This window comes from Lissotriton helveticus, chromosome 5_1, assembly GCF_964261635.1.
Source record: "Lissotriton helveticus chromosome 5_1, aLisHel1.1, whole genome shotgun sequence".
NCBI lineage: Eukaryota > Metazoa > Chordata > Amphibia > Caudata > Salamandridae > Lissotriton > Lissotriton helveticus.
In genome coordinates this window covers 1,444,912,379-1,445,056,557 of record NC_136065.1, presented here as the reverse complement: position 1 = coordinate 1,445,056,557, position 144,179 = coordinate 1,444,912,379, and positions in this window count along the sequence as shown.

Sequence of the window (144,179 nt, the reverse complement as noted above, 5' to 3'; positions counted from 1 at the left end):
CTAAAGAATGATGGATTTAACCCAGATGTGTTGACTGGGGGTCAATGTATGATTTATTCAGCATTCCGTCCATCATTTGTTTGCATAGCACTTTTCACCCTAAGTGTGATGGGTATGCCCAGACGTGGGTGCCTTGCTCACTGTGCCACTGGAATCGAGCTAGCCTGGCTGATGAAGGGTAATATCAGAACCCGGTTCCAGGTTGCTTCTTTCTGATCAGGGAGGACCTGGCTTGGCAGTTCGTTCTGGACTGTTCCCATGGGGCACAGGGTCAAGACTGATTTGGATGTGGCTTGGTCTAAACTGTGGTGCCATGGTGAGCTAAAGAACAATGGATTTAACCCAGATCTCTTGTCTGGGGGTGAAGGTATTATTTATTCAGCATTTCGTCCATCATTTGTTTGCATAACACTTTTCACCCTAATTGGGATGTGTGAGCCCAGGCGTGGGTCCCTTGCTCACTGTGCCACCAGACTCACGCAAGCCAGGCTGATGAAGGGTAATACCCAGATATCGGTCCCCGGATGCTTGTTTCTGGTCCAGGGAGGACCTTGCATTACAGTACGGTCTTTACTGTTCCCATGAGGCAGAGGTTCAAGACTGATTTGCATATAGATGGGTCTAAACTGGGGCGGCATGGTGAGCTAAAGAATGATGGATTTAGCCCAGATCTCTTCACTGGTGGTGAATGTATGATTTATTCAGCATTTCGTCCATCATTTGTTTGCATAGCTTTTTTCACCCTGAGTGGGATGGGAGTGCCCATACTTCGGTACTTTGCTTTCTGTGCCACTGGAATAAAGCTAGCCTGGCTGATGAAGGGTAACACCCTGAGACCGGTCCCAGGTTGTTGTTTCTGGACCAGATAGGACCTGGCTTGGCAGTTCTGTCTAGTCTATTCCCATGAGACTCAGAGTCATGACTGATTTGGATATGGCTGGGTATAAACTGGGGTGCCATTGTGAGCTAAATAATGATGGATTTAACCCACATCTCTTGACTGGGGGGTTGAATGTACGATTTATTCAGCATTTCATCCATCATTTGTTTGCATAGCACTTTTCACCCTAAGTAGGATGGGTATGCCCAGACGTAGGTCTCTTGCTCACTGTGCCACTGGAATCAAGCTAGACTGGCTGATGGAGGGTAATACACAGAAACTGGTCCCAGGATGCTTGTTTCTGGTCCAGGGAGGACCTGGCTTTTCAGTTTGGTCTGGACTGTTTCCTGGAGGCACAGGGTCAAGACTGATTTGCATATGGCTGGGTCTAAACTGGGGTTCCATGGTGAGCTAAAGAATGTTAGATTTAACCCAGATCTCTTGACTGGGGGGTGAATATATGATTTATTCAGAATTTCGTCCATCATTTGTTTGCATAGCACTTTTCACCCTCAGTGGGACGGGTATGCCCTGACGTGGATCACTTGCTCACTATGCCACTGGAATACATCTAGCCTGGCTGATGAAGGGTAATACCCAGATACAGGTGCCAGGATGCTTGTTTCTGGTCCAGGGAGGACCTGACTTGGCATTTCCGTCTAGACTGTTCACATGAGGCACAGGGTAAAGACTGATTAGCATATTGATGGTTCCAAAATGGGGTGGCATGGTGACCTAAAGAATGACGGATTTAGCCCAGATCTTTTGACTGGTGTTGAATGTATGATTTATTCAGCAATCCCTCCATCATTTGTTTGCATAGCACTTTCCACCCAAAGTGGGATGGGTATGCCCAGACGTGGGTCCCTTGCTCACTGTGTCACTGGAATCAAGCTAGCCTGGAAGATGAAGGGTAATGCCCTGAAACTGGTCCCAGGAAGCTTGTTTCTGATCCAGGGAGGAACTGGCTTGGCTATTCAGTCTGGACTGTTCCCGTGGTGTAGAGTGTCAAGACTGATGTGCATATGACTGGGTATAAACGGGGATGGTATGGTGAGCTAAAGAATGATGGATTTAACCCAGATGTCTTGACTGACGGTCAATGTATGGTTTATTCAGCATTCCATCCATCATTTGTTTTCATAGCACTTTTCAAACAAGTACGGATGGGTATGCTCAGAAGTGGGTCCCTTGCTCACTTTGCCACTGGAATCAAGCTAGCCTGGATGATGAAGGGTAACACCCAGATACTGGTACCAGGATGCTTGTTTCTGGTCCAGGGAGGACCTGGATTGGCATATCGGTCTGGACTGTTCCCATGAGGCATAGGATCAAGACTGATTTGCCTATGGCTGGGTCTCAAATGGGGTGGCATGGTGAGCTATAGAACGATGAATTTAACCCAGATCTATTGACTGGGGGTGAATGTATGATTTACTCAGCATTCCGTCCATCATTTGTTTGCATAGCACTTTTCACCCTAAGTGGGATGGCTATGCCCAGACGTGGGTCCCTTGCTCACTGTGCCACTGGAATCAAGCTAGCCTGGCTGATGAACGGTAATACCAGAACCCGGTCCCAGGATGCTTGTTTCTGGTCAGGGAGGACCTGGCTTGGCAGTTCGGTCTGGACTTTTCCCATGAGGCACAGGGTCAAGACTAATTTTCATGTGGCTTGGTCTAAACTGCGGTGCCATGGTGAGCTAAAGAACAATGTATTTAACCCAGATGTCTTGACTTGGGGTGAATATATTATTTATTCAGCATTTCCTCCATCATTTGTTTGCAAAGCCCTTTTCACCCTGAGTGGGATAGGTATGCCCAGACGTGGGTCCTTTGCTCACTGTGCCACTGGAATCAAGCCAGCCTGGCTGATGAAGGGTAATACTTAGAACTCGGTCCCAGGATGCTTGTTTCTTATCTAGGGAGGACCTTGCTTGGGAGATCGGTCTGGACTGTTCCCATGAAGCACATGGTCAAGACTAATTTGCATATGGCTTGGTCTAAAATGGGTTGGCATGGTGAGCTAAAAAAGCAATGGATTTATCCCAGATCTCTTGACTGGGGGTAAATGTATGGTTTATTCAGCATTCAGTCCTTCATTTGTTTAAATAGCACTTTTCACATTAATTGGGATAGGTAAGCCCAGACATGGGTACCGTGCTCACTGTCCCACTGAAATCAAGCTAGCCTGGCTGATGAAGGGTAATATCCAGAAACCTGTTCCAGGAAGCTTGTTTCTGGTCCAGGGAGGACCTGGCTTGGCAGTTCCGTCTTGGATTGTTCCCATGAGGCACACGGTTAAGACTGATTTGCATATGGCTGGGTCTTACCTGGGGTGCCATGGTAAGCTAAAGAACAATGGATTTAACCCAGATCTATTGTCTGGGGGGTGAATGTATTATTTATTCTGCATTTCGTCCATCTTTTGTTTGCATAACTCTTTTTACCCTAATTGGGATGTGTATGCCCAGACGTGGGCCCCCTGCTCACTGTGCCACCAGACTCACGCAAGCCAGGCTGATGAAGGGTAATACCCAGAAACCGGTCCCAGGATGTTTGTTTCTGGTCCAGGGAGGCCCTGGCTTTGCAGATCGTTCTGGACTGTTCTCATGAAGCACAGGGTCAAGACTGATTTTCATGTGGCTTGATCTAAACTGGGGTGCCATGATGAGCGAAAGAACAATGTTTTTAACCCACATCTCTGGACTGGGGGTGAATGTATTATTTATTCAGCATTTCATCCATCATTTGTTTGCATAGCACTTTTTACCTGAATTGGGATGGGTATGCCCAGACGTGGGTCCCTTGCTCACTGTGCCACCAGAATCAAGCAAGCCAGGCTGATAAATGGTAATACCCACAAACCGGTCCCAGGATGCTTGTTTCTCGTCCAGGGAGGACCTGACTTGACAGTTCGGTCTGGACTCTTCCCATGAGGCACAAGGTCAAGACTGATTTGCATATGGCTGGGTCTAAACTGGGGTGCTATGGTGAGATAAAGAACAATGGATTCAACCCAGATCTCTTGTCTTGGGGGTAAATGTATTATTTATTCAGCATTTCGTCCATTATTTGTTTGCATAGCACTTTTCACACTGAGTGGGATGGGTATGCCCAGACGTGGGTCCCTTGCTCACTGTGCCACTGGAATCAAGCCAGCCTGGCTAATGAACGGTAATACTTAGAACTCGATCCTTGGATGCTTGTTTCTGATCTAGGTAGGACCTTGCTTGGCAGATCGGTGTGGACTGTTCCCATGAAGCATAGGGTCAAGACTAAAAAAGCAATGGATTTATCCCAGATCTCTTGACTTGGGGTGAATGTATGATTTATTCAGCATTCCATCCTTCATTTGTTTGCACAGCACTTTTCACAATAATTGGGATGGGTATGCCCAGACGTGGGTCACTTCCTCACTATGCCACTGGAATAAAGCTAGCCTGGCTGATGAAGGGTAATACCCAGATACAGGTGCCAGGATTCTTATTTCTGGTCCAGGGAGGACCTGGCTTGGCAGTTCGGTCTAGACTGTTCCCATGAGGCACAGGGTCAAGACTGATTAGCATATTGATGGTTCTAAACTGGGGTGGCATGGTTATATTATGTTATGTTATGTCAAACTGACTTATATAGCGCATGGCTGCCCCAGCAACACGGCGTCCCAGCGCTCGCAGACAGAATCAAGGGGAAAAGACACAGCAGAAAGGACAGAAATGTATAGTCACTTCCAAGAGTAGACAAGTGCGACAGCCTCACTAGATGGAGGCGAACAGCCAGCTTTTAATCTGTTTCCGAAAGAGCCAATAATCTTGTGTGCTGCGCGCCTCAAGTGGGATAGAATTCCATAGGGCAGGGGCCAGAGACCTGATGGAGCGGCCTCCCGCTCTGCTCTTGCGCACCCTGGGGGTGCAGGCCAAATGCAGGTCTGCAGAGCGCACTGCTCGAGTAGGAACATAAAAAGTACAGAGTCCCTGCAGTATCTGGGGGCCCTGGCCGTGTAGGATCTTATGGGTCAGACAGAGAGTCTTAAATTGTATTCTCTGTTTTATGGGCAGCCAGTGCAGGCAGTGCAGAAGATGGGAGGTGCGACAGAATTTGGGCAGGGCAAAAAGAGTGCAGGCGTCCCCATTTTGAGCCCTTTGAAGTCTTCTACTGACCGTTTTAATAGGAGCCCGTCGCAGTAGTCAAAATGTGATAGAACCACTGATTGAATGATTACTTGGCGGGTTGGAGCCTCATTGAGTCTACGAAGGCGGGCGAAGCAGGTCCCTGCAACTTTTTTTGCATGTAGCTCGAAGGAGAGGGAGATAGCCATCAGGACCCCCAGGTTCTTGACTGCCTCTTTAGGTTGAGGGGGAGGACCCAATGTCGAAGGCCACCACTGATGGTCCCATTTGTATGAGTCTCGGTCAATCAAGAGCACCTCCGTCTTTGAGGAATTGAGTTGAAGATAGTTCTCAGCCATCCAATCCAATTTTAGCTGGTCTGACGCGGTGTTCTTAGAAAAGGTGAAAATCAGCTGCATGTCGTCCGCATACAAAATCATATTGATCTTCCTTTCATTGGCCAAGAGGGCAAGAGGTCGGAGGTACACGTTAAAAAGCGTCGGGCTGAGAGCGGAGCCCTGGGGGACACCACAGTTGAGGGTATGTATGCCAGACAAATATGGCGGGGCATGGATCTGGAAGGAGCGGTCAGATAGAAAAGACGCAAACCAAGCCAGGGACCCACCTCTGACCCCGATCTCCCCGAGACGATGGAGCAGAATCTCACGGGAGACCGTGTCGAAGGCCGCACTATCAATCAATGAAAACTTCTTTATTCGGTTTTCAGAATTAGAAGACCATAAAAGTACAATTTTGTGTTAAACTCGTTAAAAACAATCAATTATAAATATATAAAAACATTAAAAGACCAATATAATCAATTGAACTTCATAATACATTCTCCAGTTAATAAAGTGCAACAAAATATATCATTATGGACATTGAGTGTAGTTCTTGATATTTCAGAATTCCCTAATTAGAAATTATTCATAAAAATTCATTACGCTAACATAAATTTGCCCTATGTTTAACACAAAACCTCAAAAACCTGGCAATATTTTCCGTCATGAATGTGGTCTCCAATAATTGCAAAGCAATATAGGCGGGACGACATCTTCTTAATCCCAGAAGTTTTAATAGTGGGATCAACCAGCGAGTACTAGGCTCCTTGTATAATTTACAGAAAAGGACAGTATGCATGGTAGATTGAATGAAAGTTTCGTCACATGGGCAAATAGTTGGATACTTAGCCCAAATGTTCGCCTCTGGAAAGGAGACCAAGTGGTGGAAGATATTCTACCTAAAACGGGTCAGCAAAAATCTTTCGTAAGCCTTATGCTCAAATGTTAGGTAAGGCTGAATGGCCTTGGTAGTTTGTATTAAGAGTGCGTGTTGAACAGAGGATTTACTTGCCTCGCTAGCGAGCCTTAATTGCTCTAAATGGGTAAGGTACAGTTTCTTAAATTCTTTCCTAGGTATTTCAGTGATTGTTGATGGTGAGTGATAGTATTTTTCCAATCCTAGATAGTGCAAGAATGTTTTAATGTACGTGAGCCATTTTATTTTACACCCTTTTTCAAGGGAAAGACAGTCCTCTAAAAGCCCTCTTGTCAGAAGTGCAGTATCAGAAGACCAAATGCGTACCACAAGAGCATCGGTTGGAGCTTAACTATATCAGATATGTATGTACGGCCAAGCTCTAGATGACAATTATAGGTTGAGGAACTTCGAAGGACTGCAAGTAAAAATCTTAGAAAACAGTTCTCGACTTTTTGTAGGGCTTCAATTTTTCCATTAACCCACAAAGCCCCACCATAGGTTCCGACACTGATACATTTTGCTTTGTAGATTTGAATCAGTTCCATCGGAGGTCTGCAATCCTAACCTCTGTGTAAAATTAACCAAGGCTGTTGTGGCCCCCATAAAGTGCAACTTTCTTATCTCATTGGCCTGTTTCCAAGAACATTTGTCGTCCATCAAAATACCAAGATTGGGGTAAGTTTTTGTCATCTCAAGTTTTATATTTTTGACAAAAATATCCCTAACTTTCTTACAGCTCTTGCCTATGGACATGATAAATGTTTTGTTGATGTTTATTTTAAGGTCAAGGTCGGCCATAAAACGGTGGTATTTTGTGACAGCACGTTGAAGTTCTACAGGTGTGCGTGCTAGGATCACGGCATCATCGTCATACAGTATCGCCGGTATTGGTCGTCCTTTAATTAAAGGTAGGTCCTGGCATCCCGTTAACATAGCACATTCCAATCCGTTCGTATAAAGGGTGAAAAGAAAGGGGGCCAGGACACAACCTTGTCTGACTCCCCTCTGTACTCCGAATGAGGCCGTGAGTTCCCCCTTGTTGCCAAACCTGACCCTAGCAGTGGCGTTAGTATATAGTTCCTGTAAACAGTTTATTAAAGGGAGCTCAACCTCCATGTCCTCTAGAATATCCCAAAGCTTGGAGTGACTGTCGCAGTCAAAAGCTGCTGTCAGATTGACGTATGCCATATAAAGATCCCCACATTTGGCCGTTACGTACTTGCCCACTAAGAGGGACAGATTAAGGACTTGATCTATGGTGCCAAGTCCTTCTCTGAATCCGTATTGTATGTCAGAGAGTTTTCCGTTTTCTGTAGCCCATGTCTGCAGTTAGTTAAGAATGACACGGCCTACCACCTTCCCTAGGGAATCTAGTACTGATATCGGTGTATAGCAGGATGGGAGATTACGATCACCCTTTTTGAAGATTGGTACCAGGATCGAATCTGACCATGAACATGGGAGGCCCACAGCACAAGATGCGTCCAAGACTCTCGTCAGTATCGGGGTCCACAGGTCCATGTTATACTTATAAAGGTCCACTGGGACTCCGTCCGGCCCTGGGGCCGTTCCGCCTTTACTTGCTAAAAGAGATGGATATTCCCAAGGAGATAGGGAAGACAGAGTTAGATGAAGGCAGAGCTACATTCTCTTTATTAACGGGAGATGACTGAGACTGAGAAAGGCCAAATATTCCAAGAAAATGGTGAACCCATGCCGACTCATTGATGGCTATATCTATAGTGTTGTTATTAGCGTTATCTGCTAGGAAGGGTGATCTAATAACCTTCCAAAAAGCTGTATTATTCTTAAGAATACAGCTATTGTGGAATTGGGTCCAAAGTTCTTTTTTAAGTTCCATTTTCCTGGTTTTTATGGCCCTATTGTATTCCCTTCTACAGTGGGCAATTTCCTGCTTGTCCCTCGGCACATTATGTAAGGCCGTTTTTAGATTAGAATGGGCTTTTGTACAGTTCTTATTGAACCATCCTTTGCTCTTCGCTGGCCTTTCCTTTAGTTCCCTGTGAAGAGCTACCTTTACTGATGCTATTATATTGGAGAAGCTCTTTAAAATCTCTGTGTTGTTAAGGTCCAAACAATTGTTTATCAATTCTAAGGAATTTCTTACTACCTCAGTGGTAATTACAAAAGGGTCAATCTTTTCCCATTTAAGGGAATAACCGTTAGGTCTTTCCATACGTAATGTTCCTTGTCCATAGATATTCTCCGAGTTCCGATTGTGTTGGTTAGTTGGGAATATTATTGTTACACTAATTGGGAAGTGATCACTAGTGGAATTATCATGAATACTAAAATTAACAATACGAGACGCTGCAATGACTGAAATAAGTATAAAATCTATAGTGCTAGATGCTCCTCTCCCATGGTAGGTATTAGTTAGGGGGACTGAGGGGACCACCAAGTCATTTGCCAGTCCCAAATCCAGTCCACTTATTGGCTCATTTAATTGCTCTCCAGTGTTTGTATGAGAGAAATGTGTTATTGGAGTACCATTTTCATCTAAAAGGCCGCAATTACGTTTTTTTGCTTTGAGGGCATAAGGTAAGATTAAAATCTCCCCCCCAGATAATTATAAAGTTTTTATTAAACTTGTTTTTTAGATCCTGGAGGTGGGACGATATTTCTTGTAGAATGGTTATTAGGTCGGTCTGATGGAGATTATTATAAAAATTTACCAAAACATATGTATCTTGATTATTTAGATCTAATGTTAGTATTTGAAAATTTGGTTCAATTTTATAGGGTACAATTTTATTGAATACCAAAAGGTTTGAGATAAAAATTGTCAGACCGCCTTTCGCTCTCCCTGAAACAGAGGGGAGGGCTCCAGAAAAAAAGGTTTTATAGGCCTCTATGTGTAGTGGAACCGTGGTCCAGGTCTCCTGGAGGCAAAGAACATTAAAGAGACCTGCAAATTGTAGCCAAATGTCGTTCTTCAATTTTGAACGTAAACCGGCTACGTTCTAGAAAACAGTTTTTAGCTGTAAGACTGGGGTAGGCAAAGGTTGCTCAATGGTCTGCTTAGTGGGCGCTCTAGACAGCCCAATGTTTGTATTAAGTTTGAGCCCTGCATTGTTCGTGATACTAGGGACTGGTGGAGCTACACTTAAAAGCCCAACAATGGGGGTATAGTGTAAGTTGTCGTTATTACCCTTATTCTTATCTGACACTTTCTGTTGTCTGGCCATGTTGATAGAAGATTGATTAGAGTTTAAAAAAAAAATGTTTTATTTTTCAATAACCTTCATTGTCACAATGATGAATCATAATACGGTACATCAGTGCAATAACCAATCCACAGTTCAGTGAGCATATTGTAATTTAAGTATTGCGCACCTTTCCGCATCAACATTGTCTAAGCACCAAAAAATGGATAAAAAAAAACAGCCCTCCCACCCACCCCGCCCATGTCATGCCAATAAGAAAAGAAAGCAGATCAGCAAAGTCCAAAAGTAATCCATATGTCATTTCCATATGTGGTGTGGATAGTAGTGTCATCACTGATCGCACTTGAAGACAAATTCCGGTATCAGCAGGAAAGGAGCACAGCTATATTACCCCCCTCCCAAGACCCTTCTACCGCACCCCCCACATCAAGAACCAACACATAAAAAAGGACAGTCATCTCATTAAGTAGTGGGGCTCAGTTGGCTACACTGGAGGGGATACTATCTCCGAGTTTGTAGCCCCCATCTCGCTTGCAGTGGCATCCTACCCCTCAGCTTGCACAGTCTCGTCCTGCTGAAGTAAGTGTGCGGTAAGTGTGCCCCAGATGTCCTTCGGCCGAGACTTAACGGGCATCGTCGCAGCATAGTAGGTCAGTTTGTCCTGCCAAGTAGATATAGTATGGATTCAACTCTTAAACTTGGGAGCGCGTCCCCTTCCCCAGCGACAAGCAACATGACGTTTTGCTAAGAGTAGCGCCATGGCCAGGAATTTCTTATGCGGGGTATTTATGGTTTGCGATAATCCCAAGAGGGCCAGCAGCGGGCAAGGATCAATTTGAATGCCCAGCATGCATGAAAGGCCCTCAAAGGTGTGTGTCCAGAAGTCATCCACCAAGGGGCATCTCCATGACAGATGGAAAAAATCCGCCCCTTCCCTACCACATCTATCGTCCTCTCTAATATGTAACCTGTGGAGTTTGCCCGGGGTATGATAAAGTCTATGTAAGAACTTAAAATGTATGAGGCGCAGCCTACTGTTACCTGTGATGGAGTCTGTGTTAGAGCAGCTGGCTTCCCATTGGTCATCCGACAACGGAGTGCCCAAGTCCCGGTCCCACTCCTGCCTGGCCTTGACCACGGGATGGTGCAGCAGCCTGCGTATGGCAGTACAGAAGGGATACTGCATGCACGTGGGGGTCTTTTTGCAGGAAGGCGTGCAAGGGGGCCAGTACTGGCGGCTCCTCTGGGAACTCAGGAGTGGCTTCCCGCACACTCTGGCAAAGGCGAGTATAGAGAAAGGTTTCCATTGTGATGGGTGTGCGCGGTGCGAAGAATTACTCTATAGTTCAGAACCGTCCCCCCAGGTAAAAATCACCCCAGGTGTAATATTTTAGACTTTTAGCATTTTGCGGCAGATCGCCTCACACGTTACCTGCAGCAACGGGTTATTTATAACGGTCATATTCGGGGAATATCACAATGGAGACTCCAACTTGCGGGCTATACAGTGCCATGCTATTACTGTGCAGTCCACAGTTGAGGGGGCCGTGCCGCGCTCCTTAACCGAGGTAAACAGGTAAGCCGCCGGAGGCATCGGGACCATTTAGCCGTCTTCAACTGCCAAGTGAGGAATAAAGGGAGGCGGATGAAACCAATATTGTGCGAAGTGTGCCTGTGCGCAGTAGTAGTAGAATTCAAAGTTAGGCACTTCGTACCCTCTCGGATGATAAGGGAGCATCATCGTCCATAGGCTAAGACGAGCCTGCTTCCCCCCCATATTAGCCTCGTGAGCTGAGACCCAAGAGCTCGGAAAAAATAACTCCCTGGATGATACGGGATATTAATAAAAAGGTAGAGCAGCTTGGGTGGGAGTACCATCTTAATGAGGGAGGTCCTGCCCACCATAGACAAAGGTAGCCTCAGCTACTCGGTGACATTATCTGAGATTTTGACCAAGGCAGTGCCGTTATTCGCCCTCATCAGGGCAGATTTCTCTCTGTTGATATGTATACCCAAATATTTAAGTTCGTCCGCCTCCCAAACCAATGGGTAATCGAGTTGGTGCGGCTGGGTATTGTCAGTTAGGAGGAATACTGCGGATTTGGACAAATTTATTTGAATTCCCGAAATGCCTCTGAATTTGGCGATTTCTCTTAAAATCGGGTATAAATTATCCTGCGGTTTATGCACGTATAGTGTCATATCGTCTGCGTAAAGCGAGATAAGCAGCTGTCTAGCTGGATACATCAAGGCCTTGTCATTATGGTGTTGTCGCAATTTAGCAGCCAGGGGCTCAATGGCTATGGCGAATAGGATAGGGGACAAAGGACATCCCTGGCGGGTGCCCCTGGAAAAAGGGAAGGGGGATGACCGCTCTCCATTTAGGAGCACCGATGCTATCGGTTGGCAATAGAGGAGTTGCACCCACTGAAAAAAGGACACTGGCATTCCCATTCGGCTCAAGACACCTAGCAGATAGTACAACAACACAAAAGGACTGTCAATGGTCTGCACAACTTATGGGGGCAAAGAAAAATGTGACGGACTCTGTGTCTACCTGTAAAGTGTGTACAACAAAAAGGAAATGAATCCCATCAGCCCACCCATATGGCAGAGCTTCATCATCTGGGATAGAACCAAAGATGGTCCGGTTAGGGAGCCACACACCTTTTGAATTATCTGCTTCTCCAAACCCAAGGAACCACCAGTGATGGATCATACCAAAAATCAAATCAGTTTGGAATGGTGTGGGATGTTAAATTGCAGTGAGAAAAAATGTGTTGCAAAAAGAATCAAAAAGTGAGATGTAAAATTGGCTACCATGATTTAAGGAAAACTTTATTAGGGAAAATCATGGTGTCAAAATTAAAACACTACTGCAATTAAGCTTAGCCTAAGCTTAGTGATCGGCTCAGGATCAGTCCAGGGGTACCAACGGACAGAGCGGGGCCTCCAACCCTGAGCATTGGCCAGGAAGAGGTGAGGCTTTCTCTCAAGAATTTTTGGGAAAGAATCCTAAATACTTTATGAAACAGACATCCCCCGTTTTTTCACTAAGCTTAGGCTAGCTTAATTGCAGTAGTGTTTAAGAGGTCCTGACGTAAGCCCGGTAGGCTTAACTTTCCTACAATGGCTGAAACATGTTGACCAAATACCATCCTTAATAGTCAGTTATTGTGTCAAACTGTCTCACACTCATTTTAATTTTGACACCATGATTTTCCCTAATAAAGTTTTCCTTAATCATGGTAGCCAATTTTACATCTCACTTTTTGATGTCCCGGGGTTGCTAATTCTAATAGGACAGGCGAGTGGTCAGAAAAAGTACGGGCTAGGTGCACTACACGGCGCAACCAGTGTGTTTTTCTGTGCCCCCATAAGTTGTACAGACCATTGACCTTCCTTTTGTGTTGATATATTGTGAATAAGGGGTTTGTCTGTCCTTTGTTCTTTAAATAATTTCCCCCTTAGACCCTCCACCAACCTTGTTTTTGACGACCTAGCAGATAGTCCCACTCCAGGGTGTCAAAGGCTTTAGTGGTGTCTAGAAAGACCGCCACTGCAGCGCTGTTGGGATCTATGTCTTGCAGTACCGCTGCTAGGGTCCTGAGGTTATGTGCAGTGGCTCTGCCTGAACCCCGCCTGGTCCGGTAAGACCAAGCGTTGCATGGGTAAGTTGAGCCTAGTCGCCAGCACCTTGGCTAGGATTTTCATATCACTATTCAGCAACGACAATGGCCGGTATGAGTCACAGCTGAGTGGGTGACTTTCCGGGTTCTAGAAGGGATGTAAGGAGGGCTTCGCGCATGGTGGCTGGTAAGCACCCCTCTTCGAGCACCGTGTAATAGACTTCCTTGAGGATGGGGGCTAGCATTGTGGCATATTCTTTATAAAATTCTATGGGCAGTCCATCAGATCCCGGGGCATGCACTGACTGCATTTCCATGATTGCATCAGTGATTTCATCCAGCTCTAAGTCGTGATTTACACATTTTTGCTGGGTATTACCTAGCCACGCCAGTGCCACGTCTTCTAGATATGTTGGGAGGTCAAGAGGAGTTACCCTTTGGGAGGAGTACAGTTTACCATAGAAGTCTCTTAATGTGGAGAGGATATCGGGAAGATTCCTATGGGTAGTACCCTGTTCGTCCTGAATGGACGTTACGTAATTGGAGAATTTGGGGGGGGCAGCGGCAGTGGCCAGCGCCTTCCTGGGATGGTCACCTTCACCGTAAATTCGAGCCGTATGAGGCTTCCCACGGAATCTACTCTCCCTATCGGCCAACTCCTCGTATTCCGACAGCATAGTATGCATGGTGGCCTTTAGGCTATGGTCACCAGGGCTGGAGGTGATAGCAGTTTCCTGCATTTTGAGCTTCTTTTCCAAAGTAGTGAGGTCTGTGCGCAATGATTTAAGGACTCTGCTACCCTTGGCGATACACCACCCACAAACCGTTAACTTAAAGGCTTCCCACCCTGTGGTTAGGCTGGAAACAGAGCCTATATTATTTTCAAAGAAGGTTTTAATGTCCTGTTCTATCTCCGCCTTGAATGCAGTGTCTTGCAGGTGCAGGGGGTTAAGACGCCAACTCCTATAAGGGGATTGATGTCCCGGGTTTGCTAATTCTAATAGGACAGGCGAGTGGTCAGAAAAAGTACGGGCTAGGTGCACTACATGGCGCAACCAGTGTGTCATCCCTATAGTTACAAAGATGTAATCTAAGCGAGCCCATGATGCATGCACTGCGGAGTAGTGGGTGCCTTCTCGACACGTTGGGTGCATGTGCCTCCACGAATCAATTAGGTAATTATCTGCAGTGAGGGCCTGCAGTGTTTTGCAACAGTTGGCGTAGTGCAAAGGGGAAGTGTTAGACCTGTCGAGGAGGGGCTGGATGGTTGTGTTGAAGTCACCACCCCAAATCACGTATGTGGTGCCGATACTTTGAATTTTGCCCCTGAGTTGCTGGAGAGTGCGGGGATCATCATTATTAGGACCATAGTAATTGGCAAAGGTGACATCCCTGGAATGCAGCCTGCCCCAAAGCAAACATTAGCGCCCTCCTGCATCAGTTTCTACCCCACCCGGCACAAACGCTACCCCACGCTTGATTAATATGGAGACGCCTCAGGCGTACATAGAGTACGATGCAAAGCATCTGTGCGAGGCCCATCTGGAGGCAAAAAGGGGGGGAGTCGACATTAAGACCCCGCACATTCCACGATAATAATTTCATATCCTGCCGATTACGTGTTCCCTCCATCAGTGTCATACCACCAGTGGTCTATGATCTGTACCTTTGCTGTAAAGCACATGCAATGATTCAATTCAGATATGGCATAAACAAATCCCCCCCAACTACCCACACCGGCGTCCCCAACTTGCCGGGTACAGTAATCTTACCCACCCTCGAACCGAACATAGGAGCAATATAAGGGGAATACCCTCAAATGTGGACCGCTAGGGTCCTGTACCGCTCCCACTCAGCCTCACTATTTCACTCATCTACAGCCCCATTTGTCACAGGGCCGATCCGGCGGGATGGAGGCGAGTGTCTGGGCGTACTTAAAAGTCAGGCATTCAGTAAATGTCGTATTCATACATCACCAGTTTGTCTAGTGTCCAAAGTTCTCTTGGTTGCAACTCAGGTTCTGTCCAGTTTTCGTGGAGCTTTTCGGCGTCAGCCCGGTTCAGACATCGGCGAATGGGACCAGGAGCGCCGCTGGGCAGCCTCCTCTCGGGACGCCGATCGCCTATCATTCTTGAGGTATTCCTCTGCCTGTTGAGGAGAACTGAAGATATGTTGTTTTCCTTGGTGGGTGATCTTCAGCCAGGCGTGGTAGAGCATAGCATACGGTATTTCTTGTGCTTGCAGTTTTTTCTTTTCAGCCAGTAACTTGCGGCGGGCGTCCTGTACTGCTTGGGTGAAATCGGGGTAGAAGGCCAAAGTAGTGTTTTCGTAGCGCACTTATCCTTATTCGCGCGCCAGGCGGAGGACAGTGTCTCTGTCTCTATAATTGAGAAAGCGCATTATTATCGGGCGAGGAGGGGCCCCAGGGGAGGACGCGCCAACAAGGATCTGTGAGACCTCTCAATGACCAGGTGCGCCGAAAAGGCGTCTTTACCAAACAGCTCTATTAACAAGCGCTCCATGAAGTCCTCCAAGCGCCCCGTGTTTGTAGACTCCCCAAGGCCCAGCATACGTACGTTATTCCTTCAGGAGCGAGCTTCCAACTCCTCATTCTTGTCAGCAATTACCTTCAGGAGTTTGTCCATTTGCAGCGCATGTTGTTTGTAGGCAGCTGCACCATCTTCCAGCACGGACACTCTATGCTTCGACTCTCTTAAACGTTAATTGTGCTGGTCGAGTTTCGCCACCACCGACTCTAGCCTGCTGTTCATGGCGTCCATTTTAGTGTCGATCGAGAAAAGGCTTTGCCGCATCCCAACAAGAAGCGCTTTCCACCTTTCATCTCTTGTCTCTGGCGGGTCATCATCTACACGTTCCCTCGAGCTGGAGCTGAGCTTTTTGTGGGTGTCAAACGATAATTTCGCTTCTTTAGGTTCCGTTCTCCCCATGACTGCGTGGCGGTGGTGCCTTTCGTGACGTGTGATGCAGTGGTGTCCGTGGTCAGGGATTTGCACAGAGTTCTCAAAGCCTGCACTCTCAAGCGCCTTGCAGAACATCCAGTAGTTTGTGTCCATCAAACGTCTCCCAACCGGGGGGTGTTACCAGCCGCAGATCTCTTCGCGTGGCTATCTCCAGCAATAAACCGTTGTTCGTACAAGGATAGGAGTGTGGGGGTGAGGAGGGGTCATCAGCCGTCTGTATCGCCAACAGAGTAGTTTGCGACTCCAATGGATGTGGGATTGCTGTTGGTGTCCTAGGCAGACGCGAGGACAAAATTTGAGGCACACCACTAAGTAGTCCCTGTCGCTAGTAGGGAGCCACTGCCCTTCGCGTCCCCTCGCGCTGTCCGCTTTTCTCGTGGCACTATGCCGCCCATGGTTGTGGCTCTAGGTCGCAGCAACTAACATACAACTCCCTTGCCAGTAATTGGAACAAATAGGAAAGCTACACTGCTGATGTCCGGTCCCAGGGGCCTGTAGCTGTTCCTTATTTCCTGCCACCTGTCTCCATGCCCGACCCACACGCGGTAGCCTGTCTCGCTTTCTGGCCTTCACTGTATACCCAGCGCCCGCCGCTTCTCACCTCCTTTGCAGATTAGGCCCCAACAGGCTTTGTGCTCCACCCGCCGGGTCGGGCCTAATTCACAATCGGCACCCTGTGCAGTTCTTTCGGGGCTTGCGAGCAGATCTCTGTGCCCCACGGGGGGAGCACTAACCACAGCGAGCAGGTCCGACTTCCCCCGATGGGCACGGCAGGCTGCAGGTCTCCTCGCGGCACGGCCTATGACTCCTCGGGCTCGCGTGATGTTCCCAGCTGGGTGGGCGCTCCAGTCAATCCCCACCACACCACGCCGCCAGACTCCGCAGCACGCCGCTTCCCACCGCTGCGGTCGATCGGCATCAAAGTCGAGGGACAGACGCAGCCCAGTATCCTGCTTCGATCGGTGATGCCGGGGTCTAAGTTATGCAGCCAGGATGGGGTTTATGATGCGTGTTTCGCCCGGTTCAGCGGGAGCCTCACTACAGTGCGGCCATCACGGTTCAGCGCCACCTAGCGCCCCCCGAAGATTGATTAGAGTTGTTCTTCATATACGGGACAATCCCAGGTTTCTGTGTGCCTGATTTCTTAAGATTATGTATTTCCAGACAATCGTTACAGTCCAGCCCAGATAGCAAATTGAATCGATTGTAGGTTGGGACGCCATAATGACTATTTAGGGCTGGGGCGATGTATCTATTCGCTGGCCGGTTAGGATAGTTAGGACGTGGGGGGTAGAAAAAACCTAGTGGGAGGATGTTAATTGAGCCTGGCACTAAGATGTTATGCCCAACCTCCCAAAGAATGTTCTTAACCAGCATTGGTGACCTGAGCGTAAGTACTATGCTGTCCCCCGGCAGTGTTTTCGCAGTACCTCCCACCCACTGGACCCTTCTTGCCATCTTCAATTCTGTAAAGAGTTGGGTTTCAGAACCTGTCTTCCTACCCAACCAATACAGTGCTTTGTTCCTTAATGATTCCCAAGATTAACTTTCTGCAGGTCCCTTAGGTGGCACATTTGCTAACACAATTACGTAGGGTGTAGCATATGGCGGAAGGTAAAGTACTGAGTCTGGCCCTGAATGTACCCAGTTTTGGGCCAGTGAAGAGTGTGATAGTTGTTGTTGAATCCGCAACAAGAATGTGAGGGGGGTATGGTCTGTGTGATTTGAGTGGCGGGCTGGAACCAAGAGCCTGCCTTCAATGAGTGGAGTTGTTACAGAATTCTTGTGGGTCGTTACCAAGGCAAGATTTTTATTACCAGGTATTTTCATGGATGGATCTTTTAGGAGGGGTTCACTATCCTTTGAATTAGAGTGAACTTTCCGCGAAAATCGGCCGCTACAAGTCTGAATGGAACTACCCTTGTTTTCCTCCATTAACTTTTGGGGAACTAATACAGGATCAGCATAGTTTCTTTTATCTGGGGACACGTGGTCCTCAATATGCGTCAGTCTAGCTCTAACTTGGTCCAGGCTCACTCTTAAATAGAGGTCCAATCGTTCCACCAGGGTGAATAATCTTTTTAAATCACTAGTTAGTGCCTCTAACCTCTTTGAGGAGTCCTCTTTTCCTCTATTGGGACCTTTCCTAACTGTGGTCTTTTTTCCCCATGATGAACGGGTTTCGGGGTAGTAACTACGGATACATCTGGATGGTTCTTATCCTTCATCGATGGACCCCTGACAGTTGGAATATTCTCTGGGCAAGATGGTGTTTTATGTTTTTTCTGTGCAAGCTGTGAGAATGAATCGTTCTCACTTATTACTTCATCAGAAATATTTTGAATACAGCTATTTCTGTTGATAAGCGTGAGGAGCCTGCCTCTATGGATTCTTCTACTGACGTAATTTCCTTGTTTAATGTCCCCATTTCCCCCCTGAGATAACTTAGTTGGGATTGTTGTGAGGCTGATATGCTTTTTTGAATTGAAGGAACCTTAGGGCTCAGCATTTTCCGTTTCCCCATGACCCTTAACGATTACCAACTTTACCAGTTTTTAAAACAGAGTGAAAATTATATACACAATTAAGAACAGGCCAGTGTGATTGATTAGGTTAGTCCACGGTCACTGATCAGTTCAACAACGTACCAGGGAAGACGATAGTAACAAATTGAAATCTTACTACTTATAGATGTTGGTTCTATCTCAGCAACAAGGCCAAGAGATTAGGCCCAGCCCAGCCTCAGTCAGCCGCCGACGGGCTGGGCTGGGCTAAGTTCTCATTGTACCAGGAGTGCGACTGCTCGTGTTTGGACCAAGACAGTTTTTTGGGATGCAGTGGTCCAGCGAGTTATTAATCCACCCTCTATAGGCTTTGTCTGCTTCTTCAGACTTGGTGGGCCAATCTGGGCAAAGAGGATTTTAGGCTGGACTCGAGGCTGAGAGCGTCCAGTTTGTGCCAGGGGCATTTCCAGGAGGGTGGGGGAAGATTCTGCCGGGAGGCATCGGATATGCAAAGGCACATATGGATAAGGAAGTGATCCGTCCAGATTAGCGGAAGGGGGCATGGACTGTGAGAGCTCGAATATTGGAAAATACAGGGTCCAGTAGGTGGCCTGCAAAATGTGATGGGCCCTCCATTAGCTGAGTTAACTGGCAAGCTTCCATGTCTCCCAGGAAGTTACTAATCTCGTAGGGGTCAAGGCGCTCCAGGTGTAGATTAAGGTCTCCTATGAAGCTAAAGTTGGCTGTCTGCAGGGCAAGTGTGGATGCGGTGAGGGTCAAGTTTTCCTGGAAGGCTCCAGCTGGCCCGGGGGGGCGATAGATAAGAAGCCCAGTAAGAGTAAAATTATCTGATATCTTGATCTTAAATAGGGCGCATTCGCCGTTGGGTATAGTTAGAGGAGAGAAAGTGCAGGAGTAGGCAGATTTAAATATCACAGCTAACCCACCTCCCCTGCCACTGGGTCTATTCTGAGTGAGCATCAAGTAGCCTGTCGGGAGGGCCAGGGCAGGATTAGCCACCGAGTCATTGGTTAGCCATGTTTCAGTAAGAAAAAGTAAGTCCGGTGACCGGTCCAGAAGAAGATCGAATCTTTCTTCATGGTGCCTCCCTAAAGACCTACAGTTAAGGCTATATATGTTGAGGATTGTGTGGTTGAGAATCTCTGAAAGTGCCTCAGAGTCCACTTTGGCTCGGAACCCACATTTGATACATTGAGTATGGGGGGTGTCTGGGTACCAGAGATGATCGGCGCAGTGTGCTTTGGCTTGAAGGGCAAGTAGGTACTCCCGGGGGTAGAAGGGCCTCTGTGACGGCTGGCGGCGGACTGGCATGGACGGGAGCGGACGGGCACAGATGGGCTTGCCTTTGGCACGCCTTTGGCGTGCCGGCGGCACGTCCGTTGCGCGTTAGTGCGGACATGCAGGCTGTGTAGTCTTGGAAGGCCCGCCTTCGCCGCCACCCGGCAGTGTGTCACCCTCAGGGGGCCAGACACAGGTCTGCCGATGCCCTCCATGCAACCAGCACAGGCCGTGGTGGACCGGGGCTGGGACCAAGAAGTGGGTACAGGAGTGCGGGGAGCCTCAAAAGTGCAGGTAGGGTCAAATGAGAATTTTTAAAACAATGAGAGTAAAAAACAAGCGCCGCACTTGCCGCAAACCTAGCGCCTTACTCAGCTGGCCCGTCCGCTGCGCGTTAGTGCGGGCATGCAGGCTGTGTAGTTTTGGAAGGCCCGCCTTCGCCGCCACCCGGAAGTGTGTCACCCTCAGGGGGCCGGACACAGGTCTGCCGACGCCCTCCACTCAACCGGCACAGGCCGTGGTGGACCGGGGCTGGGTCCAAGAAGTGGGTGCAGGAGTGCTGGGAGCCTCAAAAGTGCAGTTAGGGTCAAATGTGAACTTTTAAAACAATGAGGATAAAAAACAAACGCAGCACTTGCCGCAAAGCTAGCGCCTTACTCAGCTGGCGCGTCCGCTGCGCGTTAGTGCGGGCATGCAGGCTATGTAGTCTTGGAAGGACCGCCTTCGCCGACACCCGGAAGTGTGTTGTGTCACCCTCAGGGGGCTGGACACAGGTCTGCCGATGCTCTCCACTCAACCGGCACAGGCCGTGGTGGACTGGGGCTGAGACCAAGAAGTGGGTGCTGGAGTGCTGGGAGCCTCAAAGGTGCAGGTAGATTCAAATGAGAATTTTTAAAACAATGAGAGTAAAAAACAAGCGCCGCACTTGCCGCAAAGCTAGGACCTTACTCAGCTGGCCCGTCCGCTGCGCGTTAGTGCGGGCATGCAGGCTATGTAGTCTTGGAAGGCCCGCCTTCGCCGCCACCCGGAAGTGTGTCACCCTCAGGGGGCCGGACACAGGTCTGCCGACGCCCTCCACTTAACCGGCACAGCCCGTGGTGAACCGCGGCTGAGACCAAGAAGTGGGTGCAGGAGTGCTGGGAGCCTCAAAAGTGCAGGTAGGGTCAAATATGAACTTTTAAAACAATGAGGATAAAAAACAAGCGCAGCACTTGCCGCAAAGCTAGCGCCTTACTCAGCTGGCACGTGTGTTGCACGTTAGTGCGGGCATGCAGGCTGTGTAGTCTTGGAAGGCCCGCCTTTGCCACCACCCGGCAGTGTGTCACCCTCAGGGGGGCGGACACAGGTCTGCCGACACCCTCCATGCAACCAGCACAGGCCGTGGTGGACCGGGGCTGAGACCAAGAAGTGGGTGCTGGAGTGCTGGGAGCCTCAAAAGTGCAGGTAGGGTCAAATGTGAACTTTTAAAACAATGAGGATAAAAAACAAATGCAGCACTTGCCGCAAAGCTAGCGCCTTACTCAGCTGGCGCGTCCGCTGCGCGTTAGTGCGGGCATGCAGGCTGTGTAGTTTTGGAAGGTCCGCCTTCGCCGCCACCCGGAAGTGTGTCACCCTCAGGGGGCCGGACACAGGTCTGCCGACGCCCTCCACTCAACCGGCAGAGGCCGTGGTGGACCGGGGCTGAGACCAAGAAGTGGGTGCAGGAGTGCTGGGAGCCTTCAAAGTGCAGGTAGGGTCAAATGTGAACTTTTAAAACAATGAGGATAAAAAACAAACGCAGCACTTGCCGCAAAGCTAGCGCCTTACTCAGCTGGCGCGTCCGCTGCACGTTAGTGCGGGCATGCAGGCTATGTAGTCTTGGAAGGACCGCCTTCGCCGACACCCGGAAGTGTGTCACCCTCAGGGGGCTGGACACAGGTCTGCCGATGCCCTCCACTCAACCGGCACAGGCCGTGGTGGACTGGGGCTGAGACCAAGAAGTGGGTGCTGGAGTGCTGGGAGCCTCAAAGGTGCAGATAGATTCAAATGAGAATTTTTAAAACAATGAGAGTAAAAAACAAGCGCCGCACTTGCCGCAAAGCTAGCACCTTACTCAGCTGGCCCGTCCGCTGCGCGTTAGTGCGGGCATGCAGGCTATGTAGTCTTGGAAGGCCCGCCTTCGCCGCCACCCGGAAGTGTGTCACCCTCAGGGGGCCAGACACAGGTCTGACGACGCCCTCCACTTAACTGGCACAGGCCGTGGTGAACCGCGGCTGAGACCAAGAAGTGGGTGCAGGAGTGCTGGAGCCTCAAAAGTGCAGGTAGGGTCAAATGTGAACTTTTAAAACAATGAGGATAAAAAACTAGCGCAGCACTTGCCGCAAAGCTAGCGCCTTAATCAGCTGGCACGTCTGTTGCGCGTTAGTGCGGGCATGCAGGCTGTGTAGTCTTGGAAGGCCCGGCCTTCGCCACCACCCGGCAGTGTGTCACCCTCAGAGGGCCGGACACAGGTCTGCCGACACCCTCCATGCAACCAGCACAGGCCGTGGTGGACCGGGGCTGAGACCAAGAAGTGGGTGCTGGAGTGCTGGGAGCCTCAAAAGTGCAGGTAGGGTCAAATGTGAACTTTTAAAACAATGAGGATAAAAAACAAACGCAGCACTTGCCGCAAAGCAAGCGCCTTACTCAGCTGGCGCGTCCGCTGCGCGTTAGTGCGGGCATGCAGGCTATGTAGTCTTGGAAGGCCCGCCTTCGCCTACACCCGGAAGTGTGTCATCCTCAGGGGGCCGGACACAGGTCTGCCGATGCCCTCCATTCAACCGAGACAGGCCGTGGTGGACTGGGGCTGAGACCAAGAAGTGGGTGCTGGAGTGCTGGAAGCCTCAAAAGTGCAGGTCGATTCAAATGAGAATTTCTAAAACAATGAGAGTAAAAAACAAGTGCCGCACTTGCCGCAAAGCTAGCACCTTACTCAGCTGACCCGTCCGCTGCGCGTTAGTGCGGGCATGCAGGCTATGTAGTCTTGGAAGGCCCGCCTTCGCCGCCACCCGGAAGTGTGTCACCCTCAGGGGGCCGGACACAGGTCTGCCAACGCCCTCCACTCAACCGGCAGAGACCGTGGTGAACCGGGGCTGAGACCAAGAAGTGGGTGTAGGAGTTCTGGGAGACTCAAAAGTGCAGGTAGGGTCAAATGATAATTTTTAAAACAATGAGAGTAAAAAACAAGTGCCGCACTTGCCGCAAAGCTAGCGCCTTACTCATCTGGCCCGTCCGCTGCGCGTTAGTGCGGGCATGCAGGCTGTGTAGTTTTGGAAGGCCCGCCTTCGCCGCCACCCGGAAGTGTGTCACCCTCAGGGGGCCGGACACAGGTCTGCTGACACCCTCCACTCAACCGGCACAGGCCGTGGTGGACCGGGGCTGGGACCAAGATGTGGGTGCAGGAGTGCTGGGAGCCTCAAAAGTGCAGGTAGGGCCAAATGTGAACTTTTAAAACAATGAGGATAAAAACAAACGCAGCACTTGCCGCAAAGCTAGCGCCTTACTCAGCTGGCGCGTCCGCTGCACGTTAGTGCGGGCATGCAGGCTATGTAGTCTTGGAAGGACCGCCTTCGCCGACACCCGGAAGTGTGTCGCCCTCAGGGGGCCGGACACAGGTCTGCCGACGCCCTCCACTCAACCGGCAGAGGCCGTGGTGAACCGGGGCTGAGACCAAGAAGTGGGTGCAGGAGTGCTGGGAGCCTCAAAAGTGCAGGTAGGGTCAAATGAGAATTTTTAAAACAATGAGAGTAAAAAACAAGCGCCGCACTTGCCGCAAAGCTAGCACCTTACTCAGCTGGCCCGTCCGCTGCGCGTTAGTGCGGACATGGAGGCTGTGTAGTTTTGGAAGGCCCGCCTTCGCCGCCACCCGGAAGTGTGTCACCCTCTGGGGGCCGGACACAGGTCTGCCGACGCCCTCCACTCAACCGGCACAGGCCGTGGTGGACCGGGGCTGGGACCAAGAAGTGGGTGCAGGAGTGCTGGGAGCCTCAAAAGTGCAGGTAGGGTCAAATGTGAACTTTTAAAACAATGAGGATAAAAAACAAACGCAGCACTTGCCGCAAAGCTAGCGCCTTACTCAGCTGGCGCGTCCGCTGCACGTTAGTGCGGGCATGCTGGCTATGTAGTCTTGGAAGGACCGCCTTCGCCGACACCCGGAAGTGTGTCACCCTCAGGGGGATGGACACAGGTCTGCCGATGCCCTCTACTCAACCGGCACAGGCCGTGGTGGACTGGGGCTGAGACCAAGAAGTGGGTGCTGGAGTGCTGGGAGCCTTAAAGGTGCAGGTAGATTCAAATGAGAATTTTTAAAACAATGAGAGTAGAAAACAAGCGCCGCACTTGCCGCAAAGCTAGCACCTTACTCAGCTGGCCCGTCCGCTGCGCGTTAGTGCGGGCATGCAGGCTATGTAGTCTTGGAAGGCCCGCCTTCGCCGCCACCCGGAAGTGTGTCACCCTCAGGGGGCTGGACACAGGTCTGCCGACGCCCTCCACTTAACCGGCATAAGCCGTGGTGAACCGCCGCTGAGTCCAAGAAGTGGGTGCAGGAGTGCTGGGAGCCTCAAAAGTGCAGGTAGGGTCAAATGTGAACTTTCAAAACAATGAGGATAAAAAGCAAGCGCAGCACTTGCCGCAAAGTTGGTGCCTTACTCAGCTGGCACGTCCGTTGCGCGTTAGTGCGGGCATGCAGGCTGTGTAGTCTTGGAAGACCCGCCTTCACCACCACCCGGCAGTGTGTCACCCTCAGGGGGCCGGACACAGGTCTGCCGACACCCTCCATGCAACCAGCACAGGCCGTGGTGGACCGGGGCTGAGACCAAGAAGTGGGTGCTGGAGTGCTGGGAGCCTCAAAAGTGCAGGTAGGGTCAAATGAGAATTTTTAAAACAATGAAAATAAAAACAAGCTCCGCACTTGCCACAAAGCTCGCGCCTTACTCAGCTGGCCCGTCCGCTGCGCATTAGTGCGGGCATACAGGCTGTGTAGTTTTGGAAGGCCCGCCTTCGCCGCCACCCGGAAGTGTGTCACCCTCAGGGGGCCGGACACAGGTCTGCCGACGCCCTCCACTCAACCGGCACAGGCCGTGGTGGACCGGGGCTGAGACCAAGAAGTGGGTGCAGGAGTGCTGAGTGCCTAAAAAGTGCAGGTAGGGTCAAATGTGAACTTTTAAAACAATAAGGATAAAAAACAAACGCAGCACTTGCCGCAAAGCTAGCGCCTTACTCAGCTGGCGCGTCCGCTGCGCGTTAGTGCGGGCATGCAGGCTATGTAGTCTTGGAAGGCCCGCCTTCGCCGACACCCGGAAGTGTGTCACCCTCAGGGGGCTGGACACAGGTCTGCCGATGCCCTCCACTCAACCGGCACAGGCCGTGGTGGACTGGGGCTGAGACCAAGAAGTGGGTGCTGGAGTGCTGGGAGCCTCAAAAGTGCAGGTAGATTCAAATGAGAATTTTTAAAACAATGAAAGTAAAAAACAAGCGCCGCACTTGCCGCAAAGCTAGCACCTTACTCAGCTGGCCCGTCCACTGTGCGTTAGTGCGGGCATGCAGGCTATGTAGTCTTGGAAGGCCCGCCTTCGCCGCCACCCGGAAGTGTGTCACCCTCAGGGGGCCGGACACAGGTCTGCAGACGCCCTCCACTCAACCGGCAGAGGCCGTGGTGAACCGGGGCTGAGACCAAGAAGTGGGTGCAGGAGTGCTGGGAGCCTCAAAAGTGCAGGTAGGGTCAAATGAGAATTTTTGAAACAATGAGAGTAAAAAACAAGCGCCGCACTTGCCGCAAAGCTAGCCCCTTACTCAGCTGGCCCGTCCGCTGCGCGTTAGTGCGGGCATGCAGGCTGTGTAGTTTTGGAAGGCCCGCCTTCGCCGCCACCTGGAAGTGTGTCACCCTCAGGGGGCCGGACACAGGTCTGCCGACGCCCTCCACTCAACCGGCACAGGCCGTGGTGGACCGGGGCTGGGACCAAGAAGTGGGTGCAGGAGTGCTGGGAGCCTCAAAAGTGCAGGTAGGGTCAAATGTGAACTTCTAAAACAATGAGGATAAAAAACAAACGCAGCACTTGCCGCAAAGCTAGCGCCTTACTCAGCTGGCGCGTTCGCTGCACGTTAGTGCGGGCATGCAGGCTATGTAGTCTTGGAAGGACCGCCTTCGCCGACACTCGGAAGAGTGTCACCCTCAGGGGGCTGGACACAGGTCTGCGGATGCCCTCTACTCAACCGGCACAGGCCGTTGTGGACTGGGGCTGAGACCAAGAAGTGGGTGCTGGAGTGCTGGGAGCCTCAAAGGTGCAGGTAGATTCAAATGAGAATTTTTAAAACAATGAGAGCAAAAAACAAGGCCTGCCGTAGCCGCCACCGGAAGTGTGTCAGCCTCAGGGGGCCGGACACAGGTCTGCCGACGCCCTTCACTCAACCGGCACAAGCCGTGGTGGACCGGGGCTGAGACCAAGAAGTGGGTGCAGGAGTGCTGGGAGCCTCAAAAGTGCAGGTAGGGTCAAATGTGAATTTTTAAAACAATGAGGATAAAAACAAGTGCCGCACTTGCCTCAAAGCTAGCGTCTTACTCAGCTGGCGCGTCCTCTGCCCGTTAGTGCGGGCATACAGGCTGTGTAGTTTTGGAAGGCCCTCCTTCGCCGCCTCCCGGAAGTGTGTCACCCTCAGGGGGTCGGACACAGGTCTGCCGACGCCCTCCACTCAACCGGCAGAGGCCGTGGTGGACCGGGGCTGAGACCAAGAAGTGGGTGCAGGAGTGCTGGGAGCCTCAAAAGTGCAGGTATGGTCAAATGTGAACTTTTAAAACAATGAGGATAAAAAACAAACGCAGCACTTGCCGCAAAGCTAGCGCCTTACTCAGCTGTCACGTCCGCTGCACGTCAGTGCGAGCATGCAGGCTATGTGGCCTTGGAAGGGCCCGCCTTCGCCGACACCCGGAAGTGTGTCACCCTCAGGGGGCCGGACACAGGTCTGCCGATGCCCTCCACTCAACCGGCACAGGCCGTGGAGGGACTGGGGCTGAGACCAAGAAGTGGGTGCTGGAGTGCTTGGAGCCTCAAAAGTGAAGGTAGGGTCAAATGTGAATTTTTAAAACAATGAGGATAAAAAACAAACGCAGCACTTGCCGCAAAGCTAGCACCTTACTCAGCTGGCGCGTCCGCTGCACGTTAGTGCGGGCATGCAGGCTATGTAGTCTTGGAAGGACCGCCTTCGCCGACACCCGGAAGTGTGTCACCCTCAGGGGGCTGGACACAGGTCTGCCGATGCCCTCCACTCAACCGGCACAGGCCGTGGTGGACTGGGGCTGAGACCAAGAAGTGGGTGCTGGAGTGCTGGGAGCCTCAAAGGTGCAGGTAGATTCAAATGAGAATTTTTAAAACAATGAGAGTAAAAAACAAGCGCCGCACTTGCCGCAAAGCTAGCACCTTACTCAGCTGGCCCGTCCGCTGCGCGTTAGTGCGGGCATGCAGGCTATGTAGTCTTGGAAGGACCGCCTTCGCCGACACCCGGAAGTGTGTCACCCTCAGGGGGCTGGACACAGGTCTGCCGACGCCCTCCACTTAACTGGCACAGGCCGTGGTGAACCGCGGCTGAGACCAAGAAGTGGGTGCAGGAGTGCTGGGAGCCTCAAAAGTGCAGGTAGGGTCAAATGTGAATTTTTAAAACAATGAGGATAACAACAAGCGCCGCACTTGCCTCAAAGCTAGCGTCTTACTCAGCTGGCGCGTCCTCTGCGCGTTAGTGCGGGCATACAGGCTATGTAGTCTTGGAAGACCCGCCTTCGCCGCCACTCGGTAGTGTGTCAGCCTCAGGGGGCCGGACACAGGTCTGCCGACGCCCTCCACTCAACCGGCACAGGCTGTGGTGGACCGGGGCTTAGACCAAGAAGTGGGTGCGGGAGTGCTGGGAGCCTCAAAAGTGCAGGTAGGGTCAAATGTGAATTTTTAAAACAATGAGGATAAAAAGCAAGCGCCGCACTTGCCGCAAAGCTAGCGCCTTACTCAGCTGGCGAGTCTGCTTTAGGTCCACTGTGACCTAAAGAATGACGGATTTAACCCAGATCTTTTGAATGGTGGTGAATGTATGATGTATTCAGCATTCCGTCCATCATTTGTTTGCATAGCAGTTTTCACCCAAAGTAGGATGGGTATGCCCATACGTGGGTCCCTTGCTCACTGTGCCACTGGAATCAAGCTAGCCTGGAAGATGAAGGAAAATACCCAGAAACTGGTACCAGGATGCTTGTTTCTGATCCAGGGAGGAACTGGCTTGGCCGTTCAGTCTGGACTGTTCCCGTGGGGCAGAGTGTCAAGACTGATGTGCATATGACTGGGTATAAATGGGGGTGGCATGGTGAGCTAAAGAATGATGGATTTAACCCAGATGTCTTGACTGGGGGTCAATGTATGATTTATTCAGCATTCCATCCATCATTTGTTTGCATAGCACTTTTCACACAAGTTTCGATGGGTATGCCCAGAAGTGGGTCCCTTGCTCACTGTGCCACTGGAATCAAGCTAGCCTGGCAGATGAAGGGTAATACCCAGAAACTGGTACCAGGATGCTTGTTTCTGGTCCAGGGAGGACCTGGATTGGAAGATCGTTCTGGACTGTTTCCATGAGGCATAGGATCAAGACTGATTTGCCTATTGGCTGGGTCTCAACTGGGGTGGCATGGTGAGCTAAATAACGATGGATTTAACCCAGATCTATTGACTGGGGTGAATGTATGATTTATTCAGCTTTCCGTTATTCATTTGTTTGCATAGCACTTTTCACCCTAATTGGGATTGGTATGCCCAGACGTGGGTCCCTTGTTCACTGTGCCACTGGAATCAAGCTAGCCTGGCTGATAAAGGTTAATACAAAACCCGGTCACAGGATGCTTGTTTCTGACCAGGGAGGACTTGGCTTGGCAGTTCGGTCTGGACTGTTCTCATGAGGCACAGGGTCAAGACTGATTTGCATGTGGCTTGGTCTAAACTGGGGTGCCATGGTGAGCTAAAGAACAATGTATTTAACCCAGATCTCTTTACTTGGGGTGCATGTATTATTTATTCAGCATTTCGTACATCATTTGTTTGCGTAGCACTTTTCTCCTGAACTCGGATAGGTATGCCCAGACGTGGGTCCCTTTCTCACTGTGCCACCAGAATCAAGCAAGCCAGGCAGATTAATGGTAATACCCACAAACTGGGCCGATGCTTGTTTCTTGTCCAGAGAGGACCTGGCTTGACATTTCGGTATGGACTGTTCCCATGAGGCACAGGGTCAAGACTGATTTGCATATGACTAGGTCTAAACTTGGGTGCCATGGTGAACTAAAGAACAATGGATTTAACCCAGATATCTTGTCTGGGAGGGGTGAATGTATTATTTATTCAGCATTTCATCCATCATTTGTTTGCATAGCACTTTTCACCCTGAGTGGGATGAGTATGCCCAGACGTGGGTCCCTTGCTCACTGTACCATTGGAATCAAGCCACCCTGGCTGATGAAGGGTAATACTCAGAACTCGGTCCCAGGATGCTTGTTTCTGATATAGGGAGATCCTTGCTTGGCAGATCGGTCTGGACTCTTCCCATGAAGTACAGGGTCAGGACTAATTTGCATATGGGTTGGTCTAATAAGGGTTGGTATGGTGAGCTAAAAAAGCGATGGATTTATCCCATATCTCTTGACTGGGGGTGAATGTAGGATTTATTCAGCATTCCGTCCTTCATTTGTTAGCAAAGCACTTTTCACATTAACTGGGATGGGTATGCCCAGACGTGGGTACCGCGCTCACTGTGCCACTGGAATCAAGCTAGCCTGGCTGATGAAGGGTAATATACAGAAACCTGTCCCAGGAAGCTTGTTTCTGGTCCAGTGAGGACCTGGCTTGGCAGTTCCATCTTGGTCAGTTCCCATGAGGCACATGGTTAAGACTGATTTGCATATGGCTGGGTCTTACCTGGGGTGCCATGGTAAGCTAAAGAACAATAGATTTAACCCAGATCTCTTGTCTGGGGGGTGAATGTATAATTTATTCAGCATTTCATCCATCATTTGTTTGCATAACACTTTTCCCCCTAATTGGGATGTGTATACCCACACGTGGGTCCCTTGCTTAATGTGCCACCAGACTCACGCAAGCCAGGTTGATGAAGGGTAATACCCAGAAACCGGTCCCAGAATGCTTGTTTCTGGGCCAGGGAGGACCTTGCTTTTCAGTACGGTCTGGACTGTTTCCATGAGACACAGGGTTAAGACTGATTTCCATATGGCTGGGTCTAAACTGGGGTGCCATGGTGAGCTAACGAACGATGGATTTAACCCAGATCTCTTGACTAGGGGGTGATTGTATGATTTATTCAGCATTTGGTCCATCATTTGTTTGCATAGCACTTTTCGCCCTAAGTGGGATGGGTATGCCCAGACGTGGGTCCCTTGCTCACTATGCCACTGGAATTAAGCTAGCCTGGCTGATGAAGGGTAATACCCAGATACAGGTGCCAGGATGCTTGTTTATGGTCCAGGGAGGACTTGGCTTGGCAGTTCGGTCTATACTGTTCCCATGAGGCACAGGGACAAGACTAATTAGCATATGGCTTGGTCTAAACTGGGTTGGCATGATGAGCTAAAAAAACAATGGATTTAACCCAGATCTCTTGACTGGGGGTGAATGTATGATTTATTCAGCTTTCCGTCCTTCATTTATTTGCATAGCACTATTCACATTAAATTGGGATTGGGAATGCGCAGCCGTGGGTACCTTGCTCACTGTGCCACTGGAATCAAGCTAGCCTGGCTGATGAAGGGTAATACCCAGAAACCGGTACCAGGATGTTTGTTTCGGGTCCAGGGAGCCCCTGGCTATGCAGTTCGGTCTGGACTGTTCTCATAAGGCACAGGGTCAAGACTGATTTGCATGTGGCTTGGTATAAACTGGGGTGCCATGGTGAGCTAAAGAACAATGGATTTAACTCAGATATCTTGACTGGTGGGTGAATGTATTATTTATTCAGCATTTCATCCATCACTTGTTTGCATAGCACTTTTCACCTGAATTGGGATGGGTATACCCAGACGTCGGTCCCTTGCTCACTGTGCCAACAGAATCAAGCAAGCCAGGCTGATGAATGGTAATACCGACAAACCGGTCCCAGGATGCTTGTTTCTCATCCAGGGAGGACCTGGCTTGACAGTTCGGTATGGACTGTTCCCATGAGGCACATGGTCAAAACTGATTTGCATATGGCTCGGTATAAACTGGGGTGCCATGGTGAGCTAAAGAACAACTGATTTAACCCAGATCTCTTGTCTGGGGGGTGAATGTATTATTTATTCAGCATTTCGTCCATCATTTGTTTGCATAGCACTTTTCACCCCTAGTGGGATGGGTATGCCCAGAGGTGCCTCCCTTGCTCACTGTGCCACTGGAATCAAGCCAGCCTGTCTGATGAAGGGTAACACTCAGAACTGGGTCCCAGGATGCTTGTTTCTGATCTAGGGAGGACCTTGCTTGGCAGTTCGGTCTGGACTGTTCCCATGAGGCACAAGGTCAAGACTAATTTACAAATGGCTTGGTCTAAATTGGGTTGTCATGGTGAGCTAAAAAAGCAATGGATTTAACCCAGATCTCTTGACTGGGGGTGAATGTGTGATTTATTCAGCATTCCGTCCTTCCTTTGTTTGCATATCACTTTTCACATTAATAGAGATGGGTATGCCCAGATGTGGGTACCGTGCTCAGTGTGCCCCTGGAATCAAGCTAGCCTGGCTGATGAAGGGTAATATCCAGAAACCTGTCCCAGGAAGCTTGTTTCTGGTCCAGGTAGGACCTGGCTTGGCAGTTCGGTCTGGACTGTTCCCATGAGGCACAGGATCAAGGCTGAATTACATATGGCTGGGTCTAAACTGGGGTGGCATGGTGAGCTAAAGAACGATGGATTTAACCTAGATCTCTTGTCTGGGGGTCAATGTATGATTTATTCAGCATTCCGTCCATCATTTGTTTACATAGCGCTTTTCATCCTAAGTGGGATGGGTATGCCCAGACATGGGTCCCTTGCTCACTGTGCCACTGGAATCAAGCTAGCCTGGCTGATGAAGGGTGTTACGCAGTACCCCGTCCCAGGGTGCTTGTTTCTTGTCCAGGGAGGACCTGGATTGGCAGTCCGGTCTGGACAGTTCCCATGAGGCACAGGGTCAATACTGATTTTCATATGGCTGGGTCTAAACTGGGTTGGCATGGTGATCTAAAGAACAATGGATTTAACCCAGATCTCTTGACTGGGGTGTGAATGTGTGAATTTTTTCAGCATTACATTATTCATTTGTATGCATAGCCTTTTTCACCCTGAGTGGGATGGGTATGCCCAGACGTGGGTCCCATGCTCACTGTGCCACTGGAATTAAGGTAGCCAGGCTTATGAAGGGTAATATCCAGAAACCGGTCCTAGAATGCTTGTTTCTGGTCCAGTGAGGACCTGGCTTCGCAGTTCGGTCTGGACGGTTCCCATGAGGTACAGGGTCAAGCCTGATTTGGATATGGCTGGGTCTAAACTTTGGTAGCATGGTGAGCTAAATAACAATGGATTTAACCCAGATCTCTTGACTGGGGGTGAATGTATGATTTATTCAGCATTCCGTCCATCATTTGTATGCATAGCCCTTTTCACCCTAAGTGGGATGGGTATGCCCAGACGTGGGTCCCTTGCTCACTGTGCCACTGGAATAAAGCTAGCCTGGCTGATGAAGGGTAACACCCAGAAACTGGTCCCAGGATGATTGTTTCTGGTCCAGATAGGACCTGGATTGGCAGTTAGGTCTGGACTCTTCCCATGAGGCACAGGGTTAAGACTGATTTGCATATGGTTGGGTCTGAACTGGGGTGGCATGGTGAGCTAAAGAACGTTGGGTTTAACACAAATCTCTTGAATGGGAATGAATGTATGATTTATTCCGCATTCTGTCCATCATTTGTTTGCATAACACTTTTCACCCTAAGTGGGATGGGTATGTCCAGACGTGTGTCCCATGCTAACTGTGCCACTTGAATCAAGCTAGCTGGATGATAAAGGGTAATACCCAGAAACCGGTCCCAGTATGCTTGTTTCTGGCCCAGGGAGGACCTGGCCTGGCAGTTCGGTCTGGACTCTTCCCATGAGGCACAGGGTCAAGACTGATTTGCGTATGGCTGGGTCTAAACTGGGCTGGCATGGTGAGCTAAAGAACAATTGATTTAACCCAGATCTCTTGACTGGGGGTGAATGTATGAATTATTCAGCATTCCGTCCATTATTTGTTTGCATAGCATTTTTCACCCTAAGTGGGATGGGTATGCCCAGACGTGGGTCCCTTACTAACTGTGCCACTGGAATCAAGCTAGCCTGGCTGATGAAGGATAATACCCAGAAACTGGTCCCAGAATGCTTGTTGCTGGTCCAGGGAAGACCTGGCCTGGCAGTTCGGTCAAGACTGTTCTCATGATGCACAGGATCAAATCTGATTTACATATGGCTGGCTCTAACCTGGGGTGGCATGGTGAGCTAAAGAACAATAGATTTAACCCACATCTTTTGACTGGGGGTGAATGTATGATTGATTCAGCATTCCGTCCATCATTTGTTTGCGGAGCAAGTCATTTTAAAGGCAGCCATGCCTTGCAGGCTGCATGTAAAATAAAACGATGTCTAAATTCGACCATGAAATTAAAAATACTTCCAAAGCCTTAAACTACCTAATGTTTACATATAAGTCACACCTAAAATCTGCCCCGATGGGAAGGGTACATTGTAGTAATAGGCAGGGACAGCATAAACACTATTTTATATGCCCCTGGTGAGGAAAGGTTGCCAATTGAATGTTTCCCTATTGTAGTACTTTAGCTTCACAGGCTGACATGGGAAGACTTGATTGAACTTTAACAAAACCTAACATTTGGCAGGAGTAACTAAAATATTCATTCAAAGTATGAAAATTATAGTTAGAATAAATCCAGCAACTTGCTGAGGTAGGATTTGTTATGACTATTGCAGTAAAGTAATTTTAGAACTGCTTTCCTAATATTACCTGAAATAAGCCCTGTAGCAGCCTCTCCTGATTGGCCAGCCTTTGACAGGCTAGGCCAAACTTCCCTGATCAGTTCTGAAATAGATTGGGATGAGACAAAGGAGACATCTAGTGGAGGAGATATGCAGCTGAAGATACCAGGACAGGAAATGGGCTGGGTAACCAAACTGGTCTTTAAAGGGAGAAAGACTGCGAGGACAGGAACCTGTCCCACCCCACTTCCTGCCGCACCAGTGTAGGAAAAGCAAATTTTTGCATGGTTAGCCCCCACTTTTTGTCTGATGCCAAATGTAATTTTGAGATGCAAGTGTACTGGGTTCCTGCTAAACAGGTTCTCGGTGCCCTATGTCTTTCACAAAACACAGTACCACGAATTACACAATGTCAGCTACCCCTGTAAGTCCCTGGTAAGTGGTGCCCCTAGGGCATGGGTACTGAACAGGGTCCTTTGGGGCGGCAGCACTGGTTGTCCAAACCCAGGGACCCCTCACCAAGGCTAGGCACTCTGCCATTGTAGGCTGCATGTCTTGGTGCAGGAAAATCTGAAGTGTCAAAATGGCACACAGTCCTGTGTTCCACGCCACACCTACACTGCATAAGATATAGGTAGGTCACACCTATGGTAGGCCTTTGGTCCTGAGGCATGGTGCACTATATCCTATGTGTGGGCATTTAAGCATGAGCAGATATGCCCCTACAATGTCCACTCTATTCTGTGATTTTGTAAGTGAAAAGGGAAGGGGCACATGGGCTGGATATGTTTCAGCACAAGCTTCCTAGTTCCATGGTGGCTGCACAGATTTCTAAGATGTTTAGTGCCAAACATCTTGTCTTAATAAATCCTCACTGATGCCAGTGCTGGATGTATTAATAAATTCACATCAAAGACCCTTTTAGAGGGTGACCTAAAACTTAAACAAACACTGGTCGGGTATCGGGCCTGTTTTCACCAACCTACCACCACCAAACATGTCTTTGACGTCATGGGGTGAAAGCCAGTGCTCTCAGATGACAGACAAAATACCTGCTCTGGGCGAGGGTGTTTCACACCTCCTCCTGGACAGGATGGCCTTCCAGGATGTGAAGCTTCAAAGGTAATGCCGCCTTTGAAAAAAAAAACAGGAATCCCCACATAGTGGGGGAGGTGAAGCCCCTTTCCAGCTTCACTTTTGGTTGGATGAAAGGCAGGAAAATTAGTAGGAAGAGGGTCCCACAGCCTGCACCATCCCTTGGGCGGGGCTGTCAAGGTGAGGTGAACCCCTCTCCTGAAATTCCACCATATTGAGATGGCGAGAAAACCTCCAATCAGGCTAGGGTTGTGCCTCCCCCCACAGGACATGGTCACAAGAGGCTATTACCTGTCTCACCTTGTAATGCCTAAATTAATTATTTAGGTGGCTCCCTGAAACCAGAACCTCAAATTCATTGGACAAAAGAAGATCAGGACAAAAGAAGGCCTGCTATAAGAGAATAGAAGCCTGATGCAGAAAGAAAAGTTGCCAAACCATGCCACCTACAGAAGGACTTCATAATCACATCTATTGTGTCACCCTGAAACATGCAAAGACTCCAAGAACCCAAAAGCGCCTCCAGCTTTTGAGAAGTCACCAGGAATCTCCCTTACATTGAAGGTATCACTCCCCTGCACACACCTGCACCCATAGTGTCAAGTCTGGTTTTTCGATTCGCTGCTCCCGACAACCGCAATGCAGCACTACAGCAAGAAGAGGTACAACAGCTCTGGGGGGGTTCAGATCTACCTCACCCCCAAGTTCAGAGGCACCAAAACCAACCAGAGCCGCAGCGTACCAATACTCGGGGTACCAGTCCCCCAACGGCAAAAACCAAGAAGAGAGTCCACACTGGACTCCCAAAGCACTGGAAGCAAGCACCAATCATAGGGCATTAAGACACCTGAGACCCATTTCCTGAGTGGCCCAGCTGTCCCAAGACCACCTCTCCAAGCTACTTGATCCTTACCCCGCAGACCCTGTAGATGTACGACGCCTGGCTGACATGTTCACTCTGCACCTTGCCCCACCGACCCCTGCACTGACAAATCAGCTTTGCTCCCATGGTCCACATGACCTTGTGACCTCCTTCCTCCAAGGAGATCCACTGAACTTACTTGTATGTCGACCTGTGCAGTGCATGTTCAAGTGGCCCCCCTCGTCTTTGCAAACCAGTTTCCATGACCCTCAGCACTCTGCTCCTGCCCCATTTGGGATGCTCCAAAACTTCTCCTGCTGGAGCATTTTTGTACATGGCCCTAACATCAACCTAAAACAAGAAGGTGAACTTCATGAAAGCAATTTCTGATTTTCTAAGCAATTTTCTATTTTCTTCCTGTTGATTCCTATGGTGCGCAATTGCCCACTAATGGAATATTATTTCCAAAATCTTAAAAAATCATAACTCAAAAAGTGCTCACCTTAAAACTGTATTCTTAGTCTCTAAAAATACATAGTAGTCAACTTTATTTTTATAAATTAGTCTTGGATTCATTCTTGAGTGTCCTACCCTTGGCCATAAAAGAATCTCAGGAGCGACTGTGGGATTAGGCATTACTGCAGTTGTAACCGAAGGCTAGAGCTATATTTTCAGGCACTTTTTGAGGCTGATAACACCGGATCTGGTGCTCTGATTTGATAACACCTGACCATTTGTTTCTGAGCAGAGGGTAAAATTCAACTCCAACCGACTTGGATTGAGGATTTATGAAGAGTAACAGTTCAGTACTTCCATAGTGCTGGACAATTTTTAAGTTTCTCTTTGGAATACGTGTACGCTATTTATGAAAGGAATTAGTACTCTTGACCTTAAGTCAAATGTTTTCTGTTCAAATACAATTGTGGTTTCCTGCAATATTACGAAATGAAGAAATGTTTATTGCATCTAATTTCTAAAAGAAAATCCAACTTCTTTTTTTAATTTGGAGAAGGAGTTGTAAAGGGGTGAATTGTATCTTATTACAGGTAGCAATGTCATATTATCATCTCATGATGAAATGCTTGATTTGCTCTTTTTTTCTGTCAGGTTTATTTGTCAACAGATATTCGTACATGGAAACTAATTACATGTTTGTCATCTTTGTTTTTATTTTTAACTGTATTTCACATTATTTTAAAACTTCCAAAGTTATTTTAAAGCAAATGTCTATAACTTGCCTTTTAGCAAATGTAGGGAATGCTGAACTATCAGGCACATGCTGCTACTTTGGAGCTTGCATGATTTTAAGTAGGGGCTGTCATTTATACATTGTTTTCTCATGGTTATTTTTTAGCTGAACAAATATAGATTTTGAGCATTTGTAACACTTTTTGACTGGTGATTAAAGTTTTTAAAATAAGAAGATAATCTTGTTTTTTGGGGGAAAATATGCTGTTTTTTCAGGTTGCAGAAAAATATGGCAGTGCCTTTAAAGTCTATCTCAAGCCGAACTTGGCCAATTTGGTACCTTTTCTCACTAGCAATATCAGAAAACATCATCTGGGCCAGACATGGTTTTATACGATTAACCAGTACACTTTCACACCTTGATTTGTAAACAGAGTCAAATCACCAGGCTACATAGTCCATCCATACCAATCATTGCACATGTCTCAAAAGCTATGGGGCAAATTACCTTGCTGCACCGTCCTGTGTCATGGGGAAAGGGCAGGAATGTGCCAAATTTATCTGACTTGGCACATTCCTGTCCTCTACCCCTGAGCTGGAGCTGTTTCTGAAGCCTATTGCTAACGCATGTAAAGTTGCAGCGTGGTGCAAGTGTGCCTGTGTTGTAGGCAGGACTGTTTTTGTGCAGAAAAGGCAAACCTTCCTGCATAAAACCAGTCCATAGAGGCATTTTTCTCTTTCTATGTGGGCTGAAAAATGCAGCACACATGGAAAGAGGAAAAAACAAGGAGAAATAAAGATATTTATCTTTGTTAGGCCTCACATGGCCAGGTGTTTCTTTTTGGTGCATTCCCAGCTTTACCAAGCTTAGCTAACCTGGGAATGCATCAAAAATCATACGATTTACTTGGGAAAAACCACTGCAATGCCCATGGAACGTTTCCCTTGCGAAGAGTAATGCAACACTGTGATTTGCGCTGAATTGCATGACTCCATATTTTTTAGGCCATTCAAAGCCATGAAAAATGGCTTTGCATTGCTACATAAATATGACTCTCAGGTTTGCGTTGTGCATGTGCCACATTGCATGGTGCAGGCATGACACAAAGCCCTCATAAATATGCTTCTAAGACCACATCTCATCAATGTGTTATCTCTGCGGAGTGAAGCAACTCCTTCTAGAGCATGGGTACTCACAAACTTTCTCTCAGGGTCCAAATTTACAGTGTGATTTGTTGCCGAGCGCCGTACTGGTGGGTGCGGGGTCAGTGGGGGAGGGGGTGGGCCTAGAGCAACAAAAAACCTGTGATCATGAGGTTGAGCATAGGTCCCTTCAGCGGACGCCTTCGTTGACTGAGCCACCAGACTCTCTCTCTCTCTCTCTCTCTCTCTCTCTCTCTCTCTCTCTTTCTCTATCTCTCTCTCTCTCTCTCTCTCTCTCTCTCTCTCTTTCTCTCCCTCTCTCCCTCTGCCTCTGTCTCCCTCTGTCTCACTCACCTTGTCTCACTCCCCCCTCTCTCTGTCTCCCTCTCTCTGTCTCCCTCCCTCTGTCTCCCTCTCTCTCCCTCTGTCTGATTACGTCTATCTCTCTCCCTCTGTCTGTCTCCTTCCCTCTGTCACCCTCCTCCCTCTGTCTGTCTCCCTCTGCCTGTCTTCCTCCCTCTGTCTGTCATCCTCTGTCTCCCTCTGGCTCCGTCCCTGTGTCTCCCTCCCTCTGTCTACCCCCTCTGTCTCCCTCTCTCTGTTTCCCTCTCCCTCTGTCTCCCTCCCTCAGTCTCTGTTTCCCTACCTCTGTCTCCCTACCTCTGTCTCCCTCCCTCTGTCTCCCTCTGTCTGTCTCTCTCTATCTCCCTCTGTCTCCCTCACTCGGTCTCCCTCTCCCTCCCTCTGTCTCCCCCTGACTCCCTCCCTCTGTCTCCCTCTATCTCTCTCAGTCTCACTCTGTCTCCATCTCTCTCTGTCTCCCTCCCTCTCCTACCCTCTGTCACCCTCTGTCACCCTCCCTCTATCTCCCTCCCTCTCCCTCCCTTCATCTCCCTTCCTCACCCTCCTTCCCTCTCCCTCTGTCTCCCTACCTCTGTCTCCCTCTCTGTCTCCCTCTCTGTCTCCCTCCCTCTGTCTGTCACCACCTGTCTCCCTCTGTCTCTGTCCCTCTGTCTCCCTCCCTCTGTTGCCCTCCTCCCTCTGTCTGTCACCCTCTGTCTCACTCTGTCGTTGTCCCTCTGTCTCCATCCCTCTGTCTCCCTCCCTCTGTCTCCCTCCTGCTGTCTGTTTCCCTCTCTCTGTCTCCCTCTCTCTGTCTCCCTCTCTCTGTCTCCCTCTCCCTCCGTCTTCCCCTGACTCTCTCCCTCTGTCTCTCTCTGTCTCCCTTTCTCTCTGTCTCCCTCCCTCTGTCTCCCTCTCTTTGTCTCCCTCTCCCTGTCTCCCTCTCCTTCCCTCCATCCCTCTCTGTCCATCTACCTCTCTCTTTGTCTCCCCCTCTCTCTGCCTTCCTCCCTCTCTCTGTCTCAATCTCTTTGTCTCCCTCTCTCTGTCTCCCTCTCCCTCCCCCTGTCTCCCCCTGATTCCCTCCTTCTGTCTCCCTCAGCCTCCCTCCCCCTCTGTCACCCTCTCTCTGCCTCCCTTTCTCTGTCTCCTTCTGTCTCCCTCTCTCTCTGTCTCCCTCCCCCCTCTGTCACCCTCTGTCTCCCTCCCTCTGTCTCCTCTCGTTCCCTCCCTCCTTTTCCCTCCCTCCCTCTCCGTTTGTCTCCCACCCTCTCCCTCCCTCTGTCACCCTCTGTCACCTCACCCGACGTGTGTGTCTGCCCAGCTGAGACAGCTTCCTGAGCACACACACACAGCCGCACCCGAGTACTTCACAGGTCTTTAAAAGACCATTTACTTGTTAATGAGGCTTTGTTGTATTTCACCTCTTGTTAGCGCCCCTGCATCACCACTCTGACTATCACTGGAATTGCCTCGCCCCCAGAGAGAAGAGTCTCTCAGAGTTGCGCTGCTGCAGTCTGCAGTGTTTGCGGACACTCTTTAAAAAATGTTTTAAAAACACAGGTACGATGTCTGCAAGGTCCGCAGACTGCCAATGAAGGCTTGCCGGGCCGCTGGTGGCCCGCAGGCCGTACTATGAGTACCCATGTTCTAGAGGAAGACTTTAGAGTTGCTATCCATGTGCTGGCCTTTTCCGCCTTGAACAGAGGCAATGCACTACTGATCAGCACCGCTGAAACCTACCCAACTCCTCTATATACAATTGTGAAAGCTACAGTGCATTTTATGAAAGGTATTTAAAGGTTTAATATAGTAACAATAATACTCAGGTATCTCGACTGACTTCTTCCTGCAGGCATCATTGTAAGATAACAATGACAATCTGATATATTTAGCACCCACTCTTAAGATATTTGGAAGGCTACCCAAGATGCAGTGTTGTCAAACTGTAGATCAGTAAGTACAGGAACAGAAAGCTGTTGCCAAGATTTCTCCTGTTATGCTCTGACAGTATAACATTCTATTTCCTTTGATGTCTACTAAGCATAATTCTTAATCCCTTCTTACTCGATTTCCTTAAACTAGTTTGATTATTGTGTGCAGTTTCAGTCACTGGTTGAGTGCAGCCCCTGAACCACTCTGTTTCTTTAATTCCATCCTGCTCCCCTCAACAACCTACTTCCTTCACCCCTGTCTCTGTGCTGTCTGTGCCATTCCATACTTCCACTCCTTTTGTCCACCGTTCCCACTGTACGTCCAACACAGTGGCATAACACAGGCCGCCTCAAACCCCTCACTGTGGGGGAAGCCCCGAGCTACTGGGGGGCCCTTCAGCACAGTACTTTTGATTGAGACAGGTTTTGTGGTATAAAATCACCCTATTAAAGGCATTTTCTTTAGGTAAATTCCAGACCTGCAATCATAGAATTTAGTTAGACTATTTGTGCTTTGTTAAAGATACACTCAGAAAGGAGCAGAAAGAGACAAAATAATGGTGAGAAATGAGCAGAAAGAGGCAAAAGAAAGGTGATAAACGAACAGAAAGATGGGAATCAATCAGAAAGAGGTCAAATAAAGGTCAGTAACGAGCCGAAAGAGGCAGAAGAAAGGTGAGAAACAAGGAGAAAGAGGCAGAATAAAGGAGAGAAACGAGCAACAAGAGGCTAAATAAAGGTGAGAAACTGGCAGAAAAGAGCAAAGTAAAGGTGAGAAACAAGCAGAAAGAGGCAAAATAAAGGTATGCAAATAGCAGGAAGAGGCAAAATAAAGGTAAAAAACAAACAGAAAGAGGCAAATAGAGGTCAGAAACGAGCAGCAAGAGGCAAAATGAAGAACGAAAATGAGCAGAAAGAGGCAGAATAAAGGTCAGCAATGAGCAGAAAGAGGCAAAACAGAGGACAGAAAACTAGCATGAAAGGCAAAACAGAGGGCAGAAAAAGAAGCAGAAAAGGCAAAACAGGGCAGAAGAGAACAAAACAGAAAGCACTCAGACATACACACCCACTCAGAGAACCACTCAGACACTGACTCATAGACACACTCAGAGACTCACCCACTCAAAGACTTACTGAAACACTCATGCACTTACTCACACACTCACTGTCAAAGGTTAGTGATTACATCTAGGAACAAAAATTCAAAAAACCTTAAAAATAATAGTTGCCCAATTATCAAACCTGATACCTAATAAAAGGGCTCACATTTGTAAATCAGGCTAGTTTTGAACTTGTAAAGGCACTTTGTGTAGTTATTTTGAAAGGTATGGAAGACTACATTTATTTAAGTTTGCTACAAACAATGTTGTGGTAATATCATGGAAATCAACAGTAAAAACTTGTCTTACTTGCCCACAAAACAGGCGCACAACTGGGTAAAAAACCGGCCCACACACTGGTCTGTCAGGCCAGCCCATCCTGCAGTGCCTGACTGCCCGATAGGCCAGTCTGACCCTGTCACATTTGCACTAACTTATCAGAATAAAACGATGCTTCCCCTGACAGATCAGTGAAAGAAACTTATTTGTATAATCACAAACTTCAATTTGCACTTGAAATTATTCTGCAAAATGTCCCATGTAGAAAACAAAATTCCTCTGTCATATGTGCAGTGCATGTGTCTTGTGTCTTTTGCATGTAAAAGTTCAACAGAGACACGTTGTCCAAATAAGCATCGATTCTCTTGGTGACATCATATTAGTCTCAGTATATGTGCCCATGTTGGGGATACAATCTTGTTTTGAGAACCAATCCCTTCAACTTTGGGCACGTTCACTACATGTCCGTGTTTCAATCTTTTAAAAAAGAATGTGAGGATCGAAGTAGAAACATTTACCAGCTACAGATGTCTATTTCTCATCTCTTCTTTCACAGTGATCATTATCCACAACTTCACAATGCAAGCTCCTGGGATTATCATATCAGTCACTGGCCTCATTATTGTAGCCGCCTCTGTGAGAGCGCGCTGCCTGCTCAACCGCGAAATCACAGAATCAATTAAATCCGTATGCGTGCCTTAGTTACAGTGTTAGAACAAACTCCCTGATATAAAAAATAGCCCATGCCCCCTTCCCAGCCTACTTTTGCTGTAAAGGTTTGATGGTACCATGTTTTAATTAGGTCCAGCACCATGACATTTATACTTCAGTTAGTGCGCAGTCATCCATTGCAGCGCGCGGCAGTGTTCAGCATCTTGTAGAAGATGTGTGACAAGCAGAAGGACAGAGTAATACCAGGTTCAAATGAAAAAGCTACACGGTGACGAGTCTATCAAGGAAAGGATAATCTGTGGCATTAAGGCACCGAACAGCAAGCGTGTGGTATGTGCGTATCTATAATTAGACATACATCTGCATCTACAGTTGCGGTCACCAACTGAGAAAGCTTTTAAGTGCTTTGGAGTGCCACTACAGAAGAACACAGTGGCACATTCATAAAGCTTTTTCCAGATGCAAGCACCTGGAAAAAAATCATGATGTCCACCTGTCATGTATGCATGCATCGCATATAATCACATTTTACTTGGATGGGAAAAGGGGCCGACTCAGAAGTGAATTAGAAACGCAATGCACATACCACTCCCAAAGTAGCAACATTTTGGCTTTTTGCAAACGTTTACAATTCCCCTTCCCCTACTTAACTTAGCACCTTATTTGTACCCAAATAGATTGGGTTCAAAAGGTACAAAATATGCGAGATCGCACTATTTGATCAGTTTCTACAGGATTCATGTCGGAAGTAAACCATGTATAATACAGTAATTTCAGTGTAGGAAAAAAGGTAAAATACAAAATATAAAGAAAAGTCCAAAATGTTATCAACCTTATTCATAAACATTATAAGTATTCATATCTGCGGCCAAGTCAAGGCATGGTTTACATATCTGCGCCCCCGGTGGTGAACCGGGACAGTAAAAAATGGCAGATCCGGTTATACCTTTTACTGGCAGCCCTTTCCTCTGTATTAAGAAACAGGCCAGCAATCTGGTGAACATTTACGCTTCTGTCAGTAATTCCATACATTTTCTCTAACGGTGAAAAGCAACTTTGAACATCTCGATAAATAAGTAGTAGATAATTGGCACGGTGATGGTTTCCAGTCTAGCCACTGGATATGCTGGTGTGAGAAATTGAGTTTGTAGTTGAGGTTATGAGTGCCAACATAAAATAACACTCACAAGTCATGTCAGAGTAAACCCTCAAAGTCATTAAATTAGTCTGAGCTTATCACTGGTTGCTATGGCGCAGAGCAGACAGGCTTAACTTATGTTTAAAGTATTTTTGCAGTACGCAAAATGTATTACAGTCAAAAGACAACACAAAACAATCCCAAAATAATAAAAAAAAAGAGTAAAGTTAAATAAATAAAATGACACCAACATGACATAAATCTATTAAGTAGAGTTGCAGTATGAACATTTTAAGTTCCAAATAGTGCAAAAAATGATTAAGCACCTACCGCAATCACCTGGTTGCGCTTGACTGTGACAAGGGTAAGGTTTAAGGCCAAGCACGGTGAAGTGTGGGTCAAATACGGGGACCACAATTGGCATCGTTGCAAGTTTTGCCTTTGGACCTAGTCTCTGGAATGAAAGTTAAAAGCACCCCACCGAGCAAGACAGTAAGCTGTGGTTGAAGAGGGCTCCTGGCAATCTGATAGCTGCTGGACAAGGTCTTGGAGAAGCTGTTAACTTTTCTCAGGAAAGACCTAAATGGAAGAAATTCGAATTTCACTCTCACATAAGGTCCTTCATCGGCAGGATGCTTTCTGCACTTGCTCACAATGAAGATTTCTAAATTTGGACGTATTCACTTTTTTTAGCTTGGATATTTCCAGCAGGACAATGCTGCAAGCTTTAGATGAAGAGAGCTCTCCAAGGCTAAATACCTTCTCTGCAAGGTTTTGCTGAATCAGATTTGCTGCTGCAGGTAAGATTGTAATGGGTGCCATCTGAATCTTTGGCTTAACAGCAATGCATCTTTGTTGGATAAACTTGCCATGTTGGTCTCTGTTCCTGTTGGTTATCATGGTAAAAGCTGGTAAAAAGTTTCTAATCCCAGTTCCAAAGATTTGGGGACAGTACTTTGGGATCAAGAACTCACTCCAGCAGGATTCTTCTAGGGTCAAAGACAGCTGATCTAGTCATCTTCTGTTCTTCCACATGTCCAGAAGTGATGTGAGGAAAGAACTGTGGGTGCCATATTCATGCCTAAGTCTGTAGAGGGGTAAACTGCTGGCCACTCCCTAACCTATGGGGTAAAAGTTCCCTGAGTCAACCCTACCGATTTGATGAACTTCCTGTGGGATTTAATATGAATTATACCACAGTGCCCTTCTCTCCCCAAAACCAACAAAGCAGGAGCTTTCTTCCCCTCTGCAGAGCTCCTGAGCCTAACATAGAGGCTTGGCCAGAGAAATGAGCAACTCCTATACTGTGGTCACTCAAAACTGGTTCTGGGGGCTCCTCCTCTCTCCCTGGGACTGGTGCCTGACTGGCGAGGAGAACAAAGGAAGGGGACAGTCCCAGGTGTTATCTACATCTGCTGTGAATGGTAGGCCCCTTTAAAGTTAATTAAGTTTTTGGTAACAGCCCAGGTTGTCAGCCTGCCAGAGACAAAACATCTCCTCTTGCCCAATGCCGTTGTCTCAGCTCTGGAAGCAAGTTAATGCCTCAACAAGGGGGCTATTCAGCTCATGTAAATGGGCTCCTAGAGACTTCGACAGGCAACTCGAAACTTTTTAAAAGAACAATTTCTAAAAATTACAAATCCAACTTCACCAAGGAGTAGGTTTTGTAATGCTATAAATGTTTTAAAACGTCCAAAAATTAATTCTGGACCTGTCGCCTAAGCAGAGATAGCAATATTAAATGTAATATTGTACCCCAATACTCTCACATGGGTCAGCTAACCCTACTATATATATATACTATATAGGAAGTAGCCTTTTCACTGTAAGGACACGTGTAACACTAAACTTTTACATCTCCCTTCTAGAAGTGACTAGAAGGGAGGGTTTCGACCTGACAAGAAGGGTTTATTCTGATAGGTCAGATTTGCAGTTAAAGCCTGCACCACTATGCCCGTCATTGTAGTGTATAGAACAATGTGCACTGCAGCCCACTTGTGACTTTTAATTTACGAATAATTTGTACAATTTAGGTACCAGACACTAGGGACTTATAGGTAAGCTAATGATACCAATTAGGGGTAGGCCCATATATTTTGGCCCAAAGGGGAGCACATGGATTTTACTACTAGTTAGTAGGGGTGCCGCTCGAAGTCGTTTTTTACCAAAGCAGGACGTGCCCTTTATTCTTCTGTCTTAATCGCCTTGGAATCTGTGGGTATCAGCGGGAGCCGGCGTGCTCCATTCCTGCTCCATTCCTGGTTTTCTGAATCTGGTGAGAGGAGAGGACTACCACAGCGCGAGCGGGACTGCGAGGCCCACAGGTAATTGCGCCGGACCAGCGCGCACACCTGCTGCCTCTTCCCGCTCGCTCCTCCCTGAAGCCTCTGAGTGTTCAAATACGACTCGCGGCCCCCGCTCCGCGGGAGCCGCTCGAAGTCGTTTTTTACCAAAGCAGGACGTGCCCTTTATTCTTCTGTCTTAATCGCCTTGGAATCTGTGGGTATCAGCGGGAGCCGGCGTGCTCCATTCCTGCTCCATTCCTGGTTTTCTGAATCTGGTGAGAGGAGAGGACTACCACAGCGCGAGCGGGACTGCGAGGCCCACAGGTAATTGCGCCGGACCAGCGCGCACACCTGCTGCCTCTTCCCGCTCGCTCCTCCCTGAAGCCTCTGAGTGTTCAAATACGACTCACGGCCCCCGCTCCGCGGGTGCCGCTCGAAGTCGTTTTTTACCAAAGCAGGACGTGCCCTTTATTCTTCTGTCTTAATCGCCTTGGAATCTGTGGGTATCAGCGGGAGCCGGCGTGCCTCATTCCTGCTCCATTCCTGGTTTTCTGAATCTGGTGAGAGGAGAGGACTACCACAGCGCGAGCGGGACTGCGAGGCCCACAGGTAATTGCGCCGGACCAGCGCGCACACCTGCTGCCTCTTCCCGCTCACTCCTCCTTCTACATAACCCCGCCCATCTGCACGAACGCGGGACGCGCGCGAAGACCGGGCAAAGAGCGGGCCCTCTGAGGCCCTCCGAGACCGACTGAGGCCGGGCAGGGCCATATCCCTTCTATTTACATCTCGGCGATCCTTTTGGACTCCCTTATGGCTGAGACTTTGGTGCAGTCTGCTGCTGATAAGGTAGGGAGCAACATTAACGGTCCCCTTGACAACTACTTTACCAAACAGGGAACTGATTTAGATAAGGAAAAAAGTCTAGCAGAGCGCAGGGCAGAGCGTAGGCGTTCTGTCGAAAGCGCGAAGAACAAGGTTCCTGCTGAACCCTTATTGGAGACTTCTATCCTCACTATCAGTTGTACCCCAACTATTGAAGATCCCTCAATTCTGGAAAGCTTCCCACTCCTGTTGAGAGACTGTACACCAACACACTTGGGACAGGTACCTGAGCAACTAAATCTTACCAGCCCCCACAGTCTGGTACTCCCAGATGCTGTGTCAGCCACCAGGACTGCAGCTCAGGTTAAATGTGCCCAAACTAAACCAAGGAAACTTGTGGAGGCAATAATTCATCGACCTCCGCCTGCCAAGAGAAGACGGAAAGGGGGGGATTTGCCAAAATCTAAGGCCAACCATGCGGACTTTGGAAAAACTTCCAAATCAATCACCTGGTCCCATTCGGCTCCAATGGCAACCAACGTGGATTCTTCTAAACAGGTTCCTCCACAATCTCATGTACAAGTACAGCAACCAATTAGCGCAAATGGCCCAAATGACACTCCTCCTGATCCATCTCCAGCTCTCGACCTAAAATCTGCCTCTTTGGACGGTTTGGAACATCTCATTAGGACATTTATTTTACCAATTATAGAGAGGCTGAGGAGGGTGGAAAAAAGGCTTGAGGTGCTTGAAGCCCGGCCTATAGGGGGGCTGCCAGGAGCTGCACCTGTGGTATTACTTGGGGCGACTTCTGGTGAGCCGAGTAATTCTAAAGGTGTTTCCCAAATTACCCAAATTAGGAATCTTCCACAACAAAAAGCAGCCACTACTAACAAGGCGTCTACTCCAGTTCTGAAGGTATCCAGTCCAAAACAGGCTGGTCCTTCAAAAGCCCCCGATGGGAATCTGCATCAGAATAAAAGGGTCCCCTTTAGACCTACAAGATTGCCCCAGAGGGTTCAACAAACAGAATTGCCCCCGGAAGCTGCCCCATATGTGGTCGTCCTGACGGGAGTACCCACCCTACCTGACAACAAGAGGGAAGGGTTCTTCCAGCTCAAAAATAAAATTATGCACTGGCTAGCTCAGCATCGACCACTTACGCATGACATCAACGGGGAGATTGTGCATGTAAGGCGACTTTCATGGTTGGGTAGCAGGGCTAAAGACATCGACGGTGATCTTGTTGTTATAAATTTTAGGGACCCCAGAGCTGTAAATTATATTCTAAACTGGTCCCAGGGTGGGGGTAGTAATTCCATCATTTCTCGCCCCCTGACCTACTTTTATCCGAGGGTCCCGTCGCTGTCTCATACATTCACTGGTGGACAGCTGCCTACTCATACCATATTTCAACAGCCTTATAACCCTCCCTACCTGCCCCAAATTTCACACCCTTACATTGCTGCTGATCCTTTTGGGTGGAACACAATACCGGTTCGCCCAAGGAATGATCCTAATGGCAGAATGGATCATTTGAAACCTTTTACACCCCTGGAGATCACCAACAGGTTTGATGTTTTTTCGGGATTGGACACCTGTGATTGAAGTTTACAGCATGATCAGTATACAGGTGCCCAAATAAAGCCGCTGTCTGCTGATGTCTTAGGTGAGAGAATTAACCTTAATCAATCATCCCATGCTCTGACTCCCATTACTATGCCTCCCCCTCTGGACCATGCCCTGGTTCTAGGCGGGTGTACCCCTAGCCTAGCTATCCTCTCCTGGAACGTAGCGGGACTGCAAAACAAACTAGATACCCCTGATTGGGTGTCATTTATTGACACCCAAGAGGTCTGCATGTTCCAGGAGACATGGGCTCGGGAGGATAAATGGCGTTTGGGATATGCAAGCTTTACCATTCCAGCTAAATGGGAAGGGAGAGGACGACCCTCCGGGGGGCTCTGCATTTGGGTGGCATCGCACTTGGGCTGTAAGGCTAGAGTTCTTAACACTAACTCAGTGGATGTCCAGTGTGTACTACTGGAATGGCCTAATCATACAAAACTTGCATTGATTAATGTCTATTCTAGACCGGTAGGACCCACAAAACCATCTCCCACCCTTGAGGAACTTTCAGCATTCCTCCCACATATCCCAAAGTGTGCTATGATCGTGGTAGGGGGTGACTTCGACTGTCAGTTTGAGCCACTTACTCTTACAATGGAGGGAGCTCTTGGGGAAGAGGATGATCAGTGGGGAATTCCACAATCGGTGGGTCCCCCAGCCAAATCATGGTCGCCCCTAGCGACACAAATTTTGGCATTTACCCTTAGTAATTCCTTCAGGGCTTGTAATGGTAGATGTGGCAAGGACATTCCTTCTAAACCCACATTCAATAGGGTTGGTCACGAGTCACACCTGGATTACGTCTTGGTCCGGACCTTTGATTGGAGCAGGGTCTTGACCTTTGACGTGGTATCTAGAGGTGAGAGTGACCATAATGCCTTGATTCTCTCTCTGGCTCTCCCGCTCGAACTTAGGACGGAACAGTCAGAGCAAATGACACCAAAGGAGAACCTAATTTTAACAAATGATAGGCGAAGAGTCCGATGGACTAAACTCCTAGACAATCCCGCCCATATCTCGGAGCTCTACGAGAGGATACTCCCCACACTAGAGTCCATGGAGACCATTACACACTATTCACACTCGGAAGACATCTTTAGGAAGCTGGGTAATCTCCACAAAGATCTGGTGGGAACCCTTGCGGATCTGCTAAACCCAGTGGTGGGGAAAGGGCCCCAAAGGGCACTAAGACACTCATGGTACAGTCCAGCCTGCAGGGAGGCAAAGAGTAAACTGATTGAGGCATTGAAGAATTCGAGGGATCCTGGGATAATTAGGTCAAGGAGGGCTGATTTAAAGCAAGCCATCCACAATGCGAAGGTGACTTGGGATCATACAAATTGGGAGAATATGCTTTCTACTCTCAAGGCAAAAGACACCCGGAAATTCTGGCAAACGGTGAAAACAGGCTCATCTGAGCCGACTCAGGCAGTTGAGGCGAATATTGCCGCCGTGGTCTGGGAGGACCATTTTCGCTGCCTCTATGCAGAGGCTGCGTTGGGTCCACCGAAGCAGCACGTGTGTGCACCACTGGAACATTCCCTGCTGGATACCACAAACGTTTGCCCCCTAAATGTGGTAGCAGTTGACCCTTTGCAGTTCTCCTTGGGTGAGGTAATTGCTGTAATAGCAAAACAGCCACCAGGGAAAGCACCGGGACTAGATAAAATTCCTGGTGACTTATTCAAACATCAACCCATGATTTGGGCCCCTTATTTGCTAATCATTTTTAATGCAATTCTTGCAGGAATGGCGGTCCCTAGTACTTGGCTGGGAGCAGAGATTGTCCCAATCTTCAAGAAGGGCTCTCCTCTGCTCCCAGCCAACTACAGGCCAATTAGTTTGATTGATGTCTCGCAGAAGCTTTTCGCGAGACTCATCCTTGACCGCCTCGAGGACTGGATGATTGACCACTCAGTGTTGAGCACATTCCAGGCGGGATTCAGGAGAAAGGTCTCAACTACGGACCAGTTCTTTAGGTTGGCCCTTTTATTTTGGAAGACTGTGAGGCTGGAGGGGGGCACCTTATACACCGTTTTTGTAGACCTCAGGGCGGCATTCGATCTTGTCCCGCGGTGTAAACTGTGGGTGGTATTAGCTAAACTTGGGGTCCCCCAACCTCTTCTAGATATTATTATTCGCTTACACACTGCAAATTTTGCACAGGTAAGGTGCGGGAGAATGGGCCGCCTCTCAAATAGTTTCCCCGTTGGCAGAGGGGTAAGGCAGGGCTGTGTTTTGGCGCCGACTCTGTTCTGCCTCTTTGTCAACGGGGTAATCGATTTTTTAAACGCCATTGACAACACCGATGCACCGCGGTTGGGTGGCATTAGGGTGCCCGCGATTATGTTCGCGGATGACACCCTACTGCTTTCAAAATCCCCTATGGGGATCCAGCGAGTTTTGGCAGGGTTTGAGGCATTTTGTCAAGAACATGGACTTGAAATAAGAGCCTCAAAAACTAAGTCTATGATTTTTAATCCGCCAAAAAAGACACGTCCTAATCCGCTCATAGGTGCAAACCAACTAGAAAGAGTCTATACTTTTGAGTATTTGGGTGTGATTATTAATGACAAATTCGATTGGGGTGATCATCAGGCTAAGTCACACCTTAGATTGGCTCAACTATCGGGGGGTATTATTAGGCTGGTAAATTCCAACTTATCAACTATCAGGCCGATAGCACCTCCCCTGGAGATTTATAGACTCCAGGCTAGAGGAGCTATCCTCCATGGTAGTGAACTCTGGGGGTATGCTTGTAAAAAAGATCTAGTCACCCTAGAAAATAAATTTCTTAGGCAGTTACTAAAACTACCCCTTAGTACTCCACTCCTGCCGCTTAGATTGGATCTGGGTTTAAAACCCTTGGACCAAGTGGTGGGTGTGAAACCTTTAACCTTCTGGAGAAGACTATGGACAACCCCCGAGTTAGCAAACTACAGGCAGGAACTGCAGGGAATTCTTGCATCACCACACGTAGTAAATATCCCATGGTTTAAATATATTAAATCTGAATTTGACCGGTTGGGCCTTCTGCCGCTGTGGAATGATCCCTTAGTCGCTTGCCAGGGCATGTCCCGTAAACATCTTGTGGATACGTTCTATGCATGCAACCTGGCATCTCACATCCAGGATACACGCCCAGACTCATTGGTGGATAAATTTCTTGTGGTCAAGGATTCTTATAAGTTTGAGCCAGTCTTGGATGATATTTTCCCAAATCTGGCTCGGAAGCTGTTTCTTCAATGGCGATATAGCACTTTGCCGCTAAGAGCATTTACGAGCAAATGGAAACCATCGAACCCGGAGAGTTGCCCGAGCTGCAATTGCAGGTTGGAAGACGAACTCCATCTAGTCTTCTTTTGTCCTGCATATTCTGCTGCTAGAAGATTCTGGGTAGCCCCCCTATGCAAGAATCTAGGGTTCCGTAGATGCTCTGATGCTTTTCGAATCCTCAAGACTGATCTGACCAATGTAACTGTGTTTGCAATGGCGAAGTTTTTAGAGGCAGCCTGGCATAAGAGACTATGCCTTATTGCCAGGATACTATAATTAGTTACCTGTCCCTATGCCATTATTATGATAATCACTGCACTGTATTTATCATATTGTTAATATCTGTTTCGCTTAATCTTGGATAGACTGTATTGTACATATTGGCATTTTATTATCAGCTTGATTTTATTGTCTCTTGGATATGTAATGAATTATGTGTTTTATGGGTGTGAGTGGGATGGGAAGCATGACTGTTTTTGTATCATTTTATTGCATCTTTTATGGCAGAAATGCCGAAATAAAGATTTTCGAAACGAGTAGGGGTAAAGTGCACAGAGTTTCACAGTCAACAATACAGTCAAGGCAAAAATCTGTGCATACACCACACAAACGATGGTCATTGTCAACACCTGGGATTACAGGATTTGTTTTTGTAATTCTACAGAGTGGAAAAATGCTAGATAAACTATTTACCTGACATATATTTGATTCAGCAGATACTGAAGATTTGTAATCATTGCTATAATTTTATCATGAGAACAGTGACTTATATTATAAACACATATCAATCAAGATTTATAAAGTGCGGAAAATCGCAGATAGGGTATCCAGGCAATTGCTAGCTTCCTAGGCTTATTTGAAGAGCCAGGTCGTGAGGATCATTTGGAATTCTGTAAGTGAGATGATGGTCGGGAGGTGTGTTTAACCCCTCCCACGCCCATGACGAGCTGAGCTCGTCATGAGCCACGGTGCTCCGGTGCTCATGACGAGCTGAGCTCGTCATGGCCCGTGGAACACTCGTACGCTGGGCTAATTCCCCTGCTGTGCTGAGCGTTCCATTAAACGGGCGTGGTCGTGACGAGCTCTGCTCGTCATGAGCACTGGATCACCGTGGCTCATGAATAGCCCCTGCAGCCAAGGGGTTAAGGCTCGTCATCCACTTCTGCTTCAGTAGATGCAAGAAGTATGGGCAAGTGAAAGGGAGGTGAAGTGTAGTCTTCTCAATGGTTGGTGGAAGTTCAGGCAGTGGGTAATGTGGGTAATATAGGTGGGTACTTTGTTGTATAGAGCCTTGTGTGCGTGGGTGAGCTGCTTGAATTGGCATCTCTTCTGTATGGGAAGGTCAGTGGAGTTACCTGAGGTGGGGTGTGATGTGGGTTCATCGGGGTAGGCCGAGGATGAGCCTGACTGCGGCATTCTGTAAGGCCTGAAGTCTCTGTAGAAGGTGTATGGCGATTCCTACATAGAAGGCATTTGCTTTAGTCCAGTTAGCGGGTGATGAGGGCTTGTGTCACGGTGCCTCTCTTGTGTAGGCATACCCACTTGGAAATCTTACATGGCATGCACAGAATGAGGGAGCAGGCAGAAGAGTTGGCGTTGATATGTAAATTCATAGTGAGCTTGTTGTCAATCCTCTTTCAGAGTATTCTGGTGTGGTTAGAAGGAGTGGGTGCGGGTCCTAGGTCTGATGGCCACCAAGAATCTTTCCATGAGTTGGTGCTGTTGCCAAAGATCAGTACTTCTGCCTTGTCTGTGTTCAACTGCAGGCACTTCTTCATCCAGTTGGTGACGTTTGTTATGCATCTATGGAAGTTGTTTCTGGTGGTGGTGAGGTTGTCAGTGAGTGAGAGGAGGAGTTGGGTCTTGTCTGTGCAGGAAATTACGCTGAGACTGTGGGATCTGACGATGATAGATGGTGGGGTCATATATGCGTTGAGGAGTGTGGGGCTGAGGGATGGGCCCTGGCTGACACTGTAAGTGATCTACTTGGATACAGAGGTGAAAGTGCATCCCCTGGGTTCTTCTGGTGAGGAAGGAGGTGATCCAACTGAGCATGCTTGTTAGATTTGGGGGTCTCTAGTTGGCAATGGTTATCACCTTTGTCCAAATAGGGACCCTTACTTCTAAGTCAGGATAAGGGGATTACACTCCTTAATAACCTCTGCTCACCCCCTTGGTAGTGTGGCACGAGCAGACAGGCTTATCTCTGAGGCAGTGTGTTATGTATTTGTGAATATACACAGTAATACAGTGATAACACTACAGATGGACACAACACAGGTTTTATAAAAATAAGTATTCTTTATATAGACTTAAACACAAGACCATTATCAAACAAAAATCCACAATACTACACTTAAGATTACTTAAAAGATGATCAAAGTCTCTTAGTTCAAGTTGTTGGTAAATGCGACAAAGTTCTCAACAAAGTACCTGGATGCGTAACGCAAAGTAAACAAAAGGCTCACAAAAGGGAAGATGCGTCGGTTCCGTGATCCGGGGGAACCTTTGTGTCCTTCCTCAATGCTTGCGCAGAGTAGGGAACTCGTCGTGAGCCTTACCGGAGCGAAGGTGATGCGTGGATTCTCGTCCTGCGGGCCCGTTGCAGTGCGCAAGATGGCGCCTTGATGCGATGCGATGCGATGATCCGGTTGCGATGCGAGAAGATGGTGCCCTTGATGCGGCAATGCGATGACGATGTGATGACGCCCTGGCATCCTTGTGACAACTCTATACTTGGGAGTCGTGACAGGCCCTGCGACACGCTTCTCCGGTGATGCGATGGCGACTCTCTCGATGTTGTCACGCTTCTCCGGCGATGCGACAGCAGGCAGCTTTGACGAACACACACTTCCAGGGAGAGGCGGAGAAGGCTTGCTTCTCTGGCGTTGTGATGATTTCAGCTGCGGTGGTGATACGCTTCTTCTCGATGCGTCGCGCTTCCAGCTCCCAGCGGCACGCAAGTGACTGGAGTCAGAATTCCCAGCAAGGAAATTCAGGAGGGAGCTGGAGGTGAATTCTTTTGGCACTGAGACTTCAGCAGGAGGCAAGCACAGTTCAAGCCCTTGGAGAATATTCTGTAGATGAAAGTCCTTACAAAGTTCCTTCTCCTTTCCCTTGGCAATGAAGCAACCACTGCAGGCCAACCCAGCAAACATTACACTGGCAGACGGAGGGACAGTACAACTCCTGCAGTTTCCTTGGTTCTTCTCCTTGGCAGAAAGGTTTCTTGTTCCAGAGCTGATCTAATCTCTTGGGATCATGGTCCCAATATTTATACCACAAAATCCTTTGTTCTCTGAAGGCAGTGAGGCCTCTGCCTAGTCCAAACCAGTTCCTGAGCACTTTTTTTTACAGGACTCTCTTCTTCCTTTCACTGTGCAGGGCAGAGACGTCAGACACCCCACAGTAAGTGGAGCCAGCACAGGGGAGGGAAGATACAGCTCTGGAGCACTCTGTTGACATGACTCCTCCTCTCCTTTCACAGTGCAGGTCAGACACATCAGACAAGCCACAGGAGGTGGAGCCAGCATTGTAGAGGTAAGTCCCAGCCTATTCAGGTCCCAGGTGCAACTCCTCCCTCCCATCTAGATACAGATCTCACTATTCACGACCGGGCTGCCCCAGCCTGTCTCCTGGAATCCCCCAGCCATGTCACTCACAAACCCAGACAAGGAATACACAACCCAGCACAGGCAGGCTCAAATTGCTAGGCAAGCAAATACCTGCTTTCTAAAAGTGGCATTTGCAAACACAGAATATTGAAATAAAATTTACTAAAAGATGTATTTTGTTATTCTGAGTTCAGACATACTAAATTCGAATTTCTACAGTGTTCCCCGAGTCAGTTAGGATTATAAGCATGTAATAATCTAGCTGCTCATTCTTGCCTAAGAGAACAGGTAGCCTTCAATAGTGAAAAACGAAAATGGCTGCAATTCACTATTAGAACATGCTACACACATCAGAGCATGTCCTACCTTATACTTACAATGCACCCTGCCCTTGGGCCTATCATAGGGGTGTCTAATATGAAGCAAAGGGAAGGTTTAGGGACTGGCAAGTGGGTGCACTTGGCCAAGTCGACATGGCAGTGCTAGACTGCACACAGGCCTTGCAATGGCAGACCTGAGACACACTTTACAAGCTGCTTCTGTGGGTGGCACAACCAGTGCTGCAAGCCCACCAGCAGCATTTGATTTACAAGCCCTGGGCACACATGGTGCACTATACTTGGGGCTGACAGGTAAATCAAATAACCCAATCATGGAATAACCAATCAGTACATTAATTTAACATAGGGAGCACTTGCACTGTGGCACTGATTTGCAGTGGCACAGTGCCCAAAGCATAAATCCAGCAAAAACATATCAAAACAGAGTAGGCAATCCGTCAAAATGGAAGGGAGACTCACGTCAATGATGCCAGGTCTAACACGTGTCCCCTCCAGCTGAAATGTGGGGAGAACTACCCTTCCCCTTGGGAGTTCTCTTCACTCAGGCGGAAAAATCTGACAGACCATCAGTGTTGGCGTGTTCTGTACCAGGGCGGTGTTCCACCGTAATGTCCATACCCTGTAGGGAGATGGACCACCTCAACAACTTTGGGTTCTCACCCCTCATCTGCATCAGCCATCTGAGGGGCCTGTGGTCGGTCTGAACCAGGAAGTGAGTCCAAAACAAGTATGGTCTCAACTTCTTCAGTGCCCAGACCACAGCAAATGCCTCACGCTCAATTGCACTCCACCTCTGTTCCGGTGGAAGTAACCTCCTACTGATGAAGGCTACAGGTTGGTCAAGGCCTTCTTCATTAATCTGTGATAGAACAGCCCCCACACCATGCTCTGAAGCATCTGTCTGTACGATTAATTCTTTTGAGAAGTTGGGTGCCCGAAGCACGGGTGCTGTGCACATGGCAGTTTTCAGGCCATCAGAAGCCTTCTGACAAACCTCCTGTAGTACCCCGTGAGTCCTAAAAAGACTCTCTCCTGTGTCTGAGTCTTTGGGGGTTCCCATGCCAGGATGGAATTAATCTTGGGTTGTAGGGGCGCCACCTGGCCACTTCCTATCTGGTGACCCAAGTACCCATGAACACTGCAATGTTATCCAGGTAGGCGGCACTGAAATCCTCCAGCCCAGCCAACACCTGGTTGACCAACCTCTGAAAGGTGGCAGCTGCATTCTTCATCCCAAAGGGTATAACCCGGAATTGGTAGTGCCATCTGGTGTGGAGAATGCTGACCTCTCCTTAGCCCCATCAGTCAAGGCGATCTGCCAATACTCAGACGTCAAATCAAATGTGCTGAGGTACCGTGCAGCCCCTAACCGATCAATGAGCTCATCAGCTCTGGGGATGGGGTGTGCATCAGTCCTGGTGACTGAATTGAGCCCTCTGTAGTCCACACATAACCGGAGTTTGGGTGTGGCACCCGGCGAGGCAGCCTTTGGGACCAAGACCACTGGGCTGGCCCAAGGACTGTTTGAGGACTCAATGACCCCCTAAAGCAATCATCTTCGAGAATTCCTCCTTAATGTAAGCCCTGACCTTGTCAGTCACTCTGTAAGCCTTGTGCTTGACAGGAGGAGTGTCGCCAGTGTCCACATCATGGACGCACCACTCTGTGACACCAGGAGCCAAGGAAAATAGATCAGAGAATTGCCCCAACAGCTGGCGACAATTTTGCTGCTGGTCAGGGTCAGTGTGGCAGAGAGGCTGACACCATCCACTGACCCATCTTGCTCTGTTTCAGACAGGAGGTCAGGAAGAGGCTCAGTCTCCTCCTCCATTCCATCATCTGTCGCCAGGAGCATGCCCACTTCGGACCTTTCTAAGTGGGCTTTAGGCGGTTAACCTGCAGGACCCGCAAGGGGTTCCTGGGAGACTGCAAGTTCACCAAGTAGTTGACATCACTCTTGCACTCCACCACCTCATATGGACCTGTCCACCTGTCCTTGGGCGTGCAAGGCTCCGCAGGGGCCATGACCCAAACTTTCTGTCCAGGTTGAAGCTCAATCAGAGTGGCATTCTGATTGTACCACCGCTTCATTTCCTCCTGGCTGGCTTCCAGATTTGTCTGCGCAAGATCTCTGAAACTCCGAGTCTGGTTCCTGAAGGCCAGCATGTAACTATATACATCCTGGGGAGGTTTCCTGGGTGATTGCTCCCAGCTTTACTTGACCAAACTCAAAGGTCCTCTTACCCGGTGACCATACAAAAGCTCAAAGAGGCTGAATCCTAGAGACTTTTGTGGCACCTCACAGTAGGCAAACAGAAGGCATGGCAAGAGGACGTCCCACTTACGCCTCATTGGTTCCTCAAGACCCATGATCATGCCTTTGAGGGTCCGGTTGAATCTTTCAACCAGCCCATTTCCTTGTGGGTGGAAAGGAGGGTGAACATGTAGGTAACACCACACTCCTTCCACAGAGACTTCTTATAATTGGAAATAAAGTTTGTACCTTGGTCAGACACAACCTCTCTGGGGAACCCCACATGGGAGAAGATCCCCATCAGTGCACATCCCACCATGGGGCCGTCACTGTCCTGAGTGGAAGGGCTTCCGGGTACCGGGTAGCATGGTCCACCAAGACCAGGATAAACCTGTTGCCCATGGCTGTCTTGGGGTCCAGTGGCCCCACAATGTCAATCCCCACCCGTTCAAAGGGGGTACTGATTGCAGGGAAAGGTTGGAGAGGGGCGTTGCGCCTCCTCCCACTTTTCCACTTGCCTGGCAAGTTTAACAAGTCCTACAATGAGTATCTGAACTCTTTCACATCTAGGGCCAATAAAAGTGGTAGACAAGCCTTTCAAAGGTCGTGTTCTGCCCTCGATGACTAGCTAAAGGAACATCATGAGACAAATCCAGTAGGAAGGCTTTGAAGCGCTGGGGTACCACCAGCACACGGGCTGACCCAGGCTCAGCAACCTTAGGCTCGCTATACAGGAGACCATTCTCCCAGTAGATCTGATGTGATCCAGACTGATCACCTGCTGCCTGGTTTTTGGCCTGTTGCTTCAAACCCACAAGAGAAGGGCACTTCTGCTGCTGTTCACAAAATTCCTCCCTGGAGAGACCCCCTTTTTTCTGCCAATGGGTCAGCTCAGGAAGGTTCCCCAGTTCAGAAACTTGCTCCCCTGTAGGTTCCAGGGCATTGACCTCAAGGTCTGCCTCCTCCTGGACCGTGGGAACAATGAGAGCTGGTTTCCCATGCCCCTCTACCTCTTCTCTTTAAGGCAGGTCCCTGGGCCAGCCTTTCAGGCTCCAGGGTCTCTTGAACACGCTTAGCTGCCATAGACCGAGTTGTCACACATGCCCACTCAGGCAGACCCAACATATCTAAATATGCCTTCCTCTCCACCTTATCCCAAGGGGAGCTTTCTAAATCATTGCCTAACAGACAATCAACAGGCATGGCTGGCCTCACCGCTACTTGAAGAGTATCAGAGACCCCCCCACTCAAAGGGAACTTGAGCCACCTTGCAATGGCTCTCTGTGTTGTCAGCGGCAACAACTGGGAAGAATGCATGAGGGAGTACCTGCTCTTCAGTGACCAAGTGACACTTGACAGCTGTCACACTTGCTCCTGTGTCTCTGAGAGCCTCCACTCTATGGCCATTGATGGTCACCCACTGCCTGTATTTTTTAGTGTAAGCAGGCAGCTGAGTTTTAGGGACCATCTCAAAGTCTCCTAATGAGACAAGGGATATTTCTGCGGGACCCCACCCACCTTGGACACCCATTTCCTCCCCACCCAGGGCTACACTGGCCATCTGACGAGGTGGTGCACAGGGTGACACATACTGTCCATTCTGAGGACACTGAGGATCATACCAACGGTGTCCCACCTGCTTACACTGAAAGCAGGTAACAGGCCCCCTATGAACAGGTTTACCTGTCGGGGGTCCTGACTTCTTTTCAGGGGGAGGCTGGGAACCCTTACCTTGGTTCCCTTGGGAATTACTTTGGGGACCTTTTTGGAACTCCCTCTGGTTACCCTTGTCCCCCACTCTTCTTCCCACCCTTGGCGGAGTCTCCCACAAGACCCTTCTGGACCCTGGTACTGACCCAGCGGTCCGCCTCTTCGGCAAGCTTTCTAGGATTAGTCAACTTGCTATTGACAAGGTGCTGGCGTAGCTCTGGAAAGCAATTAGCAGACAAGTGCTCCCTAGTAATCAAATCATAGAACACTGTAAAATTATCAACATTGCTACCCCTCACCCAACCATCCATAGCTCTGGCAAGGAAAGACACATATTCTACCCAAGTGGTTCCCTCCAGTTTCTTACAATTCCTGAACCTCTGTCTGTAGAGCTCTGGAGTTAACCCATCCTTTGTCATCAGTGCTTCCTTCATGTGAGCATAAGGCATTCTATGAGTACTGGGCAAGTCAAACAAAGTATCCCTACCTTCAGTTAAAAAGCGGCCCCACAACCCCGCTCCTCAATCCTTTTCAGGGACCCGGTGGGCCAACATTGCTATCTCATAGGCTGCAAACCACTGCCCAATATCTTCACCTTTGTGAAAATCCTTGATGACATCCTTGGGAATATGTACCCTGCCTTCTGAAGGCACAGATGATGCGCTGACACCAGAGGGATTGATTTCTAAGCCCTTGGCCTTGATCTCTAACTCCCTCAACATTCTCTCATGCTCCATTCTCATTTTCACCCTTTCCAAGGACAACCTATTACTCTCTGTTTCCCTCTGACTCTCCATTTTAAGCTTAGCCAACTCCGACTTCAGTGCCCTATTTCTCTCCCTATCTTCTAGTTGTCTGGGGGACAGGTCTTTGGAAGAGATGCTGCTGCCAGGTGGGGACATACCCCTCTCCTGGATGGAAATTCTTGCCCATCAATTTGCCCATCTGAATCCCCAACAGGCTCCACCACAAGATCAGGGTCATTTCTAGCTACTACCCAGGCCCTCAACACCTTTTGAGAGTCTTCCTTTTTAGAAATGCCTTGTGTAGCAACTTACAATTTCCTGCAGAGATACTTGAGCTGTTTCACAGGGTAGGTTTCCAATCTCTCTTCTTCAAAAGCAATATCCATAGATGCCACAGATGCTGGTTTACTCATGGTAGTAAAAATGGGGAGGTTTTTGGAAAAAACTAACAGTCCAAGGAAAAAGGATTCTAAAAAAAAGTATGTGGTCGCGTTTAGTCTGCACTCACTAGTAGTGTACACCAATCACTGTATATGAAACACAAATGCAAAGTCCAAATCCTCACCGCTGACCACCAATGTTAGATCTTGGCGTCTATAGTTGGCAATGGTTATCACCTTTGTCTAAATAGGGTCCCTTACTTCTAAGTCAGGATAAGGGAATTACACTCCTTAATAACCCCTGCTCACCCCCTTGATAGCTTGGCACGAGCAGACAGGCTTATCTCAGAGGCAGTGTGTTAAGCATTTGTGAATATACACAGTAATACAGTGATAACACTACAGATGGACAAAACAGAGGTTTTATAAAAATACGTATTCTTTATATAGACTTAAACACAAGACCACAAACAACAAAAATCCACAATACTACACTTAAGATTACTTAAAAGATGATTAAAGTCTCTTAGTTCAAGTTGTTGGTAAATGCAACAAAGGTCTCAACAAAGCACCTGGATGCGTGACACAAAGTAAACAAAAGGCTCGCAAAAGGGGAGATGCGTCGGTTCCATGATCCAGGGGAACGGTTGCGTCCTCCCTCAATGCTTGCACAGAGTGGGGGACTCTTTGTGAGCCTAACTGAAGCGAAGGTGATGCGTGGATTCTCGGCCTGCGGGCCGTTGCGGTGTGCAAGATGGTGCCTTGATGCGATGATCCGGCTGCAATGCGAGAAGATGGTGCCCTTGATGCGGCTATGCGATGATGATGCAATGACACCCTGGCAGCCTTGAGATGACTCTCTACTTGGGAGCCGCGACAGGCCCTGCGACACGCTACTCCGGCGATGTGACAGCAGGCAGCTTCTACGAACACACGCTTCCAGGGAGATGCGGCAAAGGCTAGCTTCTCCGGTGTTGCGATGATTTCAGCTGCGGGGGTGACACACTTCTGCTCGATGCATCGCGCTTCCAGTTCCCAGTGGCACGCAAGTGACTGGAGTCAGAATTCCCAGGAAGAAAATTCAGGAAGGAGCCGGAGGTGAAGTCTTTTGGCCCTGAGTCTTCAGCAGGAGGCAAGCATAGTTCAAGCCTTTGGAGAATATTCTGTAGATGAAAGTCATTACAAAGTTCCTTCTCCTTTCCCTTGGCAATGAAGCAACCGCTGCAGGCCAACCCAGCAAACAGCACACTGGCAGAGGGGCAGTACAACTCCTGCAGCTTCCTTGGTTCTTCTCCTTGGCCGAAAGGTTTCTTGTTCCAGAAGTGATCTAATCTCCTGGGATCAGAGTCCCAATATTTATACCCCAAAATCCTTTGTTCTCTCTGCCTAGTCCAAACCAGTTCCTGAGCACTTTGTTTACATGACTCTCTTCTTTCTTTCACTGTGCAGGGCAGAGACATCAGACACCTCACAGGAGATGGAGCCAGCAGAGGGGAGGAAAGATACAGATCTGGAGCACTCTGTTGACATGATTCCTCCTCTCCTTTCACAGTGCTGGGCAGAGACATCGGACAAGCCACAGGAGGTGGAGCCAGCATTGTAGAGGGAAGGCCCAGCCCCATTCATGTCCCAGGTGCAACTCCTCCCTCCCATCTGGATGCAGATCTCTCTATTCAGCACCGGGGTGCCCCAGCCTGTCTCCTGGAATCCACCAGCCCTGTCACTCACAAACCCAGACAAGGAATACACAACCCAGCAGAGGCAGGCTCAAATGGTTAGGCAAGCAACTAACTGCTTTCTAAAAGTGGTATTTGGAAACATAGAATATTAAAATAAACTTTACTAACATATGCATCTTATTATTCTGAGTTCAGGCATACTAAATTCGAATTTCTACCGTGTTCCCTGAGTCAGTTAGAATTGTAAGCATGTAATAATCTAGCTGCTCATTCTAGCCTATGAGAACAGGTAGCCATCAATAGTGCAAAACAAAAATCGCTGTAATTCACTATTAGAACATGCTACACACATCAGACCATGTCCTACCTTATTCTTACAATGCACCCTGCCCTTCGGCCTAGCATAAGGGTGTCTACTGTGAAGCAAAGGGAAGGTTTAGGGACTTGCAAGTGGTTGCACTTGGCCAGGTCAACATGGCAGTGCTAGACTGCACACAGGTCTTGCAATGGCAGGCCTGAGACACACTCTACAAGTTTCTTCTGTGGGTGGCACAACCAGTGCTGCAAGCCTACCAGCAGCATTTGATTTACAAGCCCTGGGCACACATGGTGCACTATACTAGGGGCTGACAGGTAAATCAAATACCCCAATCATGGAATCAACAATTAGTACATTAATTTAACATAGGGAACACTTGCACTGAGGCACTGATTAGCAGTGGCACAGTGCCCAAAGCATAAATCCAGCAAAAACATATCAAAACAGAGGAGGCAATCCGTCAAAATGGAAGGGAGACTCACGCCAATGATGGCAGGTTTAACAATGCTGATGTAGGGGAGGCTTTTGAGCAGTGTTGAAGACTGCTGAGAGGTTGAGGATGATCAAAGCTGCTGTTTCTCCTTGGTCGAGGAAGTTTTGTATATCGTCGGTGGCTGCGATCAGGACTGTTTCACTTCTGTGATTGCTGTATTAGCAAGATTCGGGGGCTTTCAGTAGCTGGTTCTGCTCCAGGTGTGTCACAAGTTGATTGTTGATGATGTTTTTCAGTACCTTCACTGGAAAGGGGAGCAGGGAATTTGGCCAGAGGTTTTTGAGTTTGCTTGGCTTGCCGCCAGTAGTGGTCTGACTTCAGCGTGTTTCCAGGTGTCTGGAAATGTTGCAGTGGTGAAAGAGGTGTTGAGTAGGGTGGTGAGTTCCTGGCCAATTCTTTGGTTGCCAGGTTGAAGATGTAGTGCAAGCATGGGTCTATGGGAGTTCCGGAGTGAATGGATTTGATGGTAGAGATGTCTAGGGTGGAGATGATGTTCCAGGTGGTCAGTGTGTAGTTTGTGCCATTTACAGTGGTGGCATATCTGTTGAGAAAGTCCATAGGTGTGGGTTGGTGTTCAAAGTGTCTGTAGATGGTTACGATCTTGTTTTGGTAGAAGGGAGCAAGGTTGTCGCACAACTCGCCCGTGGGTGTGATGTTTTCACTGGCAGTCGGGTTGGAGAATTCCTTAACGATGTTGTAAAGTTCCTAGATGTTGTTGCCACAGGTTTTGATAGGTGCAGCAAGGGCTGTCTTCTTTGTTGCCCACAACAGGTGGTGGTAGAGGTGGAGGGCGGTCTTGAAGGCTTTCCTGTCTGAGGTGTCCTTGCTGGTGTGCTATCACCTCTCAAACTGTTTGCTGTCTTGTTTTGCTGTTCTGAGTTTTTGGGTGTACCAGCTGACCTTTTTGTAGGATTTTCTCTGGGTGTTGCTCTTATTGGGGACGATGCTGTCTGCACAATTGGTGATCCAGATGTTGAAGTATTTCACTTCCTGTTCGACGCTAGTGGCAGTAGTAGGGTTTGAGATGTTGAGCGAGTTTGCCCAGCTGATATCTGGGATTTTGTTCAACCTCCAGTGGGAGGCATTGGTCATCTTGGGGAGGGTGGTGTCGGAGCTGTAGATTCGGAAGTGGAGGGTTCGGTTCATGTGAGTTCTGTGACGTGCCTGCATTTGAGTAAGTATGGGCGAATTTTGCAGATCTGTGATCCGCAAAATCACACAAAATTGGCAAATAAATCAGCTAATCTGTAAGTGCTACCTCGTTGGGTAAATGTATAGTGCTTTTCCTACACTACAGCTTCGTAAAGTGCCAGAAGAGTTGTCTCCAGTGACCATGTGTGTGTTACTATGCCATCGCGCTGAAGGGCGCAAGGGTCCCTTGAGTGAGCTGTCCATGATAGTGGGTAAATGACGGGAAGACGGTGCACACAGCAAGTGTGTGGGCGGGGCCAAACGGGCGGGCTTCTATGCGAGTTCACACGCCTCTTGTCTATAAAAAAGGTCAGACACTGATCAGAGCAGCAGATGAGGAGAAAGAAGCTCCTGGACACAGGAACTGTACGGGGATTGCACTGGTGAAAGTGAAGGATGCAGAGGCCTCTATCCAGCATTACAGCTAATTTCCGACGGTAGATAATGGGAGAAAGCACACCTGCCCAGCGCCGGGGTCCCTTGAGTGAGCTGTTCATCATAGTGGGTCAGGGAGGGAAAACGGTGCACACCACTAGTGTGTGGGTGGGCCAAAGAGCGGGGCTTCTATGTGAGTTCACATGCCTCTTGTGTGTAAAAAACTTCAGAGACCGATCAGGGCAGCAGATGAGGAGAAAGAGGCTCCTGGACACAGGAACTGCACGGGGATTGAGCTCGTGAAAGTGAAGGATGCAGAGGCCTATATCCAGCATCACAACAGGCTTGTATGCGAGTTCACATGCCTCTTGTGTGAAAAAAAGGTCAGAGACCGATCAGAGCTGCAGATGAGGAGAAAGAAGCTAATGGACACAGGAACTGCTCGGGGATTGCACTCGTGAAAGTGAAGGATGCAGAGGCCGCCATCCAGCATCACAGCTAATTTTCGATGGAAGATATGGGGAGAAAGCACACCTGCCCAGCCTCGACAAAGCTCACGATTGTTTTTGGGCTGATGAATGCGTTACTGAACTTGAGCTTCAACTCGGGCACCTGCTTTATTTATATCTGTAAGTGCTTCCTGTTGAGGTTTAATTTTTGTGACAGGAGCATCGTGCCAGAATGAACCCTGCCCTTCATATTTATCCAAGAAGACGCCATTGTTTTGTGCCATACCTCTACTCAACTGGAGTACTTTCTACTGGCTAATCAGTAAGTGCTACCTCGTTGGGTAAATGTATAGTGCTTTTCCTACACTACGGCTGTGTAAAGTGCCAGAAGAGTTGTCTCCAGTGACCATGTGTGTGTTACTATGCCATCGCGCCGAAGGGCGCAGGTGTCCCTTGAGTGAGCTGGCCATAAAATAAAACAAAAATCCGCCTGCAAAAATCCGCCTGGTCGCGAATTTACGAATTTTCAGCAATTTCGCGAGATTCACGGATCGCGAAATTGCCGAAAATCCACAAATGTCACGAGCGTAACAGATTTTTGGCCCATGCTTACATTTGATGCAATTTCTGGAGGTGAAAAGTGGGTCCAGCACGTGTACTGCAGTGTGTTATGGTCGGGGATGATCTGGGTCAATCCAAGGCTGCTCGTACTCTCTAGGAGGTGTGCAGTGTTTTTATTGTTGGGGTCGCTGATGTGGAAATTTATGTCACTGAGAAAGATGTAGTCCTCGGAGTCTAATGCTAGGATCGCAATGAGGTCTGTGATGGTGTTCTGGTGGTCTGAGGGTCAGTATGCAATGGTGCCTCTGATGGTTGTCTTGTCATCTGTGTGGAGCTTGAATTTGAGATGTTCCATGGGTGTGGTAGTATTGGTGGTGGTGGTACACTCTATGGTCTCTTTGTGGAAGGTGGTTGTTCCCCTTCCAGCTAGTTGATGTGGTCCTGGTGAGTGATTTTAGATCCATCAGAGATCGCTGTGACAATATCTGGGGTAGATGTGGGTTTGAACCAGATCTCAGTGAGGAAGACGATGTCGGCTGCAAGGGTGGCAATGGGTTGGTGTGTGTGCTGTAGCAGGTGAAGTGGTAGTGGATGCAGGTGAGCATGGTCCAACGTGGCAGTGTTTGTTGAGGTGTCCATGGTCGAGGGTGTAAACCTCGGTGATGGTGTATCTTCAGGGGTGGGAGTGCCATGGGTCGTAGCACTGGGCACTGTCCAGGCACGGACTGGTACAGATGGGATTGCCTTTGTGCACCAGCAGGGTGCCTGTTGTGCACATCTGCTGTGCAGTCGCACTGCATCCTGCATTAAGTAGGTCCTGGGGTAGGCCGGGCGTCTGTTGGCGGGAAGAACGATGAGTGGGAAAACCTGGTCAGGAAAACACCAGCAAGAAAACCCTTGTATAACTTCCCAACAAACTCTTGGTCACAAACTACAGCCTGAGGGGAAGTAAAGTTACCACTGTGTCATGAGCTTAGTTTATATATAGCATTCACTAATAAGTAACAGCCTCTTTTCTAGTGGCTCAGCTTCAAGTTCAGTACACTAGGTCACTCCTATCTACTGCTAGAAACTTGTCTGAAATATGTTTAGTATTGCATATGTTATAGTGCATTGAGCTTAACAGGGCTGTGGTTTCATGAGTGAGAACCTCATTTGCTTTGTTTCCATATAATTTGATAAATTGTTTGGCATCCGTTTTCCTTTCCTACTACTTAGGCTCTTACAACTGTCAAACTTTATTTCATGCACTGATATTTTTGTATTCATGACAAGGACATTACAATGACAAGCATTCATTGCTATTCTAGAACAGATCTGACACTAGAGCGATTTACTGATTATAAGTCCAAATACTGCCCACATAGATTCATGACTTGCACATGGTCACTTGTTCATGTCTTTGAGACTAAGGGCCAGATGTAGGTGTCCAAATACCGGTCGGAAATGGCCGAAAATACCGATTTTCGGCCGTTTCCGACCGGTATTTGGACATTGGTATGTAGGGGCATGTAAAATTACAGAATCGGTAATTTTACCGATTCGGTAAAATACCCAGGGTTAAGTGCAAGATCAGGGGAGGGGGTGAGTGCCCCTTCTCTTTTAAAAAAAATATGGCCGCAGGAGATGCGTTCTTGGGGCTGAACAGTCTTGGTAAGTGGGGCCTCGTGCCCCTCTTCATTCTAATAAAATACAGCCCACACTATGCCGAAGGTGGGCTCTTAGGGCCCTGTGAGGTATTGGGCCCTGGGGGATGTGTCCCAGGGGCCAATAGAGTGTACAAAAGGGGGGTTGCATGTTCACTCCTCTCTAAAAAAAACTTTGCCTGAGGTCCATGAGGTATGAACAGGCACAGGGAGGGGGCTACATGCCCACATCCATTAAAAAAATATACAGTCCTGGAGGATGGGGTCCCGGGGTCTATAGATGCTCGGGACGTGTGGAAGCACACACCCTCCCCTTGTATGTTAGTGCAACCTCAGATGATGGGGTCTGTAGTGATTGAGCCATTTTTATGGATAATTGGCTCGATTATGACCATTGCCCACTACCATCTCAGTATATTTTGCTCTAATATAGTGCTATGCAGTTCTGCATAATATAGATTGTCTGTAAATAGGACTCGATAATGTTCTTTCTGTGTCTGACTACATCTTGCTTAAAGTCAGGGCTTACCTATTTGCTTTGGCATACTCTAATGCCATCTTGCATACTAATTGGGGCTCTTTGCGGGAATAGTGGACTATGCTTGAGCGACTCCATTTTCGAAGCTGTCGCCATCTTCTAAGCCTTTCTGGGTGAGGAGTTGTTTTACTTATCACTTGTTTTTCGCACTTCGGATACTAGTAGGAACCGGTTCTTGTCAGAGGAATGTGCTCACTCTGCCTCGAAGTCATAACAGACGCCTAGCTAGCTGAAGCTGTGGCCTTGGCGCGGGGTAGTACAGGAATCTGATGGGAACAGGGGGTGAGGCTTGCTAGAAGCTTCAACCACCACAAGGTCGCTGACATCCATGACTGCTTCAACACCATGACCGCTCCGACTACGCCAGACCCCACCCCCCTTGTGAACACCACCAGCACCTACTGCCTGACCTCCTGGTCCAACGTCAACAATGACGAGACACGCAAGGTCATGAACTCCATCCACTCAGGATCTCCATCAGACCCGTGCCCACACCACTTATTCAACAAAGGAGACGCTGCCATCGCACCCCAACTATGGAAGGTCATCAACATCTGTTTCAAAACAGCAACATTCCCGGAAAGCTGGAAACACGCCAAAATCAACGTCCTCCTCAAGAAGCCCAAGGCGGACCCTAAGGACCTCAAGAACTTCCGGCCCATCTTCCTGCTCACGTTCCCGGCAAAGGTCATCGAGAAAATTGTCAGCATGCAACTGGCCCGCCACCTGGAAGACAACAACATCTTGGACCCGTCCCAGTCCACAGCACCGAAACAGCCCTCATCGCCACCACAGACGACATCAGGCGCCAACTAGAAAATGGTGAAACATCAGCCCTCATCCTTCTGGACCTGTCAGCCGCCTTCGACACGGTCTGCCATCGCACTCTAAAGACACACCTCCTAAAAGCCAGAATCCAAGAGAAGGCCCTTGACTGGACCACGTCCTTCCTCTCCGGCAGAACCCAGAGCGCCCGCCTCCCGCCCTTCCGATCCGAGGCCACCGACATCATCTGTGGCGTCCCCCAGGGCTCAGCCCGAAGCTGTTTAAGGCCTACATGCCCCCCCTCGCACAAGTGGCCCACCAACACGACCTCAACATCATTTCCTACGCTGACGACACCAAGCTCATCCTCTCCCTCATCAATGACCCGCACAACACCAAAACGAACCTCCTCGAGGGAATGAAGGCTGTCGCCGACTGGATGCAGAACAGCCTTCTGAAGCTGAACTCGGACAAGATGGAGGTACTCATCCTCGGACCTACCCCCTCAGCCTGGGATGACTCCTGGTGGCCGACCACACTGGGAATAGCACCGACACCCATCGACCATGCACGCAACCTCGGATTCATCCTCGACTCCGCCCTCTCTATGTCTAAACAGGTCAACGGCGTCTCCTCCTCCTGCTACAATACCCTCCGCATGCTCTGCAGGATCCTCATGTGGATCCCGACCGAAACAAGAAGAACGGTGACACAGGCCCTCGTCAGCAGCAGACTGGACTATGGCAAAGAACTCTGCACAGGAATCCCAGCCAAACACCTACGACGACTAAAACGCATCACAAAAACGCATCCGCCCGACTGATCGTCAACGTCCCCCGCCACAGCCACATCACCCCCCACCTGAGAGACCTACACTGGCTCCCCATCGACAAGAGGATCACCTTCAAGCTCCTCACCCATGCACACAAAGCACTCCACAATGCCGGACCAGCCTATCTGAACAGCAGACTCAACTTCTACACCCCGACCCGCCAGCTCCGCTCTGCCAGCCTCGCCCTCGCCGGTGTCCCCCGCATCCAACAAACAACCTCCGGTGGCAGATCCTTCTCCTACCTCACCGCCAAGACCTGGAACACCCTCCCTACCCATGTACGGCAGACCCAAGTCCTACTCACCTTCAGAAGACTCCGCAAGACCTGGCTCTTCAAGCAGTAGCGGACACCCCTCCCCTCAGCACCTAGAGACCCTCACGGGTAAGTAGCACACTTTAGAAGTACTCTGCTTGATTGATTGACCAACGTTTTCACTTGTACTTAAGGGGGCATTCAGGTCTCGACCACTGCTAGTTCATCACGGTGCAGATGTGCAGCTGTGACAGTGGAGCAGAGAATCCTGATTCAGCTGGAGAAACGGACTCCCCTCTGGCAAAGTGGAAGCAGGATGTGTATAAACTTGGTGAAGTGTTCCATTAACTCTTATTTCCTAACTTTTCTTACCTAACTATCGTCTACTATTTTCCGGTTATATGCTGATTTACATATGAGTTCTACATATGTGTATTCTAATTGCATTAGCAATTGCTTAGGGATTGATGTGAAGAAGGCTTATAGTGACATAATAGTGATTTCTTTCTTTTGGCCTTCTATCATTGTGTAATAAAGAAACCCCAGAATAAATACCATTATTCGCCTGTATTCCTTGGGATGGGAGGTCGGGGCCTTTCTGGTCCAAGTGCTGTAGCATCGTAAGGATGGTAAGTTTCCCTTCCTACAGGTAGTTGTTGAAGGTTGGGCTCCGTTCTTATCCAGGGAAACCAAAACCGGTAAGTAATCCATCCCGAGGCATTGTTAGGAGGAGTGCGCCTTGTTTTAGCTCCACCAGGGTGGGCTTTTTTTCCGCATTGTTGTTCGCATTGTTGTTACCCTGTGGCTCTTGGTATTGTGTTGTGTTTTCGTACTCTGGGGTACGTTGTTACTTTGTGGCCCTTGGTTTTTTGCATTGTTTTACCGAGTGACATTGTTTTTTCCGGGTCGTTGTTGTTTTGTTGTCACTGGTATTGTTCTTGCATTGTTCTCGCCAATGGGCGTTGTTTTTCGCAAGATCCCCAGAATATGCCACATATTTTTAGTTATTTGTTAGTATTATTCTTTTCTTAGGTAAGTATTGTGAAGTGTTGTATCTTTTTGGGTCCTGAGTAGGGATAAGGTTAGTATGCCCTGGTGATTGGCAGAATTATCAGGTCATTACAGAGTCCATGGTGCCTGAATAGGCTCCAGGATAGCCACAAGGCCCCCTCAACTTAAAAAACACTTGTGCGAGGTGTGGCCTGCTGGGCATGGATTAGGCAGCAGCTTCGCATAGTTCCTCTCCACACCCACCTAACATAGCCTCTATAGCACCCCCAGTTGGTGCTGACACCTACACACTACAGTAATACGACAAGGGAGGCCTGTGACCTATCAGCTTAAAGTAAGGTGAATGAGGACACTGCTATAATCTGGGGCTGTAGCCCATGGGGACCAGCACCAGAGCGCAACTGCCATCTTGAGGGCCATGAAATCACGTGCATGCGCCATCGTGTTGCGCATGCACCCAGAGCAGCTGAGCACTTCACATGGAGCAATCACTTGAGCCCCTGGACGGGTCTTAGGGTGCTATAGAGCAGCACTGGTTAGGGAAGACCTCTGATTCTTTTGGGGCCTGGACTTAGTCTAACAAGTGTAGTGTAGTAGGGACTAACCACCCTGCAGCTCACCCAGGGGGGCTGAAAAGACTGCTCAGCCTCGAGTCCCCATGCCCCTGGATATACCTGTCCAGAGAGATGAGACACAAAGGCTCCCCTCATCCTGTTATATGATGTAGGGAGTCTGGGTGGTGCCTGGTGGTGCTGCCATGGCGAGATGAGTTGGGAGGGTGAAGACCCACGCTGGGAGCACCATCATTGGCATTATTAACCAAACTGGCCTAAGCAGTCTAGCACACACACCACTACCACCAATTGCCTGCAAGGGCCCTGATGGGATCTCCACTCTTTTACAACTGCCAGGGGGGGAAGCACCCTGCCTGAGTAGTGCAGGTGGGGAACCCCTGCCCTGGTGCAGATGATGGGAGGAGAGCAGTGGGTTGGGCTGAGGCAGACTAACCTCAACATCTACTGCAAGCACATGACCCAAGGCACCTGACTTAGGTGTGGGAACAACCCAACATCATCAGTGCCTGTCTACCTGCTGCGTGGCTACCGGACATGGCCTGTAGCCCACACAGGAAGCCAAGGGCTGGTAAATACACCCTCCTCACTGATGGTTACCGTAGCGCCAGAGACAGCGAGTACAGAACTGTAAAGGAGAGCACATTTGACAACATGCCCTGTGCCTGGAACAACAATATGGTCAACAGCAAATCCTCAAGGACAGCACCATCACCAAAATGTGGACACAAAATGAAGGAATTTTATATCGCCAGTCCTCCATAGGGAGCTTGTAGAGAAACAAATACCCCTCTTATGCAAAAGAATACATGGACCAGTTCCTCTCAGAAATTAGATGTGAAATGGGCTTTCTCAAGATGGAGTTTAAGGCATGCCTACAGGAGATCTGCAAAGTAGTTATTCAACTGGGGAAACATGTAGATGACCTAGAATACACTCTTACTATCAGATGTTAGATCAGGAGGTGTTCTGGAAGAGACTTACAGCACTCTAAAAATAAAATGCTGAACTACAATTAAAACAGGAGGACCTTGAAAACAGAAGCCACTACAACAACATACTAATCTGTCATTTCTCCAAGGGAGCAGAGGTAGACAACATCATGGGCTTTGTAACCAACCTCCTCCAAACAATCAGACACTACCTCCCTCGAACCCCGACTGAGCATACAGGCCAATCAGACGTTGGAGATACTCCAGACATCTTGTCTCAAGTGCACTATTTTGAAGGAGAAGGACGCAATCATGACTGTCACCTGTGGTAAAGCAGACTTAATTTATGAGGAACAAAATACCAGCTCTCCCAAAACGTGGCACTTTCAGCACTTCTGGGATGCAGATACTTCAGTCCCATAACAGCAGCTAAAGTGAGGTCATCACTTTGGCTTGATTTTCTAATGGAACGGGAGACAAAGAGTTGTCCGCTTCTTGCTGGAGGCAAAGTCGCTTTTGGGTCTTCCCCCGGATCTGGCATCACAGTGTTGTATAGCGTTTTAGGACCCTAGTGTAATTTTCCCGATTCATGCCCTTATATAGGTATAATTCACATTACCCTTATATAGGCATAGCGATCATAACCATATTTAGACATAACCCATCTAGTCCAAATACATGCGTGGCTACTTCCACTTGTTCCAAAAAGCCACAGCGATTTCTTAGAAAACTCGGCTTCAGCAGTCAGAGACATCCCCTTACTTGAATATTGATTTGTCCTAGAAATCATGGCATTTTTAAAGAGTTACCATTCTCTTGGGGTTCTTTAGTGACGTTATTATGTCTGACTTTACGTCAAACGAGGCACCTTCAAGGTATAAATATGCCTACACTTGCCCTAGCAAACACACGGTGGTTTGGAGCAGTTCGACTATCTACTGGCCCGACGCATCTCGACACAGCAAGTGCCGAAGGAAGCCGACCCTCCAGCTGATGCACTGACAGAGAGGCTGCCTTTCTCTCACTGAGAATCCAGCTCCAGTGTTTCCAAGCTCCCCTTGCGGGTTATTGGGAAATCGAGTCCCGAGACAGAGATACCAGATCTCCTTCATTCTAAACCAAGGTTCGGAGCTGATTAGACCCTAAGAGAAATCTTGGATAGATTCTTGGCAAAGAAACTAAACCCATACTTACTTCTTCCCTCGTACAAGACTTAGGTTAGGTACATCGGGGTAGGTGTATTTTAGAAGCACCAGTTGAGTACTTTTAGTCTTTGTTATTTATGTTTGTATTTTATGGCTTAGAATCCATACCATGCTTTTACAGTATTATTTCATAATACTCTTCTTGCTGTACGCATTATACTTTACAGCCAGTATTACGATTGTAGCAGCTCATTTCTTTTGCATGAGAAAGAAGACTGTTCCATAAATACTTTTATTGAAAATGCCCGTATCTCTATTTCTCTGCACCTCTGATGAAACGAAGCATGCCTAATTAACTGAGTGAAATATCTATCTATTACTTCCACGACTCTGAAGATCAGTTTTATCTTGGGGAAACAAAGTTGTCATGTTTATGCGGTTGTCAGAAACTAATCCCTTCTTGTTTATTCGAGAAAGTTTCTAGTGACCTCTGAGCTAGCTGGCACTCACAATTAAGTCTAATATATTCGATAGAGACCTAGTTGACCTAAGTCCAACGTCACATCTATAGGATATATTGATCCAATGCGCAGAGCCTATTGGGAGTATATGAACTACACTACAACAGGAGCAAACACAGAACCATCAACAAAAAAGAATGGATCTCTGACTGGAATGGCACATTTAAGCCTGATAACACAGAGGCATGAGAACAGCTCTTATGAGGAGGTTGAGGCATATGCAATCTACCACCTCTTGAAAATGAAACAGGGCTCCCTCCTCGAGAGGAGTCTATGACCAGGCCCACCCTAGGAGAGTCATAACTTCATCTGGCACCATTGTACACTCCAGGTGAGGTGCCCCGATTGGCTGGGAGGTATCGGAGAAAGCAGAAATGCAAGACTACAATCCTATGTCCTCCAATACCCCAGAGAACCTCAGCAGCAATATAAGACCTTCTTACACTGCACCTTTCTTTCCCATATAGGAGGTCCCACCCCTAGTCAATGAGATGCTGCAGAGAATAGGCCCAGTTGGCCTTTTGGAAGAGAGCTCCTTTGCCCTTGTAAAGCCTTTACTCTATTCTACAAACACAAGTACAACATGTATTCTATAACTGCCAATTGTTGACAGCTCTGGTAACCTCACACACATTTAAAGTACTCTTTCTCAATGTGAGGGGGCTAAACTCCCCATACAAGTGCAGCCAAATATTGACATATCTTAAAAAGTAGGACTGGGGTTTTTTATTTCTCCCTGAGACACACCTGCTGAATGCTGATCATTTCCGCATGCACCACAAATGCTACCTGCACCAGTACTGGGCCTCCCCACCTATTAAGATTGATGAAGTTGCAATATAAATAAAAAATCACATAGGGTGAACCCCTGATACTATTACCCAATATACAGATGTCAGATTCCTGAAGCTGATGGGAAAAAGGGAAACACAACTCATACAATGCTCAATATCTATGCCCATTCCACCCAGGACTCATTCCTCGATGTCATATTGAAACATCAATAGCGGGACACCAAAGAGAACATTATTGTGGGTGGAGACTTCACTCTGGCTTGGGACCCATTTAGGGACAGACACTAACCCTTATCTAGGGACATGGAGCAATGTGTGCTCTTCTAGAATAGGAGATTGCCCACTAGGCCTCGAGGACACCTGACTCTACCCTGACTTGACTGCCTACTCCTCTACTCACATGTATAGTCTTCATTCTCACGCATTGACTCTGTCCTTATAATCCACTCTTTCTTAAACACACTGGAATGAGCATCTCTCTTGGATATATCCAAATCAGATTCCACACAATTGAAATTAACATGGTGAGTGGAACCACATTCACCTGGACAACTCTCTCTCTGGCACTTGAAGCTCCTCATTTTTACAGATTTGGTGAATACAGACACAATCGTCAAAGCTATCCAAGACTATTTCACCCATAATATCTCATCCGACACCCCATGCACAAACATCCGGGGTATTACCATAAATATCAAAATAGAAAGGGCAAGGTAGGCGTGACTAGTTCTAGATATCCCTCACCGCAAAGATTAATGAACTAGACACAAAGGACGAACAGAACTCCTCAAGGAATAGTAAAAGGAAACTAGTGAAAGTAAGAGGCCAACTAAAAACCCACCGGACCAACAAAGCAGAGCACACCCTACTTGAAATAGACCAGCACTTTTACAGTGAGGGGAAAAAGGTTGACACCCTGATCACCCTTAAATTTAGAGTCCACTATGCTAAAACACACATCCCACAGTTCAAATAAGAACTCAGGAACTGGCCAACTTATGAGTAAACAAGCAGGAGGAATATCGCTATTATAACAGCACTCTCTACTTTGCAGGGTTCTAAATCCTGAGTTGCACATCACTACTCGATGCGGTGGGCTGTAAACCTGGGTAAAGACATATCACTGAAGGATTAGGATCTCATATGGAGAGACACACCCAAAACCCTTTGAAGTCTACCTCAGAGGGAATCAGCATACAAAGTGATGTAGCAATGGCACCTCACCCCAATTAGACTCCACTGCAGTTACTCTTCTGCTTCAGACTTATGCTGGAGATGCAATTAAGCACACTGCGCCTTCGTAATAGTATGGTGGGACTGCATGCTGATCCAGAACGTCTGGAAGAAGATTCTGGGCACATCAAGGGAACCTTAAGCTACCTCTTCCTAGTGGAGCCTGCCACCCTCTTTATAGGAGTCGGACCGGGCAACCTGGAGGGTATGGCTGGATCCAACGGGGCACTCGTATGACACTTGACTGGGGCAACCAAACAGTTGTTTGCATTATACTGTGATAAAAAGAACCCCCATCCACCTCCCAATAGTTCCATAAAAGGTGGCAAGTACTCGCCTGGAATGTATAACACATAATCTGGAGAACACTCATAAGAAATTCACCTCTCTATGGCAATCACTTATTGACTGTATGTCATAGCTTGAATACAAACACTTCATGCTGCAAAGGCTTAGGGCATTCCAACTCTTTTTAAGCCCTTAACAGAACACACCGGCACACAATTTCACAATGTATGACTTCCCCCATCTCACACATGAGACATCCTGCCTTGCCTGCCAATTCGACCCTCTCTGTCAACTAAGAATCCCTTCCACATGTCCTTTCTATCTCAAATCATTCTAACAAGGGGAGCTTATTTGATTCTGTTATTGTTCCTGTTCTTGTCATGTCACAAGCAGGCTATAGACACATACGTAGACATGTGACAACGATTACCCTGATTGATGTTTAATTCAATGAACTATGTACCCAGTTTTTGTTACTAAGCCTTGCACAAACCTCCAATAAAAAGATTTGTAGGGAAAAAAAAACTATGTCACCCCCACGCCCTGGTCCACACGGGGAAGTTTCATTTTGTTTAAATGCCCCAGAGCCCCACTTTAAAAACTTTGTTTTACTGAGTATTTACGGATCCATCACAAATTTGCTACAATTAAAAAAAATATATATGTTTGTGGTCCAGGAAACAGAGTAGCCCTTTCTTGTTCCTTTATATCTTTACTGAGTCCTGAGTCCTAAAATGGCTGCCACCACATCATTGTCGATGTGGCTGTAGCCACCAGATCTAATCTTGAGATCTATCAGATCCACTGATCCTTCCCAGCATTATACATCTATACATTTTGATCTTTAGTTTCTCAAAAAATTACTGAACAGGCTTACATCAAATCAGAAAAGGCATGTTTTCGGGACCAAATTTAGGTTTCTGTCAAATATGGTGTAATTCCCTTTAGCAGTTTTTGTGGTATTGAAGCTCAATTTTCCTATGGAAAAATGAACGGGAAAACGCGTTTTGGAGCCCCACCTTTTTCTCCATCCTCGCTTCATGGATCACACTCCGAAACTTTCCGGATGGAGATGGGGTGGAAGAGCCTTTTTTTTAAAAAGTGCTGTGAAGATTCATGAAAAGGCATCAATGTTACAAAAATGCCAAAAAATGCTTTACCTATAGATATCTAACCCCGCAAAATATATATACCTATATAAATATATACATATATTTATACATATCCCCTTATATATGTCACTCTAAAGGAAATTGAAAATGTCAACATCGAGTTAGATAAATCTGAGTTAAAGGACTTAGGGGCATATTAGCAAGGAATAGCGATATTTATCGCAAAATGCGCTTAGCGCATTTTTTTTTATCGCTGGATATGTTAGCGGAGAAAATATGCTATTAGCAACGTTTTTTACCATTGTGCTAAAATATCCAGCGATAGCAGCAAAATGCGTTAACGCCAATGGAGACTTAACCTGGCAATCCACCTCCCATTTGATAAACAGGTAAGTCATGTTTTTAGCAGGCGTTAGATTATAGCGATAATCGCTTTGTCTGCCTTGCTAATAGGCGATAGCTGTGTTAGCGACTGTTTTCAGCCGCTAACAGTTTGGGTACGCCCACTTTGCATGTCATTAGCTATAAATATCGCTGACATGCATAGCGGGCCCCAAACCGGTCGCTAGCACCTAAAAGCTGTCGCTAACTGCTGTTAGTGACAGCTTGCTGATAGGGCGATAACAATATTGCCTCTTTAGCGGCAAAAAGTGCCGCTAAAGTGGCGATATGGCAATGCTAATATGCCCCTTAATTTTAAAAAACAAAAGCAAAATTAAGGGCAGTATTAAAACACAAGAAGACATCATTAAAAACAGAAAAGCTTTCAAATTCGCTAGAGATAAATTGAACTACGAAACTGGCCAAATCTTTACTTTCTCAAGGAAACATGATTTGATCAAACGCAAACATTTTATTATTTCTAATCCATTGGGGTAAAATGCCAAAACCGATAACCAAGATAGAGAATCCCAGGTCACGTCAACATCAGATTTGAGCTCAATTCAGACTGAAAGTGATTCTGAAGATGGCAATAGGATAGAGGGTAACAAAGGTGAATATATGGCAAGCTTACCCTAGCGGAAGAACTTGATGTTTTACGGCGGGTCCGCCGTCAGACCCTAAGGCCGCGAAATCCACAACCACCACAAGACAAAGGAGAAACCAGAGATGGCGCACAAGGAGGAAACACAACAAATGCAAAAGGCAAAAAACAACCAAACAACAGAGGGAGGAGAAAGTAAGGTATGTAATAACACTGTCATCAATTTGTCCAATATCGAGTTGAATCAAGCAGAGAAACAACTATTATCGTTAGGTCATACATTCTGCCCAGAAAGTATGTTCAACTATGTTCAAACAAGAATTGACGTTTATAAATTCATTTAGAAAGTTGATATTATTAATTAAATACTTTTTTATTAAAAGCCTAAAGATGATTCAACTGACAAAACGTCTCTAGCTAAATCAAACAAAGAGAACCTATCAGTATCAGATGTTTCTTCTCTATGGACGTTAGATGACTTATCTAATGATAGAACTAATGAGAACGAGGAGATCCCTACCCAGTTATTACTTCAAACTGTGGGCATCAACCCACCCACTGCCACATTGAGTGCATTTAATCCTATCTCGACATTTATCCCTATGATGCCATGTAATGCAGTTGATATTTTTCATGATTGCACGGTGGAGGATTTGCATCGAAAACTCAACGGATGACACAAAAACAAAAATAGTGTGAAAAAAATACAATCAACTGATGACAAAACTCCAATTGCATAATGATGTGTTGATAAATAAATCTGACAAAGGAGGTAACATGGGGGCATATCAGCAACAAATTGTGATAATGATCGCAAAGCACGCATATCGCTGTTTTTCCTATTGCTGGCTATGGCTGGATTTGTTCGCTGAGTTAGCGCGGTATTGCCAAAGTGTTTCCCAAAGGCGATAAGAAATCCAGCGATAGTGGCAAAAGCGCCAATATCACTTGAAAAACAGCGATAACTTGTGAGCGGTAATGATGAGCTTGTAAATACGGGAGTGTGGGTCTAACTTGCCAATCCACCTCCCATACACTACATGCTAAGGTTTCATTATTGCCTCGCAAATCTTGTTAATACAGCGCTGTTGTGTTAGCGCTCTCTTGCATGTTGTAACTTTTGACGGCATGCCCACTTTGCATCTCATTAGCGATGTTCATTGCTGGAATGAGATGTGTTACAAAGACGGCTGCTAACATGCGTTAATGGATGTTAGCGCCGCATTGTAAATAGGGAGATGAAATTATCGCTGCTTTTAAAGCCAAAAAAGCGGTAAATTGAACCCTTGATGATATGCCCCATAGTTTTATGGCCAAAGAATGACTATCTAACTGAAGCCTACAAACACTTGAATGATATGGCATGCTATAACATGTCAAATTTCAAACAGATAAAGCTAGTCAAAGAATGATGTAAACAAGATTTGTTGAAATGGAAGAGAGATGGGCTCATCTCCAGTGGGAATATTTATTCTTGTTTAATGAATTTCCTTGGACATCTGTTATTTATTTTAGTTTCTCTTCTATCCTAGGTAGACCTATTATTTCAGTTAAGAATGGTCTCTTTGAAAATATGTCTCAATATGTTCGCGCCAGGATACTATTTTCTTAGTAACAGAGCGCGCTATAAAAGCCTATAATAATAATAATAATAATAATATGTTGATTTTTATCTTCAAGATTTTGGAATTTGTTGCAGCATTACCATCGTACATTAGAGATACTGGTGATTTTCTCCAGAAACTTAGCACAGTACCCTTTTGAGAAAACTGTATTCTGATCACACTAGATATAACATCTTTATATACTAGCATTAACCACAGGGAGGGTTTATAAGCAGTAGAGTTCTATTTGAGAAAAAGACCGACCAATATGTATAACCGCAATGCTGTTATTGGAGATGATCAGTTTCTCTCTGCACAACAACTATTTTCTATTTGCTAAGGAAATATTCCAACAACTAAGGGGTATAGAAATGGGGGCCTGCATCTCCCCCAGCTACGCGTGCTTGCATATGGGGTTGTGGGAGGAGCAGGTTTTCCATGTGACCCACAAAATGGAATGTGAAGACAATGTAATGAGTTGTATTTGTAGTCTGGAATGGTTCTTGTGACAGTGAAGTATTATTTGCGAACAGTATCAATGCCAATGATTTGAATTTGGAGTGTAATGCACAGATGAATCAATATACTATCGATTTTTTAGATGAGCACATTCATGTTGTAGATAATAAACTGGAATCAACCCTGCACCGCAAGAGAACAGCAGGAAACTCGACCCTACATGCGTCATCCCGGACACCTTATAAAAAGGATTCCCTATGGTGATTTTTAAGACTAAGTAAGATTTACAGTACTGATCAAGAAATTTAGTGATGCCAAAATTAAACTAAACAAAGATTTTATGAAAAAGGGTATGGTAGTCGTACCATTGAACAGGCTTTAGATAATGCTAAAAAGATCACTCGAGATAGCATGCTGTCACCTAAACCCCTCACTGACAGTGAGAGCAGAAATTCGGACAGCCCGTAAGAGGATGTTCCGTCAGTGACTCAATTTATAAGAGAGGCAAGTAAGATCCATTATCAACACACAGTGGCCGATAGTTAAAACTTATGCAATTTTGGGAGAATGTTTACCTTCTAACCCCACATTACCTTTTAGACTGGCTCCATCTGTGAAAAGTGCTCTAGTTAGAAGTCGTCCAGAGGTAGTACCCAAGAACGCTAAAACTAGTCGGCTCTTTTTTAAAAATAGTTCCTATAAGTACAGTTTCTGCAGAGCATTCAAATTTGTTATTAATACATTTGAATATGTTTCCATAGCATAGAATGATGTATTCAAATGCAAAATGTAGTTCACAATGCAAATCTTGATTTACACATGTGGACTCCCCTAAAAAGGGGGTACTAAGTTACAAGTGCATTTAAGAAAACTCCAGCACTGGAGGGCAATTGTCAACTCAGACCCGGCCTACCCGGTGGCTTGGCATTTTAAAACAAAAGACAACAATGATCTCAGTTGCCTTAAATATTTCATCATAGGAGCTGTGCCACTAATGAGGAGAGGTGGCCATAGGGAAAATATCCTTTGATGTTTGGAGCCCAAGTTCATTCTGGAATTGGATTACAAATCGCCAAATGGTCTCAACAGAAGATGCCGTCAATGTACCTTGCCCAGAGGACGACATGGTCATGGTACTGTCTGATGTTCATGACAACCTGCTCCTCCCACCAGCTTCTGCATTTGGGACTGAAATCAAGCCCAGCAGATGAGTTTGTGCAGACACCTAATAAGAACTCTTTTAATCTACAATTCACCTGCGAGACTAGCGAAGAAAAAATTTTGTTTTTAGATCTTAAACTGGAAATTGTGAACAACAGAATCTGTAGCAAGTTACACAGGAAGGCAATAGCTGGTAACAGCCTGCTGCAAGCCCAAAATTGCCACCCTAGAAACCTTATAAATAGCTTTCCGTTTGGCGAACTATTGCGTGCCAAGCGGAACTGCAGCACAGAGCAAGACTACGGTAAAGAAGAATTAGTTATGACCCAAAGATTTAAGGATCGAGGTTATAGCACCGCTACCATTAACTCAGCTGTTGAAAAAGTAGCCAAAGTGCAAAGAGAAGGTTTATAACAACTTATCACAATCAGGCACGGGAGGTACGCAAAAGTTTGATGACATTTTGGGAGATCTTGAAAACGGATGAGGATCTAAAGGATAATATTGGTAATTATCCATCAATGACATTCAGAAAAACTAAATCAGTGAAGGATACTTTAACCCCTTCGGTGCTCATGACGAGCTCAGCTCGTCATGGCATATACCTCTCAGGTGCTCATGACGAGCTGAGCTCGTCATGACCACACCTGTTTTTATTACGGCCCAGCACTGCAGGGGAATCGCTCCAGCAGCCATGAGGTTAATGACTAGCAGTATTAAAGAGATCAAAAGGCCCAATCCTATAGAAGGATTCTTCACTTGCACTAACCGCAAGGCTTGCAGAAACAGTCACATATGCAGATCAGTGAAACTTTGTAGTGATAAAACAGTATTTAAGATTGTTAAACACTTTACCTGTGACACCCATTATGCAGTGTATGCATTAAAATGCCCCTGCAATTTATTTTATATCGGAAGTACCATCAACAGGGTGAAATTGCGAATGAACATCTACGAGCTAATGCCAAAAATGATAAACAATACCCTGTGGCTCGCCACTTCAGTATCAAACATAATCAGAATCAAAACTTTCTCAAGTTTTGTGTGTTGTATTCCATTCCGCAATGAGAAAGAGGTGGGAACCGCACATTTGAATTGAGAAAGCAATGAGTCCCTCCGGTTTGAATCTTGATGAGGAAATGTCGATACATTTAAGATAAAACAATAGTCCTGATCTGTACCCATTCGTTGTTGTCTTTTTTAAATACGTTTTTAACAAGTTTTCATTAGTTTTGACACACAGTAGTTCCAATGTTCGCTGACATAAAATGTATTGGTTTTGTTGCAGAAGAGGAGAATTACAATTGAGGTCGCGGTTGATTCCATAGTGAGGATAAGAAATTAATGCTCACATGAGCTTGATCTTCATTCAGTTATTTACAACATTGTTTATTGCGGACCGATATGCTAGAATGCAGCACCAACCCACTTGGGTGAAATTGAACTTTATTCACAAAGTAGTGTGTTTTAAATAATGAATTGAAAGTTGCAATCTTTGTGTGCAAATGTAGTAACTTTACTGTGTTTATGAAAAAACAGCCCGCATATAACGTAAACCCACTGGGATAAAACATTTTTTTTAAATAATTATACTTTTATGATTGGTTATCATGAATATGATTGCCGTATGAAATTTGCGAACCAAGGACTATGTTAGATCACGAGTGCTTCAAACCGCGTTGTATAGTATTTTTACTATGTATATTGTGACGAACAGAAGTGAACACTGCACCTTTAAATATTTTCATTTCACTTGTAAAACTTTACCCGTGAACAAGGAGTGAAGTTAACTCTGAAATGCGTTGGGCACCCGTTTGCTGTAAATAAATAACGTCTACTTGCACCGAGGCCACGGCACCATTGAGTTTTATTTATCGCATACTGGGTTTCGTTGGAATGTTTGGGAGTGTTGTCCCGGCCGTGTTGCCTGCCGTTTAAAGATGCTTGGATTTGCTGAAAATTACGTTGGGATATATGCTTAAAGAACAGGAAGTGCTTCTTATCGTTTTCCCATTGCCTTCCAGATAAGCCACTGATGAAAGGACCTATAACCTGAAACGCGTCTGGCTTCTAATTTTGGATGCTTTTGCCTGCCTAAACTCCGTTGTTGTCACGCTGTCACTCCAGAATAAAACTGCTGCAAATGAATTTGTCTCCGTAAGGCTCTCTCTAAATTTGGTTCTGCAAATGGCTTGATTTATAACGGCCTGCCAAGGTCGTGGATAGAGCCAACTGCCGTTGGGCGGGTCCGTGGCGGCGCCACATGATGCTGCTCTGATACGGAACGGGATGAGCGTGCACCATGCAGGAAGGTGTGCGCCCACAGCATAGTGATGGCAATTACTCACGACACGGACTTTCAAGCAAGGCTGCCATTTACACAAGGACACTTTGGCTCTGAGAACTCGAACCCACTGGGGGAAATTATGCACGGACTACGTCTCCCAGGAGGCCACGAGGCCACACCCAACCGGGCGGGGAGATGCTTAAAGAACAGGAAGTGCTTCTTATCGTTTTCCCATTGCCTTCCAGATAAGCCACTGATGAAAGGACCTATAACCTGAAACGCGTCTGGCTTCTAATTTTGGATGCTTTTGCCTGCCTAAACTCCGGTGTTGTCACGCTGTCACTCCAGAATAAAACTGCTGCAAATGAATTTGTCTCCGTAAGGCTCTCTCTAAATTTGGTTCTGCAAATGGCTTGATTTATAACGGCCTGCCAAGGTCGTGGATAGAGCCAACTGCCGTTGGGCGGGTCCGTGGCGGCGCCACATGATGCTGCTCTGATACGGAACGGGATGAGCGTGCACCATGCAGGAAGGTGTGCGCCCACAGCATAGTGATGGCAATTACTCACGACACGGACTTTCAAGCAAGGCTGCCATTTACACAAGGACACTTTGGCTCTGAGAACTCGAACCCACTGGGGGAAATTATGCACGGACTACGTCTCCCAGGAGGCCACGAGGCCACGCCCAACCGGGCGGGGAGATGCTTAAAGAACAGGAAGTGCTTCTTATCGTTTTCCCATTGCCTTCCAGATAAGCCACTGATGAAAGGACCTATAACCTGAAACGCATCTGGCTTCTAATTTTGGATGCTTTTACCTGCCTAAACTCCGGTGTTGTCACGCTGTCACTCCAGAATAAAACTGCTGCAAATGAATTTGTCTCCGTAAGGCTCTCTCTAAATTTGGTTCTGCAAATGGCTTGATATATATATATATATATATATATATATATATATATATATATATATATATATATATATATATATATTACCTACTGGCGGTCGCCAATTGGTATATATAGTTAGGATTTTTTCTCTATGGGATTTTTGAAAATTCTATGTCTAATAACTTTGGCGTTTGTGGACGGAATTGGCTGAAATTTTCTGGAAAATGGAACATTTTGTTTCTGAGCAGCCCCTGGAAATTTGGGGGGGGGTCGTCAAGGGGGGGCCGAGAAAAAAGGGGGGTCCCAAAACGTGTTTTTAACATTGAGTTTTCCATAGGGCGGTTGGCCTCACTTTTAGCCCGAACGGCTGAAAGGATTTCCACAAAACTTGGCAAAATTGTAGGGACTGGTAGCCCGATGTGCCTTTGCTAGGTCTCAATATATGTGCTTCAGTGGATTTTGAGAAATTAACGTTCAAAAAAAGATATATATCTGTAACAGCGGACCGGGCAGCGCTCCGGTTCGCGGACTTTTCGCGGTACGGAGCTTTGTGAAGCGAAGCTGATTGGTTCTCCGGCATCTGTGAACATTCCAAACAGTCCGTAGCAGCCGCCATCTTGTCTCTCGGTAGGATCGAGAGACAAGAGGAGGCCAAAGCGAAGGGGCAAATGACCATAAGGGGGCATAGTAGATCCTCGCTGACCCCCTAGGTTTGATGTGGAGGTTTTAAAAGGGCCCCGCGGGGCAAAAAAAAATAATAATAATAATAATCGAACGGCTGAATGGATTTGCACGAAACTTGGCAAAATATTAGGGACTGGTAGCCCGATGTGCCTTTGCTAGGTCTCAATATATGTGCTCCAGTGGATTTTGAGAAATTAACGTTAAAAAAAAGATATATATCTGTAACAGCGCTCCGCTTCGCGTACTTTTCGCGTTACGGAGCTTTGCGAAGCTGATTGGTTCTCCGGCGTCTGTAAACATTCCAAACAGTCCGTAGCGGCCGCCATCTTGTCTCTCGGTAGGATCGAGAGACAAGAGGAGGCCAAAGCGAAGGGGCAAATGACCATAAGGGGGCATAGTAGATCCTCCCTGACCTCTTAGGTTTGATGTACCATTTTGCCAAGTTTGGTGTAATTCCGTTCAGCCATTCAGGCTGTAGACGTATGTAAATGTCCTATGGAAAATTGCATGGGGAAAACACATTTGAAAGTGTTGAAATTTAGAACCAATTAAAATGTTACTTTGGTTTTGTATTTGTGTGTGATGAAAGTTAATTGGTTATGTATATATCTCAAATGAGAGGAAACCACAGCCATTTTGTGATACTACTGTCTGAGGTACATTTGTGAGGAATTTTTGGTGGTCAATTTCTGGTGTTTGATTTACACAGTACTAACACTTCTCCTACTTTTAAAAAGGTGAGTTGTTAATTTGTAAGGGGAACTATGTTGTACACTTGAAGATAATTTGAAAAATGTTTTCTGTTATTTATTTGCAGTCCTTCTGTTATACTAAATACTTGATAAAGTTAGTTTTATATTATGTATTACTAAAAACGATAAATGAAAGTGATTATTTTTTTCTGCAATTTACAGCAAGCAATTTCAAAATAAATTGGCTCACAATGAAGAGACCGTGGCAATTTCTTTTGAATTATCCACTACATTGATTGAAATTGACAGCACCAATAATGAAATATTGTCACAAGGAGGAGATGACTTGAATGATTTTTTTGATCAATCTGTTGATGGCGAATTTATCGAATGTTTGGAGACCATAGAGTTACAAGAATCATCATTGCAGACTTTTAATGAGGAGATTCCAGATGAGATGATTGAAGAGGAAATTCCTGATGAGGACATGTTACTAGTTCTTTCAAATTTAGAAAATTCAGAAGAATAAATTTATATTTAGAAATCAAAAATTGTTTGAGACATTATTCATTTTTATTTTTAATTTATGAGGTTGTAGCGAAGTGATTGTAGTATAAAATGAGACTTATAGTATAGAGTGCAACATTTTTATGTTACATGGTAAGTTTACTCATATTTACTTCCCTTCTCCCACTATATTATCTCCAATGTGTATTTAACATCTCTTCTTCATCTCCGGCCTCCTTTCTCTCACTGTGTGTCTCTGATGCATCTTATCGCTGCTATTTTGTGTAATTACAGAAGAGAGTAAAATAAAATAGTTCGGAACGTGAAAAGGGGGCAAAGTAGAGTACCCCTCACCCCCTAGGCCTTCTCAGGCGGTCCCAAAAGGATCAGTTTCTGCTTTCCTGAGAGATTATGGTATGAGTTCCATATACCACAATCACTTGCATTACAACATGCAAGATATCTATCTCCTATTACCAACTTTTGGAGATATTCGCGCTAAGCGCGAATATCTCCAAAAACTAACACCTGCCCTGAGCAGTTCTTAGCCATGTCATCCAATGGGAGGTGGATAACATGGCTAAGAGCATTAGCTCGGTAATGCATGAATATCGCTGACTTTTTAGCGATATTCATGCATTGCGGCCGTTTTTTATCGCATTTGCGATAAACCTTGATAATAGCAAGGTTTATCTTCGATAATTTCTGACGATGCTTAGCGGTAAAAAATTCGTTGGTAAGCATCGTTAGCGATAAATATCGCTTAACTTTGGTAATATGCACCAACGTCTGTTAACGTTCGATTCGAAGGAAATGAGGAAGTGTTGAAAAACATTGTTTGCGCCATCTTGCCTTTTTTGAAATGCCACACTTTTGTCGTGCACGGCAGCCATTTTAGATGCCTTGACCAGACCCACTCTCTGCACGCTGTCGATTTGTAGCATGGCTCCCCACCCTCGCAAGCATCTTCCCCAGGCACTGGTCACCCCCGCTCTCTGTCTTATGCATGGGCAATAAACCTCCCCCCATCTGCGCTGCTCTTCCCTGAGAATCACACTCTGTGCCCGCCCGACACCTCCCTTTCGCCCTATTCACTACCGCACCCTCTGACACTCCTCTTCCTCTGTGTCCGATTGTCCAGGCTATCAGCTAGCCCTGCAGATGTAGTTTATGGCCCCAGCTGTAAAGAATCACCCCTCTTCAAAGGAGTTATAGTAGATCAAGGCCCACACCCATTGAGATCCGTCACACCACACGTGTTCCTACTATCTGAAAACCATCCTGTATTGTGATTGGGGAGGGGACCGAGCCTGAAGCGGAAGATTCCAGGGATGACTCTTTGTACATCAAAGTTTTTACATTTATGTGTCACATTAAAAATATATAGCACTCCAACAAAGTAGTAGGATTATAAAACTTTAATAACTTATAAATATATACAACAAAACAAAAACAGTAAAAACATTTAAACAACGAAGAGACCGTGGCAATTTCTTTTGAATTATCCAATACATTTATTGAAATTGACAGCACCAATAATGAAATATTCATTCTAATCTCTTGATGGCGAATTTATCGAATGTTTGGAGACCATAGAGTTACAAGAATCATCATTGCAGACTTTTCATGAGGAAATTCCTGATGAGGACATGTTACTAGTTCTTTCAAATTATGAAAATTCAGAAGATGTTGCCTGGGTGCCGCACTGATTTGGGTATCCGGCGTGGGGCGTCCCGGGGGGTGGATTGTCAGTAGCGGTCTGTTGTGCGAATAGTTCCAAGGCAGCAGAAAGCGCTGAAATCTGGATGTCACGAAGGTGATGTCTAGTAAGTTGCCGCCCAGCAAATAATGGCGTGGGGCGCCGCGGGGATGAGTGAGTCCAGTAGGCACCACAGCTATACTTACCGGCATTGCAGAATTACTGCTGGGGACAATGCCTGTGCTGTAGCAGGGTCACAGCAGAAACAAAAAGGATTCTGTTGAAGATGTTGTTGGTTTTCAATTTGAAAACAGTTCTGGTGTCAACTGCTATGCTAATGTAGTGGTTAATGTTTTGTTTTCTCTAGAAAATGTAAAAGAGGGGGAGGCAGTCCAAAGTTCTGGTAAAAGGGCAAAGGAAAGGATCGTTGGTTTGAACTATCAGTCAAAAAGGGGAGGGGGTGCAAAATTTTTCCTACCGGGTCACAGTGTGCTTTCACCGGAACTGAGGTCTGCAGGATTCTAGTCATTCAAAGTGAGGCTGGCGCCAGCATGGGAGCGCCGACGTCCCGCGGATACAGTTTCGTCACTCCACGGGCGATCATGGCAGTCATTCCCCATCGGGGGTGTCTGCGGGGGTCGGAGACTCTCGCGGCTCCTCTAGAATCTTCAAGGTCGTGGAGGACTACGGTGGTGGAGTCAACCAGTGACCGGGCCATTTCTTTATGCTGGGCCCGCTCTTGCCAGGTCGACCGCCATTTTGAGAGTTCGGTAGCTACTGGCGATCGCGGGGTCAAATGAGCGGACGGGCTCCACCCTGCCGGGCGAGACGTTGCAGCATCGCCAGAGTGGAAGAACCCTTTTCCGGGCGCCTGGAGTGCTGAGGGTGCAGCTGGGAAGCCTCCACTGGGGAGGCGGGAGAGGCCTGTTCGCACCGTCTCTCCCTCCCAGTGCACCCCACGGCGTCTCGCTTGAGATTTCTTATGGCCGGACCAGGCGATGAGGACGAGGGGGGGGGGGGGGTCGGAGGCATGTGCAAGACATCCCCCCCAGTGTTGTCAAAGCCATTATTGAAGAAAGAAGAAATGTCCCGTCCATCTTCGGGCCGGGCTTCCGGTGGATGTCGGCCGGACGCCCCTTGCTCTGGCCCCATGAACGGGTTCCTTGGTTTATCGGCTGCAGCCGGATCCCATCGGCCCCGGCCGTTGGTGGCCGGACCGGTAGAGAATGTGGCGGGACTACCTGCAACTGTCAAGGGCCACCGCGGCCGGACTGGGAGAGAGAGGGGAGGGTCGAGGACACAGACATTCCCCCCCCTGCAACTCTCCAGCGTTGTCAATCCCCCTGGCCGGGTCCCGCTGGCCTCGGCCTCTCCTCCGGCTACACCCTACGTGATGATCTCCTGGCCGAGGCGTGGCAGCAGGACCCGTCTTATATGTGTTGCTTCCGGCTGGGCGTAGCCGAAAACCTGTTGCCCTTTGGAAGTTTCTAGAATGGGGCGGATGTCTGCTGACTTCTATCTTTCCCAGTTTGCCGTTATTTGGCCGTGGCAGGCGGTGGGACAGACAGGTTTTGGGGCAGTGAGGGGCGATGTTTTCAGGTTTCTTATTACAGGCTTACTTCTAACGTTTCTTGTTTCTAGGACAATAATAGGTTTTATCATTACGTATTGTTATCGTTTCTTTGTTTGTTATTTAATAAAAAGTTCATCAGTGGCCTACTGATTTTCGTTTTCCTATTCTTTTCTTTCCAGGTTGTTTCATGCTAAAGTTTCTGTTAACAGGATACAGTGATCACTTCGTTATTATTGCATATGTCCTTTTCACTAGGGGTGCTCTCTGGTCGGGCCAGATGACGTATCTCTAGTAAATGGTCCGGGTGAAACAGGTGCATCAATCAGTGGGGAGTAGATAGGCATGACAGATTACAACGGGGGAGAAAGGTCCGCATTACCTACCCTTTCACTACTTGCAAAGATTTTCCTACGTATATTTGCAAACAGGGAATACCTCCAAAAAGAACCAATTCCCAAACAGTCAATGTTTGGGCAAACAATCAATCAATGAGGAACGAAATAGGCACGACGTGTTAAAGGTTTGCGTTACCTACCCTTCACTATCTGCAAAGGGAGAGAGAATATTCCTATTCTTCCTCGTTTGCAGGCAGAGAAGATCCTTAAGAGAACCAACTTCGAACAATTCAATGCTCGATTCAAACAATCAACAAGGGGTACTGTGAACACAAATGGACGCCGCTTATGTACATACACATTGCTATTTTCAACAGGTTGTTCTTAATGTTTCTATTTTAGCGAGGTCAAAAAGAGATCCCATTAGTGGCCTACTGATTTTGCTCGATTCCTTTTGTTTTTTTACACGATTTTTCGCTATCTGCAAAGACTAAACAGAGTATTGCGACTCTGTGCTTGTTTGTAAATAGAGAATGAACCAAAGAGAACAATCAATCAAATGGAGAGAGAAGCAGGCACGACAGATTACAACGGGGGCAAAGGCCTGCGTTAACTACCCTTCACTATCTGCAAAGAGAGAGTACTCCTAATAGAAATGAGGGGTGGGGGCAGCATTCAAAGCAGATCAGTGTGCATAAACATGAAAATGTTTTTACTTACCACGTACTTGACATTCGACAGCTTATGATATTTGCTATTAAAAAAACATTGAAATTCTCTGAAAAAACCATAGGTTATAGACCATATATAGTTAGGAATTAGCATTTACAAAACCTTGAAAATTCACTTAAAAAAAATAATAGGTTATAGACCATATATCGTTAGGAATTAGCATTTACAAAACCTTATTTTACTCACACAAAACCATTGAAATTCCATATATAGTTAGTTGCACTAACTATATATCGCGCACCCGCAATCCACTGCTGATGATGTCACATATTACATCATTCATGACATGGTCAGTGACATCACTGATGACATCACTGATGACATCTCAAATGACATCACTGATGACATCACTGATGACATCATCCAGTGACTGTGTGTTTCTGTAAAGTTTAAATATGTTTTACATATTGAAGAATGAGTAGATGTATAAGTGTCTGGATGAAGCATTTAGTAGGTGGGTGACTGACTGTATGAGTGAGTGATTAAATGTGTCTCACTGAGTGCATGGGTTAGTGACTAAACTGTCTTAATTTGTGCATTATTATGTCTGTTGTTCTGTAAACTGCTGCACGTGTTGATCAGTAGCTATATGAGTAACTATATGGGTTATTAATTGATTGTCCAAGTATTTGTATGGGAGACTGAGTGTATGTGTGGCTGGCTGGGAGATGTGTGACTCTGTGCAGATCAATGTGTACTTGTATCAATGATTGTATAAGAGAGTAAGTATGTGTTAGTATATGTTTGAAAATGTAAGGTACTCTATGTTTAACTGTATAGATTAGAAAATGGAAGTGTGATTGATTCTTTACAGGACTGACTAGGTGTGTGAGTAACTCCATGGATGAGTGGCAGAGTGTGAGTGTCTGTATAGGTGTATGAGTGCATATGATAGTGTTGTAAAGATGAGTGATTGTATGTATGAATGATTGTATGGGTGAATGAGTGAATGTGTGTGTAGACGTAGGAATCAGTCAGTGCGTATGTAGTAACTAGTATTGGTGTGTCAATGGTTTCAAAAATTATACTCTGTATTTAACACTGGGTGTAACAGAGGTTATATCAAAGTGTGAGGAGATGCATTGTATTGTCACATTAATGATATCATCATTGATGTGACCATTGATGTCAAATGAGATATCATCAATGATGTCATCAGTGATGTCATTTGAGATGTCATCAGTGATGTCATCAGTGATGTCACTGACCATGTCATGAATGATGTAATATGTGACATCATCAGCAGTGGATTGCGGGTGCGCGATATATAGTTAGTGCAACTAACTATATATGGAATTTCAATGGTTTTGTGTGAGTAAAATAAGGTTTTGTAAATGCTAATTCCTAACGATATATGGTCTATAACCTATGGTTTTTTCAGTGAATTTTCAAGGTTTTGTAAATGCTAATTCCTAACTATATATGGTCTATAACCTATGTTTTTTTCAGTGAATATATATATATATATATACAGTCCAACACGTTTAGGAGCAACAGGCTCCTTCTTCACAGGTCAAGTTACGTTTCCTTCCACATTGCCAAAATACAACCATGTGATTCATTCTACATAAACATTGAAAACAGATTCTCCTGATGAAACCAGGTCAAGGTAAACATTTCTGCTATATTGCATTTTATTTGAGGCAACTAATCACCATCTGTGTAGACTGTAATTGGGGAACAAAGTCGAAAATAATATATTTACTTTAAAAATGCACACATAGAAAGGGCTCCTTTATGAGTGGGCTGCCACCGTTTAAGGATTCTGTAAATCTTTGGAGAACACAAATTATGAACGTACGTTTTACAAGTGCCCTTCCAGCGAGTCCCGTAAATGCACTGCATGCAACAATCTGCAACAGAATAATGAGTTATGTACCCTTACTGATTATCAGTCATGCATTACGCACAAATTCATATGCTGCATTGAAGAAATGTACTTTCTACAGGGCAGAGTATACAGAGACATCTACATGACATAGAAGTCTTTCTGTGTACAGTTTAGTCCCCATTCTTTTTACGAACATAATGGCATATCATCAACTGGGCGATATGAAATTATCGCCGCTTTTGCGTCCACATTCGGACGAAAACCGGCGATAATGTTATCGCCTAATCAGCAAGGTCACGCTATCACGTGAAACCGTGCACCAGCGCCTGTTTACTGAATGCCCAGCTTTGCATGTCTAATGAGATGCAAAGTGGGCGTTCCTGCCCTGACATTACTGGCACGCTAACCTGCAGAGCGACAAGCAAAGTACCGATAACCTCTGTTATCGCTACTTTCCTTACGCCTGCTTCGAGACTGACTTACCCATGATATGCTATGTAAAGTGGATATCATGGCCAAGTATTCCTCGCCCTATCATCAAGCTAATGCCAAACTTTGTGAGATTATTGCTGGATTTCCAGCGATAATCTCACATTTGGCAGTTAGCCCTTAGATTTTTATCGCTTTTGAAATAAGCGTTGTACCCAGCGATAATTATCCTAGTGCTAAGTGCGCTTAGCGGTGATTATCGCCGGTCCTTGAGGATATGCCCCTCAGACTCTGCCCTGGTGCATTTTCTTTCTTAATCAAGCCCCAGTGGGATGATTCACTCATTGTTTAATGGTACCAAAAAACTTTCTCATGCATAGAATAAAAAAATACATATTTTACTATACCATGTTCGTAATAAGCAGAAGCAATCTGTGCCCCATGTTTTGACAGATATATCTTTTTTTTAATAGAGTTTCATATATCGCGAACTAGAACCGAAGATATAAGGTATAAGAGCACATTACATGAGCACCAGTTTTTTTACAGATCGACACATTCATTTTTGTTAGGCACAGGGAGATTAAGGGCCAGATGTAGGTATTTGCATTTGACCAATTCTTAAATACCGAATTTTACTGATTCGATATTTATGAGTCTGTAAATGCAATGTAGGTGAAAAATTTGTATTTTTTACCGAATCGGTACAAATCGGAATCGGTCATTCGGTATTTACCGAATCGGTATTTACCAAATCGGTATTTACCGAATCGTTATTTACCGAATCGGTATTTCCCATTCAATCCAATGGACCTTTTGTCCCATTGGAATGAATGGGAAATACCGATTCGGTTTATACCGATTCGGTAAATACCGAATCCGAAACCAAAGAAAAGTGAAACTGATTCAGGCAGCCAATCAGGTGCCACCACCCTCCCCCTCCCTACTAGGAAGTGGCTACACAGGCAGCTGCAACTATTTAGAAGCTTCTGGAGAGGCAGTTGGAGCTGAGCTGAGACCCTGAGCAGCAGAAAGAGTTTTGTGCACTTTTAAATTAGAAAGATGGCAAGCAGCACAGACAAAGATCAGCCAGAGGGGAAGAGGAAACTGAAATTCAGCAGCATGGAGCTGCAGGTCCTTGTTGAGGAGGTGGTGAAGGAGTGCAGAAAACCTTTTGGCAGGCAGTCCCTCACTGTGGCTGAGTCTGCAAAAAGGAACATTTGGCTGCACATTCAAGAGAAAGTTAATGCAGTTGGAGTGACTCCTAGAGACATAGAGGGCCTTAAAAAGAGGTGGTACGACCTCAGGAGTCTGACAAAAAAAAATCTCTGAACACCACAAGCAGGCAAGCAAAACTGGTGGAGGGAACAACCCAGCACCCTCCCTAACTGACCTGGAGGAGATGGTGAGCACAACCATAGAACCTGAAAGCGTCTGCGGACTGGGAGAAGTAGACAGCTCAGCCAGAGCTGCCAGCAGAAAAGGTAAGACGCATGCACAGCAATCCCCCACCCACCATCATCCTTCTCTTTACCCTATGTGGCTAAGTGAACCCCAGCCCAGTACAGCTAGCACTACACAGGAGCAATGCATTATGGGGCATGTATGCAGGAAATGAAAGTCAATGTCATACAGCATAGCAACAAGCAAGTTAGGGAAATGATTCCAGACAGAAAGAAGCGCAGGCAACATGTACAGTGTTCAAGTGAAAATTATTTAATTGTAGTGGCTGTGAGGCAGTAGCACTTAGCTAATGTACGCTCATATGTCCACAGGTGAGACATCTCGCAGGCGTTCCCGGGAGACTGAAAGCACGGCCCCAGAGAGGGATGGGAGTCAGGAGTCCGGTCCAAGTGCACAGAATGTATCAGAGGACAAAGGTGCACCAATTACACAGCCACCATCCCAAGACACAGAAATGGCTCCAGAGTTGCAGGCGTCCCCAGAACGTACACAATCCCCTCTGTTACTGTCATCCCCAGAAATGCCAGCATCACTGCCTGTGACAACACCTGCCGCACAACAGAGCAGGAGGCATGTTGTTTCCCCACTATTGGAAATGGAGTCATCAGCAGGTGACATGGAGGGGGAAGACACACACACCTTGCCTGGTGAAGGTAGCACTGCCGCACTGCAGTCCAGTGCAGAGGTGTCTCGTAATGTTTCCAGACGCCGCAGGCTCCGAGAAAGCAGTGTAGCTGAACATGTGGAGGGTCCCAGTGTGTTCCGTGGCCTGGAGGGGAGCATGGTGAAGATCCAAAGGATGCAGGGAAAGGCCATCATGTCTGTCCAACGCCAAATGAGGACCCTAAACAACAATATGGAAGATATAGGGAAGGGCATCAGAGAAATAGTTGATGTCAACAAGGATATTGCAGCAGGGATGCATGATATATCACAATCGGTGCAGCTTCTGTGCACCAAAATAGATAGGGAATTTGCATCAAGGCACAAGGAGAAGCAGCGTGCGCAGCAACAAAATAAAGCCATCAACCGCCTGGCCACAGACACTTCCCTGCTATGCAGGAGGTGCATTAACATGCAGGAGGGACTCACGCAAAATAGCAATGAGGTAACTAGGGGCATTGCTAGTCTGACCAGTGCCGTTGAGGTGCTGATAAATGCACAAGCAGCACAAACTGCTGCTCTGGATGTGCCAGAGAGTGAAGGGAGCACAAGTAGGAGCAGCATGGCAATCCCCCTTGTCGTAGAGACACAGAGGAGCAGCAGGCGCCAGGGTGAGGCAGCAGCCCAAACGCCAAGTGAAGACAGCCAGCCACAAATATCTAGCACTGGTAGGCGTGGACGAAAATGAGTAAATCAGTTAATGGGGAAGTGACCCAGGACTAACATCTTTGAATGTATACTGTTTGAGTTGCACAATTGTGCTTTTGGAACCTGCATAGTGACAAAATTAAACTACGTTGGGTGCATACTCCACCTGTCTGTGTCTCGTTACTTACTCAAAAGTAGTTGCGTGTGATCTATTCCCGTCTGTGTCTGCCATCTGTTGGTATTGCAACTCCTGCAGTGTTGGGTTCCCGCAGTGCTTGTTCGTCATCATGGTCCTCATAATCTGATAATTCCACCTCGGTGCCCTTCTTCATGGCAAGGTTGTGCAACATTGCACAGGTTGCAATTATCTTGCAGCAGGTCACTGGTGTGTACTGGCGTGCCCCTCCACTTTTGTGGAGGCAGCGGAACCTGCTTTTTCACAGGCCAAATGTTTGCTCCACAATGTTCCTGGTGGATTTGTGTGCCCTGTTGTATTGCCTCTAGCTGAGGGTTTTAGGGTTGAGGTAGGGTGTTAGGATGAAGGACCGGACGGCATATGCACTATCCCCTATTTAAAAATGAGAAAAACGTTACACACATGCACACATTCACATACATCTGAAACATGTATCAAGGGAGTGTCACACACTGTTTTATCTAGCAAGTAGCCTTCGCCAAATTCCCCCGCAGTCAGGCGTGCGTAGATCCCTCTATTCTGGAAAATGTAGGAGTCGTGGGTACTGCCTGGAAACTTGGCCACTATATCCGTGATGATGTAGTTGGCATCGCAGATAACTTGCACATTTATGGTGTGGGTTGAGTTTTTGGTTTCTGTAGATGTACTCTGTGTCAGCAGGTGGGCAAATTGGAATGTGGGTGCCATCAATGCAACCGATGACTTTGGGGAAGTGCGCTATTTGATAGAACCCAGTCTTTGTCCTGAGCAGTTCAGCGTGCGTTTCAGGAAAGGTGATGTATTGATGCATTCGCTGAATCATGGCCTCTAGGAACTTCCTAAAGAAGCGAGGCAGGCAGCTCTGGGACACCCCACCTACCGCAGCAATGACACTCTGGTAACTGCCAGAGGCAAGCAGGTGTAGGCTACACAGCACCTGCACATGGGGTAGGATGGCGTGTGCCCTTGGGGTTGGATGTTCCAAAAGTGGGTGCAGGTCCCTGATCAAGTCCAGGATGGTTTGGGGATGTAGCCTGTACCTTTGTTGTATCCCTGCATCAGTGAGTTGGAATAGGGTAATTCTCTGTCTGTAGACCTGCTCCTCCCTTCTCCAGACCCTCTCTCCTACTGCCTGTAGCCGTAGCCGCCTCGCAATCACATAGAATGCCGCCATTCTGGTCAAACGTTTGCATTTTAGGCCCTTTTTTAAAGCCTGCACCTGGTTACCACCAGCTTTCAATCCATGGTAAATACAGACTCTTAAATACCGATGTTCATGCAAAATCGGTATTTTAGAGGTTACCTACATCTCAAAATGCATTTTTACCATTTCTTATTTACCGAATCGGTAAATTTATCGATTCGGTAAAGTTTCCGAGTCTGTAAATTTACCGAATCGTTACATTTACAGATTCGGTAACATTTCCGACTCTGTAAATTTTCCGATTCGGTCAATTTACCGATTCAGTAAATTTACAGAGTCGGTAAATTTACAGAGTCGGTAACTTTACCGAATCGGTAAATTTACCGATTCTGTAGTTTTTTGAGCCCCTACATGTTGAAATGCATATACCGGTCGGTAACGGCTGAAATTCGGTATTTTTTACCGTTACCGACCGGTATTTGGCTACCTACATCTGGCCCTAAGTGATTTGGCCAGAATCAGAGGATGTTGAGCGTCTTTGCCGAGATTCGAACCCGGTTCCCCAGCTTCGAGGTCGACTGCTCTAGTTGTAAGGCTACATCTTCTCCTGAACATCTGCTTCTTGTTTTTGTCACACCTGCGTTCAGATGCTCTAACAGGAGATGCTAAACAATACATAATAGAGAAAACAGAAAAACATTGCTAAAACCTATAAAATCAGTAGCAAACCTAAACATACTAAGGGACAAGAGCCAGTGAAACCGAATATCACTATTGCAGCTACTAAAAACATGTTCAAGCCTCCAGAACTCATGCTTGGACAAACAGGCTACAAGGGGTGGGTCTCTCTATGGTCAACCCGGGTGGACTACAAGCACTTCAGCCAGATTAAGTCCCTCCGGGTGAAGGGTAGGTTGTATGACAGATTCACGCATGGCTAAGCCACGCTGGCTTCAACAACGCAGTAGCAGCAATGGATGCGTCCTAATCACGCATTCCTTTACCATGCATTCCTTTGTCACACGTCTTTGCAACAGATTTTGGTATAAATGCATGATTGTTAAAGTTATATGTATAGTAAAGTTCACTTCCCAGCCCCCCTGCCTTGAGACCTGCGGCTACCACTGCAATCCTCCCTCCCAATCCCTAAACATTACCTGACCCCCACCATGAGCCTTAAAAACCGGGCCCCAGCCCTGCAATGCAGCCCTCCTCAGCAGCCCAGAACACTACCCTGACCCCAGCCCCCCTCTTAACCTTAAAACAGCCCCAGTCCCAAATATTACCCTGAACACAGTCCCCATACCCTGAGCCATAAATCAGACCCCAGCCAAACTACTACCTCAACCCAGCCCCCCACCCTAAAGAGGCCTCAGCCCATAAAACTACCGCGAACCAGGCCCCCCTGCCCCAAGCACTAACAGGGCTTCAGCACAAATAACTACCCTGACCCCAGACCCCCGCCATGAGCCCCAAATCTGCCCCGACACTGAAAACGGACTCGTCCCCCCCCACCCTGAGCACTAAAACTTTCCCCCTTCAAAACTATCCATCCAAGCCCTACTTACCAAGATACAATCTCCTTCCATGTCCTATCCTTTCTATGTCTGTCCCCGCCCATCCAGTCTCTTCACCTAAACTGTTGATTTTCCTCACCATGCATATGCCTGATTAAGGCATCTGCGTGGTTAAGGAGCAGTCTTTCCACTGCGTGGAAATAGTATGTGTGGCTTAGCCCAATTGGTTAATGTCGTTCCTGTACAAAACATGATGATGAACATGAATTCCAGTCTCCTGTGTTCATGGACTCTATTGCCCCCTCTCCCCCGTACCGGTATTTTTTCTAATGCACAGTACTGAAACAGGCAGACATTTTTATTGTGTTCTAATTTTAAGTGCTTGGGAATGGGGTATTTTTTGTCTTTGTTCACAATTGCTTGTACATCTTTAAGTACCCTCTTTTTGTGTATTAAACTCCCAATGTAATAGTTATTACATGGGCAGCACAGGGCATAGACACAATATTCAGAGTTAAAAGTAAGATGTTTAGCTATTTTGTATGGTTGTTGGCCTCCTGACAATTGTAATCTGTTTGCGATTGATACTGTACTTGCAAACTTTACACCTACCACAGATAATAAAGCCATATATGTTGGTTTCACTAAAGGTTTTTCTTGCTTGTTTGCTTTTAGATGTCACTCCAAACACCAAGGGGCCGCAGGGGGAATTGGACAAGGATTTATACAGACAGCCCCCCACTCACCATAACAAACATTACAATGTGCCTGTCCTTATATGTTCTATGGGTAAGCACCCCAAATCAATTGATATATCTATTTCCATAGACAGTGGGTGTATCTACAGTCTCCTGTCTGCGTGTGCTAGTTAAAGTCACTCTTTATATAAGTGCTCCTACTTTAAAAACCGTGTGTGTGTGTGCACCTATACTCCATGTGTTGGTCTAGTAACTATTTCTACCCTTCTCTAGTGAAAAAAGGGGAGGGAAGGTTGGCAGTGCCTCACGGGAGCAACAAACGGGGGAGGATATGACAGACTGGTACTCGCCTGACTCCTCACTTTCTCATCACCAGCAACTGCCAACCTGAAAAATAAAGGGGGTAAAGTTGTGCACAAAAAGAAAACTCAGTGTGTTTACGTGAATGACCCTGTGATCATGGACCTGTCCTCCTAGGTATGAGGTATAGTCCCCACCACATTAAAAAGAACTAAGCTCTTCTAGCAACTCCAACTTTATTCTGTGCTGTATGCCTGTTCTCATTAAAAACAACCAACATGTTTCATCGCCGCAGGTTACTTTACCGGCGAATTTGTCAGAGTTATGATGGGTCAGCGTGATTCCTGCACTTTTTTTCTCCCTTTATTGTACCAGGTCGCCTTGTGTGGCAAAGCCTACCAGGCTCCCATAGAAGAAATTTGCAATGGATGAACCCCTTTGTCCGTTGGTAGGTTCTTCCATCCGCCCTTCGGTCGGTATCGTTAGTGCACGTAGCTGTGGCCTCCGCTCACCCTACTGCTTTTAGATGTCACCCAGAGTACTACCAGACAGAAGACCTGTACAAAGTGATGTGCCCACAAAACATGAGTCCTCTAATCTCCTCCGCTTGTGCAGCTCAGTGCCACTGCCAAAAGGCACATTCAAGATGGCCTAAAGAAAGATGCTGCCAATATAGTTGCCAGTAAGAAGAGTCAGCTTTCCACAACTGGCATGCCAGGCAGAACCTTTTTCGGCAAACTTGTGCCTGCCACACTGGCACTCCTGCATCAACGGCACCAACCCAATCTAAGCCCAAGCCCAAGTCTTTCTCTGAGACAGCCCATGTCATCATGGTGATGTCGGCAAGCAGTAACATTGAATTTGTCTCTATCGCAAATTTATAACCATTCATTGCAGGAAACTGAGCAAAATGGAAAAAAAAACACAGCCAGTAATAGTAGATCTTCCTGAAGTAGGAGCATAAGAGGATGGTGAGCTTCCTGCTGAGGAAGAAGAGTGGATCAGGAAAAGGAAAGTTTCTGAAAGCTGTGCAATTGTGGAAATGGTTGAGATGATGACGAGCCAATAATTGTGGAAGCTGGCCCACAGGAGACTGACATTACCCCTCCTATATATTCTGCTCCGAGTGGATGTGGCTCCACAGCCAGCTCCCGTATTTGTAAGGCCTCCGCTTAGACCTGCATCAACTACTAGCTCAGTAGAAGTGTGCACTACAGGGAGCCAATTGTGGACACACCCGTCTACCTCCAGGTCTATGGGCATTGGTAGTGGCACCTGTGGCACACTGAAAAAGTTGACCTTCCCCAGTTTGGGACTTTTCTTACAATTAGCAAGCAGGAGTATAACATTGTGATATGCTTTGTTTGTCGAGGGAAGCGTGGTTAATACTATATTATTGGAGGCCAAATGACCTATATGAAAAAACACAATGCAATCCGATGGGAGGTACATTGTAATAAAATTGGTGATGAGAGAGGGGAATCAGTTGTGATAATGGTGGGAGGTGAAGGTGATGAGGAAGAATAGGGTGAAATACTCCTTATGAGAAGGAGCACTGTCCCCGACAGTGCACCAGTATCAGCTGCCTCATCAGCCTCGCCATGACACAAGAGTCAGAAGGAGACACCACAACAACCGCATACAGTGACTGCCCTAAGAAGCACATTGAGTCTACCACCTTCTGGTTCTCTCCCGAAATCGCCTGCATCAGTGGCATCACAAAAGAAAAAAGCCCAAGCTACTATTCTGGGCATGTTTAGGTTGGAGGGACCCTATGAATGTACAATGGGAAGCTGACTAAAATGTGAGCACTGGATCTTCTCCCTTTTTCTTTTGTGGAAGGAGAGGTTTATTGGGGGAATTTGTGGTGGACATCTTCCTTAAATGGAAGGTTCCCAGCTGGACCTATTTTGCCAGAGGTACTGTTTCAGCTCTCCATCACGATGTGCTGCAATTGGTTCAAAAAGCATTTCAGCAGAGTACTCTTCACACTAGCCAGTTGTCAAGCCACTGATTGTATGAATATCACTGCACACTGGATCTCTATTGTGGGGGATAGGCAACAGGTATCTATAGGCCTCAGTGCTGAAGAAAGTTTCAGCTTTTGCGGCATGTAACAGTAGCCATGATCACCATGGAGAAATCCCATACTGCTGCAAACATCTTGGAAGACGTTAACAGCAAGGTTTTTCAATGGCTGCTACCCAGAGGCCATGGCAGATGTTGTCTATTTCAGGGTCCTGTGTTAGGCGCATTGCATCAACCTCATTGTGCAGGACTTTCTGTAAAAAAGAAGATATAGTCAGCAACTTACTGACCACCTGCACAAGAATCTGCACTCATTTCAGCTATTATTTTAAAGCCCGGATGTAGTTGGGGATCATTCAGCATGATAATAGAGTACCAGATGAAACCCTCATCAAGGAGGTGTCAACATGTTGGAACTCAACCTATTACATGGTGTAATGTCTGTTTGAGCAGTACAAATTAATCAGTGAGTATGTCAATCAAAGAGGAGGGAATGCAACTGTGAAAAACAAGTCCATTGTGATGGACTATTGGGGCCTAGTCACATGACTGATAGAGATGCTACTTCCTTTCAAGGTTTTCACATAGGAGGTTAGCAAGGAAGACAGCATAATGGACCAAGCTATCCTGTTGTTGCATCAGCTACTGGACCAGTTACAATTGGTGGCTTAAAGCTTCCAGGTATAAGTGAAGATGTGCATAATTTGGTTCAGAACTTAATCTTTTGCTTGGCTGAAAATATAAGGATGTAAAGAGACATCATGTCATCCAAAGAGTATACCTCTATGCCACAATACTTGATCCACACACACAAAAAGCTTCCCACTATCATTCCTTTTTCAGAATGGTATGTATCATATTACAAGATGTGGCTTGTTCAGGGCGACAAAGACCTGGAAGAAGAACAGCTGGATATTAGAGTCCCACCCCCAGGCACAAGCTCTGGTGTGTCACCTTCAACTTTCAGAGAGGGCAGTCTGACAGAAGCTAACACCAGCAACAATAACACTGGCAGCAACAACAACAGGAATACAGCACACGGCCAGAACCTTTGGATTCAATTTGCAGGTCTTAAGTCCATGCAAAGGCAAAGGCAAAAGATGTCGACCAAGTGGCAGTACCAATGACCATTCCGAGGATGTTACAGGACGGTATGATCCAAGAGATGTCTTTGTGGATCAAAACCCATTGGGGTATTGGTATGGGATGATGCGCCATTGGACAGAGCTTAGCAGGCTGGCAATGATACCTGGCTTATCCAGTAGCCAGAGTGTCTGCTGAGCATGTGTTCAGTGAAGCTGGCACAATTGTCACAGTGAGAAGAACCAATCTCTTGCCTCAAAGCGTGGAGAGATTGACCATGATAAAAATGAACTAATACTTCAAACCGCACAAGTGCACTGCTCCTGAAATAACACAGGGGGAGGATGAATGTGGTTGGTCAAACTCAAGTGCGTTTGATTATGATGATCAAATTCTGGGTGAACCACCTGAGTTTGAGGACAAACTCTACTTCTTTGAATGAGAGTAGGACTCCACAGAATCTTTTAATTATTTATTGATGACCTGGTTTGCCAAAAAAAAGATATAGCCAGTGGAACATTATGTTTGTGTCTCATTTATCCAGCCCCACCGTTTTTAGGCACAGATTAGAATTGGACCAGTGTGTATTGAAGAGTTCTCCACAATCCCTTCAAGGACATTGGAGACAATGCCTTCCTCCATCTCATGCTGCCTTTCCTTCTTTCATCATCATACAGCAGAGCTGCCCAATTCCAATGTTTTTTCTTGCATCAAAGAGAAGATACAACTGTACACCTACTACCTATCTAACTGTTTGAATTGGAACAGATAACTAACTCTTGCACCAAGTTCAAGTTCAAAAGACCTTTATTCAAATTTCATAAAAGTCATAAAAGTACCAAATAAAAACAACAATTTACTTGCATTACACATTATTACAAAATTATCAAGTTTAAAAATATATATGATACAATACAATGCAGCTCTATTGAGGCAAATTTCAAGGAACTCTTGCACCAATGAGTGAGTTATTATTGAGCAATTATGAGTGATGATTGTTAATTCTTGTGGTGGCAAACAGTGTGGGAAGGTGTTCAACTAATAATTTGTAAACTTGATCTTGAGGATTTGCAATGTTTGGGGCTTGATCGGTGATCATTTTTTTCCTGAAGGTGATTGTCCCTTTCACATAGCGAGATTTACTTTCAGGGTCTATACCTTTTGTCTAGTTCTTCGGAGACCAGAAGAGTAAACACAAATCCACACAAAATACTAAAATGCAGTTTCTCCTCTTGTTTTTCAACAGCAGTGCACTACAGATCTCGGGACAGAGTTGGACTGTTTTGTTACTCGAAGTCAGGAGGAGGATGAAAAGACTCAGGGCAGGACCACCTCAGCAGCCAGAAGAAGGAAGGTATCAAGTCTATCCATTTGAAAAGCGAACAAACATGATGATGATTCTATGGCATACTCAGCTCTGTGGACTGGAGAGAGGTGCATTGATTTGGGAAATGGCGCGGAGTGTGTGTGCTGGCTCAAATGTGAATCTCTTCTTATGTGGTTGTGGCAAGACGTAGTCAATTGCTTGTAATTGGAAACATACCTGTGATGCCACATCATTATCATACGATGCAAATAAATATTATAATGACAGCTGGGAGATTGATCAGCCCGGTACATGCAGCTATTTATCTGTGTTTGGTTTTAAATTTCTCTCACTTCACAGTTATTCAATCTGCCATGACTGATACTATCAATGAGAGCAGCAGCCTATGCTCTTGCTTTTCCTTTAAGTCTCAGAATTTGGTACACTGCTCACAAAGGTTACTTTTTGTCTTTTTCCTTGACTCTACAAAATTGTTTCTGTTTTACAATGTTTAGCCTCATAACACTCCTGCTTACCTTACCAGATCAGTTCAGCCGGGCACCAAAGATGGACATTCCAAGAGGAATACAGATGCACTGCCCAATTTGGTAATACTGTATCATTTTACTTTTAACAATAACCATTTTTAGTGGTGTGTGGCTCGCTAATTACAGAAGAAGTCAGGCTGCATGCAATTTGGTCAGGGTTGTACAGTAAAATCTTTAGTAGGGACTTTTTGACCTTCCTCACTATGGGACCAGGTTCACGTTCCTTTTAACTCTGTGCCTATAAATCCTTTTGTGACCTCTCAGTATGTCCATCGCATTGCCACTTAAGTGTTCTCCCCCGATAACCCAACTTTGGTAGTCTACCAGCCCATTTGCAAGACTTTGAGTGGCCACAAACAAAAATATCCCTTCCTATTTGCCTTTTTTTGCATTCTCTCAGTAACCCAGGTGCTTCTGTCACTGTTCACTCTCAAATGGCAAGTTAGATCCACATTGCTCGGCTATACAGGCATTTTTCACTCCATACAGCCCCACTCAGCACACCCAAACGTAACTTTTTTTCACTCCTCCATAATTTGTATTTTTCAAACCTAGATGACAGAACATTTAGATATATTACTTGGGTCTCTATGGCTGAAAGACTGTTTGCCAATGATCTAATTGAACTTTGTCAAAGCAAAGTCACTGAAGACCAGCTGACCTCCAACCTCGCCCAGAACCCACCCGCCGATCCCACCTGAACTCGGACAAGACGGAGGTCCTCATCCTAGGCCCCACCCGCTCTTCGTGGGACGACTCCTGGTGGCCAACCACACTGGTAACAGCCCCAACACCCACGGACCACGCACGCAACCTAGGATTCATTCTCGACTCTTCCCTCTCCATGTCGAAACAGGTCAACACTGTCTCCACCTCCTGCTACAACACCCTCCGCATGCTTTGCAGCATCTACAAGTGGATCCCGACCGAAACAAGAAGAACTGTGACCCAAGCCCTCGTTAGCAGCAGGCTGGACTATGGCAACGCGCTCTACGCAGGAATCCCAGCCAAACACCTACAACGATTACAACACATCCAAAACGCCTCTGCCCGACTGATCCTCAACGTCCCCCACCACAGCCACATCTCCTCCCACCTAAGAGACCTTGACTGGCTCCCCGTCAACAAGAGGATCACCTTTAATCTCCTCACCAACGCACACAAAGCACTCCATAAAACCGGACCAGCCTACCTCAACAACAGACTCAACTTTTACACCCCCACCCGCCAGCTCCGCTCCACCAGCCTCATCCTTGCCGCCGTCCCGCACATTCAACTAACCACCTCCGGCGCGAGATCCTTCTCCTTCCTCACCGCCAAGACCTGGAACACCCTCCCCACCCATCTGCGGCAGTCTCTAAACCTGCTCACCTTCAGAAGGCTCCTGAAGACCTGGCTCTTCAAGCAGTAGCAGCAACCCCCCCCCTCAGCGCCTTGAGACCCTCACGGGTAAGTAGCGCGCTTTACAAATTCTCTGATTGATTGGTTGATTGTCATACTAATTTTTACATTTCCTTCCACAACAGGTTATGAGCCAAACATGAACCTGAATAGGCAACCCATGACTAACAATGCTCAAGGTCCCAAATGGAATTTGGGACTGATTAACACCCAATCAATCCCAAGGCACATTCAAGATATAAGAGCCTGGCTAGAGGAAGAACCCCTAGACATATTGTTTGCGACGGAAACATGGCTCAATGAAAGCTCAGGTCCGGACATCCATCTCGCCCTCCCCTTGGGTTACCAGATACATAGATCAGATCAGGCAGAGAGAATTGGGGTCGATATAGCTAATATCTTAAAGGATGCATTAAGATGCACTATAACTCAGTTTCTTCTCCCGGAATTTGAAAGCTTCCAGTGTCACATAGCGCTGTCCCCTACCTGCACCTTCTCAGGGGTACTAATTTATAGGCCACAAGGTAAAAGTTGCTGATTTATGGAGGCACAAACTGACTCCCTAACCAGTCCCGCGATGGAGAAATCTCATATGACAATTCTGGTAACTTCAATCTTCATTTTGATGCACAAGACTCCCCCCATATCAAACGGTTGCATGGTGACCTGGAAGCACTACAAATAATTCAACATGTGACATCTCCTACGCATGAGAAAGGGCATATACTAGATCCTATTTTTTCCAATGATCCCCAGATCACAGTATTGGAAACCATCCCAGTGCCCTGATCAGACCACTCCCCAATCATCTTCGTCTTACCGAAACCTGTGCAGCAGGACAAATCTAAAGCCCAAACTTTTGTTACTCGAAGTTGGCCTAAATTGGTCCCTGAAATCTGGCAGATGGTCCTGAGGGACAACACTCCCATTTTTGCTGGAAATTTAGAAGAGAAATATTTGCAATGGGAGAATTTGATCAATCGGTCGGCCGACATGTGTGCCCCTAAGAGAACTATCAATAGTATATCACATCCCAGAAGAGCTCCATGGTACAATGAGCAGCTCTCTGAATTGAAAAAACAATGTAGGAAATTGGAGAGACTCCTGGGAAAGAAGTATGACCCTGCCCTAAAATCTAATTATAAACTGTTAATCAGGGCATATCCTAATGATATGAAGAGTACCCAAGTTTAATACTACGAGAACAACATCTCCCAATCACCTAACTCCCCTAAGGAATTATTTAGAGTGGTCAAAACTTTACCTAGTCCCCATGAAAACATCAATACCCCCCTACATCAGTAGAGAGATGTAACGACATAGCATCATTTTTTCATATAAAAGTAACAGAAATATATGATCAATTCCCGAAGATTAGGGATTTTGACTCGAATAAAGGAATCAAGGTGAGAGGACTAATATACTTTCCCAAATTAGCTCAATTCCCTAGACTTGAGGAAAAATATGCCCAAAATGTAATTAAAGCAACCAAATCTGGCTCACCTATTGAACCAGCACCCCCACATATCCTAGTCAAGGCACTGGAGACTATTCTACCATCTGTAACAGAATTGCTAAATTTGTCATTGGATACTGCTGTGGTACCCAAATCTTGGAAGCATGTGGTCATCAGGCCATTAGAAAAAAAAAACAACCTTGACCCCACTATTTTCAAAAATCTGCATCCTATCTCCCTCCTGCCATGTGTCGGCAAACTCTTGGAGAAGCATGCAAATCTCACACTGGCCAATATTTTGGAAACTACTAACATCTTTCATTCCTCTCAAATGGGTTTCCGAGCCTCCCGTAGTACAGAATCAGCACCATTGGCTGTCACAGAGGAGCTAAAGGCGTTACTGGATGAGGGTGAATCAGCTGCTATCCTCTGACTGAATCTCGGTGCAGCTTTTGACACCACAGATCACACTATCTTAAAAGATAGACTAGGGGAAATAGGAGTTCAAGGCAGAGCTATGGACAGGTTTGCCTCTTTCTTGGAGAATAGTTCATTCCGAGTGATGGAAAGGGACTGTTTCTCAGATCGCCTCCCAATCACATGTAGTGTCCCACAGGGCTCATCCCTTAGCCCTACTTTATTTAATATCTATGTACCACAGCTGGCCAATATAGTACAGAAATTTGGCCTCTAAGTGGTGTCATATGCTGATGACACCCAGCTGGCAGTATCTTTAACAAATGGCTCGAACTCAAGTAACAATCAGCTGAGCCACTGTCTCGAGAGAATTGCAAAATGGATGTCAAACAGTTGTTTGAAGCTAAATGGTGAAAAAACAGATATTGGGAAATCTTACTATTCACGCAACCCTGACACAGTGGCCCCACTGCATGGGAGAGCCACCTATCCCAAAACTAGCCATAAAAAACCTAGGATTCTGGCTGGAGGACAACTCACAATGGACTGTCAATCTAGGAAATGATCAGGAATATGATTCTCGCTTCTCAAAATGTTAAGGAAGATTATTGAAGTGTTCCCTGTGCACTTGAAAAAAACAGTCATTCATCCCTTATAATGTAACACTTGGACTGCGGCAGCTCGCTTTCTGTGGGCTTGCCTAAATATGTAACAAAGAGACTCTAGGTGGTGGAGAATGCGGCAGCGAGACTTTTATTAAAAATGACCAACCGTGTATCCACCAAAGAATAACTAAAACAGCTTCACTGGTTGCCTATCGAAGCAAGAATCAAGTTGAAATCCCTCTGTATGGCAAATAGGGCCATTAACAAAAAAGGCCCACTAAAGCTCAGACACTTATCTGGAATATGATTCTCGCTTCTCAAAAGTTAGGGAAGATCATTAAAAGTGATCCCTGTGCTCTTGAAAAAAACGGTCATTCAGTCCCTTATAATTTAGCGCTTGGACTACGGCAACTCACTTTATGTGGGCTCGCATAAATATGTAATAAAGAGACTCCAGGTGGTGCAGAATGTGGCAGACAGACTTTTATTAAGAATTAACAACCGTGTATCCATCAAAGAATGACTAAAACAGCTTCACTGGTTGCCTATCGATGCAAAAATCAAGTTTAAATCCCTCTGTATGGTAAATAGGGCCATTAACAAAAAAGGCCCACTAAAGCTCAGACAATTTGATATCCAGGTACCCCCCGACCAGACACTTAAGATCTTTAAGCAACAGCTCCTCAAGACAACCAGAGTCAAAAGTGCTCAGTAGGGAGGCGGATCATCTGCCCATCTGGTACCAAAGCTGTGAACTGCCCTTCCATTTGAAGTCTGAGCCCCCACTAAATGAAACCGCATTCAGTAAAAACTTAAAGACTTGGCTGTCTTCCCGATAAGTACCTGAATGAACAGAGCTTTGCAAACAGTACTCTGTAGCGCAGGGAAGCCTTCAGGCAGCCATGCGCTCTACAAATTCTAAACATAAACATGCTGATGCGTTGCTTATCATTGCCCTGATGAATGTTGTTGTTCTGTAGTATATGTCTTTGTCACAAATTTCCCCAAATCCCCTTTTCAATTCATTAATCAAGCCCTAACCCTCTTCACCTGTGCTGTATGATTTTTTGAGGTGACTTAATGCACACCATAAATGGATAAAATAATTAGTGGGCCGGATGTGATAAAAGAGATACCAACTCATTGCGTGACTTTCTATTACCTGAGCAACAGCCCACACCAGCCTCACTTACCCACCCATATGTAAATGGGATTAGATATAGAACATCATTCATCAGCATCATCATTCAAGCCTTGTGATGCTTAAATGCTCAACCTTGTCCACTCCACTCCTGACTTTGAGTCCACTTATCCTGACTTGAGGATTCCATAACTCTACCTTTAATAAACTAGCTTCTCATGGCTCAGAAGAAGTTACTATTGCTAGTTTGTTTTATAATATCAGGTATTCTTTTCTTTGTTGTGTCAAGGTGGTAGTAATCTGGCGTAGTCCTTGTAAAGCTATTATATGGATATATAACCCACACACACTGTGTTTTCCTTCAGACTTGGGGGCATATTACCAACTAATAGAGATAATTTTTGTCTCTAACTTGTTTAGAGACAAAAATTATCGCCGCAAATCGGCGATTTTTATCGCAGATAAACCTTGCTATTAGCAAGGTTTATCTCAAATGCGATAAAAAACGGCCGCAATGCATGAATATCGCTGAAAAGTCAGCGATATTCATGCATTATCGAGCAAATGCTCTTAGCCATGTTATCCACCTCCCATTGGATAACATGGCTAAGAACTGCTCCTGGGCAAGTGTTAGCTTTTGGAGATATTCGCGCTTAGCGCGAATATCTCCAAAAGTTGGTAATAGGAGATACCGATGTTAGCGACTGTTTTCAGTCGCTAACATCTTGGCACGCCCACTTTGCATGTCATTAGTGATAAATATCACTGACATGCAAAGCGGGGCCCAAGATGGTCACTATCTCCTATTAGCTGTCGCTAACTGGTGTTAGCGACAGCTTGGTAATAGGGAGGTCATTTTATCTCCGCTTTCTTGGCTTTTAAAGCCAAAAAAGTGGAGATAAAGCCCCTTGATAATATGCCCCTAGATTCCTAGGATGGATAATCCTTTTGGTTAATCCTATAGTTGGAGCTCAGCTAGGTGGGGGTGGCACCTCGCTTTTTGTAATACCTTCCCTGCTAACACACTAGCTTGCTACTACTGCCACAACCACCAGGAAGGCACCTTCGGAAACCCTGCAAGATGTTTTTGAAGATTGAGAGAAGTAACAGTCATCGCTTTATCTATTCAGGTAAGAGAACTGTGGTGAAGTGAACTACTTTAATTAGTAAGTAACTAACTTATAATGAAGATAACTGTATTTTGCGCCTTTGACTTCACTTGTTCATCTAGGTTGCTAAAGGCAATATAGGCAATGGCAATATACCCTATCCCCCTAATAACCCCCTTAATGCAAATTCAATAATATAGTCACAGAGGTTAGTAATACATGGGTATAACTAACTATAACTAACTGGTATACATATACTTTGATAAACCAATAAGAATCAGCCTGCGCGAAAAGGAAGCAGTGCAAAGTAAAAATAAAACACTTCAGTCAGACAGTAGTAGAATAGTCTTTCATTTTACTTATTTTTTGTACCAATGTAACATACAGGAACAAAACACAAAAGCCCACCCCTCAACCCAAACAAATCACCACATCCCCAACCAACGTCCAAAGAAAGATCCAAACTAATCCCCATCCCATCAAAATTCTCACCCCCTCTACCCACAACAAAACGTCCCTCCCACCAAAACAAAAAATAAAAGGCTAAAAGAGGGTATTCTCCATGTGGTTCTAGAGCTCCAGATGGTTGCCCTCCATCTGTGCCATCCTGCAGTCTAGCTGCCTCAGGTGTGGCAGTACGCAGTGCTGGGATAGGCAGTCTGAGTGAGGGGGAGGGCAGCAGTGGTGGTGGTTAGATGGGTGGGTGCCAGCTGCAGCATTGCTTGCAACCTCTGCCAAAGAACTTTGGCTGCTAACTCCTGCAGTGTGGGTGTTTCACCTGCAAGAGTAGCTATATCAAGAAGGAAAACAAGCAAATTGTAAACAATGCTCTGTGCAAGGCACAGTAGCAGTACAGTGCTGGTCCCCTGGCATCATTTCTTTACCCACACATGCCTCATATAAAAGGCAAAAGCACTGACTGGCAGAGAGGAATTAAGGCAGAATAACAGCACACAAGTAAAACAATATATAGTTTTTAAGGATTTCCTAGAAAAGAACTAAACAGACACTTTCTGTGGAAAAATAAAATATATTATCTCTTGATAATAAGTGAGGCATTATTAACAATGTAGTACAAGTATTCTTGTTGTGCTAAATTATTGGAGGTATGTTAGCTACCGCATTAGGTACTTTGCTGATCTCTGCAATCTGCAGCTGCGGCAGTATAATGGAAAATTATCTTACGTTAATTCCAATGACCCTTCTACAAATGCCTTTCATTTTTAGAAAGGAACGGGATTCAGATTGCATTTGGTATATTTGTCACAGAGTATAACATCCTCAAAACTCAAAATCAGGCACCTAGGTGCTGATTACGATGAGAATAATAAAAACACTTTACCATGCATGCCACGTATAAAATGAAATGTATTCATAAAATAAATGTAATGAATACAAAGTTGCCCAGAAAGCACTTCGACAAAGCAATATTTCATGAAAAAAATAAACGCTCTGAACAGTTCTGGGAAAAATTGATTCACGCGAACAAAAGTCACAACCCACAAGCTTTCTGGGCAATCCTCAACTCCAAAATACATTAGCAAGGAGGCCTAAGCAGCGCCAACATCTCCGAAGCAGAATGGGTACTTTATTTAACAGTGCACTTTGAAGAGCAATTGAAAAAAGCCGGCTCACTCGCAACTCACCGGCAACGGCTCAACAACTCAACCGCTATTGAGCGCCGGACACCACAGTAGCAGTTCAATCAAACAAACTAGTTGAAAGTAACTTAAGAATTCCACCGGCATTTAACACTAAATCCTTGTTTCAGATTTCAGAACCATCGGACAACGCATTTACAAACCAGAGAACTACGAGGGACAAAATACCCCCAGCTATAACAGAGGGTCGCGCTGACGGAGCCCCAGGGCTGAATGGCCTACCACCGGCGTTGTTCAAGCAAGATACAGAATTCTGGGCCAATCTACTGGCACCCCTTTTTCCCACTGCTGGTTTAATTCTGAACTACCCGAATCATGGCGTGGCGCCATCATAAATCCAATTTTCAAGGGAGGTAAGAATTCAGATCCAAAAAACTACAGGATGATCACCCTATTGGATGTGGAATCGAAATACTACGCAAAACTGCTCCTTTACGACCTGGCATCCTGGGCAATAAAAAACCACCGAATACCTTTCAACCAGACAGGATTCGTTCAAAAATCAGGCACACTCGGGCACCTGCTTTATTTATATCGGTAAGTGCTTCCTGTTGAGGTTTAATTTTTGGGACAGGAGCCTCGTGCCAGAATTAATCCTGCCCTGCATAGTTATCCACGAAGATGCCACCATTTTGTGCAATACCTCTACTCAACTGGAGTACTTTCTACTGGCTAATCCAGTAAGTGCTACCTCGTTGGGTAAATGACAATGTTTTTTCTACACTGCAGCTGCGTAGGGCCAGAAGATTTGTCTCCAATGACCATGTGTGCCTGTAACTTTGCCACAGCACCAAAAGGCGTTGAGGTCCCTTGAGTGAGCTGTCCATCATTGTTGGGAAAAGGCGAGAAGAAGTTTGGGGCTTCTATGCATGTCAACATGCCTCGTGCATAAAGGGTCAGAGAGCGAGCAGGGCAGCAGGTGAGGAAAAAGCAGCCTCCTGGTCACAGGAACGGGGATTGCGCTCGAGGAAATCAGGGATGCAAAGACCTCCCTCGGGTATTACAGATAATTTTCGACGGCAGATATGGGTTAAAGCACACTTGCCCAGCCTCGACCGTGCTCACTAATGTTTTGGGCTGATTAAAATGTTACTGAATTTGAGCTTCAACTCGGGCACCTCCTTTATTTATATCTGAAAGTGCTTCCTGTTGAGGTTTAATTTTTGGTCCACAGGAAGCACTTACAGAGTTAAGGTAGGTGCCTGAGTTGAAGCTAACTTTGTAACCATTTTAGAATGGCGCCAGCAAGCACTCTGGCAGCTTGCCGGTGCCATTCTAAAATGGTTACAAAGTTAACTTCAACTCGAGCACCTGCCTTAATTGTGCTTCCTGTGGCCCAAAAAAAAAATCCGCCCGCTCGCAAATTCGCTAATTTTTCGGCAATTTCGTGAGATTCGGGGATTGTGAAATTGCCTAAAATGTGCAAATTTCGCGAGCGGGGCGGATTTTGCGCCCATACTTAATCATATTGCAATAGCATCCAGCTACAGTGCGCAGTGGCAAAGTCCTATTGATTTATATACAGTTGGGGCCCGTAAGGACCCCCACAAGCGAAGGGGACTTCCTCCCCCAAACAAGAGTGTGTCAGTAGCAGTGTTTGCATAGTGGTGGGCAAAGGGGGGGGATGGCCTGCTATGAGAATTTAGCAATCCTGTTGTGTGGGACTTAGTGAAGATAATATGAAGGGTAGTTGGTTCCAAAAGATGTCCTTGGGGGCCGACTACCCCTCCTGTTTCTTCCAGTCATTCCGCACAGTGGGATTGCTAAGAGGTCTTTGGAGGCCATGCCTCCCTTTCTCCACCACTCTGCAAACGTGCCTCCTGGCACACTATGGGTTGTGGGATGAAGTCCATTTTACTTCTGAGGAACTTTGGGGGCCAAGAAGCCCTCCTGGTACCTCCGTAAGTCCTACGCAGCGGAATTCCTGAGCCCTGGTCGGAGGTTTAGCCCCCTTTCTCCACCACTCTGCAAACGTGTCTATTAGTTAAAGAAGCATTTGCAATGTAATAGGTTTCGCATTTGCGAGAGTTAGAGTTATTGGCATTGTTAATGCAAAAAAAGTTACTAATGTTTTTGGGATTGGAGTGGATGTACGTTGTGTGTAGTGGAATTATGTGGTATGTTGTGCAGTAAAATTATGTGGATAGAAAGTATTTGGTATTTAGTGTATATGAATCATGTAGAGTGGGATTATGTGTTATGGAGAGCAATTATGCGGTATGGTGGTCTGTGTTGTGGAGTGGTAACCTCAGGTTTAGTCTTCCTCGTTTTCATAGGAGCTAGATTATGAATTCAATGAGACAAAAAAAAGAAGGAATCACTGAGAAGCACTTCTGGACCTAGTCAGAGGTATGAGCAGGGCCACTGGAATTATGCAACTGTTTGGCTGCAACGACTTTCGCACAATTAAAAATGTTCCACATTAGCCACATAATCCATCATCTGCTGCCTAATCTACAGATTTGAACAAAAAAAGCCTTGTTTCTAGCTCAAACAGCTCAAACTTTACCATAAATGCAGCAACATGTGTTATAGCATGGTGGAGGATGTATGACGTTACAACGCATACTTTTACTCCGCATACCATTACAACGCGGTATTTACAACGAATACCGTTACAACGCATAGCGCTTTGGGGTGCTGGATAGTGGTAAGTATAATTTACTATTCTAACTCCAGTCCCCGTGGACCCTAGGGAAGGTGTTGGATAGTAAATTAAACTTACCTCTTATCCTAGAGCGCCCCCCAGCGCAATGCGTTGTAATGTCATGCGTTGTAATGCCCGCGTTGTAATGGTAGTGCGGAGTAAAAGTTGCGTCGTAACGGGTGTATACCCATGGTGGAAGTTGCTTTGCAAACCTAGAATGGTCACCTGTTACTTATTGCTAAATGTGGGTGTTAAATTGGAACTAATGGTGTGCAAGCCACTCTTGCTTCTTTCTGCATTTCTTTTGCTTCTTTCTGCACCTTTCTTTCTTTTTATGCACTTCTCTTGCCTATTTCTGCACATCTCTTCTTCTTTCTGCACCTCTTTTGTTTCTTTCTGCACCTCTGTTGCATCTTTTTGCACCTCGCTTGCTTCTCTGTGCACCACTCTTGCCTCTTTCTGCTCCTCTCTTTCCTTTTTCTGCATCCCCTCTTCCTTCTTTCTGCACCCCTCCTGCTTCTTTCTGTATATTTGTTCCTTCTTTCTACACTTCTTTTGTTTCTTTCTGTACCCCTCTTGGCTCTTTCTCTGCCCCAGTTCCTACTTTCTGCATGTCTGTTGCTTCTTTCTGAACTGCTCTTGCCTCTTTCTCCACCCTGTTCCCTTTTTCTGCATGTCTGTTGCCTCTTTCTGCACTTATCTGGCATCTTTGTGTTCCTCTCTTGCTTCTTTTTGCCCCCTTGTGCTTCTTTCTGCACCCCTCTTCACTTTCTGTACTCCTCTTGCCACTTTCTGCACCTCTGTTCCTTCTTTCTGTACTTCTTTTGTTACTTTCTGTACCTCTCTTGCTTATTTCTGTACCCCTTGTGCCTCTTTTACACCCCTCTCCCAGCACGCCTCCTGCCTCTTTCTGCACCTGTATTCCTTCTTTCTGTACTTCATTTGTTTCTTTTTGCACCTCTCACTTTTTTCTGCATCCCCCTTTCCTCTTTTAGTACCCCTCTTCCCTCTTTCTGCACCCAACTTGCCTCTTTCTATACCTCTGTTGCTTCTTTCTGCAGTTCTCTTGCTTCTTTCTGCACTTCTCTTGCCTCTTTCTGCACCCCTCTTCCTTCTTTCTACACCTCTCTTGACTCTTTTTCACCTCTGTTGCTTCTTTCTGCACTTCTCTTGCCTCTTTCTGAATCCTTCTTCCCTCTTTCTTCACCTCTCCTGCTTCTTTCTTCACCCCGTTCACTTTTTCTGCACCTCTCGTGCCTGTTTCTACAACACTATTGCTTTTTTCTGCAGTTCTCTTGTCTCCTTCGGCAGCTCTCTTGCTTCTTTCTGCACTTCTACTGCTTCTTTCTGCACCCATCTTGCATCCTTCTGCACCTCTGTTGGTTCTTTCTGCAGCTCTCTTACTACTTTCTGCACCTCTCTAACAAATTTCTGCACCTCGCGTGCCTCTGTGTGAATCTCTCTTGCCCCTTTCTGGTCCTCTCTTGCTTCTTTATGCACCCCTCTTGCTACTTTCTGCACCTCATCTTTTTTCTGCACTGCTCTTGCTTCTGTATGCTACTCTCTTGCACGTCTGCACCCATCTTGCCTCTTTCTACAATTCTGTTGGTTCTTTCTGCATTGCTCTTTTTTATTTCTTCACCACTCTTGCTTCTTTTTGCACTTCTCTTCCCTCTTTCTGTACCTCTCTTGCCTCTTTCTGTACCTCTCATGCCTCTTTCTGCACCTCTGTAACTTCTTTCTGCCCTTCTATTGCCTCTTTCTGCTCTTCTGTTGCTTTTTTCTGCACCCCTCCTGCCTCTTTCTGTACCCTTCTTCCCTCTTTCTGCACCTCTTTTGCCTCTTTCTGCAACCCTGTTGCCTTTTTCGGCACCTCTCTTGCCTGTTTCTGCAACTCTCTTGCCTCTTTCTGCAGTTCCCTTGCCTCTTTTTGCACTTCTCCTGCCTCTTCCTGCACCTCACTTATATCTTTCTGCTCCTCTCTTGCCTTTTTCTGCTCCTCCCTTACCTCTTTCTATACTTCTCCTGCCTCTTTCTATACTTGTCTTGCCCCTTTCTGCACTGGTAGCTTTTTCAGCTACCATCTTCAGATGCATAACACATGTGAGAATACATGGGCAAGTAGACATACACCTCAGTCATGAGAGCACAGAGACCTTTAAACTTGACAGCTTGCACTTCCCATTTGAATATAGAAACAGGTGAGAGAAGTACAGAAAGGTGCAAGAGAATTGCAGAAAAAACAAGAATGGTGAAGAAAGAGTAAGACATGTGCAGAAAGAGGCAAGAGAAGTGCAGAAATGTACTGAAAAACCACAGGTTTCATGGATGTTATAGTTCATTGGACATTTCACTAGTACAAAACCAGAGAAATTTGGCTGTTATAGTTAGTTGAAATAACTATAACTCGCGCCCCCGCAATGCACAGCTGATGACATCACATATTACATCACTCATTACATGGTCAGTGGCATCAATGATCACATCACTGATGACATCTCAAATGACATCACTGATGACAACTAACTATAACAGCCACATTCCTCTGGTTTTGTTTGAGTAAAATGTGTAACTAACTATAACATCCTTGAAACCTGTGGTTTTTTCAGAATATATATATATATATATATACATATATATTCACACACACCGCTCAACTAATCCTGGGCAAAAGGATACACTACAGTTGCGCAAGCCAGGTACTGGTGTGAATGGTGTCTTTATTGATTCCTCATGGAAAGATCTGGACAGACAGACGGGCAGCGCTGGTTAGTTAGATGCTTTCTTTTATACTGATATGCATTAGCATTTAAAATGTAAATGATAATTTGGGGGTCTAGTTCCTTGTGGACATGACATAGAACTGTTTCCTCTTTGTCTGCCTTTAATTAAAATATGGATTTGGACAGTATGTGCAGTATGTGTCATAACAACTAATGGTTCATTGGTGTGTGCAAGTAGAATCCTTAAAGGCGCAAATTGTAAAAAATGAAGATAATGTAGTCAGAAAGGGATTTTTAAAAATGCTCAATATATGAAGGCGTTTCTGCTGCGGAAACTGAAATTTGCTGTATTTCATCGCAGTAAATTGTGCAAATGTGAGTTCTCAGTTGCTGAAACGGAAGACAGCCTGCAACACTTGGGGGACTTAGCAGTTGACATTTAAATGAGATCCCCTAGGTTTGGATTTTATGTTTTATTAGAATTAATGAACTGTAGACTTGCTCACTGGTCGAGCATATGTGCCTTTTCGCTTGAGATCTTTTTCTAAAAGTATTGAAAGTTTGAAACTGAATTAAATCTGATGGTGACTTCAGACGCCGAGGGACCTTTATCATTTCCCCAGCGATTCTCATTCCGAGGGATGTGTGAATCCCAATTTGGCTGTTAGTAGTGTTCTTTACATTACTCACACTCATGTTATGGCCATTTCTAACCCTCTTGGAATGGATCCCTAAGTGCTTAAAATAGTTATCTAGAAGAAACAATTAGTATACCCTCTCCACCATCTATTAAGAAAATGTTACTTATATAAGGAAATAAACGAAAATGAATGCGTTTATTCCAGCCATTAATTGCGGCTGATTAAGTTTAATTATTTTTTTATACCATATTAGTTTTTGGAAAAAGAACACATATCTCCTAAAAAGACAATCACATTCTGTACAATCTCAAAAAACAATACAACAAAATTTTCAAAAAAAAAAGGAGAACAATTATTTACAAAATCACAAAACAACAAATGCAGTGACGATAATTTACAAAAGTAACTACAGATAAACAGTTGTGACATGTGACTAAAAATCACATTCTCATATTTAAACAACACATCATGTTCCCAAATTAAATTGATGAATTATTGCTAAAGACTTCTTTTATGCAAAAACGATGTCAAAATTAGTTGCAAAACTATATTGATATAGTTGCCGACGCGTTTCGAGTCCCGGTTTTTTGTATTGCCGGACACTCATCAAGGCTGGATGAGTCTTTTATTACAAGCCAACTGTTTATGATAAAAAAACAACAAAAAAAATTTGTCTTGATGTCTTGATGACACTGCGGTTAATAAATATGGGTTACATTGGTATTGCACTGTAAAAGTGTTAATCTGAAATACAAATCCCATAATTCACCGCTTCTTGCAGTTGTGTAGCCCCGCCCTCCACATACCATGTGTGTCTTCCCCAATTGGTAAAGACGTTTGGAGCATGGCGGCGAGCTCTCGCTCTTACTGACCGCGAGTGATTTACTTTAAACGACCATGAGGCTTTCACAAAAGGTAAGGGTTACTCTGTGTCCTTAACCGGTCCGCGCTTAGTAACAATCTTTTAAACATGCGGTGGGGTTCAACCGCTAATGGTTCGTATCTGTTCCCCCCTTTTCAGAACTAGAATTGGAACAGGATTGAACGTGCAATAGCCGCGGCGTGCAGCCCGAATTGAAATCAATTTGTGTGTGAGTAAAAAACACGACCGCTTTTTCATGCTGTCCAATATAATGGGTTGTAAAGCTCTCATTGGGTATTTTGCATCGTTTTTACCCACATTCGATTTGATGACCTGAAGCGCCATGATCTTGGACACTTAGTGTGAAGCTTTAAACAATTTTCGTCCCACAAGAGCACTTTCAAGGTAATCCCCGTTTGTTGGGCACAGGAATACAAGTCTTTATTAGTTTGTTTACAAGACTATTTAGTCTCTGCTATTTTGTTGCAGAGTGACGAGCACTGCTTGAAATTGCACTACAAGCCTCCAAATTGCGCTGGTTTTGGCCAGGTATGTTGGCTTTTGTACAGATATATGAAACACCAGTTTTCAGACGAAATAGGAGGCGCATTACAATTGATTTTTTTTTTTGTTTTTTTATCATAAACAGTTGGCTTGTAATAAAGACTCATCCAGCCCTGATGAGAGTCCGGCAATACAAAAAAACGGGACTCGAAACGCGTCGGCAACTATATCAATATAGTTTTGCAACTAATTTTGACATCGTTTTTGCATAAAAGAAGTCTTTAGCAATAATTCATCAATTTAATTTGGGAACATGATGTGTTGTTTAAATATGAGAATGTGATTTTTAGTCACATGTCACAACTGTTTATCTGTAGTTACTTTTGTAAATTATCGTCACTGCATTTGTTGTTTTGTGATTTTGTAAATAATTGTTCTCCTTTTTTTTGAAAATGTTGTTGTATTGTTTTTTGAGATTGTACAGAATGTGATTGTCTTTTTAGGAGATATGTGTTCTTTTTCCAAAAACTAATATGGTATCAAAAAATAATTAAACTTAATCAGCCGCAATTAATGGCTGGAATAAACGCATTCATTTTCGTTTATTTCCTTATATAAGTAACATTTTCTTAATAGATGGTGGAGAGGGTATACTAATTGTTTCTTCTTGTTAATAGGCCCTACCCTCTCTCCTTCATTTCATAGGGCCAAACCCCTCCTTTGTACAAAAATAAAATAGTTATCTGGGACAAAATACATCCTTCTTCCCTGCAACACTGATTTCCTCTGAACAACAAAAGACATAAAACTAGAAGATAGCTCGCCCAAAGGCAATTAATTGACTTTACATATCCTACTATGAATAGACACCTATTTATGGGGGATGGGTTCAGATTAGGTGTCTGTGAAGTTAGAAATTATTTCTGATGGTCTATCAGTTGCCAGATTAACCCCTTCGCTGCTAGGCCTTTTCCCCTCCTGTGCTAAGGTTTTTTTTGGCGTTTTGGAGTAGTGCGCGCTTAGGCCCTTGTAACTTTTTGACCACATAAGGTATCCACGCTAAATTTACGTCCTTTTCTTCCAACATCATGTGGATTCTAAAGGCGCCCAGGGTTTGTGGATTCCCTTGGAGGGGTCCCAGAAATTAACCAAAATATAGTGATTTTTTTGTTTTTTTCAGAAAAATTGGAAAAACGGGCTGCAAATGAAGGCCTCTGGGTTTTTCCCTGAAAATGGTATCAAAAAAGGGTTTGTGGGGCTGAAATCTCAATTTTCTCAGCTTTTAGGGAATGACAGTCTTTTATCAGAGAAATGACATTTTTCACTCAGTTTTGGCATTTTTCTGGGACATAGCCTATTTTTGCTATTTTTAGAGCTTTCCACCTCCTTCCAGTTAATGGTAGAAATGAGTTTGAAAGCAATAATGGATCCTGGAAAGCTTTACATTTTCGAAAAGTAGACAAAATTCTGAATTCAGAAAGGGGTCATTTGTCTAAATCCATGAAGGTTTCGGTATAGAAACTAACAGTTAGATATTAGAATAATACAAAATTTGTTGAAAAAAACAGCCTTTTGTCTCAACGTTTTCACCTATAACTTTTTCTAATTTTGACAGCTATTGGAAAGCAATATACCGTTACATCCGTTAGACCATCCTGGTTGTGGGGATATATAGGACTTGTAGTTTCACCAAGAACCCGACGAACCCAGATCCAAAAACTGAGCAGCAACTTGCAATGGTATTTTTTCATTTACTGGGTATAGAGCACTTTGTCTTGGAAAAAAATGTATACATGGAATAATCTGTATGAAAGACACCTATGTATTTCTGAATTGGGTACAAATTATAGAGTTCAGAAATATTATATAATTGCACTTTTTCAAAATTGGGAATACTCATACTAGCATGAGAATTATTGGTCATTTTTCAAAAAGATTTTTTTTTTACACAATGTCTTTCATTGAAAGGGAGAAATGCATGCAAACTCAATTGGTAATAACAGTTGATTTACAAATCTGAATTACCCCAAGTGTCCCGATAAAAACGGTACCTCACTTGTGTGGGGCGGCCTTGTGCCTGCGACAGGAAACGGCGCAAAATGCAACGTGGTCACACCTAAATTTTGCAGTTACAAATTGACCCTTTTTTGGAAAAGTGCCTACCTGTTATTATTATCAATCTTTATTTCGACCATATGGCCATAAAAGATATACAGTAAAAACATATACAACCATTATAAATTCATCCTAGTAAACAATCAATACATACTTATATAATGTAAAATCGTTCCATTCTAGGAATTTCATGCTAGTAGAATACATTTAAAATTGTAAACTTAAAATTGGGTGGGAACCTGCGACTTCAGAATACGGGTGCGGGTGTGCCAAACATTGGTAAGAAATTTTGCTAGTGCAAACACAATTGGGCTTGAAACATCGGTTTTTTAAATTCTGTACATCGGGAGATACTCCCTACAACCAAGGTTTCTAATAAGTGGAAGGAGCCAGTATTTCCTCGCTGCCTTGTAAATTGGGCAAAACAGGACCACATGTAGATCGCTTTCCTCAGCACCAGTACATGCCGGGCACTGCTTGGTGGAGGGCGGTGTTGACCAGGAGCTGGTAAAAGATCGCAGAGGCAATGTGCCATATCTCCATTGGAGAAACAGCTTCCTGGCCAGCACAGGGGACATAGCGTCCAAAACCCTCTCCAGCCTATATGAGTCCTTGCTTTTCGCAAATACAGATGTAAGTGACCCCTCACCCTGTGAATCCAAGGCCATGGCTAGTTTCTGTTCGTGGTAGACATTGGTCAAAGCTCTCCGTGAGATATTTAATGAGGCGTTAGCAGGGTCGGACCAGAGATCAGGGAACCCCAGTCTTGCACAGGATTTTTGTATATATTTTATCCAGGGGATCTGTGACGCTTTGGGATGAGTCAAAAGCTCCCTCAGTTCCGCCCTATAGGCAGAAAGTTCTTCGCTGCTCCATAGCCTTCGCCAGAAGGCTATGGGTCTGAGACCTAGTTCATCAGCTATTGGTCTCAGACCCAGATCCATCCTCAGGGGAAGGAGCGGGGTGCTGGGCGGGAGTTCAAACGTTGATGTTTCATCTGATGATGATGAGGAGGAAGAAGACGTGTCAAACACTTCCCTTACACCCAGTACCCCTGTCAGCAGCACACCCAATGTGAGGCACACTAAGAGTGTTGGAGCGAGTGAGACACCAACGCACAAAAGTTCACCAGCGAGCAAAATTGGGTCAACGAAGTCATTATCAGCCCGTAAATGCTTGGTCCAGGGCAACATTAGAACAATGCTTACTTCAGACGTGCCATATGAACGCAACCACCCACTGACGCGTCTGTATAACACTAAGCTGGCTAAAATGCTAGCTGTGGACCTTCTCCCTTTTTCTTTTGTAGAAGCGGTAGCTTTTCTAGAATTAGTGGCAACGCTCTGCCCTAAATGGAAGGTTCCTAGCCGGTTCTATTTTGCCAGAGTTGCGGTTCCAGCACTACATGAAGATGTGCTGGAGGCGATTGGGGCAGCTTTGCAGAAGAGTGCTGTTCACACAATACATCTGACAACAGACATGTGGACCAGTGGCGCAGGCGCTGATTACATGTGCATCACTGCACACTGGGTCTCTTTTTCAGGTGTTAAAGCAAAGCTAAACGCAGGTGTTGACCCGGACAAAGTTTTCAAAGCTGCTCGGAAACATGCAACACTAGCCATGTTTGGCTTGGAGAAAAGTCACACAGCAGAAAACCTTTTGGAAGAGTTTGACAAAAAGGTCTTGAAAATGCTATCCCCCCAAAAACGCAAGATTGGTTATGTTTCCACGGATAATGGCGCCAATGTAGTTAAGGCCATGTGGCAGGGTGACTATTTTAGAGTGCCGTGTTTGGCGCACTGTATCAACCTGGTAGTTCAAAAATTCTTGAGTGATAAACACAGTCCAGCGTTCGAGGTAATGGCCACCTGCCGCAAAATGTGCAACCATTTCAGCCATTCTTTTAAGGCCCGGAAGCATCTGAGGAGACTGCTACTTGAACGTCAAATGCCAGTGAAAGCACTCATCCAGGAGGTGGCAACACGTTGGAACTCAACCTTCTACATGCTTGAGCGTCTGTATGAGCAGTATACGGTACTCGATCACTATTTCTTCACAGAGGGTACATCTCAGAAGGAGGACATGCGGTTGGGTGCGGCGCAATGGGACATAGTTAAAAGCCTGACAGACATGCTTCGTCCTTTTGAGTTCTTCACGCGTGCAGTCAGCCAGGAGGACTGTAATTTGGGAAAAGCTATCCCATTGTTGTGCATGCTGGAGCACCAACTGTTGGCGGTGTCTTCTGAGTTTGAAAAAGATGAAAAAAAAAAGACCATTTTATTTTGTCTGAGAAATTATTAGAGCGCCTACGTGGTGATGAACGTCTTCAAAAAATCAAGTCAGAACAGCATTACATTTGTGCTACTATTCTGGATCCACGCTACAAAAAGGCGCTGGCAGGCGAAGCATTCTTTCCTTTTGCTGATGCAGATGTTCACAAGTACAAACATTGGTTAGCCTTGTCAGCCAAGAGGTTTGAAAAAGAACGGCAGGTTATTGAAGGAGAAGCAGCATCAGCAGGCCATCCCCAGTCACAAGAATCCACTTCTGCACCTGTGGCTGGGGCACAAGTGACCTCTCAGCCGTTAAAGACACCGGCAACTGGATCATCTTCTGCACCACACACAACACTAACAGTGGCTGCTGAGGAGGATTGGCTAAGTTTGCTTGGGTATGGTTCTCGAAAAAATGTCAAAGGCACAGCAAAAAGTAAGCAAAGTGGAGGAACCGTTGATGACCTTGAGTCGATGGTGCAGGACTATATGAATGACTCAACAGAGGTCTTTCTTAATGATGAGCCATTGCAGTATTGGCATGGCAAAAAACAATTGTGGCCACAGCTCTCCAACCTGGCTATAAACTATTTGTCTTGCCCACTCGCTAGTGTGTCTTCTGAACGTGTTTTCAGTGCTGCTGGTGGCATTGTAACTCCCAAACGGAGCCGCCTCTCGCCCAAAAATGTGGAGCGGCTGACAATGATCAAGATGAATCAGCACCTCATACCACCAGATTACAAAGTACGAGAAAGCACGCCGCATGAAGACGAGGAGGACGGCAACGCAGATGAGGGGATTTGTTCTCTGTTCGGTGGCACTGACCTCATCCTGCCTGAATTCGCAGAGTATGATGACGAAATCTTGTTCTTATTCCCTGACACCGAACCCTGAAAATGAGACAATCAATCAAGAACTTTCTTTTTCGTCCTTATTCACTTTTATTCCTGTGTGCTGTGTGTCTCTCTTTCTTTGTTTTGCACAGTTAATTTAATTCAAACTTTAATCACCTAATCCCAAAAACAAGACCATCATCAGAACTGTCTTCACTTGTTTGCTTATTGATTTGAAGGTGCCGCAGTCTACATTCCTCAGGTTCACAAGTTCTGAAGAACATGCTCCTCTATCCTCCTCCTCCAGACTGCGATTTCCCTCAAAGCAGAGTGCTGGATTACGCCCAATGAAGAAAGACTCAGCACTTGTGGGGGTGTTGTACTTCTTTGCGGGTGAGTTGACGGATTTGGGCCCATTGCTGTGAAGCTCTAATAATGGACAAAAGTGTTTTGGACCAAATATGAGGTGGAAATTTCTTGCCGTTTTTGCTGACTTGCTTGCCTTTGGGGTGCTCTTTGGCGGGGTTCCGGGTGTTTGTGGGTGATTTTTGGTGTCTGGGAGCACTGCTGCGACAGTCTAATCTTGATTGCATTTGCTTTTCAGGAAATCCGTGGTGGAAAACAGGAGTTATGATCATTGATGATGATGACCTAGCTGCACAGCGGCGCGTTTGGACCGAAGGCCGAGAGATATTGTAAGTATGAGATTTAGCTTTTTCGCTGTTTGGGGGTGTTGTCGGGTGTTTTTTTTCCGGGTGGGTTGGCGGGTCTTGCCTGGGGCATTCCTGGGAAGGTCTAATACCGGATAGAAGTGTTTTGGACAAAATCCTTAAGGAACAGCCTTTTTTTTGCTATTTCTTCTGTCATCTTGCTCAATGTAGCGTTTTGGGGGGCTTCCTGCTGTTCGTGGGTGGGTTGCGGCCGGGGTCTCTGTCGAAGCACTGCTGCGACAATCTAATCTTGATTGCATTTGCTTTTCAGGAAATCCGTGGTGGAAAACAGGAGTTATGATGATTGATGATGATGACCTAGCTGCACAGCGCCGCGTTTGGACCGAAGGCGGAGAGATATTGTAAGTATGAGATTTAGCTTTTTCGCTGTTTGGGGGTGTTGTCAGGGTGGTTTTTTCCGGGTGGGTTGGCGGGTCTTGCCTGGGGCATTCCTGGGAAGGTCTAATACCGGATAGAAGTGTTTTGGACAAAATCCTTAAGGAACAGCCTTTTTTTTGCTATTTCTTCTGTCATCTTGCTCAATGTAGCGTTTTGGGGGCTTCCTGCTGTTCGTGGGTGGGTTGCGGCCGGGGTCTCTGTCGAAGCACTGCTGCGACAATCTAATCTTGATTGCATTTGCTTTTCAGGAAATCCGTGTTGGAAAAACAGGAGTTATGATGATTGATGATGATGACCTAGCTGCACAGCGCCGCGTTTGGACCGAAGGCCGAGAGATATTGTAAGTATGAGATTTAGCTTTTTCGCTGTTTGGGGGTGTTGTCGGGTGGTTTTTTTCGGGTGGGTTGGCGGGTCTTGCCTGGGGCATTCCTGGGAAGGTCTAATACCGGATAGAAGTGTTTTGGACAAAATCCATAAGGAAACACCAGTTTTGGCACTTTTTGTAAGTTAGGGTTCGTTAGGGTTAGCCCTAGCAGCAGGATTGCATGTGTTTCGGGGGGTTCTATTGCAACGCAGTTCTGGTGTTGTAGAGCACTGTTGGAGCGATGCTGGCTATGGATACTTTTGCTTGCTTGCAAGTGGTTTGAATACAATCCACGGTCTGTATTTGGGCCTACTGTTACTTTCAAAGTACGTTTTGTAACCATTTTTCTGCTAGGCATCGTTTTTGGAGATCTGATTGGGGTTCTTCTACATTTTTGCGACTGGCTTTAGTAAGGGTCTTGGTGGGAGCATTGCTGGGAAGGTCAAATTTTGTTCTAAAACACAGTTTACAGTACACCTACCTTGAGGGGAAAGATCCGCTATAATATTTTGGCCATACTTATTTATCCTTAAAAAGGTGACTCAGACAGAGCACGCATTTTCAAAAATATTGTACTGTCTATTAGGGAAATCAAAGTGTCACTTTTTGAACCACACAGCGTACATACCTTTTATTTATTTATCAGTGGTATTGTAATAGCACTTCCTGTTTTCCGTTCAATAATTACAGGCCGGGTTTCAGTCAACATCCGCCAGGCAGGCAGTGGACAGGGTGTCTTCTGTCAGTGGTCACCAACATTGATGGACGAAGCGTCAGCTGGAATGGAGGAGTGCCGCCAATAAGAGGAATTGTTTGCTGCATGCAACTTACTTACCAAATTCAACAGGACAACTCCAACAACATACGCAATACAGATACAGTATCCATTGTTTTATTCTATGAGTGTGACTGCATGTGCTTAGCTTTAGTTTGTAACCAAAGATTGTCTTTATCTTCAATTATTGTTTGTCCATGCTCTGCTTTTTTTTTCTTCTCTCAACAAAACCTACCCAAAAAGAAACCCCCATTCCCATCCATTTTACAAACCCTAACCCTCTTCCCCCGGGCTGTGTTGTTTTGCTTGATGTTTGACTAAAATGACATCAATAATTCCACACACTTGCTGGGGAGGATAAGGTCATAGCAACAGGCTGGTGAAGGAATACGAGGATATCTTCTAGACTTACTCAGCTTCAGTACTATATCTTCTAGTAGTAGTAGCCAATGTCAAATAAATTCAACGCAAGTACTAGTTATACTTGCAAGCAAATACTTTACCATTTGTTAGGCTACATTATGGCACTGTTCTAGTGTACTGTCACCTGCTATATTCTCGATCGTACCGTAACCGTTGTAATGCTACAGTAAGGACAAACAAGGTTTCGTTTTCTTTTTTTCCATAGGCATGCAACTGCCACTGTGTCACACCACTAGTACCACCGCAATGAGGAAATGTCACCCGCCCAGGATTGACAACGTTAATCCCCATTTCACGTGGAGCCAGCCCTGGGCCTAGCCCTAATTTCTAACACAAATTACAGGTAAGATAAGCGTTTGGTGGGAGGTAGTATAATGGAGTATTATTTCGGAGTAGACAAGAGATTGACGGTTGTACTACTAAAGTCCTACAACTGTTCAGGAAAACAAAGTTACTGTTACACCCCCGTCCCCCACCCACCAGACTGAAAAGCAGTAAAAAACAGGTATGGTCAGATAAAGTTTAAAAATTTATATTTATGTAGCCCTAACAAAATAATCTCCCTCAAGACCCACCCTAACCCCAACGATTGTCTTTGAAACGTCCCAAAACGATCCCAACTCCCAAATCCCACCCCCCAAAAGTCTATAAAAAAAGGGCAAGGGACACTCCACTACTGGAGGGTGCTGGTGCATTTTGCGGCATGGGCATCATACTCCTTGCGGAGGGTGGCAAGCTCTGAGCGGAGGCCCTTCACCAAGTTCTTATACTTCTGGACCTCCTGCTCCAGGTTGGACATTCGGACTCGTAGGCGGCGTTGGCGTTCCTTGCAGCTCCTGTGGGGGGCAGCTGGTCTTTCTGTTGCTTGGCGGTGGCGGTTGGCTTTGTTAGCCCGGCTCGGTCCCGCTGGAGCACTGCGCATGCTGGCGTCCCGTGGGGTCACGGAGGAGGATGCAGCGGTCCCAGTCGAGGTTGTTGTTGTTGCACCGCTCGACTGCGTGTCCTCCTCCTCCTCCAGGGCCACCAGCCGCCGATATTCGGCGACAGTGGCATCCAGCCTCCGTTGCCGGGCCATTCTAGCCTGCTCCCTCCGTGTTGTTGATTTGGAAGGAGCAACTATATGAAGAAAGAAAGACATAGTCTGTAACCAATGCTCCTTAGCATTAATAACACAAAGTGATTGAGCCGAAAGTTGGGTCACAGGTAGCAAATTGAAAGCACAGTACATAACTATTGAAGACAGTATCTATGTAACCTCCCACTTCTGCATCCTTGCTCTAACATTAGTGCTAGTTTAATGAACAAATTCTACGACCACTATGGACTTCCATTACAGTCGACTATGACAGTACACCAGTCTTATTCTTCTTCTTCTCTCTTGTTTAGGAAAATTGGTACGTTATCTTATGCAAGCCGGCAGAATGACATGGACAGCACAGTGAACTTGCACCCGAGAAAAAAAGTTGCACACCATGATGAGTGAGACAGACTTGCGTTACTGTACCGGTCCAGTACATGCAGGTGGTGAAGCTATTACTTTTCTATTACGGGTGGCACTGAGAATACTCTGTTACAAGGGCTACTGCTTAATTAATTTACCTTTCACCCTACAGTGCAAATGAGTACTAGAAAAGGAAAATGAAGAAGCTAACTAATTTGATTATCTATCACTTCACATGGGACGTATTTGATGACGTATGGGATGACTTTAGGTGCTTTGCTTAATATTGAGTGAACAGTGATACACCCACACATTAATGACGTACTACAAGTAAACTAAAGTTATTAAGAGAGGTACGGAGTGTCCACCGTAATAACCAGATATATGCTGTGATTGCAGACGCAATACAAAGTACTGCTACTATTCATGGTAGTATTGGACACATTTACAGTTTCTTTTCCTTGCCTTCCCTGCACTGGAACGGACGTGCGGGTGCGGTGGTACATGCTCTTCAAGGTAACACTTAGTTCATCCAGCGACCATCTACTCTCTCTAGATACACATGTGCTATCTAAGAGTCAGAGAATACCATGCTCCAGGCATCCATTCAGTCAAAGTATACGCACACATACAGTTTCTGTTTCACCCACCCAGGCTGCTGTCCTTCCACCCATCTTTGCTTCATCATTGACCCAGCCATGCACCATACCATATTCTTCCCTTCCCAGCCACCTCGGGGGCCAAGCAAACACATATCGTTCTTCTTTGCCAGCCATCATACAATTTCGCGTCCCACTTACTTACACCCTTCTTTCGCTTTTCGTTCATCCCATCCATCACGTTCGTCTAAGAACTTATTGGGATTCTTCTCACCAAAAACTTCACAGCTAAGTCGAAGTACATTTCGAGGAGGCTACTACCTGGTTGATTTGTAATACACCCGTGCAGAAAGCACACTATGCAGTCTTCAATCTCAATTAGTAAGGAATATATAGCTTACCTGTTTCCGCCACCACCGTTTGAACCCCCACAGGACCGTCCGCCGGCTCTTGCACCGCCTCCTCCCCAGAGTCCTCCGAGTCCTCGCCCAACACAGCCACCTCCGCGCTGGCCCCGTCACCAGATGTTACACCTACAAAGTACATTTAAGAATGTTAGAATACACCACTCACTACTATATAATATTTGGTCTAGGAGAAATGTTAAAAAAACAGAATACAATGTAATAATTTGTGACTGTCTACTCCAAAGTAAAAATGTCCCTTTATCCAGGGAAGGCTGTTGTCTTGCTGCACTTTTATGCACAACTGATGAATGCTTGCTTTTTATTTTTAACACGCACCACTTTTTCTCCTAACAGACAGAAGCTTGACTCCTAAGAACACGACCAGGATCAAGTTCAAACCAGGTGAGAGCTCGGCTCGACCACAAGAAATGTGTCCAATTAATCGTCAGCACTAACCACTTTTCCGTTTTTAGTTAAATAGTTTTATGACAAAGTAGATTTTAATAAATGTGTTTACTTTTAATAAAGCTTTTAAACTTAAATAGACTCTGTGGTTTTTGGTCCTCCAGACTAGAGTGGATGAGCTAAAGGTTTTGGAATTTTTGCAAGCATGAGTGCCTCTGACACTTCTTGACTGTGCTGTGACTCCGTACTCTCTTGTCCTGCCTACGATAATCTAGAGATCATTGGGGATCAATAATCGGTGACTTCGGGAGCTGAATGACTCTGCCACACTATCTAGTCAGTAAGGAGACAGTGCATAGAGCTATTGCTGAATAGAATGGGAGTCCAATGGAATTGCCAAATGTCCAATCTTAGTTAGCTACACAGACAGACTAATAAGAATAATCTAGTAATACCACAGGGAGTCATATTAGAGCCAGGATAAGAATTTATATCCAGTCTACAAGAAGATCAAAGACGATTTAGAAAAAATCGAATGAGGAACGCTAGGAAAAAATAGGTACTCTTTATTACAATTAAAACTTACTGGGGCCAGCAAAGGAGCCCTCGCCTGCCCGATCCTGGCCTGCATCCTGAACAGCACCCTCCTCCTCCTGTGTCCTCTTGCCCTTGGGGGGAGCTGATGTACAACATGAAAGAAAGAAAGACCAGAAAACATGGATGAGATTTGTCAACCAAATCAACCATTTCAAAAGAACAATAACAACATTTTTTGGAGAAATAGCAAATAGATAGACAACTATTCCACGGGATCTATCTCATGTGGTATACTACGTTATTCGTATTGCCTGATTTGCGGACCGTTGACTTAGAAAGTTCCTATGTAACTCAATAAACAGACTACTAAAGAGGTTTGCCTAGGCCTGGCACTGCAGGCAGCAGTCCGCAGCACGCGAAGTGACAGACAAAGTCCATCCTGCTTGCAGATCAGTGAATACGCAAACTATCAATCCACCCACCACCACCACTATTTCTTCTTATAGCCATGTGTCTAAAGGAAGGAGTGGACTTCAGTCTGTTGGGGCTGATTTAGAAGTCCCTTGCGGCTCATTTTCCTCCATTGTTGCGTGACTTTTGTGACGCTGCGGCAGAACAAAAGACTCGCCATGGTGTTGGTGCGGCGTATATATTAAAAAAAAAGAAATTATGGGCGATGCATCACGTAGTAAAGCCCTGCGCCATCAGGGGGCGTTCCGGCGCAAGGGAGGGCGTACCTGCGCAGGGACAAATCCTAAAAGTGGCTGAGGGAAATCTACAAGATGTCAATCAGTCAATTTTAAGACAATGATGCATGAGTCAAACCCTGCGCGCTTGAAGCCGACGTACGGCTTGATGCAGCATTGGGGAGATAGGGTACCCCAGAGCATTGCTGGAGCTGCGCCATCGTTGGCACGCAACTCCAGCAATGCGCCGCCTTTACGGCACAGATGCGTAAGGCTTCTGTGACGTTTTGGGCCAATGGGTGGTGGTGGCATGGCACACAATTACTGCCGCATCCCTGCTACTTTGCAGGGATGCGCCGGTAATTGAAAATATGACCCTTAGTGTCTAGCATTACGCAGTTCTTATCTTTACACTACACTCATACATAATTTCTCAGGCCAATGAAATGAACACAATGTACAAAACAAATAAGCATAGTAGCAAGCAAGGCTACTGAGAAGGAGAGCAGTGCACCTGAAATGCATAGAAGATTTTGAAATATAATGTACCTACAATGTAATCGGCAGCATTATTGCTCTTGGTAAAGAACAAAGATTTGCAAATAACAGAGCCGGATAAAACAGAGTAGTGATGAATAGCTACTACTACTCACCAAGTGCGCCGAGCGCGTCCAGCAAGTCCCGTTCCCGGTCCATGACATCGGTCCAGCGGTGGGTGGCCTGGTTATATGTGCGCCGGACCCAGAGAGCTTATACATGGCCCGGCACACCTTCTCCCACCGCTTCTGGCGCTCCCGGATGCCATAGCCAGTCGCGATCTTGCCGCCTCCCAGGATCGTCTTGGGGAGGCGGCGCTGGACGTGGAAGATGAGTGCCGCCACTTCCTCCGCGCTGAAGATCTCCCGCGGCACCACTTGCTCCCCCCTCAAACGCCCGCACGGGAGCCGGGCACGGGGTGCGGGACCCTTCCCCTTCTCAGGGTGCTTCCTGGCTCCCTTTACCATGGTCTGGGCAGAAATAAACTTAAATGATAAAGAAGAAATAGAATAGTGAAGAAGAAAAGAAAAGAGTTTAAAAAAGTAGTTTAAAAGTAACTAAAAGTAGCAGAAAACACAAAAGTATACAGCTAGAAAAATAGAGGGATAGATAATAAGTAAAATAGATTAAATAAACTTCAAACAAGCAAAGGATGGCAGAGATTCAGAGAGGATACAGAAAGCATGCCCAGAACCATAGCAATGAATGAGAAACAAGATGGCCGCGCCCGTTCACAACCGCGTGGGTAAGTTCGCGCAAGATTTTCCTCGCGAGCACGCGCAAAATTGTACTAGCGAGCAGCACAGTTTGCGAGATTACACATAGCGGCCGGAAACGGAATTACGTCACGCAAACAAGATGGCCGCGCCCGTGTACGACCGCTAGGGTAACTTGGCAAACGTATAGCTACAAGCGCCTCGTGAACACGCGCAAAAGCATGCGAACATACACGTCGCAAAAAAAAAATACGTGTATTCGCAAGCATTCGCGGCTCCCGAAATCGATCTCGCACGGATTCGCGCCCCAAAAAACGCGCGAAATTGCAGAAAAAACGTTTTTTGCTAAACTGAAAGCAATGAGCAGGTGCAAAAGTTCAAACTTAACATTTATAACATTCACTGTAGTGCTTCCTGAGGGGCCCCTCCAGAGTTTGCAACTATTCTATGACCCTGCTATGACCCAAACAGCAGGCTCATAGAATAGCTACAAGTAGACCATAAAGGTCCTGTGAAAATTTTTTTCACTGCAACAGAAAGCAAATTACAGATAAGGAAGGAAGCAGGTGCCAGCCAGACTGGAACTTTCTAAATAACTGACACATTAATCAACCCCCAATTAATTCATGGCAGTTGAAGTAGGGGAGGTGTGCTTGCTTTTTTCACCCCCCATAAACTACAGTGATAAACAAACCTAATGGGTGGCAGTGAGGATGTACCAGAGGGTGGCATGGGTGTCCCAGAGGGTGGCAGTGGTGAAACAGAGGGTGCTGTGAACCTTTGATGATAAACCAGACGTAGAAACAACATAGTCGCGGCCGTTGCGTGCCGAAAAGTAAGTTCGCAATTGCGAAATTGTCCCAAAATCGTCGCGAACGCGCGCCAACACAAAAAACGGGAAAATCCGCAAATCCGCGAGAGTTCGCGTATCTTCGCGGATTGCGAATCCGTAAATCCGCAATTTCGCGTACGCGAGATCCGCTAGATCCGCCCATGCTTACCCTGAATCCTAAAAATACCCCTTTACCCAAAAACTAAAAACTGACCCTGAACCCTAAAAATACCCCTTTACCCAAAAACTAAAAACTGACCCTGAACCCTTAAAATACCCCTTTACCCAAAAATTAAAAACTGACCCTGAACCCTAAAAATACCCCTTTACCCAAAAACTAAAAACTGACCCTAAACCCTAAAAATACCCCTTTATCCAAAAACTAAAAACTGACCCTGAACCCTTAAAATACCCCTTTACCCAAAAACAAAAAATTGACCCTGAACCCTAAAAATACCCCTTTACCCAAAAACAAAAAACTGACCCTGAACCCTTAAAATACCCCTTTACCCAAAAACTAAAAACTGACCTTGAACCCTAAAAATACCCCTTTACCCAAAAACTAAAAACTGACCCTGAACCCTAAAAATACCCCTTTACCCAAAAACTAAAAACTGACCCTGAACCCTAAAAATACCCCTTTACCCAAAAACTAAAAACTGACCCTGAACCCTTAAAATACCCCTTTACCCAAAAACTAAAAACTGACCCTGAACCCTAAAAATACCCCTTTACCCAAAAACCTAAAAACTGACCCTGAACCCTTAAAATACCCCTTTACCCAAAAACTAAAAACTGACCTTGAACCCTTAAAATACCCCTTTACCCAAAAACAAAAAATTGACCCTGAACCCTAAAAATACCCCTTTACCCAAAAACAAAAAACTGACCCTGAACCCTTAAAATACCCCTTTACCCAAAAACTAAAAACTGACCTTGAACCCTAAAAATACCCCTTTACCCAAAAACTAAAAACTGACCCTGAACCCTAAAAATACCCCTTTACCCAAAAACTAAAAACTGACCCTGAACCCTAAAAATACCCCTTTACCCAAAAACTAAAAACTGACCCTGAACCCTAAAAATACCCCTTTACCCAAAAACTAAAAACTGACCCTGAACCCTTAAAATACCCCTTTACCCAAAAACTAAAAACTGACCCTGAACCCTAAAAATACCCCTTTACCCAAAAACCTAAAAACTGACCCTGAACCCTTAAAATACCCCTTTACCCAAAAACTAAAAACTGACCCTGAACCCTAAAAATACCCCTTTACCCAAAAACTAAAAACTGACCCTGAACCCTAAAAATACCCCTTTTTCCCAAAAACTAAAAACTGACCCTGAACCCTAAAAATACCCCTTTAATTTAACATAATTAGCAATTAATCAATTAAATTAAATTAATTACCAATTACATTTTAATTAATTAACAAATATTATTTAATTACCAATTAATTAAATATTACTACCAATTAATACATTTACATATTTAATAAATAATAATTAAATTACTTCCCACCCTATTCCCCTATAAACCCACAACCCGCTACAGGAAATACATTATTTTAATTTACATAATTAGCAATTAATCAATTAAATTAAATTAATTACCAATTAAATTTTAAATAATTAACATATAATATTTAATTACCAATTAATTAATTATTACTACCAATTAATAAATTTACATATTTAATTAATTATAATTAAATTACTTCCCACCCTATTCCCCTATAAACCCACAACCCGCTACAGAATAAAATTACACAATAATTTTAAAAAAATCATTAATTAAAAATATTTATAACATAAAATGACACTTTTCACACATATTATAACATAAAAACACTATAAATAATTACATATTATATAAAAAAAGATATTTTTTACTTTCGATATTATTTACAGTCGATATTACTTCACTTACCTTAAAAACGATATTTTGGCTGTCGATATTCTGTCCTGTCGATATTTTCTCCAAACGATATTTAAAACTCGATATTTTGTCCATTCGATATTGTGGAGTCGATATTATGTCTGTGCACCATCCGGGGGGACGCCCATCTCGGCCAGAACACTCCAAAGTTTCCCTCTGGGCACCAGGTCGAAGGCGGCCCTCAAATCCACAAATATTGTGTATAAGCTGCCGCCTTCGAATATCGCTGCCCTCCAATAGATGATATTCAATCGAAAGACCTGGTCCACTGTAGAGACTCCCTTCCTAAAGCCCGCCTGGTACGGACTAAGGACACCCATCTCTTCTACCCAGTCCTGAAGCCGGTTCAACAGTATCCGACCGAACAGCTTCTGTGGCACATCAATCAGACTGATTGGTCTGTAGTTGGCGAGCCCTTTTTGAATATGGGAACCACCTCCGCACCCAGCCAAGTACTCGGGATTTCCATGCCGCTCAGAACTCCATTAAACAGAGCAGAAAGGTAGGGGGCCCAAACGTGGGGCTCCTGTTTGAACAGGTCCCCGGGTAGGCCATCCAATCCTGGCGCCTTTCCCGGTGTAAGTCCTGCTATTGCAGCCTTAACCTCCCCCACTGTTATTGGATCCCCCTCATAATCAGGCCAACCAATACCGGTGACATTCGTGTTTTCTCCCAACTCTGAGCTATAAAGGGATTGGAAGTGTGCCTGCCACACCCCTGCTGCGATGTTAGGCTCAATTGCAGAGTGTAGACTCCCCGACCCCCCGTTGACTACTCTCCAGAACGTTCGGTGATCTCTTATTGCGAGGGAATTAGTAAGCTCCTCCCATTGATTCTCCTCCCATTCAATTTTGGCGTGGGCAATTAGTTTTTTGTATGCCCGTCTGCTTTCTCTTAGCTTCTCTCCACCTAGGCCCTCCTTGATGTTTCTAAGAAGTTCTCCCTTTTCCTTTCTGCAGGCTGTATTATACCATGGGGATTTATATTGCTGCCCTCTCCTTGAATTCTTTACATTACTAAAAAGGTTGGGGGCAGCACCCTTTATGAGGTCCTCGTGGGCCTGGTATAATTTGTCATGGGAATCTTTATTGCCCAACCCAGTGGCTAGATCACCCAAAGTCTCCAAAATAGGGATTAGCCCTGCATAAAGCCTCGGGAGTTTCTCTTGGCTCGAGGCCAGGTTTTCCCACCTGATTCTTCTCCTGTTGTTACCCAGTAGAAGTTCAGGTTGGTTCTCCTCCCCTGGTGTTATAGAGGTTGGAACGCCGGGGTGAATGAAATCAAGTACAAGGGCATTGTGGTCGCTATCTAGTCTTTAAGTAACCCTAAAATCCTGAATAGCTGGCCAGTTCATTATCTGTACCAAGACATAATCCAAGCGAGATTCTCTTCCCGCTTTGTTATAGGTGGTTCTGCTAGGTACATCGGAATTAATACGCCCATTACAGGCTCTAATTCCAAATTTTAAGGTGAGAGCTGTGAGCTGCAATGCTACGGGAGTCCATGCCTTTGGGGGAGGAGCTTCTACCGAAGGTACTGACCACCTGACCTCTTCTTCCATTGAGAAGCCTTCTAGAAGGCCGGGCAGTGGCTCAAAATGGGAGTTTAGGTCCCCTCCCACTACATATGGTAGATCTCTTGGGATTTCAGCTAAATAATCTGAAAGTTCATCTATGGTGGGCGATTCCCTAGCGACTCCCACTGGCCTGGCGTAGATGTTTATCAAGGCGAGTTTCGCTTGGTTCGGCCAGGTCAGTAGCACCACAAGGATATCGTCAGATGGCACCGGTAAACGTAAAGCCTCGCAGCCTAGGTGGGATGCCACCCAGGTGGTAAGTCCACCTGAAGGGCGACCTTTACCCTCCCACCTGGCCGGGATGAAAAATGACTGGTAACCCTGGTGCCTATATTCTTCCCTTGCCCAGGTCTCCTGGAACATACAGACGTCCCCAGTCTCAATGTAAGTTACCCAGTCTTGAGTGCCCAACTTATTGGCTAGTCCGGCCACATTCCACCAGATTAGTCTCAAGTGCTCGGTAAGAGGGGTTACAGGATTGGAGGTATGGGGGGAGACAATGCCAGATACTACACCCACTGCTACATCAAGAACGTTATCAGCGGTAAATCCAGTTGGCTCAGGGGGATCACAGGGACCATTGTCCAAGGTCACAGGGTTGGAGGTGTGGGGGGAGACAATGCCAGATACTACACCCACTGCTACATCAAGAACGTTATCAGCGGTAAATCCAGTTGGCTCAGGGAGATCACAGGGACCATTGTCCAAAGTCACAGAGTTGTTTGGAAACAGTCAATCAACCCCGTCCAGCCCGCTCAGACAGTTAAAGCGGTTGTAGTGGAAGTAGGGTGTATCAGGTGGTTGGTAAACTGGACGTGCAACATATTCCTTGTGTCTGGGTCTCCGTTCCACCCTTGTCCAGTTGCCTTGGGCAGATCATGATGCATACGGATGGGTGGAAAGAAGAAGGAGACTGGCAGAGTCTGTATGGTGGAGTCCAATGATCTATTTGCCCCGGCGCAGATGTGTAAAACAGTACCGGGGTCTCGGAAAGTCACCATAATGCAGTCCCCTATTATTGTTTTCCTCGTCTTCCCCAACCATGGCACCCTTCTGACCATAATGATCTCATTATTAAAATGAGGTGGTAAAGGTCTGTTCCAATTCAGCCATTTGATGACTTTCCTCTTGAGGGACTGGAAATGTTCATTTTCACCCATTTCAAGAGGGGGGGCGCCTGCCAATACCACCATGAGGCTATTAGCTTCCGGTGGCAAGTCCGGTCTCCGTGGTCTCGGAGCGGGCTTGCCGGGGGGAGGGGAGGAGATACTAGCATTGGCTGGGTCCCCGGGATTTATGGCTGAAAATGACCTGTGGTGAGCTGGGGCTATTAACTGGGGAGGCATGGTGTTTGAAATATTGGGTGGGATTGTGACTGGAATAGCCATGAGTGGCTGCAAAGGGGGAGCAGCAACAGCGCCCTGTAAAGCTCCTGCGTTAGAGGGGAGGTTTTGTATATTGGGGAAAATTCCCGTAGATGGGTTGGGTCCGGTTGTTCTAGTCTGCTTGCTAACCGTGGTGTTCAAACAGGTTAGGGTTGCCTCTAGGATGGTAAGCCTGATCTCTACTTTTTTCAGACTCTCGCTGATAGGCAACAGTAGTGATCTGAGTAGGAATTCTATGTTCCCCAAAGTTGTAACAGGGGGTGCTATGTTAAGCGGGTTGACCCCTGGATCACTGTTGGCAACAGCGGTAATAGTGTTCATGCCCTTAGGGGGAGTAGCGGTGTGCACATTCTCTCTGGACCTATCAGGGATGAATACAGGTTTGAGATTTTTACCAAAGTCTGAGTGAGGTATCTTGGTTTTCCCTTGCCCCCCCCTCGTCTTCCTTCTGCGCTTGTTGGGTGGAGGGCCATGCACCTCCGCCACAACAATCTGCTTGGCCTTATTTTTCTTGGCTTTGGCTGCGGGGGGTGTTTGGGTAACCAAATCAACAGACATACTAGTGGGAATTGGGAGTGGGGTAGCCTCCGTAGTCTGCTCGGGCAACGTGCCGGGGTTAAGAATGCTATCCCGTAATAGTAGGGGGACCCCTTCTTGGGTTGATAGGTCCTGACTGCCATTAAGGGTGCTTTCCTCTTGGGAGATAGGATAAGGAATTATCTCGCTAAGAGGTCTGTTGTTCATAATTTCTATGGAGCGGCGACGCTCTACCCTGCGCTTCTCTAAGGAGCTTTCCTTTCCCCCTTCACCCTTTGCCGATTTGAAGTAGTTGTCCAATGTCCCAGTGTTGCCGCCCCCCGCCCTTACTGGAGCTTCGCATAAGGCTGGTGAAGGCATGACCGTATCCTATTCCGTAGTCCAAACAATCGAGAAGGTGTAAACGAAAGAGGGTGGGCCCAGCCCGGCCTCCCTTGGCCCCTGACGGCCACAGACGGTCCCGCCCTTGTCCCGGGCTTCTCCCGGCGCGCTCCCGCGAAGCGGTGACGAAGTACACCTTTAAACACTAATGCAGTGGGCTGATAGGCTGCTAGGGTAATGGGCAGGGGGGCGTGGCCGGCGGGGAGAGCAGCCCAGGTGTGGTGGATTGGGCACGCAGGGGCTCCTGGACACTGGAGTCCCTGCCTATGTGCTCGCAGCCCCGCCGACGCTCTCACCTGCCCGCGCCTCTTCAGGAACACTCCCACACGACCAGCCGCCTCCGCCAGGCAAAGCGCTGCGGGACCCGCGAAGCGGGTCCGGCGAGGTGGAATCGCTTTCCTCAGCGGCTTCCTTAGATGCAGGGATTTCACTGGGTTAGGACGAAGATCCGAGGGTCAGTTCTGCGCTCAAAAGGTCCCAAGTAACTGGAGAGAGAGGCTGGGTTTCTATCCGTTAGGCGGGGGCGTGGCCGGCGGGGAGAGCAGCCCAGGTGTGGTGGATTGGGCATGCAGGGGCTCCTGGACACTGGAGTCCCTGCCTATGTGCTCCCAGCCCCGCCGACGCTCTTACCTGCCCGCGCCTCTTCAGGAACACTCCCACATGACCAGCCGCCTCCGCCAGGCAAAGCGCTGCGGGACCCGCAAAGCGGGTCCGGCGAGGTGGAATCGCTTTCCTCAGCAGCTTCCTTAGATGCAGGGATTTCACTGGGTTAGGACGAAGATCCGAGGGTCAGTTCTGCGCTCAAAAGGTCCCAAGTATCTGGAGAGAGAGGATGGGTTTCTATCCGTTAGGCGGGGGCGTGGCCGGCGGGGAGAGCAGCCCAGGTGTGGTGGTTTGGGCACGCAGGGGCTCCTGGACACTGGAGTCCCTGCCTATGTGCTCGCAGCCCCGCCGACGCTCTCACCTGCCCGCGCCTCTTCAGGAACACTCCCACATGACCTGCCGCCTCCGCCAGGCAAAGCGCTGCGGGACCCGCGAAGCGGGTCCGGTGAGGTGGAATCGCTTTCCTCAGCGGCTTCCTTAGATGCAGGAATTTCACTGGGTTAGGACGAAGATCCGAGGGTCAGTTCTGCGCTCAAAAGGTCCCAAGTAACTGGAGAGAGAGGCTGGGTTTCTATCCATTAGGCGGGGGCGTGGCCGGCGGGGAGAGCAGCCCAGGTGTGGTGGATTGGGCACGCAGGGGCTCCTGGACACTGGAGTCCCTGCCTATGTGCTCGCAGCCCCGCCGACGCTCTCACCTGCCCGCGCCTCTTCAGGAACACTCCCACACGACCAGCCGCCTCCGCCAGGCAAAGCGCTGCGGGACCCGCGAAGCGGGTCCGGCGAGGTGGAATCACTTCCCTCAGCGGCTTCCTTAGATGCAGGGATTTCACTGGGTTAGGACGAAGATCCGAGGGTCAGTTCTGCGCTCAAAAGGTCCCCTTTTTGGAAAAGTGCCTACCTGTAGTTTTTGCACCCTAGCTCTGCCGGCACCTAGGGAAACCTAGCAAACCTATACATTTTTGAAAAGTAGACACCCAGGGAAATTCAGGATGCGGTGACTCGACTGCCTATCACCAGGTTTTGTTACCCAGAATCCCTTGCAAAGCTAAGAATTTGACAAAAAAAACACATTTTCCTCACATTTCTGTGGTGGAAAGTTCTGGAATCTGCTTGCATCAACAAATTTCTACCCACCCATCCTTTCCCCAGGTCTCCCGATAAAAACGGTACCTCACTTGCGTGGGTAGGCATAGTGGCTGCGACACGAAACAACGCAAAACGCAACATGGTCCCACCTCAATTTCCCAGTGAAACTTAGCACGTTTTGGACAAAAAGACTACCTTTTGTTTTTGCGCCGTAGCTCTGCCAGCACCTAGGGAAACCTAGCAAACCTATACATTTTTGAAAACTAGACACCCAGGGGAATTTAGGATGGGGTGACTCGTCTGCCTACCCCCAGGTTTTGTTACCCAGAATCCCTTGCAAACCTAAATATTTGACAAAAAAAACACATTTTCCTCACATTTCTGTGGTGGAAAGTTCTGGAATCTGCGTGGATCAACAAATTTCCACCCACCCAGCGTGCCCTCCAGGTCTCCTGAAAAAAATGGTACCTCACTTGCGTGGGTAGGCATAGTGGCTGCGACATGAAACAGCGCAAAATGCAGCATGGTCGCACCTCAATTTCCCAGGCAAATTTAGCACGTTTTGGACAAAAAGACTACCTTTTGTTTTTGCGCCGTAGCTCTGCCAGCACCTGGGGAAACCTAGCAAACCTATATATTTTTTAAAACTAGTCACCCAGGGGAATTCAGGATGGGGTGACTCGTCTGCCTACTCCCAGGTTTTGTTACCCAGAATCCCTTGCAAACCTAACAATTTGACAAAAAAAACAAATTTTCCTCACATTTCTGTGGTGGAAAGTTCTGGAATCTGCGTGGATCAACAAATTTCCACCGACCCAGCGTGCCCCCAGTTCTCCCGAAAAAAATGGTACCTCACTTGCGTGGGTAGGCATAGTGGTTGCGACATGAAACAGCGCAAAACGCAGCATGGTCGCACCTCAATTTTCCAGGCAAATTTAGCACGTTTTGGACAAAAAGACTACCTTTTGTTTTTGCGCCGTAGCTCTGCCAGCACCTAGGGAAACCTAGCAAACCTATATATTTTTGAAAACTAGACACCCAGGGGAATTCAGTATGGGGTGACTCGTCTGCCTAACCCCAGGTTTTGTTACCCAGAATCCCTTGCAAACGTAACAATTTGACAAAAAAACACATTTTCCTCACATTTCTGTGGTGGAAAGTTCTGGAATCTGCGTGGATCAACAAATTTCCACCCACCCAGCGTGCCCCCAGGTCTCCCGAAAAAAATGGTACCTCACTTGCGTGGGTAGGCATAGTGGCTGCGACATGAAACAGCGCAAAACGCAGCATGGTCGCACCTCAATTTCCCAGGCAAATTTAGCACGTTTTGGACAAAAAGACTACCTTTTCTTTTTGCGCCGTAGCTCTGCCAGCACCTAAGGAAACCTAGCAAGCCTATACATTTTTGAAAACTAGATACCCAGGGGAATTCAGGATGGGGTGACTCGTCTGCCTACCCCCAGGTTTTGTTACCCAGAATCCCTTGCAAACTTAACAATTTGACAAAAAAAACATATTTTCCTCACATTTCTGTGGTGGAAACTTCTGGAATCTGCGTGGATCAACAAATTTCCACCCACCCAGCGTGCCCCCAGGTCTCCCGAAAAAAATAGTACCTCACTTGCGTGGGTAAACATAGTGGCTGCGACATGAAACAGCGCAAAACGCAGCATGGTCGCACCTCAATTTCCCAGTGAAATTTAGCACGTTTTTGACAAAAAGACTACCTTTTGTTTTTGCGCCGTAGCTCTGCCAGCACCTAGGGAAACCTAGCAAACCTATACATTTTTGAAAATTAGACACCCAGGGGAATTCAGGATGGGGTGACTCGTCTGCCTACACCCAGGTTTTGTTACCCAGAATCCCTTGCAAACATAAAAACTTCACAAAAAAAACACATTTTCCTCACATTTCTGTGGTGGAAAGTTCTGGAATCTGCGTGGATCATCAAATTTCCACCCACCCAGCGTGCCCCCTTGTCTCCCGAAAAATATGGTACCTCACTTGCGTGGGTAGGCATAGTGGCTGCGACATGAAACAGCGCAAAACGCAGCATGGTCGCACCTCAATTTCCCAGTGAAATTTAGCACGTTTTGGACAAAAAGACTACCTTTACTTTTTGCACCGTAGCTCTGCCAGCACTTAGGAAAACCTAGCAAACCTATACATTTCTGAAAACTAGACACCCAGGGAAATTTAGAATGGGGTGACTCATCTGCCTACCCCCAGGTTTTGTTACCCAGAATCCCTTGCAAACCTAAAAATTTGACCAAAAAAACACATTTTCCTCACATTTCTGTGGTGGAAAGTTCTGGAATCTGTGTGGATCAACAAATTTCCACCCACCCAGCATGCCCCCAGGTCTCCGGAAAAAAATGGTACCTCACTTGCGTGGGTAGGCATAGTGGCTGCGACATGAAACAGCTCAAAACGCAGCATGGTCGCACCTCAATTTCCCAGTGAAATTGAGCACGTTTTGGACAAAAAGACTACCTTTTCTTTTTGCGCCGTAGCTCTGCCAGCACCTAGGAGGGAAACCTAGTAAACCTATACATTTTTGAAAACTAGACACCCAGGGTAATTCAGGATGGGGTGACTTGTCTGCCTA